The sequence below is a fragment of the Ovis canadensis genome, chromosome 17 (assembly GCF_042477335.2).
Source record: "Ovis canadensis isolate MfBH-ARS-UI-01 breed Bighorn chromosome 17, ARS-UI_OviCan_v2, whole genome shotgun sequence".
Taxonomy (NCBI): Eukaryota; Metazoa; Chordata; class Mammalia; order Artiodactyla; family Bovidae; genus Ovis; species Ovis canadensis.
Genome location: NC_091261.1, coordinates 54,975,580 through 55,114,903, shown reverse-complemented (window position 1 = coordinate 55,114,903; position 139,324 = coordinate 54,975,580). Strand labels below are relative to the sequence as shown.

The 139,324-nt window shown below is 57.7% G+C and overlaps 2 protein-coding genes and 1 long non-coding RNA gene across 43 annotated transcripts; 1 reads left to right on the top strand and 2 right to left on the bottom strand.

Moving 5' to 3' along the window:
- Positions 1 to 17,877: 17,877 nt before the first annotated feature.
- Positions 17,878 to 19,666, bottom strand: LOC138422406 (uncharacterized). The gene is made up of 2 exons (XR_011249862.1): positions 19,147 to 19,666; positions 17,878 to 18,708 (listed from the first exon to the last, which is right to left on the bottom strand). It is a non-coding gene; the product is annotated as an uncharacterized lncRNA (long non-coding RNA).
- A 17,514-nt stretch (positions 19,667 to 37,180) lies between these two features.
- Positions 37,181 to 121,293, top strand: FBRSL1 (fibrosin like 1). Of its 41 annotated transcripts, none has more exons than XM_069558558.1 (20): positions 37,275 to 37,863; positions 53,234 to 53,434; positions 70,124 to 70,228; positions 72,412 to 72,447; positions 88,610 to 88,639; positions 106,931 to 106,976; positions 109,477 to 109,792; positions 109,903 to 110,123; positions 110,859 to 110,927; positions 111,096 to 111,295; positions 112,001 to 112,051; positions 112,249 to 112,344; positions 112,891 to 112,959; positions 113,114 to 113,143; positions 113,363 to 113,431; positions 114,694 to 114,823; positions 117,026 to 117,103; positions 117,265 to 117,348; positions 117,534 to 117,741; positions 119,189 to 121,293. In XM_069558558.1, the coding sequence occupies exons 1-20, from the start codon at positions 37,585 to 37,587 to the stop codon at positions 120,018 to 120,020; spliced, it is 3,150 nt and encodes a 1,049-aa protein (XP_069414659.1). In that variant the 5' UTR covers positions 37,275 to 37,584; the 3' UTR covers positions 120,021 to 121,293. The 41 variants fall into 41 exon arrangements, with proteins under 41 accessions (XP_069414687.1, XP_069414696.1, XP_069414659.1 ...); XM_069558554.1 differs by having other exon boundaries at positions 113,360 to 113,431; XM_069558557.1 differs by having other exon boundaries at positions 113,111 to 113,143.
- An 8,951-nt stretch (positions 121,294 to 130,244) lies between these two features.
- LRCOL1 (leucine rich colipase like 1) lies at positions 130,245 to 133,004 on the bottom strand. The gene is made up of 5 exons (XM_069557018.1): positions 132,909 to 133,004; positions 131,792 to 131,917; positions 131,555 to 131,680; positions 131,364 to 131,486; positions 130,245 to 130,426 (listed from the first exon to the last, which is right to left on the bottom strand). The coding sequence occupies exons 1-5, from the start codon at positions 133,002 to 133,004 to the stop codon at positions 130,271 to 130,273; spliced, it is 627 nt and encodes a 208-aa protein (XP_069413119.1). The 3' UTR covers positions 130,245 to 130,270.
- Between the last annotated feature and the right edge of the window lie 6,320 nt (positions 133,005 to 139,324).

Here is a 139,324-nt window from a genome sequence, read left to right as displayed (position 1 = left end):
AAGTAATAATAAAATGAAATCCCACTTGCTGCAGGCCCACTGGCTCCTAACGGGATTCCTGGGATGGAACCTTCTAGCGAGCGTCTGCTCCTTGGCGGATAGGGCTGTTCTCGCGAGAGTTGGCATTGAGTGCTGGCACCACGGGCATAGGCGCGGAGAGGAGAAGACCAGTCCCGGCCCCGCCCCCACCCCAGCCCAGGCACACACTGCTGCCGGCCGCTCTCCCCAGCTGCCCTGTGCCGAGCCCAGGTCCCCAGCTGGAAAGCTCAGCCAAGGCGTGGGCACGGCCCTGAGAACCCACATCACCCCCCAGGCTCTGCTTCCTGCGTTGCCTGGTGGAGGGAGGGGATTTGCATTTGCAGCCCAGCAGCCACCACCTGCCTTTCCAGAGCCGGCAGCTCTGAGGCTGTTCACCACTGCGGAGAGATGTTGCCAAGTGGGGCCCGGGGCAGGGCTGGGCTGCAGCTGTTCCGGGCCTTCTCCTCCAAAGCATGGCCTTCAAGCCTTTGCTTCCTCCCTGCCTTCGGGAGTTTTGCCAAAGGCGTTTAAGCGAGGAGCCAGCCTCTCTCCCCACCCCCACCTTCCAGAACAGAAGCAGGGTTGTTCAATCCAAGGGGAGACAAAGACCCCCCAGAAGCCTTGGAGCCAGGCCCTGCTATGTGCCCAGGCTGTGTCCTCCAGCCGGTCTGTGAGCACATGTGCATGCCGCGTGGACACAGCACATGGGCCCACAGGAGCACACGTGCACAAGGAGATACAGGTGTGTCTGCAGGTTCATACATGTCTGCCTCCGCTTATGGACACGGAGGCCCACGTGTGGATTTGCGTGTGTCCTCTCCATACCCACGTGTGTGCTCGTGGGATGTGCAGGATGGAACAGCGTTAATGCGAGGGGGTGGGCAGAAGAAGTTGCACCTGCCAGGGGCGGGTCTTCCGAGGTGGGGAGTCTGTCCTGTGTTGCCATCGGAGGGCTGGTGTTGGGAGTGACCTGGACACAGCCTCTCCTCTCCTGCGCTGCCCTCCCAGGACAGGTGTTTCTCCAGTGGGTGCATAGATAGGGGTGGGGAGGTGGTCCCAGAGGCCAGCACCAGGTGAGAGCTCACTGGTCCCCCTGCAGAGGTCCCCCAAGCTCCTGGCATCTGTCTCTCTAGCTCAGGCCCAGGCTAGAGGAGAAGTGAGGTAGGTACAGAGAAAGAGGAAACCGAAAACCCCCTGGAGGAATGGAGCACGTGCATCTGAGAGCAACTTCTGAAGGGCTTGCTGCCCTGCCAGCAGCCCGAGTCCCTGCTGGTCCAGCCTGTTTCCTCCTCCAGGGCCCAAGTCCCGCCCCAGCCCCGGATAGAGGGAACAGCAGCCCTATTCACTGCCTGAACAGTCCCCATTACAAGCTTCCCTTGGAGGAACCTGAGGTCTTAATGCTGCCACTGCGAGAATGGGGTTAGGTCACCAGTAAGAGGAATTTGCGGCATTTGAGACAGGTCTAGCCTAGGCAATGGCACCCCACTCCAATACTCTTGCCTGGAGAGTCCCAGGGACGGAGGAGCCTGGTGGGCTGCCGTCTCTGAGGTCGCGCAGAGTCAGACACGACTGAAGCAACTTAGCAGCAGCAGCAGCAGCAGCCTAGAGCTGGGGAGGTGGGACAGAGCAGTGCCTGCAGGCCGGGTAGGCTGAGTCAGAAGGCTGCTGTGAAACCAAACAGGAGGGCTGCGGTGGGGATGGAGGGTTGTTTATTGAAAAACAACAAAAACAAAGGAGTTGTTGGTGCCTTAATGCTGTTTCTTGATCGCTGCTGATCAACCATCCTCAGCACGGGACATGGGCATCATGAGACCCCAGGTCTGGGCCGGACAGGCCTTCCCTGAGGTCTGAGGTGGGGGCTCAGCTCCAGAATAGTAGGGCATCGGCTGGGGGGGCTTCCAGAAGAAGAGCTTGAGACCATGGGGTCCCCTCTACTTGCTTTCTTTCCACATCATGACCCATGTGCACCCAAAGGTGGCTGGGAACCCAGCGCTGTGACTGGGGCTCAAGAGCACTTGCCGAGAGCACCATCCCCAAATTTGCTCCACGTTTTCCCCACAAAGGTGCAGGGATGCAGGAATGGTCCTCCCTGGGCTGGGTGCTGTGTGACCAGTCAGTGTGGGACCCACCCTACTGCCCAGTCCATCCTCCGTCCTCAGCCACCTTGCCAAGGGGGAGACACCTTGACAGCTGCACCTGCCAGGCCCCCCGTCCACTGGCTTCTGCTCCAGCCGGCCAGCCAGGAGGGCGTCCCCTCCCAGTCCCCAGCGCTCACTGCACTTACTTTGGAGGTGAAGCCTCCCATTCCGGCCAGTTCCGGCTCCTCAGCACTGCTCTGCCTTGCCTGCATGTCTGTAAGTCATCTATTTACAAGTTTTCTTTGAATTCTGTTTCCAGCTGGTAGCCTGGATGATACAAGCAGAAACCCAGCAGGGCTCCACCACTGCCTGGAAAGAGCCCTGAGCCTAGACACACAAGAGCCAGAGATGAGGGATGTTCCTGTGAGTCCTTTTCCTCCAAACCAAGCAGACATCCCCACTGCCTCACCACCATTACTGTCACCAACACCCACAGCATTATCCACCCCACCCCAAACAGAGCAGCACCGACTATTGCCAACACCCAAAATACTGGTACCTCCACAAATGGAGCACCCATCTGCTATCTGGGGCTTCGGAAAGTTCCCACCCTTGGGTAGCTTCCGTTCCAGCAGTGTGGAGCAGATGGTGAACAACTGTCCATGCAGAGGCACGGCACTCGTGGGCTGGCTACCCAATCTGTGGGGCCCAGGGTACAAATTAAACACCAAGGCCCCTTGTTCAAAACATGTGGGAGGACTTCCCTGGTGGTCCAGTAGCTGAGAATCTGCCTGCCATTGCAGGGGACACAGGTTTGATCCATGGTCTGGGAAGATCCCACATGCTACGGAGTAACTAAGCCAGAGGGCCACAACTACTGAGCCTGTGCGCCTAGAGCCCACCAAGGGCTCTGCAACAAGAGCATGCGTGCATGCTTAGTTGCATCCAATTCTTTGCAACCCCATGGGGTGTAGTCCAGCAGACTCCTCTGTTCTTGGGATACTCCAGGCTGGAGTGGGTTACCATACCCATCCGGGGATCTTCCCGACCCAGGGATCAAACCCAGGTCTCCTGGATTGCAGGCAGATTCTTTACCATCTGAGCCACCAGGGAAGCCTGCAACAAGAGCAGCCACCACAATGAGAAGTCCACACTCCGCAATGAAGAGTAGCCTCCGGTAACCACAACTAGAGAAAGCCCACACGCAGTGATGGAGACCTAGCACAGCCAAAACTAAATAAATAAATACGAATTTAAGAAAAGAAAAAGAAACTTTAAAAAAACACATGGGAAAAGTGTTGTAGGCACTGAACAAGACTTTTTCTTTCTTTTCCTATTTCTCTGATTGTCATGGTGTTTTTCATTTGCTATTTAATGTTATTCTAACTAAATAAAAAGTTGACACTATTAGCATGAATTTTGTAAAAATTTTCATTTTTACATCATGTAATGCACATGCCAGAGCATATAATCCAGGTACAGCATCACCGTACGCACATGACGTATGTGGCTCGTCCCTCAGTGGACCCAAGAGAAAATACAACCCAGACCAAGGGAAGTCAGAGGGGGAAGAGGGGACCCACAAATCTTGGAGGCTGTCTGAGCGATGTTGTAAAATACAGAGTCCTGATGGGAAACATGAGATGCCACCAGGCCGGTGGATCAGATGACAGCCACTAACAGGAGGGGATTACTCCCAGGAGGAGGGGCCACGGGGTGATCAGGAAGCAGAGGGCAGGGGAGCCGGGGTCAGGGCCTTTACTGGGTTCCCAGGGAAGGATGGGGGAGGCTGGGGAGCCCAGCAGTGGCTGGTTGAATCACTCTAGGGCTCTGGGGCATGGGACTGGCCCTGCCCTCGGTGTGAGAGCTCACAAAGAGGGTTGGGGTGGGGCTCAGGCTGGTTGGTTTGCATGTGACGGGGTGCTCAGGTGAGCGGTTTACAGCCTCCAGGAATCAGGAACCTGGGAGAGGCAGTCCCTCCAGGTTGGTGAGGTCCCAAATGCTCATAATTACAGAAGATGAAGGGTGTGGTTGATACTCGGAGAAGTCCTAGGCATGGGGATGACTGTGGGGCCTGTTCCTGCCACATGGGTGTCCTCTGGGACCTAACACCTGACGATTCTCCTCCTAAGGTCTGACAGCTGGGAGAGGGTCTCGGGGAGGTGGACCAGGCATCTCCTCTTCCCCCAGGTCCACACCCCACGGACCACGGCAGACGAGTCACCCCCAGGGAATCAACATTTCTTCACTGGGACCATGTGGTTCCCCATCAGGATCCCAGGAAGCTTGCACCCATCTGCTGCCAAGCTACCATCTGGGCAGGACAGCCACCCCCACCCCACGCTGAGTCACTGCAGGGTGGGCTCCAAGGACAACCTGCCCCTCTGCTCACACCAGGCCCCATGGAGGGCAGGGAGCCAGGACCTGGGACCCTGGGGTGAGGGAAGGACCTTCCATCCCATCCAACTCCACTCACAAAGCAAGTTAAAAGATAAAATCATGAGAAGTTTCAAGACAGGGACCACAAAGCATTAAACTTCAGTGTGGTCCCTTGGGTTGGGGGCCCGGGCGCTGCTCAGGTGATACTCTGTGAGGTCAGCCCTAGGCTTTGGAGAGAGTTTTGATCACAGAAGCCCAGGGAGAGAGCTGTGCTGTTCAGTCCTAGGAGGAAGGTGGTTCCCTGCTGAGGCCCAAGGAGGGAATGTGGTGGGCATCCTGGGAGACAGGGAGGCTGGTGTGGTCCCAAGAGATGAACAGGATAGAGGATGAGCCAGAGAGAATGGGGGGGAGGAGTGAAGTCAGCCATGGACAGACAGGAGGTTAGAGAAAGAAAAACAGAAGCTGGGCGGATGAGGGGTGGGGCTGACAGAGAGTCATGTGTGCAGATAGAAGATCTCCTAGAGAGAGACTGTGGACGATGCAGAAGAAAGATGGTTGCTGGGACATCGAGGGACTGGTGTGAGGGATGCTCAGCCCCAGCCCAGGGAGCCAGAGGAGCCTGGCAGCCGGCCCCTCGTGGGCAGGTGGGCTCACAGCAGATCAAGAAGCAGGCGGATGCCATTTCTGGGGCTGGGAAAGCCCTCTTCCAACTGCTGAAATAGGAGAGCGGTGGTGGGGCAAGAGCGAGTCTGGGGAGGAAGTGCCTGATGTTGGAGAAGAGAGGAGACTGCTGCTGCGGTGGTCAGGACAGAGTCAGAGAGAACGCATCTGGGCAACGCAAGACTGAGTTTCCGGACGTCCCTCCTTGGGGATCAACGGTCATGAGTTTAAAGTGAAAACCATCAGCACTTCATTCTTATCTTCCTCGCAGCCAACTTCAGCTGAATGGTGCAGAGAGCAGGCAAAGGGTTGCATTTAACCAGAGGAATAGATTCTCAGCAAAGCACGATGAAGGGAGAGCACGAGGGAGTCAGCGCATCCGTGCAGAAGTGACCCTGAGGTTTACCTGCCAAGGAGCAGTGTATGGGAGAGAAGTGGACAGTGAGAAGGCAATGGTCACGGGGCTGGAGGTTGTAACTGGTACAGCAGAGGAAGGAGGGGGTACAACTGGACGAGGCTCTGGAGGTGGGGCTTGAAACTGAGGTGCAGGATATCCTGCTGCAGGATGAGGCGGAGCATGGGGTGAGGTCAGGGGACCCGGGCACGCATGTGCTGGAAGGGTCACTTCTGTGGACCCAAAGGGGTGGCTCAAGTACCGTGGACAGGTGTACGGGTGTCGGGGAACCAGGAGCTGAACACCTCAGGGAGTGAGAGGACACCCAGGCAGTGGGCAGCCCAGACCCCAGTCAATCTGATTATGTCGTGTTGCCTGGGACACAAGATGCCATCCTGCTCCTACCTGATCCACCAGGAGGCCCCATGACACCAAGAGTAGCAGGCGGGCACCTGAAGGGCGCCAGAGCTCATGTGGCAAAGACTCCAGGCTCCAGTGGGCTCAGATCTCCAGGCTGGAAGAATCTGAGGTTGCTGCTACGCATGTGAACTGCAGCGAAGCAGCGGGGAATAGGCGTGTCCCCAAGCCTGGTCCTCTGGAATCAGAACAAGATAGAGGCAGATCCCACACACAGCAGACCAAGACCTCGAACCTTCACATGTGAGATTCTGGATCCATCATTTCACAGTGGAAGGACCGCTTGATGTGAGGGAGCGGAAACACCTTCTTGTGCTCGGACAAGTCCCTACTTGAGTGGGGTGAGGGGCAGCCCCCATCTCACTGTCTACCGTAAGTACAGATGTTGCCTCTCAGCCCCTGCAATACGGGACCCAGCTCTGGCCACCCAGACGTACTTGTGCCTGGTTTTGACACAGAGCAGAAGCCGTGTTTAGAGCAGTCATGGGCCGGAAAGGGTTAACTCAGAAAGTCCCACTTGTCCCCACTCCAAAAGCTCTGAAGGTCCTAAGGACTGGCCCTTGCCAGCTTCAGGGAGGTGACCTCTGAGCGCTGGGGAGGTCCTGCCTGATAAGAGTGTCTTTGTTTACCTGGGACCAGTCTCTCCTACTATCTGATTTACGGTCTGGCCTTTGGCCACACAGCATCAGCCTGACCTCTGGAGGGGCGGGATGTTAAGGTCAACCATGTGGGCAGCCAGCTATGTCTACATGACCAAACCCAATGAGAACTCTGGACCCCAAGTCTCAGTGACCCTCCCTTGTCGGCAACACTGTGCCTCTGATGAGCTGTCACTAGTCACAGCTGGAAGAATCTAGCGCTGCCCCAGGGAGGGCAAGACTGGAAGCCCACACATGGCTTCCCTGGGACTTGGTCCTGGGCATTTCTTCCCTCTGTGGATTCCATCCTGTACCGTTAGTTGTAATAAACTATAAGCCCGAGCATAGCAGCTTTTCTGAGTCCTGGGAGTCCTAGCAAATCATCAAACCTAAGGGTGGCCTTGGGGAACCCCAAACTTTCAGAGGATATCAGATGTGAGCTTGTCTTGTGGACCCCACACAAGCAGGAAATATGCAAGGATTTCCAGGTGTGCAGCATCCAGAGTCAGCAGGGAGGCAGTTGAGGGCTCTGCCTTCAAAGGCAGCCTTGGTCACTCCTCACCAGCCTGTCCTCTAGCTCAGGGAACTAGTCACGCTCTGGCCTCTTGACTTCCCAGTGTATCTTCCACACCTGTGAACTAACCAACATCCTCTGGACTACACTCATTGTCTGCGTAGATCATCTGGAGTCTATTTCTGCTACTCCAAACCCAGAATGCTGACTGATCTAAAGGAGGCCATGCTGGCTGGGACCCCAGATGGGACAGCTGAGGAAGGTCGTTGTGCCAACGGTGACTCCACCTGGAGACCAGGAAGGAGCAGGTGTGCAGCCCGTGAGTGGGACAGGTGTGCCACCTTGGTGATCAGCCGCAGGTGAGCCAGCTGGTCTTGCTCTTTGAGGGGGAAGGAGGGACAGATGTGAAGTCCAGGATGGGCTTTCTCAGGACTTTCCTGCAGGTCCAGTGGTTAAGGTTCCCTGCTTCCAGAGACAGGGATGTGCGTTTGATCCCTGATTGGGGAACTAGGATCCCACATGCCATGTGGTATGGCCAAAAGAAGCAAGAAACAACAACAGCAACAGAGTGGGCTTCTCACTGAGACACCAGGCGCCTTCCAGCCCACGACAGAGGGATGTACTTGGACGAGGGCTCAGCACTGAGGCTTCAGTCAAGGTCAGCTCAGCTATTTTATCTGATTCCTTCCCTGTCGTCTGCATCTTGGGGCTCCCCAGGACCTCCTTGCCCTGGCCCTGATTCTTTCCAACAATTATGCATAATGTATGCTCTTGCCTGGAGAATCCCATGGACGGAGGAGCCTGGTAGGCAGCCGTCCATAGGGTCGCTAAGAGTTCGGCACTACTAAGCAACTTCACTTTCACTTTTCACTTTCATGCATTGGAGAAGGAAATGGCAACCCACTCCAGTATTCTTGCCTGGAGAATCCCAGGGACGAGGGAGCCTGGTGGGCTGCCGTCTATGGGGTCACACAGAGTCAGACACGACTGAAGCGACTTAGCAGCAGCAGCAGCAGACTCGCTTACTTATTGTCTGTTTCCTGCACAGGAGCAGCCACTATGGGTTGGGATCCCTCTGAGTTACATACTGCTGGGTCCTGAGTGCCTGGCGAGGACTTGGGGAAGGTGGGGCGGGGAGGCCAAGCTCCCATGGCTGAGAACCTCCCCACTCCAGCCTGATACGAAGGACTTACCAGGGGTGACAGGCCCAGGGCCCAGCCAGAGCCTGGAAGGTGCACGCCAGCACCCAGAGGGCTCACTGAAGGCCCTTCTGACCTGCAGGTGTGCGGTAGGGCTGGGTCTGCATGGCCGACTTGCATTCATTGGTAAACGGTCCCACCCAGCATCACCACACCCTGTGAGGAGGACGCCCCAGATTTCCCTGTCAGCCAAGTCGTCTGGGTGGGGCTTGTCAGGCACTTGCCCAAACCTAAGGCATTGGTGCATGGCTCTCCTTGGCTGTGCGACTGTCCTGGGATAGGCACTGTCCGAGCTAGTGTGATGCGTGAAGCGCAGGACTTGGGAGACGGCTGGCACGAGGGCCTCCTCTTCTAGAAGCATCTCCAGGCTGTTAGGGCCAGCGCCTCCTGTCCCTCCCTCATGGCCTGCAGCCCTCAGCCCTCCCATCACTCTGATGGCAGCCCCCTGCATCCCGCTCCACTATGTGGACTTCCCCTACAGAGGTTCCTGACTGACAGATTCCAGACGCAGCCCCCATGAGGAGTTCCAACGCCTGCCCTCGAGCTCAAGGTCACCACACCTCCACTTCTGTGCAGCCAGCCCATTTCCACCCAGCACAAGGGCCACCCCATCAGGTCCTGGGAACACAACCCTTGAGAGCTCTGCAGAGGATGGCTCAGTCCTAAGCCCCTAGGGGAAAAGCTACTCCACCAGCTCCTAAGTGAGCACACGGGGTTAAGCTGCTGGTCGCCACTCAGAGTGCCTGCCGGAGGCAGAGGCGGGTATTCCATCTGCCCAGGCAAGTGTTCCAGCTGCTTCCTAGTACCTGCTGCACATGACTGAGAAGGCAGCAGAGCTGCCTCGGGTTCTTTATTCAGACACTTCTGACCAGTGGCAGGAGGAGGAGGGACCAGAGAGGATGTGGTCCCCTGGTGGGGGTGGGACCTGGAGGTGCCCGGGGGGAGTGATGCTATTCCAGCAGGAGCCACAGATGCTGAGCACGGCCAAGTTGAGTGAGAGGTATATGGCCCAGAGTCAAACTCCTGGCAAATCCTCCAAAGTTCAAGTTCAAGGGCATCCTGCTTCCACTCAGCTTGGAGATCTCTAGGAAGCGACCGCCTTGGAGCTCACCGCCCAGAAAGCTGGATCTGCCAGCAGGGCCACTTGAATGGGAGGCTTGTCCCAGGGTTGATGTAAAGGGTGCAGGATGTATGGGTCTCGGGGGTCAGACCTCCCCACCCCCACTGCCTGGACACACCCTGGAAGGGAGTACTTTCAAGGCAGGCCCAGCAGATACAACCATGGACACCCCAAGTGCCCCCGTGGGAAGCCCCGCCAGGAGCCAAGAGCCAGGCCTGATTGCCCCTCAGATGCCTCTGGGCCTGTGAGAAGAGGTCACACAAAGCCCAGTTAGAGAGGAGCACGGGCCTGCTGGGCAGTCCTCCCCAGATGAAACAGAGGGTCCCCAGGGGGCCAGGCAGGGCTGAGGGGTCCTCCCTCAAGAGACCAACGGGAGGAGGGTGAGCCCGACCGGCTCAGGATGACAGAGGGCCTTGAGGGCCGCCCAGGACCACCTGGAACAGCATCCCTCCCCCAAAGCCTCCAGATCCCACCGCCTTCCCAATCTCTCCTGTTTAAGAGAGTGTTCTTCCTCCTGTTGCTGCAGAAAGCCAACGAAACCCTCAGTGAACCCCCAGAGACCGAGCACCAGGAAGTCTTTATTCATTCACTCCTGACCAGCGGCAGGAGGAGGGGGGACCAGAGAGGATGTGGTCCTAGCTGGGGGTGGCGGGGGGCACAGCACACACACCCTTCCTGCTGGTGGATGAGCAGCTACATGAAGGGACCAGCTGGATCAGGGTCTCATAGTTGACTCTGGGCCCCCTGAGGACCCCAAGGGCAGGCTCAGAGGCCAGGCCAGGACCCCTACAGCCTGAAGTGCATGGAGACCAGATGGACGATGGCCTTGAGGTCAGGCCCGTGGGTCAAAGGGCAGGACGACCACAGCTGGCGAGGAGCTGGCGAGGTCTGGAAGGGGCCATTCCAGAACCCTCAGAGGGGCTGTGCTCCGCTGCTGGCCCCTCGGGTCCCCTCCTCGAAGCCTTTGGGTCACTGGGGAAGGTGTCCAGGGCTGCAGATAGGTCCCCCAGCTAAATGAGATGTCCTGGGGCAGCTGTGGTGCATGGAGGGAGGGAGCGTGGCCAGGCCCGGGGTCACCCCAAGCTGCCCCCACCACAAGCTGCTGTGATTCTCGGGTTAGGACAGGTGTGTGCTGGGGACCGCCAGGGTGACTGGGGCCCATGCAGGTGTGTGAGGGTGTGTATGAGTGTGTCACAGCCCCTGTCCTGCTCCACCTCCCCCACTCCCCCAACAGGCAGACCCCAGACCTCCGGGCAGCTCTTGCTGTCAAAGGCAGCCTAGCTCCTGCACCCTCTCTATCTGGGCTGCTGGCTCACCCTTCTCAGACACAGAGCCTTCACCAGCTCTCCCTTTTCCAGAAAATTCTAGAATATGGACATCTACCCACCAGGAAATAGCTATGGCTATTTCACGAAGATAATTTCTAAAAGTGAAACCACCAGGTCAGAAGGGTCTGAGCCACTAACAGCTTGCTCCCAAGAAGGGCCAGGAGTGTGTAATTCGTCTGCTGACTTCTGTACTGAGTTCCTGAGCTAAGAGCCGGAAACCCATCAGAGCAGCCCGGTTTCTCCCAGCCCTCACGTCCCTCCATGGCTGGCACTCGCTACTTATTTGTATATTTATGGGTGTGTTTATTCATCCTTTAGAGGCTCCAGGGAGGCCTCCTCCCCCTCCTCCAGCTTCTGGCAGCTCCTGCAGTCTCTCTGCCTTTGTCTTCATGAGGCTTCTCCTCTCTGTGTCTCCATCTCTCTCTCTCCTCTAATAAAGACCCCAGTTGCAGAGTTCAGGGCCCACCCTAATCCCTTACGACTGCATCTCGACTTAGTTACATCTGCAAAGAACCCATTTCTGAATGAGGCCACATTTTGATGTCCTAGGAGACATGAATTTGGGGGGTACTCTTGCACCCAGCTCATTAAAAAACCCCTATAAACAGCCTTGGAGGCCTGCTCCCTCAGCTCCCCCACTCCCCACCATGTGCTCTGGCCATGCGACCCTTGGGCTGTGGCCAACACTCTGACCTTGTGTCCACGGACCTTGGCACAGTCCGTTCCCTTTGCCCTCTACCCCCAAGTTCCCAGGGCTTGCTCCTCACCAGATTCCAACATCACCTTCCCAGTCACCCAGGAAACAAGGAAACCGGCTGTCCTGGGGCTTCTCTGCCCATCTCGAGGCACCAACCTCTGCATGACACACAATTTGGCTTCAGGAAGGCACCCGTCCTTCTGACCAACTGCCCTCTGACTGAATGGCACCCTCAGGGCAGGGCTCCATCTCTGCTCACCCCAAGCCTCTGAGCAGCAGCTGGCATGGGCCTGTGGGGAGGCGGGGAGGGCCCCAGGCAAAGCCAGCAGCTGGCAGGTCCCTGAAGGCAGCCGCAGCAGCTGGGCTCCTGATCACTCGGCCCAGAGCGGGTTGCTCCACACGCCCCACAGCAGGACGATGGCTGATTTAATTGAATTCCAGAATCCCTGCAATAAGCCAGGAAATTTATACCTGCAATTTGTGCGGCTGAGCTGAACAGGCAGACGCCTCAGGCCTTGTTACACATCCGATGGGAGGATTTATTAGGCCCAAAGGCGCTGCAGCCCGGCTCAGCTCCAGCCAACCAGTTCACCCTGAGCGGCCAAACTGCAGGTCCGGGGCGCCCACTCAGCCCTGCCCTGCCCCAACTCAGCAGGCCTCGGCGGGTAATGGTGAGTACCCAGCCAGTCTGGGTCATTCTCTCAGGCCTACTCCTTGTCCTGTATGAGAAGGGGTTACAGAAACATCTGTTCTGCTACTCAGTTGTCCCAAGTTCATCCAAGGGACTGAACGAGGGACACGCTTGCCAGTTGGCAGGGCAGAGCTGGCACAGGGCTCGATCTGCAGGGTAACCAGCATCCCCAGGCAGACGTGTCAGAGCCCCAAGTCAGGGTCCAAGTAGCTGTGAGGCTGCACCCCGCCTTCAGAAGTTTCTCTCCCAGCTCCTGGGCCTAGAGGGACCAGACGCAGCCTCCCACCACCCAGGGAAGAATGCCTGGCAGAGGGAACCACCTGCGCAAAAGGCCAAGGAGGCCACGTGGCCGGAGCACAGGGAGGCGGGGACACAGAGGCCGAGAGAGAGCAGGGGCTTCCAGGCCATCTGCACAGACTAGCTTTTACTCTGGGAGATGGTGTGCTGGGTGAATGGGTGAATGAGCTGCCTATTGTGTGAAAGCGAAAGTGGCTCAGTCATGTCCGACTTTTTGTGACCCCATGGACTGTAGTCCGTGAAATTCTCCAGGCCAGAATTCTGGAGTGGGTAGCCTTTCCCTTCTCCAGATCTTCCCAACCCAGGGATAAAACTCAGGTCTCCCACATTGCAGGCAGATCTTTACCAGCTGAGCCACAAGAGCAGCCCAAGAATACTGGAGTGGGTAGCCTATCCCTTCTCCATTGGACCTTCCCAACCCAGGAATAGAACCGGGGTCTCCTGCATTGCAGGCCTACTTGTATGACCCCCAACTTTTCCGACCCCCAACTTTTCCAGGCCCAGTGATCCACACCCCTTCAGGTCTCTGCTTTCTCCTCATTGAAGCAGGTGGTAACTGCTCAGAGAAGAGGGAGAGGAGCTAACCAGTACGGAGTCTGGCCTTTTCTCTGCTCAGAGGCCCAGGGCAGGAGACAAGGATGTGCCTGGGGGTCAGCCCAGGGACAGAGGGGGCACCAGGAGGGACCAGAGGGGCTTGCCTCACTGGGCATTGCTCTGGCACTCTGAGAAGCGAAACGGGAGAAAGGACCCATTAACGTGGAATAAATACAGGTGTTTGGGGGTTTATGGGTTACAGCCTTTATAGGGAAAGCTCTGGGTCTGGGTGTGAGCCTGTGTGGATGCGTGTGCACACATGCCTGTGTGACTGAGTGTGAAGGTGTGAGTATACGTGTGTGGATGTATGAATGGTGGGTGTAGGTGTGCATGTGCAGACTGACTGGGGGGAGCTAAGGTGACCCCCTTCCTGAAGTTCAGAACGAAGTGAAACGCCCCACTTGGCTGCGGGGCGAGGCTGCCTGTGTACCAGGAGACGCCGAAGAAGACCCCAGCAGCCACACTCCACGCCATGGACTGTCTTCCCATCAAGGTGGTGGGGGAGGTATACTTCCCATCCCCCGGGATCAGGGCTGGCCCATGTCTCCCCCAGACTGTCAGGATCAAGGAGTGTCATTGCTTGAGTCCCGGACTCAGATCTCTGGAGGCTCCAGCTTCCGAGGGGCCCCTAGGGAGGCTTCACAGGAAGACAGAAGACCTGGGCGGGCCAGCCGAGGACCAGAGGCCACATCACGTATCCCCCCCCACCCCCCCACCCCCCTCGCCACATATATCCAGAGCCCTGAACAGAGCTGGAGCACCACATGGGCGGGGCTTCCTTCCCAGCACAGCTGAGCAACAGAGAAGGTTCTGGGGGAAGGCGGGAGGAGGAGGCCACCCTGTGAGGATGATGGACTCAGTGTGACCTTGCGGCCAACATAGCATAACACTGGAGGGCGTCAACACTCATTTAAAGACTTGTCACGAGTTGAATTGCCTCCCTAGACGATGTGCCCAAGCCCTAACCTCCAACACCTGCAAATGCGACCTCATCTGGAAAAAATCTTTCCAGTGTAATCAAGTTAAAATGAGGTCTCAGGGCCTCACTAATACCCAGGACCAGTGAAAGTACTGGGTTACACAGCAGGGGGAGGAAGGTTGTAATCAGCTGGCCTGAAAATAAAATGATCCTGGGTGACCTGGGTGGGCCCAGCTCCATCATAGTGCCCTCCACACGGGGGAGAGGGAGGCAGAGCTGAGGCTGCAGAGCGGGTGCCGCCAGCCCTGGTGCGGAAGTCAAAAATGTCTCCAGATGTTCTTCGGGGGGCAAAGTCAACCCAGCGAAGCTCCTGTCCTGGCCTGAGAGGTCAGCTGGGCTTCCTGCCATCCACATGTCCCATACCACATGGAGCGTGCTGCTGGGTGCGGGGGCGGCGGGCAGAACACAGAGCAGGTGCCAGGGAGGCGCCCTGGGCCCCCAGTGCCGCCTGTGCACTTACTGAGCACTAACCACGTGTTCTTAGTGTGCTAAGTGCTCCACATGGGGCCTCGGTTCTCTGCCACCGCCTGACAAGTCACCCAAACTGGGTGGCCCAACCCAAACAAATGGCACTCAGTTCTTTTGCTCATGCACCCACAAGGTGGGCAGGGCTCAATGACCACACTCGCCCCTGTTCCACGCCTGGGCACCTCGGCTGGGCAGGAGAACCCACTGCTGAGAAAGCGCCTTCACATGGCTGGAGGTCAAGAGGCCTCCCCACGTGGCCTCTCCCCATGTGAGCTGCTGGGGCTTCCTCACAGCATGGCAGCTGGTTCCAGCACCAACATCCAGCGTTGTACAGCACCCAGCACCACCTACACCATGCTGTGTGGGCCAAGGCACCCACGAAGGCCTGCCTGGCTCCTGGGCAGGGAGCAGGACTGGGGGAGAGTACTCAGGGGGTGATATTATGCCTGCATCTTTAGAGACTCCCCAGCCACATGTGGATCATCTCCCTGTAACCCTCCCCACCCCTGCCCCGTCTGAGGCAGATCTGTGTTCCTGGTAAAGAAACAGGGATGCAGAGTGGTTAGTAACTTGCCCAAGACCACGCACAGCGACAATGGTGCTGGGACGACACCCAGAGTATCCATCCCCAGGGGGTGGACTTTCCCATGCTACAGATCATTGGAATCTTCTGGACGATAACCTCATCATCCAGCACTATGACAGCCATGAGGTGGATGAGCGTCCCCTTGAGATCCCCATGTACCTCCAGGATAAGCAAAGGGGTGGGCCTTGGTCAGCTCTCTCTGTCCATCAGCAGATGGACAGTGACCTGTGGTCCAGAAGTTACTGCCTCCCTCAGCATCTAGCCATGCTTGCCGTTTGCCACAGAAGAGGTTGAAAGTCTGACCAAATGTCCTGCTAAAACTCACACATGTTTCACCCACCACATTACACCTCGCTGGTCTGACATGGGGCTGGTAGCCACCCCCCACAGCCCCCCGAGATACTAGGTTCTAATCTCTGGGACCTGAGAATATGTTACCTTACAAGGCAAAAGGGCCTTTGAAGATATTGTAGATAAAGGTTGTAGATAAAGGTTCTTGAGTGAGGAGATTGTCCTGGGTGATGACAGTGGGCCCAGTGTCATCACAAGGGTCCTTATGGGGGGCGGGGTCAGCAGATGTGACGATGGAAGCAGAAGTTGGGGGACTGGCTTTGAAGCTGGAGGAGTGGAGAGAGGCGCTTCTAGAAACTGAAAAAGGCAAGAGGTTCTCCCTGGAGCCTCTGGAAGAGCAACTTGCCCAGACCTGACCCCAGAAATGGGAATTGAGGGGAGAGGGGAAGGTGTGTGGTTTTGAGCCATGAGTTTGTGTGATTTGTTGTGCCCACAGGGAGCCTGCCGCCTGGTGACTGCTCCCCTTCTCTGAGGGTCTCCAGTATCCACTCTGAAATTCACGGCCAAAGTCATGTCCATCTCAGAGGTCCGAGGGCTCAGCCCCAACCCTTGCATCCTTTTGGAAACTGAAATCTCACTTTGTCTGGTCCCCAACCTCGTCTCCTGGCTGCGAGCACTCTCCTCTAGCTTCTGGGTGGGACACAGTGAACATTACCTGGCCAGAGGCGATTCCCAGAAGGCTTCATGGAGCAGTGGGTGGCTCCGGCCATCAAACCACATCAGTCCAATGTTTGCTGGGAGGTGGGGGGCTGGGCTCGCATTCCATGGTTTGATGCTCATAGGCTGGGTGGGTGGGCACAAACTGGGAGGCAGAGCAGGGAGCCAGTCCTCCTCAGAGCCAGGGCCCAAAACAGCAAACCCTGGGGACCCACAGGAGGACTTCCTCTCCTCCTTAGGAGAGAGGACCATCAGGTCGGTTTCTATCACCCATGACCCAGCCCTCCCAGGTCAATCGCCTCCTATGCCTATAGCCAGGCCAGCTGACAGCCATCCCCCACTGGCCCCCCGAAACAGGCCTGGCTTTGTGGGGACATCGAGATGCTAGTGTTTGCATCTTTCTCTCCTATTTGTAGGTCACACTTGGCATTGAAATTCTAATCTGCATTTAATTACCATCATTGCAAGGTATTATATGCTCAGAAATGAAGTCTAAGATGGGATGAGATGATGAGGTCATCCCCCCGACCTCCAGGGGCTTCCTTGATGGCTCAGACAGTAAAGAATCTGCCTGCAGTGCGGGAGACCCAGGTTCAATCCATGGGTCAGGAAGATCCTCTGGAGAAGGGAGGGGCTACCCACTCCAGTATTCTTGCCTAGAAAATTCCATGGACAGAGGAGCCTGGCACAACTGAGCAACTAACACAACACAGCAACCCCAGGCTCCAGCATCCCCAACTCATCACAGCCCTGAGAGGTCCCGACAGAGCAGACTCCTGATGTACAGTGAGAACAGCATCCATCTAGCACTACGTATATCACTCTGCTTTTATGAATTCATTTATTCCTGGGCTGAGGGACTGCTGTCCTCCTGAATCCCAGCTTTCTCACTTTCCACCTGGTGGTCCCCAGAGATGTGTCCATCAGACAAGGGGAGGAGACACATAGAGAGGTGAGGTGATGTGACTTGTGGCTGGCCACAAGTGCAAGGCATCAAAGATGCCGACAACTCCAAGAGTGGGAGGAAGCCTGGACCAGATTCACCTGAGTCCCCAGGAGGAACCCGCCCTGCAACCTCTGAGCCTGGAATTCCAGCCTCCAGGCTGTGAGAGGATAAACTCTGCAGTGTTCAGCCCCTAGTTTGTGGTCATGTGTTTCAGCCGCCCTAGGTAACCAGCCCAGCTGGATGCGGAAAGCAGGTACAGCCAGGTCTGGGGGATGGGCTGTGGGACTCTGCCCTGGAACATTCTTACAGCTTCTCCATGGGTTCAAAAAATTTTCATAACAAAATGTTAGAAAAATAAAAATCTGTATCTTCCCACTTAAATCTGAATAAATATTTAAAGGTTAACAAAGAACAGCAAAACTCTGTGCAGGGAATCCTGTCCAATAAAGTGTCCCCCCCTCCCCATCCCCGCTCTACCTCACCTCTGCTGCCCCCAGCCCTGCCTGACCCCCACTGGGTCACCCGTCCTTGTGAGGCTTCAGCAGGAGCACATTATTGCCCTCCAAGGCTGGACGTTTGTAGCGAGGGAGGGCCGGGCAACCCGCAGCAGAGCCCTGGAGCAGTACAACTCCAAGGCAGCAGGACCTCCCCATGTCTGGACTCTGCCTGCTGTGGGTGCCCAGAACAGGGCCTGACACACAGACTACACACAGTGAGCACCTGTCCACTCAAATGGACAAGCGAACAACAGCATCGGCCAACACCCGACAGCCTCCTCTGTCCCAGGGACGCCGTGGTGGACACGCGGCCTCTCACAGCCATTTAGGTGAGTCCCTGTCTCAGGCAGACAAAATATCTCTTCGCTCTTTTCATGTCAATACTGGTGTTATTCAACCAGAATAAATATGACCGAACACCAGCTGGAGGCTGGCCTCCTGCCCGCCGCTCCGCGGAGCCACTGGGCCTCTGCCAAGGGCGGCCCTGGCTCCTGCCCCCTCCCCTTTGCGATACAGCCTAGAAGGAGGACACAAGCCTCTGTTTGGACTTCAGCACCAAAACCTGCTGCCGAGCTCTCTCAAGCCAGTCGCTTTGCCTCTCCGGCCTCCGTCTTCAGCGTGAGATGGGCGCAGCGCTGCCAGCCATGGGGGCATCAAGAGAGCCCCGATGTCATGCGGATGAAGTGCCACAGAGCGCCTGCAGTCAGTCAGACGTTTCTGTTGTTGTTATTCTGATGACCACCTGGTGTTAGATGTTTTCTCCTGGAACAAAGTCCATGTAGGGGGGTTGCTATTGTTCAATCTCTAAGTTGTGTCCAGCTCTTTGCGACCCCATGGACTGCAGCTCGCTGGACTTCCTTGTCCTTCTCTATCTCCCAGAATTTGCTCAGACTCATGTCCATCGAATCAGTGATACCATCCAACCATCTCATCCCCTATCATCCCCTTCTCCTCCTGTCTTCAATCTTTCCCAGCATCAGGGTCTTTTCCAATGAGTCGACACTTTGCATCAGGTGGCCAAAGTATTGGAGCTTTAGCTTCAGCATCAGTCCTTCCAATGAATATTCAGGACTGGTTTCCTATAGGATGGACTGGTTTGATCTTGCAGTCCAAGGGACTTTCAAGAGTGTTTTCTAACAACACAGTTTGAAAGCATCAATTCTTCGGCACTCAGCCTTCTTTATGGCCCAGCTCTCACATCTGTGGGGGGTGAAGGAGGGGGAATACCTGTTGAGAGACAAGCCATGCCCATGGAGACAGAAACAGGTCCTACTTCCAGGCCCTGAGTAAGCAAGCAAGATGCTGGGAGGGGGCCTGCACCCGGAAGAGGAAGAGGATGGGAGGAGGGCTGGGCAGAGGAAGAAGTCCAGGGGAGTACAGCTCAGACACAGGAGCGATGTGAGCACAAGCCGGGGACACCTGGAGCCACCAGCAGCTGGAAGAGGCAAGAAGGGTCCTTCCCTGGAGCCTCCGGAATGGAAAGAGAATGCATTCCTGCTGTTTCCGGTCTGCAGTGCTTTGTCACAGCAGGCCCGCGAAACAAGTACAACACCCCAAACCTGCCCCTTCCATGCATCCCCCACTTGAGAAATGACTGCTCTTTCCTGGTTGCTTAGGCTGATAGGAGAATCTTCTCACCTTCCCATGTTCTTGTCCGCCCATTCACATCCAGTTCATCGGCACGTGCTGGCATCTCGGGGCCAGTGCTTTTGACCAGGAAGAGGACACAGCCGGACGCACCTCCGCAGCCCCACCTCTGCTGCCCAGGTTTGCAGTGGCCTCAGCTGGCCTCCTGCTTGTACTCACGCATTCATTCATTCATTACAGGAATTGGCTCACGTGCTTCTGGAGGCTGGGAACCCACAACCTGCCATCTGCTGCCCAGCAGCCCAGGTCAGCGGGTCGAGTAAATCAGTCCAAGTTCTAAGCCCTGAAAACCAGAGCAGCCGATGGTGGGAACCCCAGCCCAAGGGCAGGAGGAGCGGCGATGGATGTCCCCGGTCATCAGCGAAGCAGGAAAAAGAGGCGTGTTCTCCTCCCTGCACCTTGGGCTCTATTCAGGCCCCACTGGGTTAGAGAGGCCCCACACCAGAGAGGCGTGTGCAGCAGAGGCCGCCACCCAGATGCCAATCTCGCCTGGAAACGCCCTCACTGACCTGGAGCAGTGTTGCTTGTGGGAGCTTATAGCCAGGCAAGCTGACAGGCGTGGTAGCCACTACTGGCTCTGTCCCTGCCTCTCCTGCCTCCTGAGTCTCACGTCCTCCCCTGGAGGGTGGTGTCACAGCAGTGACAGGCGACAGTCCCCACACACATGCCCCAGTGCTTCCCCTCCAGCCTCTCCCCCCACCGCTGGCCCTGGGCAGCCCGCTCACCCCCATCAGGTAAGGCACCTTTTTAGCCAGCCCTGCCCTGCCCTTTCAATACCTTTGTTTCCTACCCTCTTCCTGCCTTACTTCTCTGTCTGTGCCGGACAAGACATATAGCAGGCAGCTGCATGTAGCTGCACCCCAGGCCCAGAACACCAGGATGGGGCAGGTCCCCGAGCCGTGTCACCTGAGTGACTGAGAGCCGGAGCCTTAGCAGCCCCACACCACGTGATCACTGGGTGTGTCCCCTGCCCCACCTGGCCTGGAGCATGGTGATGGGCCCCAGATAGCACTGTTGGCAGTTATAACTGTGAGTCTCTGCCTCATGGAAGGATGTTGAGAGGCAGGCACTGCATTCTGACCCCTGCCATGGGGCTCCTCAGTCTGCTCCAGCCTCAGACCCTGAGAGATGCCCACAAAAGCAAGCCAGCTCCACAGAGGGTGTGGATTTAACCCCCCGAACCCCAAACTGAGGGCTGGCCTATTTCAGGCTCCGAATGGGACCCCAGGTTCCGGTGTCCTTTCTACTGGGAGGACTGTTTATGGGGCCAGGGCCATCAGAGGCCCTGATGGGGTTCACGGCGGGGTCTGCTCCCTCTCCAGAGGGGTTGGACACTGAGGGCAACCACATGGGCCCTGCAGCCCCGGTAAAGACTGGATGCCAAGGTGAGGAGCCCTGGCTGGCAGCACCCCATGTGTGCTGCCACACATCAGGGCCGGGGAGTCAGCTCTGTCCACAGCCCCGTGGGAAGGACACCAGGGGCTCATGTTTGGGGATCTCTTGGGTCTGCCCCAAGCCAGTCCTTTGGCTGATGATAATCCTGCCCCTTGCCTACAGCTAACCTGGACAGTGAGAACAGACCCCTGAGGGGCTGGGGAGGCCTCCCAGGGGATTGTCCAACTTGAGGGGATCTCAGGGATCTTGGACTTGCAGGTGGTGTCAGAACTGGGGGACTTGTGTGCACTGGGCCCCCCCTAACTTTGAGGTTGGCTAACTCTCACAGAGGGCTTCCCTGGTGGCTCAGTGGTCTCCTGCCTGCCAACGCAGGAGACGCAGGTTTCATCCCTGGGTCGGGAAGATCCTCTGGAGAAGGAAATGCCAATAGTCCAGTATTCTTGCCTGGGAAATCCCACAGACAGAGGAGCCTGGTGGGCTACAGTCCACGGAGTTGCAAAAGAATCGGACATGACTTAGCAACTAAACAACAACAACCCTCATAGAATAAGCTGCACAACTGCTATCCATACTCCTGTGGGGGAACCTTCTCTTCTTGGCCTCACCGCACTCTGGTGATGAGAACAGCACCCAGCACAGAACAGGCGCTTCATCAGTATCACTTGGAATCAGTGAATTGCCTGGCAGGATGGGAGTTTGGAAGAGAAACGGGGGTACCTTCCAGATTCCAGGGGTGCTGTCCGGGCCTAAGGAGCCGGGTACTGGGCCATGACATGGGCTAACCCCCTCTTCTGGCACCTGGCCCCTTGCTGCCTCCCTGGGAAAGTGCTTGCCCTGGAGAAGGAAATGGCAACCCACTCCAGTATTCTTGCCTGGAGAATCCCATGGATGGAGGAGCCTGGTGGGCTACAGTCCACAGGGTCGCAAAGAGTCGGACACGACTGAGCGACTTCACTGTGGGAGCTGAAGGTGACCTTCCATCACTTCCGTGTGCGCGGCGGGTCTTTCCTAGGCTGCCGGGGCTTCCCACTTCTGCTCTGAGGGCTCCGTCCCAGGCCTGGGTGTGCCTATGATGAGCCAAGGGTCGCTCAGTGCATGGGTCTGACCTTGACCCAGGCTACAGATCACACCCAGGGGACATAGGGGACGTATGCTCGGCCCATGGGGTGCTGGACCGTCCACTTGTACTCTCAGCCTCTGCCCCCAGCCTAGTGGTGACCGCGTGTGCATGTGCTGTCCCCACTGGCACAGCGGGGCCACTCCTAGGGGCTTTACCCAAGTATCTGCTTGAAGCCTCCCTGCCCCCAGCCTCCTAAGCTTCCTGGACTCCGTCTTTGCCAGCCCTCACCATTGACTGTCAGCCATCCAACTCACTTACTGCGTCTCATTGGGGTGGGGGTTATGGCCTGACTGCAGGTGGCCCTCAATAGCAGGGTCCAGCTGGGTGCCTGAGTCCGTGGGGCAGACACCCTCCTGGGGCACCCTGCCAACCCCCGACCCCCGTGGGACCCCAGGCTCCTGACCTCCAGACTGAGAAGCGCCTGCGGGGTGGCCCTCGGTTACAGCGGCCAGGAAGCCACACACCAGGAGGCAGTTGTGAGAGTGCATCCACCCCTCGGGCTTTGCCAAAGTCAGTCTTGTTTGAACAACAATCTGAATTCACCCTCCGACAGAGCCCTGGAGGGGCTGGGAAGGGGCTGGGGGGATGAATCAGACGGAAGCGGCTGTCACCAACAGCTGGTGGGTGCCAGGAGCCTCCCTGCTTCCCCCAACCCCACAGCCCCTGAAAGGCCCGGGGCTGACCCCACCCGGCTGGCCCCAGTGCTTCCCTGCTGCTCCCCGCCTGTGGTCGTTGGAGGCTGTGGGGTGGAGAAGGATTGGATTTGTCAGATGAGTATTGCCGCTGATTAAATTTGCTGGGCTGGCTGTTGGCACACTGCCGCCGTCTCTCCCTGGTGGGCAGAGAATCTGTTTGAGGTCGGTAAAAAGACGGTAATTGAAACATCCTGAGGACTAGATCCAGCAATGAGAGAGCACAGCCTCTAAGGGACACAGTCCCCGCCCATCACTTAGATTCCAGACCCCCAAAGGGGGTGTGGGGAATTAAAGCCCAGGAATAGAAACAAGCAGCCTAGCAGCTGGGGTGGGGAGGGAGGGGGGAGGAAGTAGGGGGCAGCAGGTCACCCATCTGTGCTTTTCCTGGAATTTCTCTGCCCCAGCCTTCACCATCCTGCTCTGGGCCTGGAAAGGACAAGTCAGGGGCTCCCTGTTCTCTGACCACCACTGAGTCCAGCCAAGGGAGCGCCAGGAGGAGAGCAGGGCCAGGGGCCGGAGAAAGAGGGCCCCTGACTGTGGCCCTCCACCTACCTGGACCACAGCTCCTGCAGGCGCCCTGCCCAATGGGGTCCCCTCCTTTCTCCCTCTCAAGTGTCTGTCCCGCTGTCTCTGCTCCTGCATCTGTCCCCTCCCCTCTGCCCTTCAGTCTCAGATGGGACCCTCCTTCCTGCCCCCTCCGGGGACACCTGTGCCCCAAACACACCTGTGTCTCTTTGCAACACAGCAACTACACTTCTTGTTAAAAAAAAAAAAAAAAGTTTAGCAGTTGCCCTAGAGTTTGCAATGTACATTCACAACCAATCCAAGTCCGTTTTCAATAACACGGCAAGCAGCACGTTTTCAATAACACTGGCTGGTTTCTGCCTCCTCTCCAGAGAACACTGCCTTGTTCATGTCCCCATGAACTATAATCACCCAATACACTCTGCTGGTATCATTTTGAAGAAACTGTTATCTGTAGGACAATTAGAATAAGAAAAAGCAAAAATTTTATTCTGCCTTCATTTATTCCTTCTCCAACCCTCTTTCCTTCTGCAGACCTGAGTTCTGACCTAAATTATTCTTTGTCTGCCTGAAGGCCATCGTCCAGCATCTCTTTTGAGGCCAGTTCCTGGTGCCTGTCTCTTTCTACAACTTCCTCCAAAGGCCCAGGTGGAGAGTGCCTGACTGACTTTATTTCATTTAAACCTACAATTTTCAACAACTCTATGACATTGTTGTTCAGTCCATCAACCATGTCCGGCTCTGGGACCCCATGGACTGAAGCACAGCAGGCATCCCTGTCCTTCACTATCCCCTGGAGTTTGCTCAAGCATGTCCATAGAGTAGATGATGCCACCCAACCATCTTATCCTCTCACCCTCTTCTCCTCCTGCCTTCAATCTTGCCCAGCATCAAGGTCTTTTACAATGAGTCAGCTCTTTGCATCAGGTGGCCAACGTATTGGAGCTTTAGCATCAGTCCTTCCAATGAATGTTCAGGACTGATTTCCTTTAGGATTGAGTGGTTTGATCTCCTTCCTATTCAAGGGACTCTTAAGAGTCTTCTCCAGCACTGCAATTCAAAAGCATCAATTCTTCAACGTTCAGCCTTCTGTATGGTCCAATTCTCAAATCCATACATGGCTACTGGAAAAATCATAGCTTTGACTATACAGCCCAAAAGCATCAATTCTTCAACGTTCAGCCTTCTGTATGGTCCAATTCTCAAATCCATACATGGCTACTGGAAAAATCATAGCTTTGACTATACAGCCCTTTGACTATACAGCCCTATATATCCCCTTTGGGGATAGTGAAGGACAGGGATGCCTGCTGTGCTTCAGTCCATGGGGTCTCAGAGCCGGACATGGTTGATGGACTGAACAACAATGTCATAGAGTTGTTGAAAATTGTAGGTTTAAATGAAATAAAATCAGTCAGGCACTCTCCACCTGGGCCTTTGAAGTGATATTTCTGATTTTTAATGCACTGTCTAGCTTTGTTATAGATTTTCTTTCAAGGAGCAATCATCTTTGAATTTCACGGCTGCAGTCACCACCCGCAGTGATTTTGGAGCCCAAGAAAATAAAGTATGTCACTGTTTCCATTGTTTCCCTATCTATTTGGCATGAAGTGATGAGATGGAATGCAATGATCTGAGTTTTTTGAATGTTGAGTTTTAAGCCAGCTTTTTCGCTCTCCTCTCTCAACGTTATCATGTCCTACAGATGAGGAAACTGAGACCCAGACTGCTGAGCGCAAGCGTTTGCGGTCATTCACCCACATGATGTCATGCTGACTTCAAAGCCAGGCTCTGAGCCACTGCAGGATCAGGGAAGGTGAGCTGGTTCCAGCCCTGCCTGGCCCTCCTTGGAGTCCCAGGCCTCCTCCTGCCTGCTGGCAGCTATGTCACTGATGCACGCCATGGAACGTGCCCTCAAGCCTGGCTCCCTCCCTCATCAGCATGCAGGACACAGCCTCACAGCCTCTGAGAGGCTCGTGAAGTGCCTGCCGAGCTGCCAGCTGGCCCAGCTGTTGCCATGGAAAAGCCCAGAGCATGTGGGCCTCCTGGCAGCCTGACACCCGCTCCCCTGGGACCCCCCAGCCAGGCTGCGGGCCCAGCACCCAGAGTACACACGTGAAGGGGACCTGCTCCTAGCGGGCCTCAGTGAGAACAAGTGGGGCCTTCCCTGGGAGGGGCTGACAATGCCAGGCCTCACGGCCTCTGTTAGAGCCAGGGGAACCCCATTGTGGGGGTGGAGCTCTTTCTGCCTCCCCATGTCCATTCCCCCACTTTTTGCTAAAGTCACCTCAGCCTGCTTTGAGGAGCAGCCTCCCCCTGTGGGTACAGTCTCAGGGGACCCACCCTCACTTTGGTCAAACCCAGATCTGATCTGTCAGCAGGTATCATTCCCTCTCCCTCTGCCCATGTCAAAAATTTGTCCAGGTCTGGGCAGGTAACCTTAGTCAAACCACTGATACTCCTGGATCTGTGCCAACACTCAGCAAAGGTGAATGGCTGAACGTAGAGTCAGGGACACCCAGATGTGTTGGCCTGGGTTGACCTCTTGATCAAGCCATACCTGAAACCAGTGTCCCTGGCATCTCCAATTGTCTGAGCTAGCACAGTTCCATTTTTATTCATGCCTCATTGGGTTGGGTTTTTGTCACTTTTGATGAGAGCCCTCCCTAACACTCTTTGGCTCGTAAAAAGATTCCTACAAGTGGGCTATGTCTAGGCTCCACCCTAACCTACCCTGTGTGACTTTGAACAAATCTGTCTCTGTGTCATGGGAACTGGTGCCCACAATGGCTCCTCGCTCTGAGCATCCCTCATTTCTGTGCCATTAGGAGGAACCCCAGAAGAATTTATTTGTGATGTCAACCTTTCTCCATTCTCAGAAAAGTGCCAGGGCACACAGAGAACCAGGAAGGGCTGAGTGTCATCTCTTTAATGGAAGTTTAAGCCTCCTGCATTGCCGGGGCAAGAAGAGCTTTATCTGTGCATAGCCAGCCAAGAAGCTTCTTCTTATGCCCACCCTTGTGTTTCAACTTGTGCCCAGCTGTTTGCCCTGGGACTCTTTCTTTGCTCAACCCTGACCCTGCAGATGGAGCCTCCTAGGCTGGCTTCTGCCTGGGCTCAGCCAGAGTGAGCCTTGAGTGGGAGTCAGGGTGTTTCCATCAGCCTGGATAGGAACTCGTGGCCCTCAGCACTCCCTGTAAGGCCTGGTGTGGGTGTTCCAAGAGGGGTTTGAGGGACTGGGAAGAGGTCACCTGCAGAGCCAACTCTGCCTTCTTGTAGGAAAATTTCACAACTTACCCCAACTGTAGGCAAGTCCTCACGTCCCCCCAGCACACTGCATCTGTGAGAAGAGACCCTGCAGAGAAGGTGAGCCTGAAGCCAATATATTGGCCCTTCAGTAAAGGCTGGTCCTGGCTCTGAACTTTCCAATGCGCTCCCCTGACTCTCCCCATGCAGGCACACCCCACTCTTGCCTGACATCTGGGCTGGAGACCCTGGTGGTCAGAGAACTCTTGCCTGCATCCCTCACCACTGTCACCACCTCCATCCCCACTTTCAGTATTGGAGTGTCGACGATGGTGCTGGTGACAGTGATGATGAGGAAGAGGAGGAGGAAGATGGTGAAATAGGTGATGAAAAGGTGAAGGTGATGACGATGGTGATGACGAAGGTGATGGTGGTGATCTGGGGTCGATAATACCTGGTTCAAGGCTTCCTTCATAGCTGAGTTGGTAAAGAATCTGCCTGCAACACAGAACACCCTGGGTCAATTCCTGGGTTCGGAAGATTCGCTGGAGAAGGGATGGGCTACCCACTCCAGTATTCTTGGGCTTCCCTGTGGCTCAGCTGATAAAGATTCTGCCTGCAATGTGGGAGATCTGGGTTCTATCACTGATTTGGGAAGATCCCCTGGAGAAGGGCAAGGCTACCCATTCCAGTAATCTGGCCTGGAGAATCCATGGGTTGTATAGTCCATGGGGTTGCAAAGAGTTGGACACGACTGAGCAACTTTCAGTTTCACTCTGGCTGTTGATGAGCACTCAATAACTGCTAACTATTATTGTCATTGTCACATCCCCCTAGTCACAGTGTTTGATCAAGGATAGGCAAATAACCCAAGTGGGTCCGATCAAAGTGAACCCTAGGATTTTACAAGGACTGTCTCACTGGGGTCACTGCCCTGGTAGAGTGTGATCAGGGAGCTTCTGTTTCAAGCCATTTTGCTCCCCATCCTGCTCCCTAGGGTGTGAGCCTGGCCAAGAACAGGGCCAACACAGGGGACAGCAGAGCTGATGGCGGGAGGTGGAGTCCTGGCAGATTATCTGAAACCCTAGGTCAAGCTGTATCTGTCCTTTTCAGCTACAGGAATAAAGTCCTTTCTTTCTATGTATGCCAGTTGGGTTGGGTTTAGGTCCTTCACAACAGAAAGAGCTCCAGTGGATTCTGAGTCTCTGCAGAGCCCCAAAGGCAGTGGCAAGTGAAGGATGAGCCATGCAAGGTCTGAAGAGTGAGAGAAGGAGGGAAAAGAAGACCTGGCCTTGGGCAGTGGCCTGAGCTTCCTCACAGCGTGGTGGCCAAGTTCCGGAACTGGCCTATCTCAGTCTGTTCCCTGTACCACAGACCAGGGTCTCCATATACATTCACACAGGTTGTACACTGCACAACTCCAGGAGATGCCAACCTTCAGCACTCAGGCTTTCCAGTCTGTATTTGGAGTGAAATTTTTCAACCTGAATTTCTAAAGGTCAGCCAAAGTCAGGCCAAGTCATCATTTCTCTGGAACTATCTGACACTAGGCTTAAAGAGTAACTTCAACAAGCAGATAAGGAAATCCAGGGCAACAAATATCTGTGGAGACAGGCAGGAACCAAATGTGTGAGGCATGTGGGTTAAAGGGAATAGGGAATGGTGGGGATTGTAGCAGGGGAAGATTGGACTCTGCCTAAAGGTGTTCAAATGCCTCGACCTTCCACCTGCCAGAAAAGTGAGCCCACAACAGAATTCAGATCAAGTTTGGAATCTTTGAAATGGAGACGCTGTGCCTCAAGCAGGCATGGTGTCTTATGTCTCCCACAGAAAGCCTGGTGCAGAGTGGGTGCTCAGTAATAAGGCTGACCTGGGTTAACCTGAGACTCCAGACCTCATGGGATCTATGAAGGACCAGAAAATAGGGCTTCTGCACTTGAGTCCAGAGAGTTATAACAGCTGGTGCTTAATGACTCCTATCTATACTCCAGAGCTTGTAAACACTGTTGGAGAAACATCTACTGCTTATAAATACCTGTGAGACCCTCTTACTCCAAGCCCCTTCTTGTGTTTTGGGGACCCAAGTGTCTGTCTCCCCTGTGTGACTTCAGGGCCACCACGTGATGAATTGGCATTCCCTCTCAGCTCTCTCACATGGCTGGGGCAACCGACAGTGTTCTGGGCAGCAGACCCTCCACCAGCCTTGGTCCCTGAATGATCACGTGGAGCAGGAATACAACGATACAGTGTGGACATCCCTGGTGGTCCAGTGGTTAGGAACCCACCAGCAAATGCAGGCGACACGGGTTCAACCCCTGGTCTGGGAAGATCCCATATGCCACAGGGCAACTGAGCCCGCGTGCCACAGCTACTGAGCCTGCATGCCTAGAGCCTGTATTCCACCCGTGCATTGCAACAAAGAGTAGCCTCTGCTCGCCGCAACTAGAGAAAGTCCACATGCAGCAACAAAGACCCATCGCAGCCAAAAAAAAAAAAAAAAGATATGGTAGTAAGCACTGCACTTCCAGAGGTCATCTTACACTGTAACCTAGCCTGTTGTGACTAAGGTCTAGTGTCTACAAAGAGCTTGAGGTAGTAGAGAGAGAAGCAGCTCTGAGAGCAGCCACCACCCCTCGGAGCGTGGACGTGCACCTGATTCCCCATTCCAGAGGGTCCTGAATACCCCACCCCACCCCCCCATGTCCTCCCTACACTCCTCCTGCCCAAGTCAGTGGAAGCTGAACTTGAGTGTCTGCCACTTGCAACAATAGCCAATGAAAATCTGATAAAGCCAATGAGAATCCTGCTCATCTCTGGGTTCTCCAGGCATGTGTGCTAAGTTGCTTCAATCATGTCTGACTCTTTGCAACCCCATGGACTGTAGCCCACCAGGCTCCTCTGTCCATGGGATTCTCCAGGCAAGAATTCTAGAGAGGGTTTTGTTATTTCCTCCCCCAAGAGATCTTCCCAACCCAATGATCGTACCCACATCTCTTACATTTCCTGCACTAGTACATGGGTTCTTTACCACTAGCACCACCTGTGAAGCAGGTTCTCCATAACCAAAGATAAACTCTGGAGTTCCAAGGAGCTCAGGAAACTTTTGCTGGATAAACAAAGAAGCCATGGGCAGCATGGTGTCTGAAAGCTTCTCAGAAGAGACACCTCAGGGGCCACTTCCTGCCTGAGGAGGTGGGGGGTGGCATCAGCCCTGACTGAGGGATGCGTGGGCTCAGTAGTGGTGGCACGTGGCCTTTAGTTGCCCCAAAGCATGTGGAATCTTCCCAGACCAAGGATTGAATCTGTGTACCCTGCATTGGCAGGCAGATTCTTAAACACTGGACCACTAGGCAAGTCCCTTCATGGGCTTTTGGCAGGTAATGAGGTCATTTCAGATGGGCACTTTCAGTAAGATGTGGTTGTGGCAGAACCACACTGGATTAAGCAAAAAAGGAATATGTTGAATCATGTGTATGTGAAGTCCATACATAGAAACTGTTTCAGGTACAGCTGGATCTGAAGTTAAAAAAGTCATTAGGTCACAGTCCCCTCAGTCTCCTTGCTCATCTGTCCTCATGTGGGATCCATTCTCTGGCAGGCACTCCCCTTGGATGGTGAGACTCCAGCTGACACCTGCCTGCCCCTGAGACCTGAGGGAAAGAGGGAACTCCCTTCCATGGTTACCACCAAGGCACTGGGTTGTATGCCCACTCCTGGACCAATCACTGAGGACAGAAATGGGTGGTTCCAACTGCAAAGCGTGAGTGATACACTCGCATCTGGAGTCAGAGATGGAGTTCACACTCCTTAATTTCATGGACCGAGTACAGAAGAGTAGGGATTTCCCAGAGGGAAATCAGGGTGCTATTACCAAAGACGTGATAGACAATGTATGATGGACTGTGCTCACTGTCTGCCAATAGCCATCCATGTCCCTCTTCCCAGCTCACAGAGCCCCACTTTGTTCCATAAGAAGCAGAAACCCTGGGACCACAGGAAAGTCAACCCCCTAACCCAGCCTTATAATGAATCATATTTGGTCACAGAAAGTTATTAGTAAATCCACCCCCTTTTCCAGATTTTCATTTTTCCCAGCCTCCTTTATAACAATTAATGACTATGAAACACTATTCTGATAAAGAGAACTCCAGGGATTGGTACCACTTTTGTTTTCCTCTCCTCAGGGAGTACTGGAGTGAGGGCATGATGGCTGGAGCTGCAGCAACCATATTGTATCAATAAAACATCAAGTAAGAGAAATAAAAGCCAATGCTATGAATAATATTCCATTTCTTGACTGTTACATAAGTAACGTGGAACACATAACATTTTGTAAGAATTCCCTGAGCTTTTCTGGCTGGGGACAATTAAGAATTGCAATTAAGAACTGGAAACCTGTAACAACAACACCTATCAACTAAAAGTCTTGTGTTAACTCAGCTAAGAGATTAAATAAGTTAACATAGGAAAAGTATTTGGAACCACATCTATAGATAAGTTTTCCAAAAGTGATGGTCGTTAGTGTCCTCATCACCATCACTACTGCTGCACCACCGCATGTTGCTTCCTCCATGGGGAACTTCTCTTGGCCCCACCTTCCTCTCTAGGTATGGTATGGTCCCCTCCATGTCGCCCTCCACTGTCACACTTATTTAAAGAGGTGCCTATGCTTCCTAACCCCACACCCACAGCCAACTAGCTATGGCAGAACCTGGTAACTTGAGGTGTAATGACTTGCTAACTACCCACCTCCACTGCTGACTGCAGGCCCCAGCAGATGAGGGCTGTGTCTCTCAAAGTCACCACACCTCTGCTGCACAACTGTAGTTGTCCTGACAGTCACTGCAGAAACAACAGCTGGTTCCCACAGGCTTGCAGAGCAGAAACATTTCCCTGACTGCTGGGTTCATCACAGTTCATGCCTGCAGCACCCAGCTGTGGCTGAGGAGCTATGTGAGGTCTTTTCTGAGCCTGGCTACAGATTCTACCCACCTCATCCTTATCTGCATCAGTCAGCTAGTGCTGAATAACACACAGCCCCAAGATCCCAGCTTCTTTGGACAATAAGTATTTATGGTTCATGTGTTTGGAAGTTGGCTGAACTGCTCCCTCTGAAGGCTCTGAAAAGATTGCCTCTTTGCTGTTGACCTCAATGTAGCAGCAGGAGGCTGCTGCACCCTTCTCTTCCCTAAGTGAAGCCAGCCTAAGTCCAGTCTGATCTGAGGTCCAGGAGCACATGTGAAGCTCCACAGCTGAGGAAGCCAGTCCAGGTTTGGGTTTCTGATCCCTTCAAATGGAAAAGTCCAGAGGCCCCTGTGGCCCTGTCCTTCCTCCCACAGGCTGTCCCCTCACCTGCTGTGCACACTGCTCAAGGCCAGGTTGGGGACACAAGGACCACTCAGACAGGACTCACTGGCTTGCAAACGTCCTTTTCTTGCACAGGCCTCCCACTCCTCCTCGAAGGCTGGACTTGTTGGAATACCTCTAAAGAGAGTCAGAAAGCCAGGACTACTGGGTGCCTCAGACAAAGGATACTCAGGGGCCCACTGCATGCCGTCACTGAGTTAGGTCCACAGCTGCTCTCCTGGAGCTGATGTGCCCATGAAGGAGAGAAGACCAAGAGGGCACCTGTGCCTGGAGAGGCCTCAGGCCCAGAGAGATGCACTGTCTGTGCAGTTGGGCACCGAAGCCAGGCCTTCCATGATGGGCAGATGGGTTGGCAGAGACAGCCCTACCGGGCGTTGTCTGCGTGTCTCTAGGATGGTCAGAAGGCCAGGTGGCAGCTATAAAGATGCAGAACCTGGACACACCTGAGCTCCAGAGGGACCTCCCACAAAGCCAACCCTTTCTCAGGACTGTAGTGGGTGGCAGGAGATGCAGGAAGCCTCCGGGGCTGCAGAAGGAGCTGTCTGAGCCTCTGGAGATGGGGAATGGTGGATTCCGATCCATGCATAAGGGATGGTGGCAGACCGGGAACCTTTAGGAGCCCCGGAGGAGAACTGAGCGCTCTCGCTGTCACTTCTGCCTGCCAGAGCTCACGAATTCTCACGTGGGCCATCTCAGGGAAATTCTGAGAAACGTTCCCACTCAACTGAGTCAACCCAACACGGAGCCACCAACTGGACTTTGGGGAGAAGAAACATCTGAGTTAGGGCCGATAAAGAGAGGGGAAGTGGACAGAGCAGGGCAGGTGGGGTCAGCCTGTGGAGCAGCAGGGGGCTCAAAGCTCCAGCACAGAGAAGATCCTGAGGTGCAAGAATTAGGGGGGGCACACTTGGGATGACTATACCCCAAATTTCAATTCCTTGGATACCCAGCTTAAGACAGATTCTAGGGAATCTCCTGGCAGTCCAATGCTTAGGAATCCACACTTCCACTGCAGGGGGCACAGGTTTGATCCCTGGTGGGGGAACCAAGATCACACAAGCTGAGCAGCATGGCCAAAAAAAAAAAAGATTCTAATTTCGGCACAGGACACTGAATTGGTATGTGGGCTCTCTATTGTGACAAATGGGAATATAGTCCCCAAATCTTTACCTCCTCTCTGTAGCAAGACTCCACACCCACCCCCCTGCCACATGACTACAATGCAACCCTCCCACCTTCCCCACAATGGACTGGAAGGCATCAACTTCCTTCCCCATGGTTGACAGTCTTGGCCAAGTGACTTGCTTTGGACAGGATGCAAACAGACACAATAGGCTTAAAACACAGACTTCCATCCATTGTGCCTTGAAATATGGCTTGGCCTTGTGAGTTTTGCAAAGAAAATGCCTCAAGTAGCTCACCTCTTGCAGGCTGGGGCCCAGAGAGAGACCCTTAGCACAGACCTGAACCTGACCCACAGTCTGAAGCAGAGCCCCTCCAGGAAACTGCAGCCTTATCAGCAAAAAAGAAATAGTTTATGTTCTAAGTCACAGACATTCTAGGGCTGTTTGTCACACAGCATTGTTGCGGAAACTAGGACACCTGCCTCTTCTTTGGTTAGGAGAGGGAGAAGCTTGCAGTGAGCTGTCTGCCCCTCCCAGACCGCATCCATCGAAATAGGCTAAGTGTCCAAAGTACATTGAAGTGCTGCTGCCAGAAAGAGGTTGCATGGATACTGAAAAGGCTGAAACCAACATTTCTCACCATGGTGGAGCAAACAGCTGTTCACAGATGTTGCACTAGGGGCTGGCCTGTGAGCCAGAAGTCATTTTCTGGCTGTCACCCGACAAACAGAAAGTGTGCTTCAATCCCAAAGGAGCAGCCGACTCTGATGATTTATAGGGCCTGAATGGATCTGTGAGGGCAAATTGAATTTTGAATACAATTCCACGTCAATTAACATTGCTCAGAGCCTGACAGAAGAGCAGTGACTCTAAAGCAAAGCCAAACAGCAAAGACTGATGGGGTTGAGCTCCAGGCCACCCTGGAAGCAGATAATTTTCATCACTGCCTCTCAGAATTCTTCTGGGGAGGACGCTCTGCTGCGTGTGGTGACCAGGTGAGGACTTGGCTCTGGGGGTGGGATCTGGTGAAGGCTGGGATTGAAATCATCCTGCACTGGGCCAGCAGGCTGGGGGTGGGGCAAAGCTTCTCTTTGGCAGTGTCTAGCCTGTGGGAAGGACCCATTTCCCCTATTGTACTGGAGGAAGGATGAGTCCTCAGGATGGGATGAGATGGAAGGAAAGACCCGGGCTGGCTGCAACTGAGCCCCAAGGGCCCCAAGGGGGCTAGTGGGGAGGCAGAGAGGAAGAAGGAAACCTAGTTCATTGGGATCCAGGTCCAGAAGGCGAGTACCTCTCTGGAGAGGCGGAGCAAGGGGTGAAGACGTCCATTCTCTGGGACACTGGTGTCTACACGCAAACAAGAGGGTTTCACAACCTGTGGTCTCCAGACTCGCAGCCCCAGCTTGCTGGAAATGCAAATCTCAAACCCAAAGTAGGACCAGGAACGGAAGAGTCTCTGGTATGTTAACAAAACCCCCAGCCCCTGAGTGATTCTAGGTGAATGTTCAGACCACCCACCACAGGAAGCATGTCATCACCACCCCGCCCCACCCCACTCCAGGTTTATGGAAGGGACAGCTGAGGCAGAGAAGTCAGACCATCCGCTCACAGTCTGAAGAGAGGAGCTGAGGTTAGAGCCTAGGCTCTTGAACTGCTCTGGCCAGCATGGTGGCCACCAGTCACAGGGGTTATTTCATTTCAGATTGACGTTAATAAATAAAATGCACAGTTGAGTTTTCTAGTTGCATGAGCCACATCTCAAGCTGGTGGTTTCTGGGCTGGACGGCATAGATCTAGAAAATACCACTAGCATGGTCTTGAAGCTATCCCTTAGCCACTGTTGGTGTCTGCACTCCAAAGACCCCCCATCCCCCTCCAGGAAGAAGAGAGCAAATGTGTGTGCAAGAACACATGGAAAGCGAGCAGAACAGCAGTCCTGCCACCCCTTATACCAGCAGGGAGTGGAGGTGTCAGCGCTTAGCTCTGCAGGCTCCTGGAAACCCTGAGGAGCAGGTTTAGAGCCCTGGGAGAGGCACCCCATGGATTCTAGCCTGCCAGGCTCCTCTGTCCATGGAATTCTCCTGGCAAGAATACTGGAGTGGGTCGCCATGCCCTTCTCCAGGGGATCTTCCCAACTCAGGGACTAAAACCCAGGTCTTCCACATTGCAGGCAGGTTCTTTACCGTTTGAGCCCCTGTGATGTGCATAGATGGTGGCGAAGGGGATGAGCACAAGGCAGGCAAGCAGGCTTCGGCCTCCTCCCACCCAACTCTGCCTCTCCCCTGAAGGGAGGTTTCCTGTGCCCAGGATCCTGAGGAGATGGCGGCTGGTCCCTAAGGCACTGGCCAGCCACCTGGAAATGAATCGAAGGAGGGAAAATCCTTGGGGGGCTTCTCCCAGGGAGAGTTAAGAAACCCAGAGAGGAGTCCCCACAGGGAGTCTACAGTGATCCCATCCTTCATCCTGAACACATCCAAGTGTCTTCAAGGGGAGATGAACAGTCATTCCTACACTTGAAAACCTCAACACCAAAACCTGGGCCTTCCCAAGCATTGTGCTAGAGGGTAGGAAGGGGGTGACAAGAAAGGAAGCCCCTGCAGTCCCCAAGATCAGCTCAGCAGCCCAGGCTGCAGGTCTCTGAGGACTCTGGGCCTCTGGAGCAAGTGTGGGGCCTGGAAGCCCCACTGGGTATGGGCAGGCAGGCTCAAGGGCCTGTTTCCCAAATGAAATCCTTAAGTATTACCCCTGGGACCACCCCCACCTCCTGCCCCTGCAAACACAAATTTTCAGGCCTTCCATCCTCAGAGGAGAATTAGAGTAGGAGGAATGCCAAGGAAGCTTTCCGTCTTTCTAACAAGGCTCTTAAAAACCAAAGGGGATGATGCTGGGGAAGTCAGAGTGATAACAAAATCTGCAATGGGAAAGGGAGAGGGGAACTCTGCTCCCACCCCCAAGGAGCCTAGGAGAGGGTGGAAGGAGGGCCCAGAGCAGAGAGAGCTGGACAGAGTAGGCCTGGGTGAACTGGAGGTTGGCAGCTTTGGGGGCTTAGGCTCCCCACCCCCTGTATCAGGATGTTTGGAGTACTGCCTTCCCCACTGTCCCCAGGGACAACCCTGTCAACAGCCTGTGACAATGCAGACCACACACCTCCCTGCGCTGCTCACACAGGGGCCCCTGGCTCACTGGCTTCTCATCTGGCAGGTCTCAGCTCAAATTACCACTCCTCTGAGAGGCTTCCGGGACCACCCCATGCCCACTTCCTATGACAACTCCCTCTTCAGTCATCTTCAGGTTACCCTTCAACATTATTTTACTTGGCTCTGTGTTCAGGTTCTCACTCATTTCTGAAAGGGCCCTTTGTCTCATCCACTAGAGCAACACAAACAGTGCCAGTTGCAGGGCATTTAGTAAATAAATGTTAAGCGAATTAAGGATATTAAGATTTGAGGAAGACAGCGGTCCCTCCCCACCCACAGTGGGTCCTTAACCGCAGTTTCCCATGGGTGAAAGAGGAAGTTCCTCCTTTTATCTTTCAGCTCTCCAGCTGCCCCCTCTCATCCGCTCCTGCCACCATGCTGCCCTGGAAGGGGAGCAGCCCCCGCAGCCCAAATTGCTGTCTCTATGCAAACGAGGCATCCCCCGGGGCCTCCCACCCAGAGGGGTGAGGTGAGGAACTTGACCCAGGAAAAGATAGAGGGAATGCACTTCGTGTAGAACTTCTCCCTCCCCATAATAGAGCCCAGAGGTCAGGTGCCTGGGCAAGGGGTGGTGGAGAGCAAAGGAAGCCATGGAAGGACAAGACCAGCCTGCAGGAAGACCCTTAACGAGAAGCAGGAAACACGTGAAGAAGTCCTAGACTGGGGTGCAGGATAGTGAGGGAATGAAAAACCCTCATCTTTAACATGCCCCCTCTCTGGGCTGAGGTGGTCTGTCCCCCTCTGCGAACCCAGTAAATCCCTTACCCGCCCCTGTATCTGAAAGGGCGTCGAGGACTACCCACCCTTGGGCCTCCCATCGCTGGTGGGAACCTGGACTCCCCAACTCTGTTCACCCTCCCCCAGCTGCGGGGGCGGGGGAGGGCGGTGATGGTGAGCGTGCCCCTCCGCGCATATGTCTCGCTTGGCTGGAGAGGCCCCCACTTTTCCGCTTATGAGCTCCCATTGATAGATTCTATCGGAACGAGGCCGCGGCTGGGGAGGCGCAGTGATGTACCCCCTGCCCCTCCCCAAACAGGCAAACAGAGAGCCAGGGTAGCACTTCAGCTCCCTACACCTCCCACGTGCTGGGACGCCAGCCCAGGTGCTTGCGGAGGGGCGGGAAGGGGCGCGGCCTCCCAGATCCCTCCCCCAAGGGGCGGGGTATGGGCGGGGCGGGCCTGTGGGGCGGAGCGCGGCTTGGTGGGCGGGGCCGGAGGCGGGGCGGTAGGGCCTGGCTGAAGGGGCAGAGAGCGGCCTGGCTGGGCCAAGAGGGGCGGGCCCAGGGCGGGGCGGGGCGGGGCGGGCTCGCATCGGCTCCGCCGAAGCTCCCACTTCCTCTAGCGCCGGCTGCCTGGCGGAAGTACGTCAGTTGTTATCCGCTCGGGGCGCCGCTGCCACCGCCGCCTCACGAGCCCCGGCGCCTCAGCCCCGGTCAGCGCCCCGCCCGCTTGCACGCCTGTCGGGCCTCAGCCCAGCCTTCGCCCGCCGCCAGTTGCGCATGGGGCGTGCCCTCGGGGCCGCGGCCTACGGCCGCTGAGCGCCGGCCGCCCCGCTAATGCGCGCGGCGTCCCGCGCCGGGGCGCCCAGGCCGCGCAGGGCCCGGGGCTGAGGCTACCCGCGCGGCATGTCCGGCCCGACCCGCCGCCCGCCGCCGCCCAGGGCCCGAGTCCGCGCGGACCGCAACAAGCCCGGCGGGGCCGAGTAGCGCAGCGGCAGCGGAGCGGGAGCCCGACGGCGCGGCCGCAAGGTCACCGCGCGCCATGGAGGCCAAGGTCCGCCAGAGCCGGCGCTCGCGCGCGCAGCGGGACCGTGGCCGGCGCCGGGAGGCGGCCCGCGACGCCCGCGACCAGAGCGCGTCGTCGGGGGATGAGCCTGAGCCCGGGCCCGGCAAGGAGAACACGGGCCTGCCCCGCGCGCCCCCGCCCCGCGCTGCCGCCGCGCGCCCCCCGCGCCGCCGCCGCCGCGAGTCCAGCTCGCAGGAGGAAGAGGTCATCGACGGCTTCGCCATTGCCAGCTTCAGCACGCTGGAGGCCTTGGAGGTAGGTGGGCCCCCGCGAGCATGTTGCCGCGCAGTCGCGAAAGAGAAGCCCCTGGAGCATGGGCACACCCACCCCCTTAGGGCTTCCAGGGCTGTGTGGGCCCCACGCGCCTAGAGGGTTGCTCCGGGAGGACCCGGCCCCCCCGCGGGGGGTGCGGGCCTGTTGGTGTTTTAAGGAGCTGGGGAGAAAAATCTCTAAATTATACTGTCCAAACTGGGGGCTGCCTGGCTACTCAGTCTTTTTCCAATTGTGTTTATGTTGCCAAAATATCACTTGATTCGGTTCAGGATGTGCTAGGGAGGTGAGCACTGCTGAACTTGCATGGAGGCCGTGATAAAATGGATACTTGAGGGTTCTTCCTGTTCTCCTCCTCCCTCCTCGAGGTTTCTGTTCACATGGGAAGAGGGAGGGTCATATTTTAGCCCCCTCTCTCTGCCACCGCTGTGTGCTGCGTGGTTATTAGGATGGCAGAAAATATTGCTTGTCTGGTTGAGTTATCGTGGACAATATTTGTTGAGCAAATAACGTCCCTTCTCGCCTGAAACCAAGTGAGTGGAGAAGGAAATGAATGCTGTCAGAGCTGGCAAGTAGACTGGTCGGGAGTTCTTGTCTCCTAGAACTGGCCTGGGTAGGAATGCGGCCTGGCCTGGGAGTCCTGTGAGCCCCAGTCAGCTAGCCAGCCCCTTCACCCTCCAGGGGCCCTAGACAGCACTTATTTGGGGGGACCAGCGTCTGTGGGGTTTGGGGTCCCAGGAAATGCTTAGTTAACAGCTCCCCTTTTCTGAGGAGTTGGGGCCAGTGGCCTAGGACTCCCCAGTCTCAGAAGCTAAGCTTTGGGGGAGGGGAAGTCCCGACACTGCAGGTCCCCTTTCCAGGAGTAGCCCGCCTCTGTAGAGAGCCTCAGGGTCAGGTGCTGGCAGCCAGGGACAGGTGGCCCAGGCACAGGTTTGCCACTTTTTGTCTGGACGCATGGATGCACCTGTGTCAGAGCCTGGGCTAACACTGCCCCAGATCCTCTGTTGTGCTTATCTGGGAAGCCTGGGATGGCTCCTGGGCCTAGGGGTCCTCGGCTAACACCCTCTGTCAGGGTGTGGTGTCGCAGGCCTAGGCTCTGTCCTGGGGAGGGGAGGCCCCAGGGCTGAGCTTTCAAGCCAGGTCCTGCCCTGCGGCCTCTGAGAGTGGATACACCAACCACCTTCCAGATGCGTAACTGCCCTGTCAGGTGGGGTAAAGACAAAAATGCTTACTGTGTCCTCCAGGGCCCTGCACCCCATCAGCTGGCCTCTGCCACCTGACATCCTCTCACACCAGCGTATCAGCCCCTTGCAGGTTCTGCCTCAGGGCTTCTGAACTTGCTGTTCCCTCTTTCTGGGCTGTTCGGCGCCTTCATGTCTCAGCGCAAATGACACTCGGAGAGGCTGTCTCTGGGCATGGCCTGAAGCGGCATCCCTTCCCCCCAGCTGTGCATCTCCCCTTGTTATTTCACACACTCTCTTTGCCGCCAGTTCCCACATCTCTCTGAAGCTGTCTGCTGTTTTGATGCTCCAGAACTTGTAGCTGGAAGAGAGCAGGCACCGAGTCTGTGTGTTTCCCCTGAGGGTCCTAGTGCCCCATGTTCCTGGAGTGAACCAGTGAGATGAGAAATGGAGGTTCAGGGAGGCTGCGCCTCGGGTCACTCAGCGCCCCACACACTGCCTGCAGTGGCTCTGGCTGTACCCTCCTGCCTCGGGACGCAGTGCGAGGGGACTTCTGTGGGCTCAGACCAGCCCCAGCCAGGTCGTGGTGAGAATGAGCTCCTTTTTGCTTGGCATTCACGCAGCCGCATCACGCAGGGCCCCTCTACGCACCTTTCTCTGCCTTTCTGAGCCAGGGAGGGGTCTGCCTGTCTTGGAAAGTACGGGGCTTCTGGACAAGTCAAAACTTCTAGATCAGCCCGCTTGTTTGGCCTCATTTCTTGCTAAAGTGTAGTGGTTTTCCCCCAGAGTTCAGATAATTCATAATGAGGCTGAGTGACAGCACGCAGCGAACGAGTAGGTGCTGTTCTGAACCTGCTTGTCCCCACGGCACAAATGGGGACACTGAGGCCCGTCGCCTGCCGTGTCAGGACCTCAGTGTGCCCAGACTCAGGGTTCTGCCAAGCCCTCGCGAGTCTGTTTTGGCCTCCATGTGGATGCAAGCTGCCACCTTGGGAGCATAACCTAATGTCAGGTGTGGGGCCCTGTGCAGAGTGCCAGTGTCCCTCAGGGCCTCCTTACCTTTGTCCTGAGGAGGCACGCCCCACCCCCAGTCCCCTCCAGGCTCCCTCTCCCTCTGTGTCCTGGGAAGGCCCCCTCCACCCTGTGTCCTGGGCAGGTCTCAGGCCCCCTTACCCTCTACCCGGTGTCCCTGTGTCTGCTCCAGAGGAAGGGTGACACAGGTGCCTGCCTCAGGGCAGCTGGGAAGATCACTGGCCACCCCTTTTAAGTGCTGTGGACCCAGCAGGCGCTCCATAATGTGGCGGGGGTGTTGTCAACTGAGGAGGGGCCCCAAGTCTGTCTGGCTCAGGACATGTACACAATCCTGGGGGTAGGGTTATCTCCATTGGAATCCAGTGTCTGAGCTGAGCATGTGCAGAGGTCATGATCTGGGCACGGGGTCGCACACCTAAGCCCTTGTCCCCTGTTGGCTTTCCAGTTTTCCGTTTATCCATGTGGGGACAGTGAGCAGGTGGCCATGGGATAGGGGCCCTGTGGTTGGGGCGGCACAGGGCATCTTTTTCCCAGGGCTTTCCCTCAGGGCAGCCGGCCCTTGCCCTCCATGTTCCTTCGTGTTCTCTGGGTCTGGAGAGAGCATTTGACAGTAGAACCACTCTTCTCGCTTGGCATCCAAATGATTTCTTTGTTCATTTGCTTTTCAAACAGCAAAACAGTTTTACCTGGATCGAGTCAATTTTTATGAAAAGGTATATTTTGAAAAAAAGTAGCACTAGACTCAGTCTCCTTCAGTAACTACTGTCCCCAGCTCCTGGTCTTTGTAGAGCATGTTACGCAGCTATAACCATACTTGTAGTCTTGCACCTCTCCTTTTTGCACAAGGAAAAGGTTATCTGCCGCATCTGTACATGTCTGGGGCATGTGTGCCCGGAAACAGAGATGGAAAGGAAAACGCCCCAAATTATAGCTGTGCTCACAGGTGACTTCCCTTCTCTAATTCTCTTTCTTACGTTTTGATCAATACATGTAGCTTTTGTAATCCACAAAATGTACTACACCTCAAGCCGTACGTGACCTGCACCACATAGAGTCGTGCTTGAGAAACCGTGCTCCCACCTCCGACACGGCAGCAGGTGGATAGTGGTGTGTGGGCAGCTGGTCTTGGCCCGGCCCCGCTGCTCCCAGCCTTTGGGGCCATCCAGGGGCTCGCTCTGTGTTCCCCCCAAAATAATGGAACCCTTCCCAGCTTAGGATGTGAGCCTTATGCCCACTGAGGGGTGGGTTCAGGCCTGGACATGGCCCCATGGGGGTGGGGAGTCAGTGAAGGGTGCCAAGACACCCCTTTCCTGGGCCACATTACGGAGGGTCAGTGGTGGTGATCCGTCTGCGAGTCAGGTTTAGTCCCCCCTCAGGGCAGAGAGCTCGTGGTCTGTGCTAGCTTGGTGCTCAAGGCCAGGCGTGTGGGGAGTTGAGATGTAGCCCCAGCAACCCATGGACAGAAGCCCATGCTGTCAGTTAACCTGGGGGGGCCACGTGCCCAGCCCAACCCTCAGACAGGAGGAGTGAGAGCTGAGAACACACGGATGATTGGGTGCTGTGAGGAGAGCCAGCAGCCAGAGAAGCCTTCAGCATGGAAAACGTCCAAGTCTCTAGGACAGAGCACCTCCTCCAGGCTGCCTTTTGCTCTTCAGATGGGGAAATTGAGGCCCGTGGTGGGTGGATGGGGCTTTGCCTGCAGTCATAGGCTGGAGATGTGGTGCCGAGCTTGGAACCTGCCTAGGATGAGTTAGGCTGCTCCCCCTGCCCCCACTCCACAAGGTCCCACAGCTTGCTGTGAGGTGTGCAGCCTCCAAGGGGGACCCTGGCAGCCAGTGAAAGCAAAGCCACCGCATGGCCCCTCAGCCCACCTGGGTGTCCACCAGCCCAGGGCAGCACCGGTTTTGCTACTTGTGGGGTGGGAGGAGCTCTGGGCCTAGCCTCAGTCAGGCCTGGCATCTCTGTACCATCACTATCTCCTGTCGTGGGGGAGATGAGCTTTGTGGGAGCAGTTTTGACAATAGCAGCTGCTGAGCGCCTGTCTTGAGGACTTCCCTGTCCTCACACACCCACTTAGTAGAGAAGAAGCTGAGGCCTGGGGAGGCCAGATCCTTGCCCAGAATCTGCCTGCCTCTGTCCCAGGCCACAGAAACTGCAGATCTTCCCCTGAACTTGGCTGCATTTTTCAGACACTCTTTGGGAAGAAGCTGAGCTTGAGCAGAGGGTGATCTTGCCCGACATGTGAAGGGTCAGCCTTTTCGTGGGCTGCAGGAGCAATACAGTGGCCGGGGCCGGCTGCCTGACCTCTGGGGAAGGGCCAACCCCCCGAGCACCGTGGGGATCTGCGCCAGACTGCAGAGCCTGAGGCCGCACTGGGCTGCGAGGGCTCAGCCACGTCCCCCAGTATCACTCCACATCCATCTCAGGAAGTAGGGTCACAGGGAACACTCTGGTGACACACAGCAGTGGCGGCAGCCAAAGTCCTGATGGACGGTAGCCTTGTCTCTGCTGGGCAGCATGTTACCTTCACCTGCCCGCGAGCACAGGTGAGGGTCTTGAGCCCCTTGTGGGGCTGGGCCGTTTCCTGGGCTCCCTTACGCTGGCTCACTCCCTTGTTCCCCCGTGACGGGGGCTTGTGTGCGGGCACTTGTGGCCTCGGCACCTCAGGCTTCCCTGTCTGTCTCACCTGCGCTGTGCCCAGCCCCGGTGAAGGCCGTGTGGATCTGACGACAGAGAGGGTGGTGGGCACCTGGAGGCTGTGCTGTACCTGGGGTAGAGCATGGCAGAGAAGTGGCTCCATGGCCTGGAGCCTCCCCTCCCTGCTAGTCAAGTTTGCCTGGGAGGAGTGGCAGCCTGGGCCGTCGGGGCTCCTCCGTGGCAGCTGCGGCAGCATTCTCTCCGCCCTTGCTCTGGTTTCGGAGCCGTGTGTGCGCGTGTGTACTGTTGGGAGGGTAGGGGGTCCGCAGCCCAGGTACGTGTACGCAGCAAATTCTGTTCGGGTGGGCAGTTTTCTGCCTTCTGGAGGAAGGGTACTGGAGTCTGGAGGCCACCCCCACCATGGATGTGGGGGTCACCGAGCTGGGGGCAGCCAGAGTGACCGCAGTGGCACCCGCTGGGACAGCTTGAGCCATGTGGTTCATGTGCTGTGTGAGGAGCCCTGGGAGTTGGGGACCCTGCGCAGATGGGGAGACTGAAGCATTCACCTGGCCTCTCATCTGGGGCAGAAGTCCAGCTGCACGGGGGCCAGGCCCAGGTGCCTGCTGTGGTCACACTGCCCGGGCCGTGCTCCCTGCCCGCACCCCTCTGCCGGGAGTCCCTTTCTGCGCATCTTTGGTGACCAGGAACCTGCTGCCCCGAGGAGCCATCCCCCGGTTCAGTCTCCATGAGGCCTCTGGGGAGCCAGGCCACTGCCTGTTCAGAGGTTTCCAACGCTGTGGGTCGCATCACCGGACCACGGCCTCCCTCACCCAGCCCTCTTGCCTGGACTGTTGCTTGGGATGGTCTCTCGCTGCTCTCAGTCACTGGGACCCAGGCAGTGGTGGCCTTGAGGCAGGCCCTGCAAGGCTCACGTGGGTCTCCCAGGCCTCTGGAAGCGACTGCTGGCCACCAGGGAGGGCTCTGACCCATCCTGCTCTCCTGACTCATTGAGCACTGGGTGCGTCTTGTGCCCTGTGCCAGCTTTGGGCTTGGCTCCAGGCAGAGGAGGCGGACAGGTAACTATAGACTCGCGAGAGACTGGAAGGAGGTAACGGGCTGTGATGACAGCATCTGCCATGAAGGCAAGGCAGGTGCTGGGGCGGGTGGGGCTTTCGGGTTGAGAGGCTGTGGAAGGTCTGTGAGGCCAGGAGGGGCGCATGCGGTGACCGATCACCGAGGTCACCTGAGACACTTTCTCCTTTCGGGAGCTGGAATCTGAAACCTGCGTGGAATCAAGTGCTTTGGAGAATTAGGACAGATGTGGTATTTGGTTCCAGTTTGGTGTGGAGAATCTTCTAGGACCCTGATTTGCCACAGTAGTTCTGGAAAGAAATCTGAGTTTCCCCTTTTGTTCCGCTCACCAGGACTCATTTGTGTGTGGGAGGAGAGCTGGTTTGGACCCTGGTGTGCACGTGGGGCCAGGGGGTGGGGAGGCCGTTGTGCGTTTGTGTATGTGGGGCGGGACCTTGACCCGGGGAAGCGTCTCCAGTGTCCCCGGCTCTGCTTCTCCCTTGGAACAGATGTTTAGGGCGGTCACCGCCCTCTGGACTCTGCACGGAGCTGCACATGTTGACCTGGCAGCTTGTGCTGGGGGAAGCAGAGCAGGCATCTGTGCACGGCACCTGTGTGACCCTGTTAGGGGGCCCCCACTTACATGCCATTGCCAGGGAAGTACTAGGGGCCAGAGCCCAGCCCAGTCAGTGGGGGTGCCGAAAATCACAGCAACAGGAACGACGGCAGTCAGGGCCTCGGCTCACCCCGTCCTCCTAGCAGCCCCTGCAGCAGGTGCGTGCTGCTCCCGTTGTCCTCAGTTTTCCCCTCTGAAAACTCAGGAGTTAAGTCACCTCTTAAATCTGCATGGCTGGCAAGTAGCAGAGCAGGATGAGAACCAGGCACAGGACCTAGGTCTGTGCTGCCCTGTGGAGGGCAGGGGGCGGGGGGTGGAGGCCATGTAACCAGAGAGCGGCAGGGCCCCCACCTGTCCAGCCTGGGCTTCACCCCTCTGGCCCGGGGCTGCATGTCTGACCACCCTGTTTTTCCTGTCCTTGGAGGGAGGGCCCTCACAGTTTCAGACTGAGTCAAGAGTTGGCCCTGTGGGGATCAGGTGGGACCTGGTGGGACCTCCAAACCAGCCTCCACAGGAGCTCCAGCAATGTGTGGCCATCAGCCATGTCCTGATCCTCTCTCCCTGCCCTGTCCACTGGTTGCTCCAAATCTGACGTATTTTGCCACCTTTGGTGCCCGGTAGTTGCCCCTCTTCCTGCAGACACTCTCCAGCCTTGGGGGAGGGCAGGGGTGTTCATGGTCCTGGCCCCAGGTCTCCTGCCTCTCATGAGCGCCAGTCCCCACAGGGACCCATAGGGTCTGCCAAGATCCTATCAGTTACCTAACCTCACATACCATAGCTATCCCCTCTGGCCCCCAGGCTCGGCTCTGTGTGCTGATCCTCAGACCCCGGTAGGCCCCTGGCCAGTGCTTTTCCCGCATACTGCTTAGCCTGCCCTCACCTCAGTCTTGGCTCCACCTGCAGCCCCAGTGAGATTTGTCAGACAGGAATGCTCATAGACTCATCTGGATAAAGCCAAGGGCTCCTGACTCCTGAGATCACATCTCTTCCTCATCCAGATTCCCCAGAGATCCCCTGTCTGCTGTCCATGGAATGAACCCATGTTCCCCTTGAAGCCTGGCCCTGCCTACCTCCTCATCTTGGGCCCTGCACCCTAGGAGCGCCTGCCGCAGGCCCCTGCCCAGCTTGCGTCATCTCCCAGGAGCAAGCTCAGGATGCTTCTGAGGCCCTCCTATCAGCCGGGGCAGCCCTATGCCTGCTCTGGGTCTCACTTTCCTCATCTAGAGGTGATAAGGTGGAAGTACCTACTAGTGGTCCTGTACCTCCCTGTCTCTTCTCAGAGTTTGTTTTTCTTCATCCCCCACCCACACAGAACACGAGCATGAGATGGTTCAGCAGCAGCCGCCCTGGCTGCTCCCCCGCTGGGCTGGGCTGCAGCTGCGCAGATTCCAGGGCCCTAGGGGGAGCTCCCAGGACCTCGAGCTTGAGAGGAACTGTGGCAGTCCTGGTTGAGCACGGGATAGGGTCTGGCTGTGGAGGAGCGGGCGCTGAGCCTCTGGGGCGGGGCTCATGGCCTGAGGGGCCCTGAGCAGAGACCGACCTCGTCATCGTCAGAACGGTGGTTTGTGACCATTAAATCCCAGTGTAGTGCAAGTCAAGGGTCGGCCCGGGTCACGGGGCGGGGGGGGGACCCACGCATGGACGTGGTGTTGGGTGGTGGCTCGTGCAGACCTGAGCAGGCGGCTGTCTGTGCCACCTTCACACCTCCTCGTCCCCCAGGCGCTTCCAGTTTCCCCAGACCTCTGTCTGCGTTGTCAGCCATCTGTCTGGCTTGACTTTACCACAGGGTGGGTGGGTCTGCGTGTTTTGTTCCCAGGTGACTCTTCTCTGTCCTGATGGGAGAGGCTCAGTCAGTGGATGTGGGAAGAGATGGGTACCTTCACAGGGCCTGGGAGGGGCGTCCCTCTGGGAGGGGCTCCCTGCCCGTATGCCGGGAGCTGGGGCCCGGGAGGCACTGGCCGAGGCTGCGGTCGTCCTGCTGGAGCCGGGCTCCTGACTCCATGCCCTTGACCGTCTGCCCTCCAGCCATGCCCACCTCACCAGGTGCTCACTGCCCTGCGCACACTGTGGGCGGGGGCTCGGGGTAGGGCACTGAGGAGGAGCGCAGTGGGACCGGGATGCGACGAGGCAGGTTCTGGAAGCTTCCAGAGCAGCAGAGGTGTCAGTGAGGTCTTCAGGAGACTGCCCTCAAGGGCAAGGGGACCCTCAGGGAAGCCTTGCCTAGAGAGTCAGCGTACTGGGTGTGGGGCTGGGGCGGTGTGGGTGTGACGTAGGCGGGGGACAGGTCAGGGAGGAAACTCTGACCAAGTGGCGCCGCTGGAGGGGAGACTGGACCTGGCCCCCAGAGCAGCCAGGCCAGCTCCCAGTTCAGGACCTGAGCGCAGACAGGTCCCAGGCCGGGGGCGGAGGTGCCTGTGGCCTTCCTGCACCTGGAACAGGGCCCGGGGCAGGGGTTAGGGCAGGTGGAGGACCTTCTCAGTTCCCCATCTGGCCTCCAGGACCTGTGTGGGCAGGGAGGGCCTCTAGCAAAGCCTGTCTAAATGGAGGCAGATCCTGTTGGGGTGGTTCACAGGGCCTTCCTTCCCTGTCTCTCTAGAACTTCCCTGACTTTGGCACTTAAGTCCCATGTCCCCAGAACCCGCAGACATGGAGAGTTGGTCCCTTGGGGGTTGGAGGCATCGGATGCTGGTGGGCAGTGCAGAAGCTACCTGCTTTCTGGCTGGGGGGAGGGGAAGGGTTACCTCCTGGGGAAAGACCCTGGCAGTAAGCCACGGGCTCCCCCAGTCACTGGGAGGAAGCACCTGCACATGGAGTCTCTGCCCCAGGGTGTGAACCACAGCCTAGAGGAGCAGGGTGGAGGGGCTGTGATTTTACTGAGGTAAGCGGGTGCGGGAGTGTTGAGCCAAAACTTGCAGGTGAGGGGCAGTGAGCCGTGTGCATGCCAGGGCAAAGGAAGCAGCTGGGCCAAGGCCCTGGGGCAGACAGACTCTGATGGGAGATGACAGCCTGCCAGGTGAGCTGGGGGTGAGGCTCTGAGGGTAGAATGGGTGGGGCCCACACTCAGACTGCAGGAAGGTGGGATTTGACCTGAACTCCTGGAACCACAGAGAGCAGATGCCTGAAACAGGAGTCGGGGAGTGCTGCTGGGGCCCTCGAGTCCAGGAGGTTCTGGGAGACAGGCAACCTCAGCCACCCTACAGCCCCCTGGCCCTGTCCCAGGGTGGCATGGCCATCCCACAAGGCCTCCCTGCAGGAAGTAAAGGGGCAGGTGGGGTGGGAAGCAGTGGTGAGGTCTCGGGTGGGCTGTCCACTGGGGCCATCTGCATTCTCACCCTGCTGAGGGGGGAGCGAGAGTTGCCCAAGTTTGGTGAGGAGGGGTGAGCTCTGTGGGGGTGGGGTCCAGGTATTGGGGAACAGACTCCAGTGTGGTTCACAAAGTGTGGAAGAGGGGGTTCCTGCCCAGTTGGAGAGAGATGGCCATGCTTTTGCCTGCAGAGTCCGTGGCCTGGAAGGGCCCGATCCACTTGAGAGCAAGCAGCCTCAGCCCCCAGCGAGGGGAACAATTCTGAGTCTGTGTTTGCCAGTTTTAATTACTTTTCTCTCTCCATGGCTGGTTTACTGAAGCGCAGTTTGAAATTTTATTGGTGGTGCATAGTATTAATGTTTAAGGGAGTTAAAAATAGTCACATGAAATTGCTACAGGAAAATCTAATCTGTGATTTCATAGCAGCTGCCCCTGACCCCAGTGGTCTGAGGGCCTGGTCACTCGGGGGCTTCACTGCCGGGCCATTGCGTCAGGTGGCCAGCGATTGTGCACCTCCATGCCCCACAGCACCCTCTCTGAGGCCCCCCTGCGTGCGGGCAAGGGTGCTGGGCTCTGCATGGCTGCATCTGCCCATGTGTGCCCGCAGGAGTGGCCCAGAGGCCCCATGCCGACTGAGGGCTACCTGGACACCCCTCTTGGGTCACCTCATTTGTCACCTCTGGTGATGGCAAGAGCTGACAACTCCCCGGGCTGGCTAGAAGTTCCTGGGTCACTGGTGGACATGACCGCAGACCCTGGGGCACTGGAGTTTGTCCTGCCTCACACTGCATCGTCACAACCTTGGCAGTGCCTCATTGCCCCGTTTGTACTCGGGAGCACTTGTAGTAGCATTATTGTGGGCCTGCAGTGTGGCTCCAGAGGCAGCTGTGGGTAAAACCCCCACAGGCCTGGGCACAGCTGCTGCTCCAATCTCCAGATGAGGAAATTGAGGCCGGCAGGGCAGTGACCCTGCGTGTGCCCGGGCATGGCTGAGCCTTTTAAAGGAGCCCAGACAACCACCCCCCCCACCACCACCACCACCAGACTGGCCTCACAGGCGAGGGCAGCCCCAGCCTTGGGCACCAGGGCTTGAACACCAGCTCGTGTTCACCAGCTGCACGCACAGAACAGAAGCCCGGGGAGCTCTGGGAGTGTTCTCAGGGCAGTGACTTGCTGTGGGAGTGGCGTCTGGACCCCTGTGTGCCCTGCTCCAGAGAAATCCTGCTGACATGGCGCGTTTCCTTCCAGGAGAGGAAACTGGTGGGGCCGTTGGCTTAGAGTTCATCCTCTTGAGCCTTCAGGCGGGAAATGCTGTGGGCCTCTCTTGGAGCCAGGACATGTGTGGCACGAGGACGCCTGCCTCTGGAAGCCAGGGAGCCTCTGTCTGCACAGGGCCCACGCTGAGCGCATGGCAGCTTGGCCAGGGCAGGCAGCTTTCCTGCTCCCCCACTCCTTCCAGACGCAGAAGGTCCTGTCCTGGGGCCCCATGTGCCACCGTGGTCTGTGGCTGGCATGGAGCTGGACTGAGTTCAGTACAGGGGAGAGAGGCATGAGTGTTTCAAGTTTTCTGACAATCTAGTTGTTGTTTTTTAAAGAAAATGACAGGAAAAGTGGCAAGTTAGGACAATTCGTGGTTGACAGACGTGTCTTTTTAACCGCGTGAATGATGCAGTGGCCCAATGTGTCTGGAGAGATGACCTAGAGTTTTCCTGAGGCCCTTCCAGAACCTGCAGAGGGGCTGGGGCTAGTGGCAGGGGGAGGGAGGGGTCCCGGCCCGGAGTGGGTGGGGTCCCGGAGGAGATTCTATCTGCAGCGTGCACCACGTAAGTCACCCCCATGCTTGCTTCCCTTCCCTGTCTGTCCAGCCCATTTTGTCTCCTTGGTTCACAGATGCTTGTTAGAAAGACAGGTCCCTGCCCCGTCCCATGTGACCCCTTAGGGCAGGTTGCCCCTGTAGGTTTCATGGTTAGTGGTGGACTGTCCATGCATTCTCTCCCTTTGCTCAGACTTCTGTCACGGGCAGCCCTGTTCTCTTTCTAGGGCTCAGACGTGAGAGCCCAGAGGTTATCCCGTGGACCAGAAACAGCCTTTGTGACTTTGGCCATGTAGGTCAAAAGTGGCTTTGGATGGCCCTAAGAAGGCCCTGAGATGGGTGCTTGCTCCTTCCTCCCTGTGAGAGCTCAGCCCACAGTGACAACGTGAGGTGCACACCTCAGGATCAGGCCACACAGGGGCAGGAGGCTTACTCTTTCCAGAATGAAGTGGTCCACGGGAAGGTGAGGGGAAAAAGCTTGCCGCTTTCTGTGGCAACGAGAAAGTCACAGCACCTGTGTTGGGTAGGAGCGGGGCTCCAAGGGATGGGAGATTGGGCCCAGGGGCCTGATCACCGCAGCTTCAGTGTCCTGCGTGGAGACTCTGCGCCAGCCTCCTGTCCAGGGTGCGGGGTCTGAGTGTGCATGTGCACGCCTGTGTGTGTGGCGGGGAGATGCCTCAAAGCCCCGCCTCCTTATATCTGTGGGCCCTTTAGGTGGTGTCTGCCCGTGTTTCCTGCGTTGGCGAGTGCTGCATCAGCCTGGCCACAGGGGCTCTGTCAGACGGGAGGGTGTGTGAACAAGCCTGCGTTTCCATCTGTAGACTGAGTGTGGCAGGCGGCTCCCTGCATGTGGGCCAGCCCAGTCCCTACTGCAGAAGACCTCGTGGGACAAAAGCCCCTCCCTCCCCTGAGGAAGCCTTCTGAGTGAGGTTACGGCCTTTTCCACCTTCGGATGGGAGGCAGGGGGGAGGTGGGGACCCATGGGTGGTCAGTGAGGTTCTGAGGGGACAGACCTGGCACGATGGACAGGTGGGTGTTCCAGGAGCCTTGCTGCTTTCCAGGGCCTGGGTGGGAACAGTTGGGTGACCAGGAGTCTCTCTGGACTTCTCTGGGCCTTGGCCTCCGTCTGTAAAGGGGTTGGCATTCATGTGTCCTGGGCACACCAGGAGTCCATATGTATTGAGTACCCTGTGTGTGGGAAGCGAGCCGCTGTGTTCACCAATGCTTTCTGTCCGTGGAGGCACAGCCTCAGTGTTGTTCCCCAGGGAAGCCCGTGGCCATATGCAGGGCCAGCTGCTGACTGCTGTCAGACGTCAGAGCCTCCCTTGGCCTCCCTCCCATCCCCGGGAGACAGGAATGCACCTCTGAAGCGGCTCCTTCTCTTCCACTTCCTTGTCTGCATTAGCCTTCTCTCCTTTTGAGAGTCGTGACAGCTCACCTAATGGCCTGGCTCCCTCCTGATCTGACCCCAGGTGCCTGGAGCCGAGCTGGCATACAGTCGGCGCTCACTGCCACGGTAATGAGTTGGCCTGATTCCTATGGGAGGGGCAAGCACGGGAAGTCCTGGGATCAGCAGGGACTCTTGTCGGCAGGGCATGAGGTGGGGAGTAGCCCCTTCTGACTGAGACAAGGTAGTGCCCTGGGGGTTTCCAGAGGTGGCTGCAAAAGTGCAGGTGACCTGTGGGTGTCTCTGGGGTCTTATAGCCCAGAGTGTGAGCATGGGAAAGGGGCTGTTCTGCACCCAGCAAGTCTCAGTCCCCCTTGCTGCTCAGGCAGAATCTGCCTGTGGAACTTTGGTCAGGTCCACAACTGTGGGCCTGGCAGGTCATCAGTGGGGACCTGAGTTCCAGGCTGGCAGGACTGCTGCATGGCATGGTGTCTGACCTCACGGATGTCCCAGGACAAGTTACCCACCTGTGGCCCCCCCGGCTCAGCTGACCTTTAGGAGCCCCCATCCCCACTGGGACACCATCCCTCTCTCTTCCTGGTACCCCTGAGTTGACATTGAGGATAGGGCAGGGACGTGCAGGAAAGTGAGCATGCTAGTGCTTGGTGAAGGGGCAGTCATCACAGGGTGTGACATGCTTCCTCTTGAGAGGCTGTGGATGGCATTTCACTCCCCACATCCTGCTCGCGCTCCAGGTCTGCGTGCCTGTGGGTTTGGGCCTGGGAGAGGGGAGGGATCTGTTACACCGCCGTGTGCAGCCGTGGAGCGGGGTGGTCAGTCAGCCTGCAGTTGGACGTGGTTGCTCCCGGGCCGGGCCACAGGCCACACCGGACAGGGCAGTCAGGGTGCTTCTGTTTCTGGAGGGACAACTCCAGTCTGGCCTCATTGGCGCCCCTGGTGAATTCTGGAAAGTGTGGGCCCCGCTCACTGGGTGGGAAGAGGGACGTGTGGAGTCTTCTTGAGGTGGCTGTGGACCCCGAGTTGGAGGACCCCACCCTCAAGCACAGCACCTCCTGTTTCCTGCCTCTGGTCCAGGGGACCAGAGCAGACTGGGACCTCGTCCTTCCTGCCACCCGCTTAAGTACCTAGGGACACTTCTTGCAGGGCCGTGGGATAAAGTCACCACTGTGTTCATTCAGGCTTTCCTCCTCCTCTCCTCCCACAAATGCTCTTGGAATCTGCTAAGTCCCTTGTTGGCGTTTCCTTACCTCTCTCTTTAGCAGCCCAGTGGTGCTGGAGCTGCCTCCAGCTTCCTTGTGGATGCCAGCAAGTGGCACCTCACCTGCTCAGTACATATCAATCCCAGGTCCTCCTGGGTTCTGGGCACATGGGCAGGGCTGTGTGTGTTGGTGGGGACGGGGGAGCGGGGCGTCCAGACCTTTGCATAGTAGTAGCTGTGCAGGCAGTGCAGAGGCTTGATGGGATGGGAGACCACATTGTCGTTGTCAGCATCAGTGTAACACATGCTTGTTAAACACCCACTGTGTGTCAGGCTCAGCTCTGGGCACTGGGTACAGCTGTGAGCAGGGCTTGCCCACATCTCTGCTCTAGGGCTGGATCTGGGGTCGCTGAAGCCCTGCACACCTGGCTGAGATGGAGACTGCTTTCCCAGGACAGTTCCCATCCAGTCAGGATTCCAGGCTGCAGGGAATTTGGGCTGATAGACCCACAGGTGGCTCAGGACCAGAGGAGGAGGCAGCTGGAGTTGCACAGTCTCTGCCTTTGGCCAGCTACTGTGCTGATGGCCTTCAGCCCAGGGCTCACCCTGTCTCAGACTGGGAATCTGAGGGCCACTCCCAGAATGGACCATGTCTCACAGAGGCCAGCACAGCCACCAGTCTCAGTGCCTGCTTCCCGTGAGCTTGGCTGAGACTTCACATTGGGCCGAGGATCAGGGCACCCTATTGCTGGCTGGGCTCCTTGGGAAACACCCCAGTCATCCTCCCCAAACCCCCAGTCCTGACAGGCCCGCCCATGCTCATCCGACCCATCTATGCCCTACCCGCCCCTCCATCTGCCTTCACTCCCCTCACGCGGCCCTGCCAGGGTGGGAGGCTTCCTCGCAAGCTTAGAGTGGTAGGCTGACAGCCCGCTGTGGAGGGCGGCGTGGGCTGCAGCCCCTCAGGTGGGCGCTGGCATGTGCACAGGGCCCCACCTTTGGCATGGCATAGTCTCTCGTGGTGTCACCGTTGGGATAGCTAACACTCCATGTGTCACCACCGATTAACTGGCTTTGTTCTTCCTTGTCCCGCAGAAGGACATGGCCCTGAAGCCACACGAGCGGAAGGAGAAGTGGGAACGTCGCCTTGTCAAGAAGCCCCGGGAGGCAGAAAACTGCCCATCTGCAGAGCCAAGTGAGAACGGGCGGCCCCTGGAGGCAGGCAGCTCTGAGCAGGACCTGGAGACCCCCTGTGACCGAGGGAAGAAGAAGGTCCCTCTGCAGCCCACCAAGCAGGTGAGCCCTGGGCCCCTCCCACTCAGAGCCATGGGCTCTGTGCCCTCTGCCCCTGGGCAGCCTCGGGGCCACACCAGCACCTGGACACCACCCATCGTCAGCTGGGCCTCCCTGGCAACGTGCTCCGTCGTTGTCGGGGGTGGGGTATGGGGCACACGTGGACTGGGGCCAGGGGCACCTGTCCACCGGAAGTCTGAGGGTCCTGAATAGAGGCAAAAGGCACCTCGGGTGGGTCACAGCCAGAGAGAGGCCACACCAGGCCAGGAACCGGGGGCGGGGGTGTCTTGTCTCAGGCGGGACGGGAGGGTGCACCGGTGATAGGCTGGCCCCGTTTCCCCATTGCGTCTGTCAGGCTCCGCCGACTACGGGGTGTCCAGTGTGTCTAATGCGTGGGGTCCAGGCTCATTGCTCGGTGCTCTCCACGTGCTAAACTTAGGCGAAGCGCAGTGTCTGCGAGACTGAGGGAGTCACATCACTTCTGTTTGGTGGTCCAGGCGCAAGGAGCAGCCCCGCTGGGAGCAGGCCCTCAGTGAGGGGTGATCCTTGCTGTCACCCAGAGCCCAGCTGGCATGGGGCAGGGAGACTGGGGCCAGGGGCTTATCTCCCAGAGCACAGGGTTCTGTCCTAGGTGTCGGCTCAGCACTGCAGCTGCTTTCCTCTTCAGGGACTCACTGGTTTGCGCCTCTGTTCAGAGAGGGGGTTCTTCTTGGTGTTTCACACTCCACTTTCAACTCCCTTGGGGATTGGAATGCTGGTGAGGGGGCAGCATGTCTCAGGGACCCGGGCTGGATGGGGGGTCTACAGACACACCTGCCCAGGTGGACACGTGCTCTTTCTTCCATGCAGGTGTGCTCCCCAGAAGGGGGGCCGCTCCCAGCCAACCACTGGGACCAGAACGGCCCGGCCCAGCGCCAGCAGCAGCTCCAGCCCAGCCAGCCCCAGGGGTCACTCCCAGCCCCGTGTCAGCGCTGCCAGCCCCGTCGGGCTTCCCCGGACCCCGGGCAGCCCTGCCAGCCCCAGCGGCCACTCCCGGGTCAGCGCAGCTGGCCCCAGCGGTCACTTCTGGGCCCAAGACAGCCCTGCCAACCCCGGCGGTCACTTCTGGGCCCAGGTCAGCCCTGCCGGCCCCAGCAGCTGCTTCCAGCCCCAGATCAGCCCTGCCGGCCCCAGCGGTCACTCCCAGCTCAGCCCCACCAGCCACGTTGGGCACTAGCCCCTAGGCAGCGCTTCCGGCGCCTGCGCTCCCTCCTGGCCCCGTGGCAGCGCTGCCGGCCCCTACGGTCCATCCTGGCCCCGTGTTACCTCTGTCGACCCCTACGGTCCATCCTGGCCCCGTGGCACCGCTGCCGGCCCCTGCGGTCCATCCTGGTTCCATGCCACGTCTGCCGGTCCCTGCTGGCCCTCTGGCACCGCTGCTGGCCTGTGCGGTCGTGGATGGGCCCGTGTTTCCGTGGCCAGCCCAGCAGGGCATCCTCAGGACAGCGGTGCCGGCCCCTTCGGTCACTGCTAGCCCAGTGCCAGCGGTGTCAGCCCCCCCAGTCACTCCTCATGCTGCGTCCACGTCGCCGGCCTACCAGCTCACCCTCAGGCCAGTGCTGCTGCCCCCGGCGGGCGTTCCTAGCCCCATGCCAGCCCCGAAGATCCCTTCTGGGCCAGCCCAGCCGCCCCCGGCGGTCACTGCTTGGTCTCAATCAGCCCCAACAGTTAGTTGAAGCCTCAGAGCAGCCTGGCCCACCCAAACCTTCACTGCTGGGCCCTGGACAGCCATGCCAACAAAAGCGGCCACTCATGGACCCAGAACAGCCTCACCCGCCCAAGCGGCCACTCTTGGGCCCAGAACAGCCCTGCCGACGAAAGCGGCCACTCTTGGGCCCAGAACAGCCCTGCCAGCCCCTGCGGTCACTTTTGGGCCCAAGCCAGCCCTGCAAGCCCCAGCCGTTACTCCCCTTACCTGAGCGCCCCTCACTCCTAGGTCGGCCAACTCCACCCCGCCGGCCTCTCCTGGGGCCCCCGAGCCAGCCACGGCAGTCCCTGCTGAACCTGGTGCGGGCCCATCAGCCCCAGCTCTCCCTCCTGGCCCCAGGCCAACCCTGCCGGCCCCTGAGGTCACGACGGACTCGATCCTCCACCCCTGCGGTGGCCCGCCAGGCCCCATCCGTGAGCCCTGGAGCCTGATGCCCATTCTCCCAGACCACCCCAGGTGTGGCTCTGCTGAGCCAGGCCAAGGCCCCCCTCACCTTGCAGCCTGAGATGTGTTGTCAGACTGGTCAGAGGCCTTCTCCAGACAGACTGGGCTGTTTGCAGTTGGAAGCTGAGGCTCAGCAGAGGCAGGAGCCCCCTGCAGGGCCACCACCAATCTGAGACCCCCCTGCGCCAGGAAGAGAGGAGAGGACCTCAGCACCTTCCCACCTTCCACAGGCTCACCCCCACTGTGCCCACTGCGTTGTGACATGCACGACCCCAGGAGAGGGAACACAGCTACCCCCAAAGGCTTGGGGTTGGGGGGGCGGTCCTTCAGCATCTCTCTGTGCCTCTAAAGTGCCCACTTGTCCTTCAGTGTTGGAGTTCCATGCCCAGGTGTACTGTTCAGAGAGTGAGCTCGTGTGTGCATGTACACTGTGTGGTCTGCAAGTATGCACGTGTCCATGGAGAGAGAGTGTGTGTGTGTCTGTGTGTGAGATTTTGGGAGGTGTGCCAGCTGTAGGCCTTGCTCTCCTTGAGCCTCTATCCATCTGGCCAGTGTGCATTCCCCATGTCCCTTGCCAGGCAGAATGTGGGCACAACCAGAGCCTGGCCTGGGCCCCTACTTTCCTGCCCTCTGGCAGAGGGTCGCATTTGTCCAGCTCCAGGGTCCTGTGACTGTGGAGAGAAGGCCTGAAGAATGCTCAGGGCCATCCATGGTGGTCTGCTGGTGCCAAGGAAGGTCCCCTCGGGAGTCTGTTTCCACCCTGATGGCCAGGCAATGAGGCGGAGGGCAGAGTCTCCCACCCGCGCCCCCAGCTTTGGACCAAGAAAGCCTGCAGGGCCCAAGGCCATTTCCAGAATGTCTGCTCCCAGCCTCCCACTTGTCCCCTACAGCTTTCTGGCTCCCGGCCCCCCAGGATGGCCCCTGTCAAGACAGACCTCACACTACAAGGCTTTCTCTGCCGCACCCCCACCCCGCTACCAGACCCACGTCTGCACTCAAGGGTCATCCACCCCTTGCCCCTGGAGTCCCAGCACAGGTGGGAGAGCAGTGTCGGCGACCAGGGCTCTGCTTTGTGCGCCTGCCTCACCCGGCTGTGATGGTCACTTCCAGTACTGACCTGGTTCACGGAGGCCACAGACACACGCACCGCCCCCCGCACCCCAACCCACCCCACCCCGGTTTCCAGGCCCAAGCCTTCCTCCCTGCTTGGTCGTGAAGACCCTGACACCCAGAGCAGGGCCTGCAGATACCTGGTCTCCCTCCCAGAAACATGGGGCTTATTTTTCTGATTAAAGAAAATAAAAAGTGCTGTGCCATTATTTTTATAATAGCATCAGTGTTTGTAATTTAACATAGTTTGTGTCGTATGGAAAGTGATTTATTCCAACAAGTGGTTTTCTGCACATCTGGACTTGCCTCTCGTTTATTCGATTTCAGCTGAGTTGCAGGAGAGCGGCCAGGGAGGGGGTGCCCAGGCGGGGGGCGCCTGGCTCGGACGTGGCTCACTGTGCCGCATGGTGTGGGCCTGGGGGCTGCAGCTCGCTGTAATGACCCTCCACGCCCTCCTGGCAGCCTACTTAATGGACTGGCTCCTCCTGTCCTGTTTCTTGGAGCCCCCGCTGTGGAAGGGGTCTTTTTCTCAATGCCACTGAAGGCGCTTCTGAGATCTTATCATCGACTCCGGCGTAGTTCCACTATCCCGTTGTTGTCCTCTCCCTCCCACTGCCCTGAACTCTGAGCCCAGGTGCAGTCTGAGCATCTCTGCCTCCAGGCCCTGTGCGTGCTCTTGTCTGGGCATGTCTCAGGCGGGGCAGGCCAGGACTGGACAGTTGGTCACCACCTTCTAGGCCTCTGGGCTCTTGGACTGTTGGCTGCAGTACATGGGTGCCACTTAGTGGGGGAAACACAGCTCTTGGGGGCACCATCTCTGATGGCAGGAGAGAGGTGGGGAAGAGGGCTGAGCCCTCGGGATCGCCAGGGCCTGGGGCTACCCCACCCCGCCGTGGGTGAACTCCATGGTGAGTTGGGGTGGGGCTGTCCCTTGTGTGATCACTGCTGAAGAAAGGACTCGGGTTCCATCTGGACTTAGCGGGGCTCTCTAACCCCATCATGACTCTGTGGCCACGGCTGGCCTCAGGTTCAAAGTGCCAGGACCCCGAGGGATGTGCACTTGGGCGAGGCATCCACTGGCCATAGAGGGGACTGGATCACATGCGTCGTGTCCTGGGGGACCCATGTTGCCATGAAGAAATACAGGTGTTCCAGTGTGACCAGATCAGTGTTTCTGAGAACAGTGGGAAGCCTGGGTTTGTCTGTGGATTCAGTGGGTATTTTCAAACATTGGTGGCTAATTCTAACTTGATGACTCACCTAGCTGGCCAGAGGACACAGCTGTGTGGGTTTTGCATGGCCTGGTGGCAGAGGTTTGGGCCCTGGCAATTGTCCTGGCCCTGAAGCCAAGGGTGTGCGATATGGCCCACCTCGGTGTGGGGAGAATGGGGCGGTCTGGCCTGACGGGCGGAGTTGGAGTCTTTGGAGGGGGGCATGCCTTGGGGGTCTAGGGGAGGCCCTGTGCTTGGATGGAGACTGGAGCCTGGGCACAGGCTGGATCCTGCGGCCCACCTCCTCTTCTGCAGACTGGGCCATGGGGAGGGGACATGTGCCTTCTCTACAGGAGCCCCTGATGTGACGCCTGGTCACTATTATCCTTTGCTGTGTGATGGCTGTTGTGGTTTTACTGTCAGGTTGAGTAAGGGGTGAGCAGGTGGTCTGTCCAAAAGCAACACAGAGATGAAACCTACCTACTAAACAAGACCTCTTGGGATCCACCCAGTGGGTGGGGAGGGCCAGGAGCATGGGTGACCCCGATGAGTCTGCAGGTTCCCAGCCCTTGAAGGGGATCGCACGCCACCTCCAGCATCCACCTGGGACACCTGGTCCAGGCTGGCGGTTTCCGGGGGGAGATTGCTTGTCGGCTGCCATGCACAGGGCTTCCCTGCGTATGTGTGCACAGCTGTCTTGAGCACAGAGGCGCTCTCCAGGTGAGCGCCTAGTCACTCCCCTTGAGTTCTGCTCCTTCACGTGGGGGACACCCTGGGGAGGATGGGCCCCTGGACCAGCCACTCACTGCACGAGGACTTTGTCAGCACCTAAGGCGCCAGGCACACGGTGCATCTTGACCAAGGCAGATCATCCCTGCCCCAGGGAGCCTCTGACGGGGCAGACGTGGAATGTAACGCAGTCGCTTAATGTATTAGAAGAGTCAGGCCTACATGTGTGTGTAGAGACGCTTGGCTGGGCAGGGGAGCTGGTGGCCTGCCTTCCCCAGCCAGAGGCTGCACTGACCACGGAACATCCCCAGCAGCTCACCAGGTCGGGAGCTGGGGCGTCTGAGGAAGGTGATGTCCGTGTCCAGCCACCTGCTCTTGCCTGGGAGGCTTGAAAGGAAGCCTGTCCCAGGGGTGGGACTAGAGGGCTTGAGACTGAGAGGGGTGCCACCCAAACTCCTGGAGGGGTCCCAGGGGCCTTGTTAAAAGGCAGGTTCTGACCCTGCAGAAGCTTAGAATAGCTCTCTTTGCTGGGACTATGATGGGACGCACATTAAAACCATAAAGAGACAAAATTAGCCCTAACATATTTTAATTCCATATACCATCAGCACTGTATATCCACCGATGCAGAGGGCTGACTGGGGCTGCATCATTTTATATAAAGGGCTTGAGCATCTCTGGAGTTCTGGTATCTGTAGGGGGCTCCTGGGGGGCTTCCCCAGTGGCTCAGAGGTAAAGAATGTGCCTGGAATCAACCTCCCATGGACACTGAGGGATAACTATATTCTAAATAGTATCATTGCAATATGTAATCAGTGTAAAAATTAACAGTGGGATATTCTACTTTATTTTTGTACCAAGTCTTGGAAAGGCAGCATGTGTCTTCCTCATGCAGCCCTTCTCAGTTGGCCTCAGACTGGTCCAGTGTGCTTCAGAGTCAGAAAGGTGTCTTTCCCAAGTTCACTGTCTCCTCACACTTGCCACTCTTGTTGGTTTCTCATTCTTGCACTCAGCCAGCCCTTGGTTTGAACCCCCACCACTGGGCAGCAAAGCTGAGCACCTGTCAGCCTAAAACCTCCCCTGTGAGCATCAGGTCTGTGTATCCAGGGCCAATACCCTCCACCCCAGAAGCCACAGCCCCCTCACTGAGCGAGAACGAGCCAGAACACAGCTCCAAACCTTCCTTCACTTCAGTGGGGAGCTTGGCTTCTGCCCCGGGGATCGGGCCAGGAACGGGGAGCCATCTTCCACTGCTCACTTCCCCCAGGCCAGCCCTTTGCTTCCACTTCCTAACTCTCCTTCTGAACAGGATTTCATTAGAAAATTAAAGTGGAAATAAGAATTCATCATACAGAATGCACCTAATAGGGTACAGCCAAAGCAGTGTTCAGAGAGACCGCTAGCCTCGGTGCTCATGTTGGAAAAGATGAGTTCAAGATGAGTGACATGAAGAACCTACAAGAGCAGAGAGTCATATGGAAGAAAGGGAGGAATCTGAATGAGAGCGTAATCAATGAGCAAGAAAGCAAGCGATAGGGGAAGTGAACAAAATCGAAAACTTTCCTGGAAAGCATCAACGAAATTGAGAACTCCCCTGTACTTAGATTGATCAAGTGAAAAGGAACACAGATTACCAACATTAGGAACTAAAATGGGAATACCACTGCAGGTGCTACAGACATTGAAAGAATGGGGCATAAACAATTTTATCCCAGTAATTGAACAACTTAGCTGAGATGAACAAAGTTTTTGAGAAATACAACTTAGCAAAACTGACTTAAGATGAAAGTTCCCGTCGTTCCCTCATTGAGTTGTGTCCAACTCTTTACGACCCCATGAACTGTAGCCCACCAGGCTCCTCTGTCCTACACTATCTCCCAGAGTTTGCTCAGATTCATGTCCATTGAGTCAGTGATGCTGTCTAACCGTCTCATCCTCTGCCATCCCCCTCCTCCTGCCTTCAGTCTTTCCCAGCATCAGGGTCTTTTCCCCTGAGTCAGCACTTCACATTAGCTGGTCAAAGTATTGGAGCTTCAGCATCAATCCTTCCAATGAATATTCAGGGTTGATTTCCTTTAGGATTGACTGGTTTGATCTCCTTGCTATCCAAGGGACTCTCAAGAGTCTTTTCCAGCACCTCAGTTTTCAGTGCTCAGCCTTGTGTTACAGCTCTCACATCCACACATGACTGCTGGAAAACCGTAGCTTTGATTATATGGACCTTTGTTGACAAAGTGATGTCTCTGCTTTTTAATACATGGTCTAGGTCTGTCATAGCTTTCCTTCCAAGGAGCAAGCGTCTTAAAATTTCATGGCTGCAGTCACCATCCACAGTGATTTTGGAGCCCAAGAAAATAAAATCTCTGCTTCTACTTTTTTCTGTTCTATTTGCCATGAAGTGATGGGACCGGATGCCATTATCTTAGTTTTTTGAACATTGAGTTTCAAGCCACTCTCCTCTTTTGCTTTCATCAAGAGATTCTTTAGTTCCTCTTCACTTTCTGCCATTAGACTGGTATCATCTGCATATCTGAGGTTGTTGATATTTCTCCCAGTGATCTTCATTCCAGCTTGTGATTCATCAAGCCTGGCATTTCGCATGATGTACTCTGCATAGAAGTTGAAAAAGCAGAGAGACAATATACAGCCTTGTCATACTCTCTACCACTGAGCCACCAGGGAAGCCCTGAGATTAAATAGATGATCTGAATAGTCATGTGTCTGACTTTGTAACTGGATGTCCTTGTCTACCACTCACTGCTAGCCCACCACCTCTTACCAGCAAAGAAAAGCTGACCTTTCACAGCCGGCCCAGGCACTGTCTCCAGTGACCACACCTGTGAGGCAGAATATTGCTAGTACCATTTTTCAGAGGAGGATATGGAAACCAAAGAAAAAAAGCATCTGAGTAACTTGTCTGAGACAAGCAGGGAAAGTGATGGAGCCAGGGTTCAAACCAGGTGGCTCAACTCCAGAATCTGTGCCCTTGACCCTGACCTTTCCCTGGAAGACAGCCAGCTTCAGTTTTCCTGCCCATCTGCAGGTGGTGAGGTCCCTCTAAAGGCCCATTTGAGCATGCCCTTCCCTTGCTGAAAGCACCCTGGAAGTTCCCCTCCACCCTCAGGAAGTCTGGGTTCCTAGACATGCCCCACAGGGGCCTTTGTGGTCTGAGTTCTCCCTCCTCCCCGACCTGCCTGCTTTCCACCCCTCCCCTGCTCCCATGCCCCTCTCTTGGGCTCACCCCTCTGTGGTGTGGGGATTGCCCGCTTCTTCTCTGCACCCCCGAGCAGGCCTGGTAACCGCGAACCTGGCAGAGGGCTGGGCCCCGGAAGCTTAGTCAACACAGGGAGTGAGACAGAGCGGGGCAGAGTTCTGGATGCAATCTACACAGCCTGTCTGTGCTCTTCACCATCACATCGGTCTGCCAAGTCTATATTTGCCAGTGTAGGGGTTTTCTAATCGCAATTTTTCACACTGGGCTTGGTAGAGTCCTTCCAGAATATTCCCTCGCCCTCTGGAGGATGAATGTCGTGGTGGGGAATGAGCTCTGGCACCTGCCAGCTGTGTGGCCTTGAGCAGGTGACTGCCCCTCAGTGCCTCAATTTTCTCATCTGTACAGTGGGACAGTGGCACTTCCTCAGAGTTTTGTGTGGGTCAGTTAAAGTTCGAACCACGCTGGGTCCTAGCTAACTGCTACAGTGCCTGGCTCCCATTAACACAGACGGTTTCTCCCACTTCCCCCTCTTCTGAGGCCTGGGCTGCAGCTTAGGGGGCGGCCGAGGTGGGCTTCCCTGGGACACTGCATCCTCACCCCACCTCATCGTGAGGTCCTCGTTGGCTCTGTGCTGGCCCCAGGCAAGTGCTCCTCCTTTCTGGGCCTATTTCCTCATCTGTAAAGTGGAGCTGTCCATACTGCATGCACACGTCCCAGGTCGTAGAGATGAGAAGCTGAGTTGATGTGTGCAGTTGCTGCTAGATAGGCACATATGCCGTTGTTACCGCAGTCACTGCTTTATCATTATCTCTCATAGAATGGTTTCTCCTGCTTCCTGGGCACAGCCTGGACAGGCGAGTCTCGTCTTCGGCCTCCTTGGCGGGCTCACCTGGTCCCCTTGGGGGCAGCCATCCCGGCAGGACCCATGGGCAGAGTGTTTGGCCATTGCCTGGCTTTGGCGCAGCCGACCCCCACTCCAGATGTGGCCCTCACAGAAACCTAACGTGGGGGACTTGCTGGGGAGCCCTGTTGGGAGAAGGGTAGAGGGGAGTGGATGCCGAGGGCATAGCCCATTCGGTGTATACTCCTTCGGGCTTTGTTGTTGGTCCCTGTCTGGGCTCGATGACTGAGACACCTGCTGGAATTCCAGACGTGACATGAGTGGCGGGGGGATTTGGGGTGACAGCAGACCTGCCTGGAAACGGAAATGGGGCTGCTTTAGACCATCAGATCGGGGAGGCCTCACCCAGGAGGTGACCCAGCTTGAGGCCCAGGGACAGCTGACAAGGAGTGAGCTGGCCAGAACCCCGGGGTGGGGGTGGCGTGGGGCCTGGGCGAGTGTGGCCACCACTCACTCGCAGAGGGGCCACTGTGGGGTTTAGGCTGCACAGCGACTTGAGCTGAGGTATGTTTTTCAAAGCTCGCACTGGAGGGGGCCTGGGCAGGTGCAGGGAGGTGCTTGAGGCTTGACTCAGCTGGACAGGTGGGGACAGCAGTGGCGCAAGCTGAGTGGCTCAGCTAGAGAGTAGAGGCCAGGTGGAGCCCAGGGGACCCTGCTCTGAGCCCAGAGTCCACTGGCTTGACCGAGGGGGCAGGACCTGGTGCACCACCCCTGCCCCTCAGCCAGAGGGCCCACACTCAGGCACAGCCAGGGTGTCATGTCACTCACGTGGCACTTGCTCACGTACCGCTCGTGTCCCCAGAGCCTGCTGGCCGTGTGTCTCCTTGGGTTGTGGCCTCAACTCAGCCAGCGTCCTCTGTACAATCTGTTGTGCGTCTCCATGCTTCACTCACTTAGCTGTCCACCCGGCCGAATCCCGGGGGAAGGATGTGAAACAGTGGGAGCGGAGGGCCAGCCTCCGAGGGCAGCAGCCTGCTTCCTGACCCTGTGCTGGCTGTGGGACCCTTCATTATTGTGCCAGGCCCCTGCCAGGTAGTGGGGACAAAGGACAGCCCCTGCCTACTGGGCACTTGCCGTCCAATGACCCTGCTTCACTCAGGGACACCTGGGGCCGTGGGAGCCTGAGGAGCCTCACCCGGCCTGATTGTCGCGGGAGTGGAAGGAGCATCGGAAAGGACTCCTGAGAGAAGCGGGGCCATGCCCAGAGCCAGGGTCTCCTTACAGTGGACTCCATCCTTTTGGAGCCTCCACCGGACTCACAGCCCTGAGAACCCTCCCTCTCGCCCTCCGGTCACGTGGCGGCTGCAGTACCACACTTCACCAGCAGGTGCTGCTGTCGGTCGGGGGACGCTGGTCTGCAGTGCTGCACTTGGGGTACCATGGTCCACACTGACCTGGAGCAGTGCGCTGCGAGCATGCAAAGGAGAGGCCGGGCAGGTGGCCTCGTTGGGTGGGGAGGGGGGCCCTGGCCTTCCTTGCACACCCCAGCATTTCACCTGCCCACCAGCCCTCTCATGAGTGTGTTTGCATGGTTTGCGTAAGGGTTCCCCTCCCTGGCCCAGCCGTGCTGTGTGGCTCTCTTCCGAAACCCAGGTTCCATGCAGAGCTGGAGGCAGAGCCCAGGCCTGGGGCTCAGAGGGTGGGGCTCTGAACAGAATAACGTACAGGCTGTCCTCACGGCTGTCATGTGCTGGGGGAGAGAGGTGGCATGTGTGAGGTGGGGCGGGGGTGCAGGTTCAGTGGGGTCATGAGGCCCTGCTGAGCATCAGGGAATGTTGGTGGACAGAGCAAGGGGCTTCCTGGTCAGAGCCTCATTTATACCCCTGGGGCATTGAGGTACCAGGGTGACAGAGGGGCCAGGGGCCGGGGCACCCAAAGGGGAAGGGAGCCCCCATCCCCAGGACAGGCAGGGCCTCAGGCCCTGCTTCAGTCAGGGCTTCGGGTAGAACAGTCTCTCACTTTGGAGCCTGTAGAACACACCGGACGCCAGGATCAGCTGCAATGAGCAGGGACCAGAGTGGGGGTGAGAAGACCAACACGGTTCTCATTGATAAACACAGCTCATCCTCCCAGTCCAGCTGGCAGGGGCCCAGTCAGGGCCATGTGACCTGTGACTGCCCACTCACCCTGGGGGTGCGCTCAGGAGACACCAGGGGGGCCCAGGAAGGTCTCTGAGACCCAGACCCATAATGTTGGATCTCTGAGGAGGCCCAGTGGTTTTAAAGTGCCCCAGTAGGGGCATTATTTGTTCAGGAGTCCCTGAAATAAGATTGGGGTGAAGGGGGAGGGGTCTCTGCCACAGGCCTGGGTTGCCATGTGGCCCCAGGGCTGGGATGCCAGGCATGTGCACATGCGTGTGTGTGTGTGTGTGTGTGTGTGTGTGTGTGAGTGGACATGGAATAGGGTGCCTCGGCCGTCAGGAGCCTGTGCTCGGTTTCTGTAAGGGCATCGTGAGGGCAGTCTCCTGACTCCCTTCTCACTGGGACAGTGGGCTGGCTGACTGAGGGCTGAGGGGTGGGTGCTGATGCTTAGTGGGTGCCTGACCCTCACCTCACCCACCAGGTCATGTCCTCCTGCTGGTTTGAAGGAGACTGTGAGTGGCCTCAGCCACAGCCCCCTTTTCAGGGTTCCCCAGGGTCTGCAGCCAGGCCATCCTCACCCCTTCCCCTCCCAGGCCTGTAGGTGTGGAGGCTAAGTGGGCCTTTCCTCATCCCGGAGGCCAGTGCTGACTAGCTGTGGGCCAGAGGGCACCTCCCACCCCTGAGCTGGGCTGGTGTTGGGGCGGAGGTGGGCGAGGCATAGGGCAGAGCCCAGAGCTCCTGAGAAGGTGTGTGTGTGCTCGTGTGCATTCCTGAGAGCTCCATGGGATGACACTTGTCTGAGGGTGAAGCCATCTGGTGTGGCATGATCTCCTACAGGGGCCGCCACGTATCGCTGTTCAGGTTGTGCACTGCACAACTCTGGGGCCGCCACTCCCACTCTCGCCATGGAGGGATGGCATGTGCATCTGCAGGTGTGCACCAGTTGAGCATGCTGCGCAGGGTGCCTCTGCTCCTTCTGCGCGGCAGGGCTCTAAGGGTGGGGGGAGCCTCTGCGTGCTGCCTCAGGCGTGGAAGGAGGGGAACGCACAGGTCATCAGGCAGGAGTCGGGGGCAGGCAGGTGCTGTGTTGGGGTGTGGGCAGAAGAGGCCTTGCTGATTGCCTGCGGGGCCTCCAGGACTCTTGGTACTCCTTTGTTTCTGTGTCCTGGTGAGAGCTGGTCTGTGAAGGGTCAGGCGTCCCAGTGAGTCTTCTCGCTGCTGGAGTGAGGGATTCTGGGCCCCCGAGTCAGCCCTGGGGTATCTCAGGAGTTTCCTGTCCCCCATAGAGGGAAGGCACCTGGTGGCATAGCCTGGGGACACTGCCAGGTCCCACCTCTTGGACCCCTTCCCAGCCACGCCCCCTGGACTGACTGCCACTGCGCACACCCTGTGGGTCTGAGCGTCAAGTAGAACCACATGCTGCCTGTTTGTGGCTCAGGGCACTTGGCAGCCCGCCTGGGAGGCATCACTTCCTCCCGGAATTGCTGCAGAACCTGGTTAGGGAGTTGCCTTGCCCAGGAAGGGTCACAGGAAGGGATTCCCTGTCACTGCCAGAAAGCCTAGGGCCCCAGGTGCTCCCGGGGTGCCTCAGTCTGAGGGTGGTGTCCCTCACCTTGCTGCTCCAATGGCAGTGCCCCAGCCATGCTGATCTAAGGGAAGGTCCTCTACCTGCCCTTCTGAGGGCTGTGTCCTGACCCTGCCTGCTGGAGAGCTGGGCCCTGTTTCCATATTTCCACCAGTCTCAAGGGGAGTCCTGCCCCCACCAGTTTTATGGTATGCCACCTTGCACGAGCCAGTTGTTACATGTTCAGGAATTTTGCACAACTTGCAGAAACTGTCGGTGCTCATTAGGGCTCTCCTCTTCCCCAGGGAGCCTCGTTGCTCCGGCAGTGCCATCCCCCCACCCTTCCCAATGGCCTCATGACCTGCCTCATCACCTTTCAGAAGTGTCGCCTTCTCAGTGAGGCCCCTCCCTGGCGACCCCTTCTTTGCTCTTCTCTGCTGTTGTCCTTCCAGAACACCTGTGGCCATCTGCCGGCCACATGCTCCATGTGCTGGCCTCTTTGTAGGCTTCGGGAGGGTGGGGACTTGGGTCTGTTTATGTTCATTGCCCAGAATAGGGCTGGTTCATAGGCAGGCACTCTAAGCCTTGGATGGGTAGGTGGATGATGGGTGGTGAGTAGATGGGAAGATGGATAGGTGGATGGATGGATGAATGGATGGATGGTGGGCAGATGGGTGGTTAAGTGGACAAGTAGATGGGTGGAAGGGTGGATGGATGGATAAAGGATGAACGGGTGGATAAAGGATGGATGGACGGATAAAGGATGGTTGGGTGGGCATAGGGATAGACCACAAGGCCCAGGGGTGGGCCCAGGCACGGGCTCCTAGCTGCCCTTCTGGGACAATCAGGGCCCAGATCAGAATCTGATCTCTCCAGCTAAAAATGGAGGCATGGCATCCCTGGCCTTCTGGCATAGCTGGCCAGCAGCATTTCTGAGCCACTAGGAAGCAGGTGGGGCTATAGGACAGCCAGAGTCCAGCTTGGGGCTGGCCAAGGAAGAGAAGGTGACCAGCCATCCCAGTGCGTCCAGGGTTGGGATGGTTCCCAGGGCACAGTACTGAGTTTGATGGGATTTTCTGGGAAACGGGGCTTTCAAAGCTAAAACCTGCTGCCTGAGGAGCATGACAGACCCCAGCCTGTCCTTCCCCTGTGGGCCATCGTGAGGAATCCTCTCTGGGGTCCAGCTTAGAGAGACCACTTGTGTGACTGGATGAAGTGGAGTGTGGCATCCCCCCTTTCAGCTGTGTGGGGGTTATTCTTCAGCCTCCGCTTCCCCTCCCCCTTTGCTGGGTGTCCTTGTACAGTGAGCAGTTTGCACAACTGCGCCAGGCCTGTCCTGTCCTTGCAGTGTCTCTGGGTCCAGCCTTCCTCTTGGGCAGGGACCCTGCTCCAAGCCCACCCTGAAATACCATCCCCCAGCAGTGAGGGTGGGTTCATGGGGGTGATTACTGAAGGTCAAAGCCAAGAGTCTCAACTAGAGCCTTACCAGGATCCCCCAGAGGACCTGATGACACAGCGAGTCTGTAGTGGGGCCCGGAAGTGCTCATTTGCATTCCTGCCAAGCTCTCAGGTGCTGATGCTGCATGTCCAGGGACCCTACTTTGAAAACCACTGGATGAGGGCATTTGTTTTCTTGCAGAGGCTCCTTGCCAGCAAGGCAGTGAGGAAGTTCCCCCGGACCCTATATTCACTCCTTTTGGGGAGACCTGTCATGGAGTCCAGAGGCAAGAAAGACCTGTCTCCAGCTGGTGACAACAGTGACACCTGGTGGCTTAACGATGCTAGAGAGGGTTCAGGCCCACAACAGAACTTCTTACCCCCATAGAGCCTGTGAAGGGCCCTGTCGACACCCCCACTTCACAGATGAGGAAACTGAGGCTCAAGGACAGTCAGAGAGGCAGCACTGGCCCAGGGTCTGCGCATTCACCACTCAGCTATGCAGGATGGAGCGCATGAGGCCGGGGACCTGTGGGCTCACAATGGGGGTTTCGCCTAGGGTGAGCCTGGGGCCCCTCCGTGGGCCTGCCATAGGATGGGAGGGTAGTCCTGAGGGCTGGGCTTCCCCCTCGCTGTTCCTGCTTCCCCAGAAGGGGGCCCTCCCTTGGGTCCTTGCACCCAAGCCTGGGCTGTGGATGAATGCCAGATATGTTTTGTGATGACACTCTGATAGCCACACCGTGCAGGGACCTGTGGCTATGGGAGCTTGTACTCCATCTAGGGCTTAGGTTGGCTCTAGGGAGCAGGGGCTCTGAGGGGCAGCCTTGAGAGAGTGAGCCCACCATTGGGTCCACAGGAAGAAGGCTCAGGCCTTGAGGGGGTTTCCCAGGGACTTGAGAATATTCCAGAGCACAGCTGGTACACCTAGCTGACTTTCCACCCTAGCTGAGGTCTCCAGGGCTGAAGGATGCTTACGACAAAATGCCTGGATGCAAAGGACTGGGCCTCTCTGCCCCTGATTGTGGCGCAGGTTCTGAGCACGCCTGAGCTCTGAGAGCATATGCGCTGGGCGGGGAGGCCTGGGGAGTGGACAGGAGGCCACACGCTGCCCCGCAGGCACATCGGCAGCACTTGGAGCAGGGGTCATTACTAGGCAGTGTGCTGGCTGGGAGCTGTGGCCTCGGTCTATTGCTAGGAAACCTCTGACATACAGTTGAAGGTTTGGGCTGTCGGTGCATGTCCAGACAAAACCGTGGGAATGTTCCAGAACCAGGAAGCTGGAGCCACCTGGAGGTGGTGGGACAGCCAAGCTCTGTGGGTCCTGCCAGGGAGTCCAGGAGAGCAGCTGGGAGCTGATAAGACCTGGATGGAGGCTGGCATGATCGGGGTGGTGACTTCCTGGGCCCAGAGGTCAAGGGTCAGGGGCCGTGATGGATGTTCCTGCCCTGCAGCTTGGTGAAGTTTGAAACTATTTCCAAGTAAAAAGAATGCAGGCAGGTTTCTGGGTCCACTTCCCACACTGTCACTTAATCTCCCTAGTGGTTAATCAACTCCCTCCTTGGTTTCCTCCTCTGTGAAGTGGGCACAGAGTGGACAACCAGGGCTTTTGTGTGAGGAGCAAGGAGCTGAGGGCCTGCCGGGTCTGCGGAGAGTCCGGCAGATACTTGACCCAGCAGCAGCTGTTCCAGTGGGTACTACTTGCTTCGTTCTGCAGGTGACAGAACCAAGGCACAGAGAGGTTGAGTAATGACCCTAGGACACACAGAGGGGAGTAGCTGGTCCACACCCAGCTCTGCAGACCGTACAGCCCTGACGTGCGTTGTGGTGAGGACTGAAGGGGGCCCAGGCATGGTGCGCCTGCAGGGAGCAGAGGTGAATTGCCACAGGCAGGCCTGTCTTGACACCTGATCATGGGCCCCTGGCAGAGTGGAAAAGGCCGGGGCCTCCCACTGGCCCGGTCCCCATCCAGGAGTCTTCAGTCGCCCACCGGCCAGAGGAAAGGACAGAGCTGACAGTAGTTTACGCCGTTGAGTGCTCACCCTTTGCTGTCTGAGCTCTTCTTTCCTGTTCTGGGTAGGAATGGGAAGTACTTATTGGGTTGTCAGTGGTTGGCTCTGCCCTGCCGCCCCCCTCCCCGGGTTTCAGCCCAGAGGGACCGGGTGGGGTGGGGGAGGAGCCTGAGCCTGGCTGTGCCCCAGCCCCACCTTGCAGGGTGTGTGTGCTGAGCCCATCTCTCATCTCTCCCTGTCCCCAGATGAAGGTCGCAGTGTCCAGAGGGGGCGACCACAACAGTGACGGCGACAGCTTCCGAGAAGCCACCAGCTCCCGGAGGAGCAGTTCTCGGGACCAACTCAGTGATGTGAGTACCCCAGCCGCTCGCGGGAACACTTCCGAGTCCCTGGGTTGACTGCCTGGCCAGCCTCCAACCTTCAGTGGACACTGCAAACCGTTTGCTTAGGGGCCCAGGGTCTCAATCCAGGGTTTTGTGCTCACAATTAGTATTTGCCTCTAAAACATAACTGTCTACTAACTGGGGCTTCCCCATTAGGAAGTATTTAAATGAGGACCAACCATTAGGCACGGGCAGGGGTGAGTGGAGGCGGCCGTGCTGGGGTGCAGTCCCTATGTCCAGCTGGGGGCAGGCTCGGGGTCAGTGTCCAGCTGGTGGCGGGCAGGGCTGTGGATGCCACACAGCTCCCACAGATGTGTCTGAAGAAGGGTGGAGGCAGGGGGTATGTTTCTGGCCGGATGAGCTGCAAGCACTCCTGCCTGCCCAGGCGAACCCGCCTCTCTGCTCAGGCGGGCAGCAGCACGGGGCATCCAGCAGTCCAAGTCTCTGCCACTGGGGGCCACACGGAGGGGAGGGTGCCCCTCTGAGGCATAAGCTGGCCTGGGTCTGGGGACACCCTTCGGTGTGTCCTGTCTAAAAGGTCCTTGAGCTCAAGTCCCAAGGAGCGGGGGCGAGGAGGTCTTAGGACCCAGTTTGGGGATGACCCAGGCAACACACGAGGGCTCCCACTGGAACGTGGCCAGCAATGAGGGTGCAGGGTATTCCTCCAGGGCTGCTGCGTCTCCCTAGACCTTGGAGAAGGGGGATGGGGCAGGTGTTGCAAGGGCAGGGAGTGGGGGTGGAGGGTCCCTGGGTTGAGGGGGCGATGAGGACTCAGGCGGAAGAGCGGCCCCCCTCCCAACATGGGAGGCACTGCTCCTGGAAGAGGCCTTTGTCTTCTTGACCCCCAGCTGCAGGAGTGGCGGCCTAGCGGAGATGGGTTTTCTGCAGGGCTAAATGGAACGAGTCGTCTCTCATTATCATTTAAATGGGGGCTGGGGGAGGGCCGGTGCGGGAGGCCAGGAGGGGGGCCTAATTGCCCGGCTCCGATCTTGTTGCCACAAGATGGGAAAATAGGCTGGTAATTGTCTGGGGCCGCGGGGGCTGCCCTAGTTCGAACTCCTCTAATTGCCGGCTAGGATGGGAGCAGGCGGATTGTAGGCACAGCACAGGCGGCGTGAGTGCGCAAGCTTGGGGGCAATTATGGCACCTGACCCCCACCCCCCCAGCGGCAGGGCCAGGGGCCTGAGCTACCCCAGGGCACCCCCGCCGACACACACACACACACACACACTGGAGTGAGCTTGGTCTGGCAGACCCCCAGGAGCTGGCCTGGGGCCTGGCCAGGGTCTGGCTGGGGAGGGGAGGTGTCCCCTGGCCCCAGCTGAGCTGAGCAGAGTGGTCCAGGCTGCAGTGGTCACCATCCTCCCAGAAGAATCTTGGCATCTGGACCTCAGTGTGGTCTGGCCCCAGGTCTGTGAGTCCTACACACCTCAGACAAGCTTGCCCTCGCCGGCCATGTGAATGCCCCCCAACCCCCACCTGCCGGGTCATCACGTCCTATCTGCCTGGGCCTCGGGGCTCAACGCTGGTGACCACCGCCTGCCCTGGGGAACTGGTGAAATGAACCTAACTGGTTTCTCCTGTCAGATCCTAAATGCCCATTTGAGCCAGAGGGAGTCCCATCAAGCATAGTTGGGATCACCCTCACAGGACCTCTGGGGTGACTGTTGGCCTCTAGGCCACAGCTGACCCCACCCCCACCCCCATCTGACATTTGAGACCCCAGGATTTCCTGCCCAGCTCCAGGAAACCTTCCCAGGCTTTCCCATTGGACCCGGTGACCCTGGGAAGCTGGTGGGTGGTGAGGGAAAAGCTGACCTGAGCACAGAGCGGGGTCAGCCCCTGGCCCAGAACCCCACGTGGAGAGGTGGGGCGCATCCTCTGGGAGGGGCTGAGCCCACCCCTGGGGAATGTGGGGGCTTTGCCGCCTCTCTGCCTGGAGACTCTGCTCGGCTGGACCATACCTCCAGGTCTGGGGGTGGAAGATTCCTCTGTGGGTCCTCGGGCCCTGCCACAGGCTGATCAGTGTGGTCCCAGCCTAGAGTTCCAGTGAAGACCCAGGATGGGCTCTGCCTGCTCAGGTCCTCAAGGGAGAGGGTGGCCATCTTGGGCTGCAACTGGTTCCTGACTGTCCTCTTCCTTCTCTGCAGAGCTCGGCGCAGGCAGTCTCAGGCAGAGGTTACTCCGTAAGTCTCCCACCCCCCTTCTGCTGTCTGTTCCCTACACACTAACCCCAACCCTCGACCCACGGGAGCCCCGACTGTACTGAATGCTGCCCTCAGGCTGGAAATGGAGTTTGTACAGGATGGGGATGGGCCAGAGTGGGCAGAGATTCAGAGGGAGCGGGACTCCGGGTCCTTCCCTGCAGAGTAGTGGGCAGTGGGCTGGACACCCTGGGTCCTGTGGGGCAGCGTTTGGTGTCGGGGTTCCTGCACGTGGAGCAATTGCAGCGTATGCCCTCCCCGCCCTACCCCCTGCCCCGTGTCCTGACACCCTCTCCCCAGCTGTGCTTGGCCCGACCAAAGAGGCTGGAGGGTGTGAGGCCCCTGCTCTTAGCTGTCATCAGGGGCCCAGGGGTGAGAGGGGGGCCGGCCAGCTGCCACTTGATACCCCGGCCATGGCGGGGGCCACCCTCACTGTCCCCCAGCCCCCTCCCCACGACTTTATTTCATTTCCCCTTAAGTATCAGGAGGCCCGTTAATGACACCATAAAACCCAGAGCTCCATAAAAGCCGTTTCTGTAGATTTACAGTCGTTTCGGCTCATTGGAGGGCAGGGGCCTGGGCTCCGCCCGCCTCATCCCGCAGCTCCTGATTAACTGCTAGTTCCAGAGTTCCAGGGTCTGACAGGCAGGCTCTCTAAATCACAGTGGCTTTTTATAGGGTGTGTAATTAACCCATTAATTCCCCGGGTGGCAGGGACAGCCGTGGGTCCCTGGCCCTCCCCTCCCCCAGCTCCACGACCCCCAGGGTCTGCCAGCCCAGGCAGCTCTGCCTTCTGCCTCAAATCCCGGGCCAGGCTGTAGCATCTCTGAGCCTTTGACCGGGGGGGCTGTACACTTCTGGGCAGTGGTCCCAGGTGCCACCCAAGGGGTGCTTTCCTGGGAAGGCCTCTACCCTCCTCGGGCAGCCTTTGTGCGCTCATCTGTTGTCGCGGTCATGGTTGGCGGCCCCAGACTGCGCCTTCTCCCCATGGGCCTGGGTGGTCTTGATGCGCCAACAGCTTCTGACCATGTTGATGGGGGTGGTCGGCCAGGCTTGGACAGGACCTGCACTCTGGGAGGCGCCATGTGGTCCAGGTTGGCACCAGGGCAACCTGGGGCAGTGATGGGGAGAGTTGGGGGCAAGACACAGAATGCCCACTGACCTGCACCTGTCCTGGAGGGTTGGGAGTCCCGAGAGGTTGGGCCCAGAGATGCCCCATGTGGAACCTTGAGACGCCCGGGGCTGCTGGGGTCTCCCTGCCAGAGCCTCTGGGCAGCCCTCTGCTTCCAAACCACCATGTGTCATTTGTGGTCTTCTCTGCAAAATGCTGCTTTGAATGTTTCCTGGAGAAGTAGTTGTAATTAACATGCCAGCTGCTTGCAGCTTAGCCCCCACTGAGGCTGCACGTGAGTGACAGATGGTGGGGGCAGCAGCCCAGCCTGCTGCTCAGCCTTGGGGGTTCCTGAACCATGTCTGCAGACATACCGGTGTGTGTGCGCCAGACCCTGGCGTGAGCAAGTGTGCCCGCAGGTCCCTGATGTGTGTTGGGCAGCACTGCAGGGCTTGTATGGTCAACCCTGCTGGCCCTTTTGTCCAGTTGGCATGGTGGCAGCCTCCCCTGGGGCTGGAGGAGTGGGCGGGGGCCTAGAGGACCCTTGCCCAGCAGGCCGAGGCTGGCGGCTGGCAGGTCACCCTGCCGGGAGCCTGAGGATGAGGCTTGGAGGCTGGCTGGGACCCTGCCTCTAGATCCAGATTTCACCATGGAGCCCTCTGGCACAAGGGTGACACTCAGGCTGAGGGCCCTGTTTGTGTATGACTCTCAGTGCAAGGGAAGTGTGTGTTGTGTAACCCTGTATGTTCACATGTGTCTATCTCTCCCATGTGCCCATGAGGTGATGTCTCTGTGTGGCTGTGGCAGGGCTCCACAGTTGCACCCGGTTGCACCCGGAAGCATTCCATGTTTCTCCGTGGCCATTTCTGTGTGAGTCTGTGTCTTGTCCTCTCAAGAGTCTGTCTGGAGGTGCCCGTGTGTGTCTGTGGATGCAGCAGGTCTCTGTGTGTGTGCGTGTGTGTGCGTGTGTGTGTGTGCACGCGCACGCGCGCACCACACTGCATCTAAGTGTCCATCTGGGAGCCCATGTCTGGACATGGCACCGATGTGTCTACATATGTATGACCGTGGTCATGCAGTGTGTATGTGACCTGTGGCCATGTGGCATTACACGTAGGTGTATATGTTTGCACACACCTTGCTGTTTGTGTGTCTGCATTTAGGGCCTCAGGCTCAGGATGGGTCACGCTTGTCCTTGCCTCTCCCCACAGCATCCCCTTGCTAGGTGACACAGGGCATTTGTTGTCTGACCTGGATTATAGACCGTACTTAAAAGTTTAATTTGCCAAGATTTATCCCCAGCAAATCGCAATTATTCCCCGTCCTCAACAACGTATGTCCCGAAAGCTCAGCGCAGCCTCCCCAGCACGCCGCCAGAGGTTCGTTAGTGCCATAAAATTAGTTAGAAAGTAATTTTCTTAATTTGACTGCTTGCAACCAAGGACACGAGGATCCATCTCCCGCCAAAGCAGGGGACTTGGGAGTTTCCTTTATTAAAGAGAAATGAGGACCTAGACACCTCACAAGCAGGAGGCTGCCCTGCCCCAACCCTGAGTGTGTAGCCTGGGGACAGGGCCGAAGACTCAGGTGATCCGGTCTCCGGGCAGGTGTCCTCAGGGTGGGTGTGGTCGGGGAGGGGTTAGAGAACCTGCTGCAGCCCCCACTGTTGGGAGGGGCCTCTGCTCAGGGCCACACTCCCAGCTCACCCCGGCTTTCCCCACCAGCTCCTCCCATCCGGTCCTCCACCCAGGTCCCTCTCTGTCACCCTCTGAAGGAATCCTGTCTGCTGCAGCCCACGGCACCAGAACCCAGCTGGCCGCTGGCCTCCAGGTGCCTCTCCCGCCCTCACCGGCCGGATCTCAGCCCGAGTCCTCCCACCCTCCCCGGGCTGGGGTACAGCTCTCACCTCCAGGTCCCTCCTCCCCTCAACAAACACTTAGTGAGTATCACTGCCACTGGAAGGAACCAAACAGCCAGTGTCCCTGTCCCCGGGGAGGTGGTGAGTGCTATGGAGAAGTTTGAGTAGCCTGGCGAGAAGACCTCCCAACCCCACCCTGACACGAGGCTGGGGAGCAGCCACGCAAAGGCCCTGCGGTGGGAGGAGGCACCACCGTCAGGAATAGCAGGAGGGCAGGCTGGGAGGTGAGGCTCTAACTGTGGGTTCCCAGCAGAGCCTCGGTGGGATTGGGAGAAGAGAGCGCCTGCCTGCACCCCAGCCAGGCAGCCTCCACACCAGGTGCGAAGGGCCCAGGGTGCTCACCAGAGTCGGTTGGGTGGGGCCCCACCTGCCAAACTGCCAGGGTAGCCCCCGCCCACACACATGCATACACACTAGGCATAATTAGTTGATTGGCTTGATTGCCTTCAGGGGATTTCTGGAAATGAATTTTGGCTTGTTGGTTGGGCTGCTGACAGCTAATTTCCCAGAGAGCCTGCTAATCTCCCATTACCTCCCCCGCAGCACCTCCCATCCCAGGTCCCAGGCAGGCACACTTTGGGCTCCTGGCACAGTTGAGTTTCATCTTTCTCGGGGCCATGAGGGCCTAATGCAGCCTAGCACACCCCTGGCCAGTCCCTTCCCCTGGGAGCCTGGACAGTTGGACAGAGTGGAAACTAGCTGCTGGCATGGCCCAGGGAAAGCTGACATGAGGGCTGGCAGGGCCCAGGCTGCTGCTGTGCCAGACAGGCAGTTACTGAGGAAGTCTAGTGGGGACGGGCGCTCATTTCGGAAACACCTTGACATCTGAGGGGCGGGGTCATGAAAGGCTCTTGACATCTGGAGCTTGATGCCAGCTCATGGTCAGCAGCCTCTGTTCACCCGACATGGGGCCTACCTCCATGGGCTGGTTGGGCTTCCTTACAGCATGGCGGCGGGTTACCAGGGTCCCGAAAGCCAGGAGGAAGCAGTAACAGTGGTGTGGCGTGGCTTCCTGGTGCTGTTATCACCCCACCTCTATTCATGGGGAGAGGCTGTGGGTCCCTCCTCTCCATAGGAGGTATGTCAGCAACTCATGAGAGGGGTACAGGTGCATGGCAGCCTGAGGTACAGGCCACCACCCGGAGCCCCTGCCCATCCTGCCAGGGCCTGTCACATTCGGTGGGGCACAGCAGCTTCTACTGGGGGAGACAAGCATGCACACGTGTGTGTAACAGCTTGCAGCAGCCCGCACACATCTGCCGAGCACCTGCGGTGGCCAGGCCCTGTCCAGTGTGGTGATGGACGAGGCCAGTCAAGCTCTCACCGCAATAGCAGCGCCGTGTGTCTGTGGGCTCTGAGTGCCCGTGTGTGTTGACGCGTGTGCATGCGCTGGAAATGTAGCCATGGCTCTTGCATCTGCACCCAGGTTTCGTACGCTACCACCCTCACCCACTGGCAGAAGGGACACAGTCTTCCCTTCTGGGAACCGTGGCCCTGGGGCTCGGGAGAGCAGGCAGGGAGACTCCTGGGGATGGGGTACGTGGTTGGCCGCATGTGGGTCACTTGCCAACTTTGCTCCATGAGCCAAGGACAGTTGTGGTGAAGAGGAGGCACAGCACGTGGGGGACTCTGCTCTAGTGAGCGTCCAAGGGCAGGAAGGCTGGTGGACATGTGCCCGGGGAGCCCCTGAGCCACCTTGAGACCTGCCTGCCCCATGCCCACCCAGGAGCAATTCAGCCCCCCTGACAGCAGAGCCATCTGCTTGCTCTGGCCAGTGCAGGCCTCCCCTGACCCTCCCCGCACACAGCCATGCAGTGCAGGCTCCGTCTTTACGAGGCAGGTTTATGACATCCATTACCCTGCTCCTTGGGCCACTTCCGAGCAGCCGTAATTTGTACAAAAGCAATAAAAGCCCGTCAGGCTCTCCCTGGAGTCGGGAGCTGAATGCTCCTCTCGCCTCTGAGCACAGGACAGCCCTTCAGCCGCTGCTGGGAAGTGGCTGCTGCTCAGAGGTCACCAGGGACGGCAGGAGTGGGGTGGGCAATGTCCTTACCCGTGGTGCATCCCCAGGCCATGTCTGGCCTGCCTCTTGTCAGAGGAGCCACTGTCCACCCACCCACCTATCTGTCTATTCCTGTGGCAGCAGAAAGGGCGTGGCCTTGGGGGCCTCTGTTCAGCTTCCTGTGGGCAGGCTCCGGGCAGTAGGGGGCTCTCCAGGCAACTGGGCAGCAGGTTCTTCCTAAAGGGAGAATAAGGTAAACAGACCTGCAAGGAGATCAAAGCAGTCAGTCCCAGAGGAAATTGACCCTGAGTCTTCATTGGGAAGGACTGATGCTCAAGCTGAAGTGCCAATACTTGGCCACCTGATGTGAAGAGCTGACTCATTGGGAAATACCCTAATGCTGGAAAAGACTGAGGGCAGGAGGAGGGGGCAACAGAGGATGAGATGGTTAGATAGCATCACCAACTCAATGGACATGAATTTGAGCAAACGTGGGGAGACAGAGGAAGACAGGGAAGCCTAGTGCACTGCAGTCCATGGTGTAGCAAAGAGTCAGACACGACTTAGTGACTGAACTACAGGAGGTGAGCAGGTGACCTGCACAGTGCCGTAGACGGTGGTGGTGCAGGCGGAGAGGTGCTGGTAGGGAGGGATGGGTGCTAGATTTAGTGAGGTGCTGGTAAAGAGAAGAGCTCGAGGACTCGGGACTTGGTGTGAGCGGTTCCAGTGGCGCTGCAGGGGCCGGGGACAGCTCTGCGTGCCGGGGCTGTCATGTATGCGTGCTCTGGGCCCCTCTGTGGCCATCCTCTGCAGGGGTCCTTGGCACTTCCTCTGCTGTCCCACATAGAGGTCAGCCTGGCCAGGGTGGGGTGAGTACCCGGCAGGCCAGGGCAGTGCGCCATCCCCCTCAGGGCTCTAGCATCTGAACTCCAGGGGTCCTGAGGACCCACCCTCCTGGCCAGGAAACTTCTCGTGGCTACCTTCTGTCCTGCTGGACGCTAGGGTGGGAGAAAGATGTGTCTTGTGCTCCCTGGGGGTCCCCGACCCGCTCATGTGTTCTGCTTTCCCTCTCATGAGACAGCACCCCAGCATGTGCTGGGGGGAGGCTTTCCAAGTGCCCACACACATCACAGGTTGGGCTGGCGCAGACCTGGACGGCCACTTGCTCTGGGCGCTTGTCCCAGCAGGCTGGCTCAGCCCTCTGGGTTAGTGAGTTTTCTGACTCCTGACTCTGCTCTGTCAGGAACACACCAGAGCCTCCAAAGGTCATGCGTGGCCCCCAGGTGTCACATGAGCAGGGGAGGGGCAGGGATGGCAGAGCCAGAGGCACTAGCTAAACCCTACCCACTGGGCAGCTGCACCATAGGTCCAAGGCTCTGCAAAGCCCCAGGGGATGAGGGGCCCACTGGGCAGGGCTGAGCAGCATCTCGGGTCAGGAGAGGAGAGGAAGCTGCCACTGGGTGGCAGCCCCAGTCGTCTCATCTGTAAGAGGGAGGAGCCGTGGTACCCAGCCCACAGGGCTGTGGGGAGAATAAGCGAGTCTGCCAGGCTCCCGCTGTTAGTCTCTGCGCTATGGGGCGGGCCACTGTCACACTCCACGTGTCTGTCCAGGGCATCACTGAGGCCTGCGGCCTGTGTTCCACTGGGGACACGGCAGAGCAAGTCCTGGGGTCCCTGCTCTGATGGGGAGTTGGTGGATGCAGTGGGTGCTTCTCAAGAGTGCTGGGCACTGCTGGGGTTTCTGGGGACAACTGTGCCAGTGGTCAGGGGCAGCAGGGAGGTCAGGCCAAGGGCAAATGCTTGGTGGGGTGCAGGTGTGCCAGGGCCCCAAGGGGAGGAGGGGAGGGGCCTGCCAACCCACAGCTTGAGCAGGTTGGTCCCAGCCACCCAAACCACCTGACATTGGCACTCCTCTGGGCGAGGCACCGCATGGGAGCTTTGGAGAGCAGGCAGCCAGGCAGACTGGAGCTAGGAGGCCCTCTGCTCAAGCTGGGGGCCTGAAGCTTCAGGCTGGGTTGACCATCGGTTGTTAAGTGACCAGTTGTGCTGACTTGGTTACTTAGAACACCTGCATTCATCGTAACAGTTTCTGAGGGCCGAGTGTTCAGGAGTGCGTGGCTCTGGAGTTCTCTAGAGGGCAGCCTGTTAGGAAGTGGGAGGCCGAGCTGTGGGCAGCATGGTCCCTCTGCAGTGACCTCTGGGAGAGCTTGTGGGGGCCACCACAGCCCCCTCACCCGTGCTGGATCTTCGCCAGCTTCCTCCCTGACCTCCAGTTAGGAGATAGCTTCTGCCCCTGGACTCACCCCCCCACCCCCTCCTCGGCTGTTGCCACCCTCCAGGGTAGCTGCAGCGGTTGGAGGGTATGGGGGGTGGGCGGTGGGGGTGGGTACATTCCTCTCCTGGCCCAGCCTGGGGGTGCAGGCAGATCCAAGCCCCTCAGATTAGCACAGAGCAGTTCAGGTCCCCTGGAGGCCCCAGCTGCCCTTGCCCCTTCAAATAGCATGACGTGAAGGACTCCAGTCCAGTCAGGGCCTGTCCCAGGAGGCTGGACACAGACGCTCTGGGCAAGCCTGCGGGACCCCTCACAGCTGTGGCCACATGTGTAGGAACCATGGCTGGAGGGACAGTCATTCTGGGGAGCCGGTGGGTGACGGGCCTGGCCAGGCCGCTGGGAGCTGAAATTCAATTATGCAGGACAGGCGGGGCTGCTGGGACCCAGAAGGTTAGGGATTCGTGTTAACACCGTTCTGGTTAAGACTTTTTGTGTTGATAAATAATTCATAAAGCAGTTAGTGCTTTGAGTCTGACAACAGGAGAATATATTAATGCAGTCGACTCCAGAAAGGTCAGCGGCGGACGGCAGGGCTGGGGGCCATCCTTTACTCATTCCTGATGGGCTCGTTCATGATTCCAGCCCAGCGAGGGCTGATTGAACAAAGGGAGAGCCCCCTTGGTGCGGCACACCATCCGCGGTGTGCGGGGAGGACTGGGCCCGGGCCCTGGAAAGGCCCCTGAGGGGGAGCCCAGGGCCACGGGCTCTTCTGAGGGGCGCCATCTGTCCCCCTACAGCTTGGGCGGGGCTGGGAGTGGTTGGAAAGTAAGTCCTAAAGTGGTGACTATTGGCTGTCCTCAAGTCTTTGTGGCCCCCTCCCTGTGGGTCACCTGCCACTCCAGGACCCAAGGTCAGAGGATTGAAGAGAACCCAGAGATGCCTGCTGTCCTGGGTGCCGTGGAGGGAGGGGCCGATGGGCAAGAAGGGAAGCAGGTGCACAGAGGGGGTGACAGAGGAGGGGAGAGGATGCGGAGGGGCCCCTGAGGCTCAGCGTCCAGGGGTGCCATCTGAGGGGAGGCCCGTCCTTGGGCTACCTGCGGGACAGGCATTCCTCAGGGAAACAGCACGCACTGGACCCTGCCCATCATGTGAGTGAGTGTGTGTCGGTGAGTGTGTGTATATGGCGCTGTGAGTGCATGTGCTTGCGTGCAGGTGTAATTACAACGTGGCCGGCCAGTTGCAGGAGCCTGTGGCCACAGCCTTGAGGCCTGTGGAGATTTGGATACACGTTTGCCCTAGGAACGAGGCGATCTCAGCCGCAGCACTGAGCAGTCATGGGAGAGAAGCTGATGGGGCAAAATGACTCGTTCACGCTCTGAGGGCCAGGCCTGGGCTCCGGCGTGGAGCAGAGGCCATGGGGTGCTACCAGCGCATGCCCTTGGCAGAGTCACCCGCAGGCCCATGCCCCAGTTCTCCTTGGTGTCTGTGGGAACTGCACCCAGAGAAAATGTGACATAACTTTGTGTTTTTCATAGCAGTAACGGTCAAGGCTCCAGTGATAAGCAGGTATTCAGCCTCAGGAACTTTGTCTGACAGAACATTCCAGAATTGTGTGAGATACAAGGCAGTGTTGTGGGGCTGGCCCCCACCACAGGCAGCAACCCCATTCTGTGTGACACCCAAAGCCCCCTCTGGGTTCCATCCCCTGGAGACCCCATGAGGGGAGGAGGAGAGTGGGACTGGTCAGTGGTCAGAGCAAGAATCATCCATATATTCCCTCATTCATTCCCTGCCTCCACTGTCCAGGGTCTCTGTACCCACCTGAGTCATTCATTCGTTCACTCCCTGCCCACAGTGTCTGGAGTCTGTGTGTCCCCGCCTTAGTCATTCATTCATTCAGTCGCTCCCTCCCAGCCTGCCCTGGACTGCAGGAATGAGATCTTTGTTCTAAGGGAACTTGGGTTTCAATAGAAGGAGGCTGATGTTAAATTAGCAGCTAGTTGAAGATTGGCTACAGCGTGAGGTCTGGACTCTTGACTAGTGCTGTGTGGGGTGCTGCTCCACACAGAACTCAGGGAAGGGCAAGGAAGGCAGCCTGGAAGGGGTGGGGGGGTGTGGCAGCTGGCGGGTCATGACGGCCAGGCGTGACAAAGCCCAGAGTTCTCTTCCAGGTTGGGGGGATTGGCTTTTTCTGTGCCGGCTTCCCCTCTCACCAGGCACCAGCTATAATCAGACTCTGCCCTCTGAGGACAGGCCACACACTGGCCACTCAACATCCTAGGCTTGGGGCCTGAGATGCTTCCAGGCTTCCACCAAGCCTTGTACTGTCTCCGTGGGCTTCCCTCCGAGGCTGCTGTCAGCCACATCTGAATGTGCAGGAAGAGACCCTGGAGGCGGGAGCAGGGTCCCCAGCCTCTTGTCCCTCAGGCCCTATGAAACCCAGTGCCCTGGTGGCTGTCTCTTCTCAGCCAAGCTTGGCGGCCTCTGTGGCCCCGGAATTCTACTGCCCTCCATGAGCTCCCCACTGGCCGAGGCACAGCTGGATGGATGCATTAGTGGGGCTTGCTCTTCTGGCCCCGAGGGGCCGTGGGGCAGGCAGGTAGGCAGGCAGTGTGGAAGGGGCACCTGCCCTGGGCAGATTCGAGCCCCTCTGTCCTCGCTGCCCCCGCCTGTGACAGATGGCATTTCCCCCCAGTGCATCCCTGCTCGGTAGCCTCCTCCCCACCTTCTCTGCTCACAGAGGAAGCTGCGCCCGGCCATTAGGATGCAGTAACTTAATTGCTCATTAATTGGGTAATTAGTGCTTTGTTTTGCTTTGAAGTCGTAACAGTCATAAAAAGTGAATTAGCTGAGTAAATAAGAATAGGGTTTTCAGGATCCACCATCCAGATCTCTTGCCTAATTAGGAGTTCCTGGGTTGAGGTGGCCAGGGGCAGGACGGGGACCTCTGTCTAGTCTCAGCTGCCACGAGGGAGTCACTGGCATGGGGCTCTGACCACATGGGCCAGGTTAAGATCATGGCTTTAGGAGCCTGCTCACCAACCCTCCATCCATGCCCTGGGAGGGCTTCCAATCACTCTGCCTCAGTTTCCCCATCCATAAGCAGGTGGATCTGTGGTGGGGACTCGAGAAGTGTGGAGAAGCAACCCCAGTGAGCAAACACAGCATCAGCCCAAGTCCTGTTGTCTTCTAGGCCCCTGCCCTTCTCCTGCCCCCACTCCTGCCAACCTCATAGCCCCAGGGCTCGCCTGTGGTTCTGGGGAGGGTGGATAGTGGCACAGGGTCTTTTGGGGCTTGGACCCAGCTCAGGCCCCTGCTCACTGGCCATGTGGCCGGAAGTAAATCCCTTTACCCTTTGAGCCTCTCCCTTCTCATCTCATGAAGTGGGCCTATACCATAGCGGGCATGGGTGGCTGCAGCCTTCTCCAGCCTTGTGGCTGACTCCCGCCGCTGTACTGCCCCGCACTTCAGACCTGGCCACCCGACAACCACGGCTGCCCCGGTCCATAGATGGAACAACAAAGGCCCCAGCACTGCCCTCCTGGCCACCCCCACCCCTGAGAGCCCCCAGGGTCTCCTCCTGACAGGGCCAGGGAGCCTGGCTGAAACCTTCAGCTGCAGTGCTCACTCCCAAGGTGGAAGTGAGCACACAGGATGAACAGCAGCCTTGCAGCCCACTCCCGGTGGTAACCAGATAGTGCAGCCTCCTCCCAGGCTGCTGCCCGCCTGGGGTTCACACTCCTCATCTGGCTCTGTATTTTTGCTGAATCGCTTAACTGGAATGTGTTCTGCCTCCCCGCGGAGCGTTTGCAACAGAAATGAAGGTGACACCTCCGCCTGTATCAGTGGAGAAGGATGGATTTGCGCTCAGGGTGGGGGTGGCGTTCCTCTGCTCCCTAGAGGGTGAGGGCCTGCTCTTCTCTCCCAGTTCTTCCAAGGCAGCTCCAACAAGCAGGATATTTAATAAGCTGGGGCTGATGTGCGGGGCCACAGGAGGCCGGGAGCCCTGAGGACAGATGTGTACTGCCCACACGGACACTGCTCCTGGGCCCCACGCACACGTGGCACCATGTGGCCTCACGGCAGGTCAGACCCTTCAGGTGCCTTGCATTCACTAGGGCATCTGGCGAGATACCCTCGGGTAGAGCACCCACTGGATCGGATGCCAGGTGCTCACGTCTGAGAAGCCTCAGGGCACGACTCCCCATGTCTCAGCACCCACATGAGAACACCCCCAGTGAGCACTGCCCGCACCAAGGACCGATGTCACCTGAGCTTCCCCAGGTGTCCCCCAGCACACCTCTAGCCTTACGGCTGTGGCCCAGGGCAGGGGTCAACACCACTGTGCAGCGGCTCAGATCTTCCTCCCCTCATACCCAGGTGGGCTGAACAGAAGGTCCTGTCGCCTTCCACTCACACGCAGACCACAGATCCTGCTGACTTCTGGTTAGCAGCTGCTCAGGCCTTTGCAGGTGACTGTGCCCATGGCGAGCCCAGCCCAGGCTGGGGGGCAGGTGCGGCCCCCCTCCACCCCCGGCAGGTCTGTGGGCAGGGCCTCCAGGGCTTCTGCACAGTGTAGGCCCTGCTGCTGGGACAGGGACCTGGCCCACCTCCCCCTCCTCCCCAAGCGCCAGGCCACACTGCTCCTCGGCCCTCTGACCTCTGGATGGAGGCTGGGTTAGGGGTGGTCTTAAACACCCTCCCCCCAGGGCAGACCCTCTGTCTCCATTGCACATGGAGGGACCCTACTTGCCCCCAGAGGTGACTCTGGGCCAGCCCTGGATTCTAGAACGTATGCTGGGAGCACAGGCTCAGCAGTGAGGTCTCCCTGCCCATGAATTTTTCATGCCTTTGTTTGAGGAGTGGGAGACCAGCAGCCTTCCTCGCGGTACTGTGACACTGTAATTAATGTTCACGCTGAGAGAACAAGGCTGGTCTCTGTGGCTGCTGAACGACCGTGTCAGTTTGTGGAGGGTGATGAGCGGCCCTCACCCCATGCAGACAGCTGCCTAGATTTCTGGAAGGGACTCGGCGATGGAGGCTAAGCCCCTCAGACCTCCTGTGCGGTGCCCTGAGGGAGCAGGCACTGTCAGGTGAGGGTGTCTGTGTGCAGGCCCCAAGGAGGACTCGGGTGCCTCCACGGGCTGGTCGGATAACGTGAAGGAAGGGGCTGAGGCCGACCGTGGTGATGGTGAAGGTGATGAGGGTGCTGATGGAAGTGATGGTGGTGGTGCAGGCGACCGTGGCGAAGGTGTGGCGCTGACAGAGGTGATGAAGGTGAAGCTCACTTAGTGACAGCGAAGGAGGTAGTACGGCTGTGGCAGCAGCTCACGTTACAGAGCCCAGCCTGCCAGTCAGCGGCCGTTCTAAGCGCTCCAGCGCAGTGACCTGTTGAACCCCAAGCCCACCCCACTGTGGAACCCCTCACCCCCGGCTCTACAGATGAGACTGAGGCTCCAAGAAGTGAAATGAGTGGCCAGCATCACTGTGAGTGGAGGAGTCAGGGCAGAGCCCCAGGATTGGGCCCCAGAAGCTTCTGTGTGGCCATGTTCCCAGCGTGTGACAAGGACCAGCACTCTGGGCCTCGACGTCAGGAGAGGCAGGGTGGGGTCACAGTGGAGCCCTGCTAGCATTGGGCAGAGCTGTCATCCAGGCATGTGGCTCCACGTTCTCAGTAAGAGGCAGGATTTTGTGAGGAATCTCCAGATTTTTAAATGTTGGCAGCAGTTCTTTTTTAAACATTAGGACAAAGGAAGCCGCATCTAGCTTTTGGCTTCTTAAGCCTTGTCTCGAGGCCTGTCCCCCCGTGGATGGGACTCAGGGAAGGCTGTCAGTTAAGCCTGGGGCATACCACGTGTCCCTTGTTACATCACCTCCGTGAACATGGGCGACACACACAGACCTCAGACATCGCAGGTCACATCTGTTAGCAGAGTGACGCGGCGGATTGGGGCGTGGAGGAGCTGAGCTCAGGGCCTCTGTGATGCAGGACCCTGAGCTCAGGTATGTGTCTGACCTATGCTGGGTGGTCATGAGCTCCCAGCAGGGCACCTTCCCCCAGCCACCCTTCAGCGTCACCTGGGTCCCAGGCATTCGGGCTGACATAGCCTGAGGTCCCTCTGGTGAGCTGAGGTGCACTTGGGACTAACCCTGGGCTGACTGACAGATGGGCAGAGGGGATGGCCCTGGAGGAGAGGTGCCACAGCTTCATTGTTTGCTGGCTTGACTAGGCTGGGAGGAACTGGTAGAGGGGTGTGGTTCCTGCCGAGTGGGATTGGAATTAGGGGCAAGCAGGGAAGGTTGGGGTTGACGTTGGGCTCTCATATGGGCCAAATAGGGCTCCCTGTCTAGCCACCAGCCATTACGGTGAGGGACATGAGCCAGCACTTCCAGGGCTGAGAGACACCGCCTTGAAACTCCCTCGGTTAGGGCCTTCAGCCATTCCAAAGGGGAGGGAAGCCCTCATTCTCATCCTTGTTGGAAGACAACAGTAATTATATTGAGTGGTGGTGGTGAAAAATACCATCTTACTGTATATAGTAATGAGTATGTACCCAGCCCTAGAGCTTTGCATGTATTCACTCATATAAGCCTTACAACAGTCCTGTGGGTGGGCCATTGACTGTTTTCCAGAAGCATACCTGAGGCACAGAGAGGTCACGGCACTTGCCCAAGGCTGCACAGCGGTGGTGGCAGCGCAGCGTCAGAGCAGGCATCTGCCCCAGAGCCGTTTCTTGTGCTCCTTGCACACTCAGCACTCACCTCGGGTCTGTCCCCTGCTCTGTGGGCTCCCTGCCTGGACCCACACCCGCACCAGGGTGACAGTTTCCAGGGCCGCCCAGCCCAGCCCCATGAAGGTCGCCTCGCTCAGGCAGCTCCCGCAAGACAGATGCGGCTCTCTTTCCCTCCTTGTCCTGATTAATTGCCTCATTCAATTCCGACTCTATTGCAGTTAAACATTAATTCAGTAGGACTTAATAACGTGAATTCATTTACGACGCAGCCTGTGCTGGCTGAAAACGGTGAGCTGTTTGGTTAATTACAGGCTCCGTGTGCTCGCTGGCAGGCACCCTCACCCCCCTCAATGTCACATCATTTAGCTGTCACCAGGGGCCCCATCCGAAGGTGCAGGAGGGCTGTGAAACTGGGCCTGGGGCTGCTTCCCGGGGAGCCGAGGGACAGGTGTGCTGTGCCCTAGACCCAGCCTTCTGACGGCTTGGTGGGATCGCAGTTTCCACCTCAGGGGCTCTGTGCTGCTAATTAGGCATAAAGAAGCCTGACTGGGGGATCTCCGGCAGCTCCACTATTTCTGCAGGATCAGAGGCGGTTCGTGCCAGCCCTTCTCCAGGCCCCGCTCCCCACAATCCATGACCCCTTAGTCCCTCCACCCCTCTCTCCTAAAGTGCCAGTCACATGGTTGCACACTTAAGAGCACGGTCCGGGCTCTGCACGTGAAGCTCTGTGTGTTCAGGCTGCTCACCTTTCCAGCTTCACCCCCCACGTTCCCCTCCTCACCTTCCTGCTCTGCCTCCCAGGTGTCAGCCACCGCACTAGAGCTGGCCAGCCCCGAGGGGCAGGGGCCTCTTACCATGGTTGTCCAGCCAGGAAGCTGGACCCACAGCCCCTTCTGCCTTTTGTGAAGGGATCCCCCCCAACCCCCAGAGATCTCAGATCAGGCCCTGCAGGGTGCATGTCAGAGGGACAGAGGGTCCATGCAGCTGCTCTCAGCTTCAGGAAGATTCCCCCAAATACCAATCCCTGTTGCCACAGGTTCCGGGTTGGGGTCCACACCGTCCCCAGGGTCACTTTCCCACCGCCGTGAAGCCCAAGGCAGGCTGGCACAACTCTATGAACTCTCACTGTACCACTCTAGCCCTTAGCCTAGGGCATAGAGGGCGTGTGCCCCACTGCTGAGTGGGTCTGGGGTGAGCTCCCCTCAAGAAGCAGCATGTGTCTGGGGAACACCCCCACATGTCTGTCTGCCAGGGTCCCATGAGCCTCCTGTGAGTTCCAGGGAAATTTATTTTCAGCGGTATAATTCGCTTGACATAAACACGTCACAATTACAGCTGCTGGGAAGAGCTTCTTTTTCCTTTATATTCTTTCAGGGGGGAAATTGCTGTGATTTCTAGAGCAGCCTTTCTTTTTAGAGCTCTATGCTTACTGGGAACTGAAAACAAAGATGTATTTACACGATTGTCACAATCTCCTTAACCAGCTGCTCTCACATGTGTAGCAGTTTCTACTGGGGCGTCTGCAGGGGCTGGGCAGTGGGAGTAGGCGTCCCCGGTGCCCCCGCCCTGCCCCTGCCCTCCTGTTGCTCCGAGGCTGGGCTTTCACGTCTCCCTCCCCTGAGCCCTGGTCCATGGGCCTCATAGCCACTCAGGAGCCCCTCTCATCTCACCACCCCCCGCCCCAGGGAGCTCAGCACCTGGGAGAGGACCAGAGGGGAGTGGGGTTTACTCGATGTGTTTCCTGGGGTTACCTGTTGGCTCTGGGCCCGCTTGGGCCTGGGACGGTGGCTGGTCTGTGTCTCCCCGGTCACGTGTTCTCCTTTGTCTCACTTCTGCCTCGCCTACACCCGTGCCCTTCCCCCGCACCAGGGTCTCAATGGAGCTCTGATCCAGAACTTGCCAGGGGCCCCCAGATCCCTCCCAGCTTCTGGTACGTGGGTCCCTGGCTGGGGCCACTCCCACCCCAGACCCGAGGCCCCGAGTCAGGGTGGGGGTCTGCCAAAGCCACCGCCTCTGGCCCTCCCTGCCCCCAGCCTCACCTCACCCAGTAGCAACTAGCCTGCCTACGGGACACTGACTCCCCTCTCTCTCTCTCTCCCCTCTGCAGTGTGACAGCGAGAGCGACGGGGATGACAAGGTAAGCCGCAACCCCCTACACACACTTCACCTGCCCCTCCTGCTGACCTGGCTTCCTGGCAGGCTGGGTCCCAGAGACCAGGCAGAAAAGTTGTGGTTCTCCTGTGGGGCATGCGGGGGCTGGGGGTGGCCTCCCGGGTGTGGAGGTGCCAGCCTGGCCTGGCTGAGGAGGCCAAGGACGTCATGCTGGGGTGCTGCTGAGGCTCCCTGGGACTGCAGGACCGTACCCCAGCTCCTGGCCTGTCTGCAGCTGTCAGTCCAGGGTTCCCTGGGATGGGAGCACCGTGGGCAAAGCAGGGGCCACGCTCTGTTGGGCCAAGTGCAGCCCCCAGTGTTTCCAGGCTGGGGGTTGTAAACATCACCCCCAAACAGACACTTCTGCTAATAGCAGCAGCGCCTGGTCCCTCGCAGTCCCCCCAGCCCCTGATTTTCAGGAACAGTGAAGTTTCCACTGTCTCGGGGTCTGTGCAGTGGGGAGTTAGCATAGGGCAGCGAGGGGCCCTCCCACGGTGCCACCGTCCTTCTGCACTCCTTTCCACAGCGCCTCCCTGGGCCCATGAGATTCGGGAGTCCTCGGTCCTGGTTATCCGCTGGGCCCTGTGTGTTCTGGGGGGCGGAGGAAGAGCTCTTAGCTCAGCAGCTGTTTGCAGAACACCTACTGTGTGCTGAGCTCTGTGGGCAGGGATACAGTTGGGGGCACCACTTGGGACTGGCTCTCAACTTGGAAAAACAGCAATGGGCATGAGACTCAATGGGTGCACACACCTGGCACTCACTCAAAGCACCATGGGGCAGGACCTGCCACTACCCGATGCAGATGTGGCAGCTAAGGCACAGAGAGGGTAAGGAACCTGCCCAAGGCCACACAGCTGGAACCCAGGGAGTCTGGCTGCACCATCTTTGGTGGACAAGTGAACAGCCCACCTGAAGAATCTTAGGTGGTGAGACTGGCAGGAGGTGGCCACACCGATGCGATGGAGCCCCTGGCCCTCGGGGTGGGGCCCAGGGGCCGGCACTGAGCACCATGGGGGACGTGTGTCCAGGCAATGAGGGCAGTGTGCGTAAGGGCACTTGGTGAGAGGCGGACGGGAGGGCTGCTGAGTGCTGTTTGCTGAAGGTTTTGTGAACTGGAGCGTGGTTCCATTAGGAGGTCTGTGCGGTGTGTGGCCATCAGTTGCCACCTCCCTGGTGTGGCCTGGCCTGCCTGGACTGGAGCTGTGGATGGACAGACGGCCAGTCTCTCTCCTGCAGGCTTCACGCTTTAGCATAGCTCAGCCTGTAAGCAGGTGAGCAAGTGTGGAAAGGATTCAGAGGCTGCCTGGCAGGGTGAGCAGAGTCAGGGCAGGCCTGTAGCGCACACCTGGGTCCAGATGACAAGCCTCATGGCAGGCGTACTGGTCTGGGCCGGGCGAGTAGGGCAGGGGTGGAGAGGTGGAGGTAGCAATGGGAGTCACATGGTGGATAGAGGAGGGGCAGGTGTGGGCACGGGGGAAGTCAGGGATGTGCTGTCCAAAGTGAGTTGGCCCAGATGCCCTGTGGGGTCACTGTGGTCTAGACCATCCTAGGAAGGTGGCGAGAGGGCAGAGCAGCTGGGAAGTGTCTCTGGTCGTGGATGCCCTCCCCTCAGCTGTCCTGTGAGCGGACAGGGCATGGTGGGCGCTGGCGAGGTGAACCCCGGGCCAGGTGCCGCGTTGCCACAGGCGCTATCACTCCTGATGCCTTTAATGAATTAGATTATAGCACCTGGGAGAGGGCTGTGTTGGCTTGTTGCCCTCAGCACCTCCTTTCATTTAAAACCAACTTGCAGGAAAAGTGCTCTGAAGCCAAGGGCCCTCTGAGGGAGGGTGTGGGAAGGGGGTTTTGGAGACCCTGAGGCTCCTGACTGCACCTTCCAGAGCCGCCTGGTCAGCGCTGGCCCTAGCAAGGTTCCCCCTCCACCCTTTGGTCCACCGTCCTGCAGGAGGCAGGACCCTGGGAGTGGAGACCAGGGGCTGGAAGGGCAGAGCCAGGGCCCAGCCGCACATGGCCGCCACGAGCACCCACACCGAGAACTGCACAGGGCCATCGGCTCCAAGCATCAAGGCCGGCGGGCTGTGACCGAGGGCGCTCAGAGGGCCGTGGCTTTGGCTTCCTCTACACTCACACCCACCCTCGAGCTGGCCCAGAAGCTCACTCTGGCCAAGTCGGGGTGGTCTGGAACCCGTGGTTCTTCCTGGCGATTCACTGTGCAGCCTGAGGGAAGAACTCCACTCTGGGAGAAGTCCAGGGTACGAGTCCCAGAGCCCTCTGTTGGCAGGAACTGGCTGGGTTCTGTGTTGGGCCTCAGGGGGTCCTGAGGAGGAAGGGCTGAGTCCAGCCTTCCTCAGGCTGACTGGGCCGGCAGTGGCAGGCCCTGCATGCGCTGCACGGGTGATGCGGGGACACACCCAGTCCCGCGTGCGACAGCCCCTGGCTCTGTTGCAGGGCTGGCCAAGGTCAGAGGAGGGAGAGGGAAACGCCCACTCTCTGCACCCCCGTCCCCCCACCGGCTCCATGACTGATGGGGGCTACAGTGAGCGAGTTAGCACAGAGTGAGTAAGCCTGTCTGCTGCTGTTCGTAAGGAGACGCGTCCTCAGAAGTGGACAGAGCCAAGTCATGCTTTAGAAAGCCCCTTGGCTGGTAAGCCAGAGAAAGGTACAGGTTTCCTCCCAGGTCACCCAAGTTTGCCTTCTCCGTGAGCGTGTGGGTCTCCTGTGACACTCGAGTGTGTCCCTGGGCAGCTTGAGTTGGAGGCCAGAGGCCAGGGCTGAGATTCCATGCAGCTGACAGCAGTGCCACTCAGCCTAGGCTGGAGGGGTCCTGGACGGAGCCCCATGAGCTGCCTGATGGAGGGGAGGTCATGGGGCTTTGCAGAGTGATCACCTAGGACAAGGGCTCACTTTAGGGCCCAGGATATTCACCAACCAGTATGGCTGAACCTTGGTATTTCTGCCCGTGGGACGGGGATGTGCATGGTCAGGACTGACTGGGCCCTGGATCAGTTGGGAAATTCATTTACTTCTGTAATGGAAACTGGACTTAACAGGGGCTTAGTAGTTTCTTTTTCTCACCTAAAGGCCTGGATGTCGGCCTTCTAGGTTGGCATGGCCCGTCTGCGGTCATCAGGTTCCTCTTTCTACTTGGCATTCTTGGCAAGTGGCTTCTTCCTCATGAAAGTGTTAGTCAATCAGTCATGTCCAACTCTTTGCGACCCCATGGACTGTAGCCCACCGGACTCCTCTGTCCATGGAATTCTCCAGGCAACAGCACTGGAATGGGTTGCCATTCCACTCTCCAGAGGATCTTCCCAACCCAGGGATCATCGAACCCAGGTCTCCTGCATTTGCAGGCAGATTCTTTACCATCTGAGCCACTAGGGAAGCCCTTCCTCATAGTCACCACTTAATCCCCGGGGGCAGTTCTAACACCAGCCATTTCATCTGCATTCCCTCTTCTCACAGCATTGATCTCACAGAGTGACTGATCACCTCCACGGTGAGACAGGGATGATGTTGGTGCAAAGTATCCAGTGGAGCCAAAGCAGAAGGAAGGAGGGGATGAGCTCAGAGGGGTCACGATGTAAAAAGTAATCATGGCAAGAAGTTCAGCTTTTGTTCCAAGCCCTATGGGGAACCACCATCCTGAGAGGTCCCTGCCACACAGCCTTACCCTGGCAGTGCTCCCTGGGGACATTAATTATGCACCAAGGGTATCAAGTGTGGTTCAGACTTCTTGGTTTCCTCCGTGGCAGGGACACCCGGTTACTCAAGGCTGTTTGGTTCTGAGTCGAGGTGGTGTATGGAGAGTTTGGATAACCAGAGAGATCTGAGTGCCTTCTGTCGTTTGCCCGAGCTGGGTTTCTGGACGATGAGTAACTTCCTCTGGAACCATCAAAAAGCAGGCACAGGTCAGAGGGCCCTGGCAGACACTCACCTGGGACCTCAACCAAAGTGACCATCTGCCTCCCCACCTCAGTTTGGCTGGCCTGTGGCAGGGCCCCCTCCTTAGAGCAGAGAGAAGGCCTCTGCCCCCGGCAGCGCTCCGACTGCTTTCCTCCAGGAGCAGAGCCAGTAGGAGCTGGACGGGAGGAAGGCCACGTGTCTCCATAGCATGTCCAGGATGGCCTAAGTCCTGCCTTTAGCAGTCTGCAAGAGCATGAGCGGGACAGAGGACAGCGTCCACTTACAGCAGTGCCCTGGCCCCGCCCGGAGCCTGGCAGCCAACAGGCCAGGGGCAGCTCCCTGCGCACCCACGGCGGTGCCTCCCAGGACAAATTGGAACAAGCTTGACCTGTCACCTTCCTTGGTGCAGAGCAGATTTGAAGCAGCTGGTTGGAAGCCACCTGGGCTGCTCTCAGAGGAGGGGTCAGTGAAGGAGGAGCAAGCTGGGCGTGCAGGTGGGGCAGGAGAGTGAGAGGCTGCAGCCGATGGAGTCTGTCCATGCTGACTCACCCACGTGCTGGGTGCTGACAACGCCATGGCAGGCAGGGAGGGCGGGACGGTAGGAAGGTCCAGGGCCCATCTCTCCTGGCCAGTTTGCTCCAGTATCTGAGGCCAGATGGACCTGTCCCTCCCACCTTGCCCCCCACCCCGGGCTCCTGCCAGCCCACCTGCCCCTCCTCATCAGCCTTGGGCTCTGCCTCTGGCTCCAGGTGCAAACACAATAAGGACATTGTGCCTCCCAGATACAGACAATCAGAGACCAGCCCAGCCCCTGAGGCTGACACCCAGACAGACAGATGGAAAACCTCTCCACCGCCTTTCCTTCTGAGGGACCAGGCCCTGCCCTGGGGGCAGCCCATGCCCCAGGCTTCAGGCCCCCCTCACCGCCCCAAAACATGTGGCTCCCCCTGCACATAATCCCCCACATGCTTTGCCATGCTGCCCCCAAGTCCTGCTCTGGGCACCCGACTGCTGGCGGGGAAGGTGGCTGTACTGCCAGGAGGCTTTGGAGCCTGGCGGCCAGATGGCTGTGGTTGGAGTCTAACTGCTTTTTTATTGGAAAAATATGGGGTGAAAAATTGTGTGGGGCTCATTAGGCAACCCGCTGGCCTGGCCAGCTGCCGTCTGCCTGAGCGGCTCAGTGAGGTGGCTGGCCGGCCAGCACCTAGCGCTCTCTGGAGGGCTGTCTGTCTGTCTGGCCTGTCTGCCAGGCTCAGCGCCCCCATCCCCGACTCTACCAGGACATGCTCCCTGTGCTGGGCTGCAGAAACAGGACCTGGGAGGGGGCAATCAGGCAGCTGGCTGGAGGGCCTGGGGCCCTCTTGAGGCCCAGACTCCCACAGCCAGCCCTCCACCCCCTGAGCCTCGGCTCTTTGCTAAATGTTGTCAACTAGGCGTCATGGTGGTTCCTGCAGCCTGGGGTTGGAGGCAGGGATTCCAGGGGTTGGTGCTGGCTGCTGAGGTGGTCTGGCCAGCGTCTCAGCCCCAGCCCCACTCTCACCCCCACTTCAACTCCCACCCCTTCTCCCACCCCAGCACATCCTCTTCCAAAGCCCCAGGTCAGCCTTGCTGCCTCTAAGCCCTGAGTCCGCAGTGAGCACAGACCCCAGTCCAGGCTCAGCCTTCTCTGAACCCCCATGTTTTCATCTCTGAAATGAGGCTTAGCAGGTCTACCCCTTAGGTCCCCTGTGACGACAAGGAAAGGGCACACAGACATGACACACAGCAGCTCAGACAGCGCCTGGCTTGCGTCCCTGCTGCCATCACAGGGCACCGCCCCTCTGGCCCTGCCACCACTACCATGGCCATCCCCGGCTGACACCCTCTGAGAAATGCTCAACACCCAGTTCCCGCAGGATGCCCTTGCTTGCCCTCGGATCACCCCTGCTCACAGAGGTTTTCCTCCGTATGCCCGGCCCAGCCCCAGTCTTGAGAACACCTGCTGGAGTCCGTAGGAGGCTCACCCACCCTCTCTCCTAGCCGCTGCCCCCCTCCCAGGCCAGATGCTGTGAGGACAGAAGCGCCCGGAGCTAGTGCTCCTCGGGTGCCCCCGCCTCAGCTGGAGCAGGGCGACGTCACAGGGGTGTCCTCACGAGGGTTGGGAGGGGCTGTGCACCGGGACCTAGGGCTGCTCTGCCCAGAGAGTCTTCCCACGGGTCTGCCCAAGGAAGAGCCTTTGGCAGTTTGCTCTCTGAGGGTCTTCGGCTGGAACTGGGGGCAGTGCATAGATCCCAGCAAGGACTGTGATCTGGTGACTAAAACATAGCCCATACCTCCTGGGCCCTGCCCACATTGGTTAATTCTGCCCCAGCTAACCCTCTGAAGTGACGTCTGTCCTACAGCCCAACCCACAGCGAGGAGCCTGAGGGACCGAGTGAGGATCTGCTGGGACTGGAGTCCCCAGGGAGAGTCAGGCACTGTCAGGCTACTGCAAGGCTCCTAGCAGGCGATGGCGAGGCCTGGGCTAGAGGTGCAAGGGTGGGGGTGGTCCTTGTGTCCTACAGCTGCCGCAGCAAAGCACCAGTGACCTAAAGCAGCTCAAGTTTATAGTTCAGGAGGTCAGAAGTTCAAAATGGGTCTCCTTAGGCTAAAATCCAGAGACCCGGGGCCCTTCAGATCGCCACATCTGCCCTGCTAGCCTCAGAGGAGGCCTCCCTGGGCTGGGGGCACCCCGGGCCTGGTGCAGACGTGCAAGGTGGGTGGTCTCTCTACCTTGAGGCAGGTGGGGAGACTGGTGGGAACCATGGGATTCATCAGGACATACAGAAGGCCAAGCACACAAAACAAATGGATGCTTTCAGACACAGTCAGAACTTGAGAACAAATAGGGTGGATGGGGCAGGGGTTAGAGGTAGACCGAGACAGCCCATCCCATCCCCCTAAACTTGAGGCCTCTCCCTTCACACCCTGACCCTGCCACAGAGAAGAGGTGGATTAGCGTCCACAAGAGGGCTCCGCCCTGTGAGTCCCGTTCCCTACCCCCATCCCACCTCCACCCCTCAGTAGGACCAGAGGCATCGCCCTGCTCGATGCCTCCCACCCCACTAAGGGACCTGCAGACCAGACCCTAGTCCCCAAAAGAAAGGGCTTTGCAGTTATTCTGGCTGAAAAGAGCCAAGCCTGCCTCCTGCCTCCACCACTTCCTCCTGATACACAGAGCTCATGGCTCCTGCTTCAGACACTGGCTGAGAATGCACTGCCCTCAGGGATGGGCTGGTCAGGGTGCCCACCGCACGCTCACTGGACTCAAGCACTGCACACTGGGTGGCTCAATCCACGGCAAGTTACACTCTCAGGGTTCCAGTTACGGAGACTGGGGCCTAGAATCAAGGTGTGGGCAGGGCTGTACTCCCTCCGGAGGAGCCTTCCTGCCTCTGGTGGCCTCAGGCTTCCCGAGCTGGTGGAATGGCTCCCATCTCCGCATCTGCGGTCACGCAGGCCCTCACACCCCCATGACTGTGTCTCCTCTGTGCAGAAAAAGGCAGACATAGGACTTGGGCGCCCAGTCTAGGATGCTTACCTGGAGGTCCTGGATCCCACCTGCCAAGACCCTCATTCCAAATATGGCCCCATTCTGAGGTCCTGGGTGTGCGTGTCTCTGGGGGCCATACTCAGCCCAAGGCAGGGTGCCCTGTCCTCCTGCCCGCAGCCACCTCGTGGACAGCACGAACTGCAGAGGACTGTTGTGGCCACAGTGCCGAGGATGGCAGAGGGGCCGCTGCCTTAAAAGCTCCACTGTGCATCCCCTCAACTGTAGTCCCAAGCCCATCACCAAGCTCCCTCCTCCAGCGCTTTCCGAAGGGTCTTCTTGATTGCATGAAATCTCACATCTCTGGCACAATTTGCATTTACCCCCTTGTAGCTGTTCTGCACTGGATTTCTTTTTTCTGGTCAGTGAGGAGGGCAAGCCAGCACTGAGTGGGATCTTAGTGACCTTCTGTTGTTCAGTCACTATGTTGTGTCTGACTCTTCGGACGCCATGGACTACAGCCATGTCCTCCACCATCTCCTGGAATTTGCTCAAGTTCATGTCCATTGTCTCAGTGATGCTCTCTAACCATCTCATCCTCTGCCGCCCCCTTCTCCTTTTGAAACCTTCAGTCTTTCTCAGCATCAGGGAAGTATTGAAGCTTCAGCATCAGTCCTTCCAATGAATATTCAGGGTTGATTTCCTTTAGGATTGACTGGCTTGATCTCCTTGATGTCCAAGGGACTCTCAAGAGTCTTTTCCAGCATCACAGTTCAAAAGCATCAATTCTTCGGCACTCAGCCTTCTTTATGGTCCAACTCTCACATCCATACATTACTGGAAAAAACCATAGCTTTGGCTATACACACCTTTGTTGGCAAAGTGAGGTCTCTGCTTGTTCATACATTTTATAGGTCTGTCGTAGCTTTCCTTCCATGCAGCAAGCTTCTTTTAACTTCATGGCTAGAGTCATGGTCTGCAGTGATTTGGGGGCCCAAGAAAATAAAGTCTGTCACTGCTTTCACTTTTCCCCCTTTTGTTTGCTATGACGTGATGGAACTGGACACCATGATCTTAGTTTTTTGAATGTTGAGTTTCAAGCCAGCTTTTTCACTCTCCTCTCTTAGCTTCACCAAGAGGCTGTTTAGTTCCTCTTCATTTTCTGCCATTAGAGTGGAATCATCTGCATATCTGTTGTTGTTTTCTCCCAGCAATCTTGACTCCAGCTTGTGATTCATCCAACTCACATTTCCCATGATGTACTCTGTATGGAGGTTAAATAAGCCAGGTGACTATATACAACCTTGACGTATTCCTTTTCCAGTTTTGAGCAAGTCAGTTGTTCATGTCTGGTTTTAACTGTTAAGTCTTCACCCACATACAGATTTCTCAGGAGGCAGGTCAGGTGGTCTGGTAGTCCCATCTCTCAAGAATTTTCCACAGTTTGTTGTGATTCACACAGTGAAAGGCTTTAGCATAGTCAGTGAAGCAGAAGTAGATGTTTTTCTGGAACTTCTCTGCTTTTTCGATGATCCAGAAAATGCTGGCAATTTGATCTCTGGTTCCTCTTAGTGAACATTTGTAGATCTTTCTGGCCTTTGCCTCTTTCCCAACCCTGGATGACCGACAGGCCCAGCTAGTATGGACCCTCAGCACTCTGCCCCGCCCTCCATGCCCTCCCCTCAGCTGAGCCTGCCAGCCTGGCTGAGAGGATCCAGGTTCCAGTCCACACCCATGAACTCCCTCTATGTGAGGCCACGCAGCTCCTTGGCAAGAACTAACTAAGGCAGGGGAGCTGGGCCCAGGAAGCCTATCCCCCTCCCCCCAACCCCCAAGCCACACTGGCCTCCTCACATACACAGCGCCCCGTCTTGGCAGGTGTTCCTGTCACATGGCCCATGGGCCTTCATCTGTAGCGCCTGTATCCACATGCCCCACTGAGAGAGAGCCACGAGGGAGTGGGCAGGCTGGCACCATCTTGGCCTAGCAGAGGGGAGCCGAGCGACTAAGTGGCAGTGGGGTGGGTACTCCTAGTGCCTCCCAGTTGTGGGTGGAGCACCGTGCATGGACCCCGTGACAAAGCCTCCGCATGCTCTGCGCAAGGACACCAGACACAGAACGTTGGTTGCTGACCTCCGAACCCTGGGTAACCGTGCTGCTGACCACAGGCCGCAAGTGGATTACATCTGTCTGGCCTGAAGGTCTGAGAGACATCCCTGTGCTCTCCAACGGCTGCTTTCATTCTTCCTGCTAATCTAGTCCCACTCCATTTCTTTCTAGATTTCTAACCCCATTAGGTCTTCTCAGATCATACCACTCTCCTTTCTAAAGGGACTTAAAGATGGTCCTGCCTAAAGTCTGGTTTTCCTCCCAAACCAGAGGATGGGGCCAGGATTGCAGCCTTTCCAAGGACTCAGTGCTCACTTTGGACTTAAGAATGACGTTCGACGTGAAGCCGTATCATTACGGGAAGATGGGGTCTCCGCCAAGGTTTGAGGCAGCGGTAGGAGAGGCCCCAAGACAGGAACCAAGGGGGGACATTGAGACCTTGGTCAGACTCAGGAGCTTGTTCTACCAGGTTGATGAGGCTGGGCTAGGGCTGGCGAGTCTCCTAGCTGCTCCCACTGGTTCCTGGCACTGGCCCAGCCCTCAGTTCCCACCCGCTCTCCCCACCTCCACCCTGGCTCCTAGAACCTGTTACAGCCAGGGGTGGGGTCTCCAGGTAGCTGAAGAGGCTGGGTGCAGCCTGGCTGCTCATCTGTAGGACACATGGCAACGGAATGCCTTTGGGGGCCCAGAGGATTCAGCTGCTTAGTTGGGGATGGTGCCTGACCTGGTGCACCAAGGTCACCACCTCGGAGCTCTAAGCTCCGTCACCAGCTACTGGCTGACATCTCCCATGGAACAGTCCCTGTCCCCACGTCTGGAGGGGTCCCGCCCCTTTTCATCCCCACACCTGCTTGTCACGGCAGCTCCTAGCCCAGCTCCTTGCACCCCACCCAGCCCTGTGATGGCTCCTACAGCAGGGCCTTCTTAATGACCTCATCATGTCTGTATTCCTCAGACTCCACACACACCTCTTCCTGTCACTCAGCACAAGTGCCGGAGCTCTGTCATGGCCTTGAGGCCCTGCACCCCCACGCCACCTCTATGGAAGGCCCTGCCAGGTTGTTCCTGCCTCAGGGACTTTTACACTGGCTGTGGCCGCCCCAGAGGACTCTTCTACAGACCTCCCCTCAGCTTGGCCCTTCTCCTCTTTCAGGTGTCAGCTCAAATGCCCCTCATGGGAAGTCCCCCCCAGGTGCCATTCAGAGCATGTCACCCTTTACTGCCTGCCCACCCCATCTGACTCATTGCCTGTTTCCCGGCGTATTGCCCATCGCTCCCACTAGGCTGAGGCTGACTCAGGCCTGCTGATGGCGCCTCTGGGCAGCTCTGGAGGCCCAAGGGCTTGTTCTCCTGCATACCATCCCCTCATCGGGGTCCTCGATATGAGGATAGCTACTGTGACAGATTATCGCAAACTTGGTGGCTGAATACTACACTGTTAACCTCTCAGTCTGTGGGAGTCAAGTGGACTGGGGTGGTCCCTCTGCAGCTCCAGGAGAATCCATCTGTGGTGTTTCGGAGCTTGGAGAGGGGCCCACACTCCTGGCCCCTTCTTTCATCTTCACAGCCAGAAGGCCAGCGTCTTCCTACCTCCCCCTCCCACTAGTAAGGACCCTGTGATTAATGTTGGACCATAACGAGGACTGTGTGCTGAAAAATTGATGCTTTTGAACTGTGGTGCTGGAGAAGACTCTTGAGAGTCCCTTGGACTACAAGGAGATCAAACCAGTCCATCCTAAAGTAGATCAACCCTGAATATTCATTGGAAAGACTGATGCTGAAGCTGAAACTCCAATTCTTTGGCCACCTGATGTGAAGAGCTGACTCGTTGGAAAAGACCCTGATGTTGGGAAAGATTGAGGGCAGGAGAAGGGGGCGACAGAGAATGAGATGGTTGCATGTCCACTGACTCAATGGACATGAGTGAGCAAACTCCGAGAGATAGTGAAGGACAGGGAAGCCTGGCCATGGGGTCACAAAGAGTCAGACACGACTTAGTGACTGAACAAAAACAATATGGGGTCATCTCCCCATCTCACAGTTAATGGATGACCAGCCTTAATTCCACTTTGCTGTGTAAGGTTCACAGATTTACAGGCTTAAGGCCCTTTTGCCGCTGACCCCAGAGAGGTACATAGGGACACACCACTGCATGAATATCTTCCCCTTTGCTACCAGAGGCCTTGGAGCTGGGCCGAGTACTAGAGCCCAGCTGGGTCATGGTGCGGTGGGCATTGGAGCACACAGGCCGGCAGACCTCCCAGCCCCCAGCCTGAGAGTCTGGATTTTCCCACCAGAATCCCAAGTCCTAGGTCCAGCCTCTGTTGCCTTCCTGGAGGCAGAGCATGTTTTGGCTAAGCTCACAGACCCCACGGTCAGACTGCCAGGGTTCAGATCCGAATTTTGCCACATACCAGCTCTGTGGCCTCCAGCAAGTCACCTCACTTCTGTTTCCTCATCAACATAATGGGAATGACTATAGTCTGTCCTCAAAGATAAGCATGAGGGCCCAGTGATTTCATGGTTGGAAGCCATTCAGCACAGTGCTGCCTGACACATAGCAAGGGCCACATATATGCTATTTTTATGGCAAGAAACTGAGTTTGGAGGTATGGTGTTTTAGGGGGCAGGGTAAGGGGTAAATTGGTACATGTAAATAGTAAGTAATTCTACAGAGCAAAAGGACTTAAAAGCTCCACCTAGAGGCTGGCACCCAGAGAAGGCAATGGCACCCCACTCCAGTACTCTTGCCTGGAAAATCCCATGGACGGAGGAGCCTGGTAGGCTCCAGTCCATGGGGTCACTAAGAGTCAGGCATGACTGAGCGACTTCACTTTCACTTTTCACTTTCATGCTTTGGAGAAGGAAATGGCAGCCCACTCCTGTGTTCTTGCCTGGCAAATCCCAGGGATGGGGGAGCCTAGTGGGCTGCTGTCTATGGGGTCGCACAGAGTCAGACACGACTGAAGTGACTTAGCAGCAGTAGCAGCAGCAGAGGCTGGCACCACTAGCCATTTGTTCTGTAAGGTTGGAGATTTCTTGCAGGCTGTGCAAGTGCATGTGTTTGCCAGTGTTTTGCCACCTTTTGAAAAGGGGGGCGCTGGCCCAGCCTGCACAGCTTCTGGAACTGGTTCCCATGGTCCCAACTGAATGGCTGCGCTCTTCCCTCCTGAAAGGACCCACCTCTGATCGTTCAGGGGCAGGTAGGTATATGCAGGCCCTGATCCTGGGCTGTAAGCTGTGGGTCCCTGGATGCCTCACCAGAACTGACACCCTAGTGCCCCCAGTCCCAAGGCAGCTTAGAGGTGGGGCTCCCAAACTCTTTCCACAGCCATTCCATCCCATTACTCTCCATGGATTTCTTTCCTTTAATAGCAAGTTTCTTGATTGGGAGTTGTGCTGCTGGCGTCCGGGTGTTGCATCTGTGTGCTGTGGAGTGGAAGGTGCTGCCCCATACACCTGGATCCATCTGGGGCATTGGTTGCTTAAGTCGTGTCTGATTCTTGTGACACGATGGACTGTTGCCCACCAGGCTGCTTTGTCCATGGGATTTCCCAGGGAAGAATACTGGCATAGATTGCTATTTCCTTCCCCAGGGGATCTTCCCGACCTCGGGATGGACCTGTGAATCTCCTGTGTCTCCTGCATTGGCAGGTGGATTCTTTACCACTGACCCACCAGGGAATGGCAACCCACTCCAGTATTCTTGCCTGGAAAATTCCATGGACAGAGGGGCCTGGCGGGCTACATATAGTCCATGGGGTCGCAAACAGTTTGACAGGATTGAGTGACTAACACACGTGTACTCGACTTTCTAAAGGGGCAGTTGTTCCCCCTGGATCTCAATTCTTTTGGTCCACGGAGTGGCTTGGTGGCCCCGGGGTAGTAGTTAGGGTTGGCATATTCCGTGCATTTTGCAATTACAATAACTACTGGGACCTCTTCTCCCACTTTGCATCCCCATTTCGCCGATGGTGAAACCGAGGGCAGAGCTTACGTCAGACAGATGTGGGGGCTCTGTTCTTCCTTCAAATCTCAGCTGCTTGACCTCGCGGCTCGAGTTTTCTCCTCTGTAAACCGGGCGTAGGAACCGTCCATATTCGTTGCCGTGAGCATCGGAGTTGTCAGCCCTTACATAGTACGGTATAGCTGGCACCGCGCCCTGACCTGGTGGAGGGGATGGCACGGCGATTGCTTGAACCCAAACCTGCTGCCCGGCGCGGGCAGATCCACGCCTCGGGGCTGGATTAGTCGGGCCTGCCCGCGCCCCGCCCCCGCCCCGCCCCGCCGCGCTCCCTGGCCGCCGCCTGCGCGCCCGCCAGCAGTGCGCCCGCGGTCGCTGCCGCCGTCTCCGGTCCCCGTGCCGTGCCCGACGGCGCCCGGGACTCCAGTGCGCACTGCGAGCATCCCGGAGCGCGCCAAGTCGGCGTGGGGGTCATGCGTGGCCCGTGCGCCCCCGGCCTGGGTTCCAGCTAGGCAGGGCGCGACGGGAGAGGGGCCACCTCGACGGTCCAAGGCTGGCAGGGGCCCGCGCTCGGCCGCGGCCGTCCATGCCGCCCAGCTTCGTCTCTGGCTCTGGTCCGAGGACTAGCGGCGATCGTCAGCAGAGCGCGCGGGACCCAGGGCGCGCGCGCGGTGAGTGAGAGATGGTGACTCCGGGGAGGCACTCGGGACTTTGGAGGCCGGGATTGAGAGAGCCGCCGCCCCCTCTAGAGCACCGAGAGAGGCCCCCGGCGCTAAACTCATTCGACTCACGGGAGCCGGGCGCGCGGAGAGCCCCAAGGACCTCCGCCTGCGCCCCTGGGGCGCACGTGGTGGCAGACCCGTAGAGGGTCCCGGGCCTCGGCCAGGGCGCAGGGGGGCTCGGGGCGTAGGCTGGGCAGGGCGTTGGGCCGGTGGCGGGGGGGGGGCGGGGGGCTCGCGCCTTTGTCTACGCCCCGGCGCGGGCTCGGCCACCCGGGTTCCCAGCGCCCGTCGCGCTCACCTGCCAGGAGTTGGAGCTCTTTGTCTGGGGCGGGGCGCGACCGGAGGAGGTTGTGCCGCGTGTCTGGGCCGAGGCTGCCCCGCAGGTCGGATCCTCGCAGACAAAGCGCGCCTTGACCTCCGCCCGCAGCTGGGATTGCCTACCTCTGGGGAGTTAGTCCTGGCCCTGACGCTCTTGGTACCGAGCTTGTCCCCTCCCCTTATAGGACCTCTAACCTGTACTCTGGCCGAGGTGACCCTTTCCTTCCACCCCTACACGGGCTCAGTGCCAGGGCGGGAGGATACCCGCGCTGCCTGGGTCATGTCCCTGTAGCTAATCCTCGGGAAGTTATTAGCACGGGTGTAGTGGTTGCGCTGGGACTGCTAGCCTGCCTTGGGTCAGCTGGCCGGCTCCAGACCCCTTGTCCTGGAAGGAAAGTCACCGAAGGACCTCGACCTGGGACATGTCCCAGCAGTGGCTGGCTTTGTACCTGTGCTGGCAAGGGGGCTGTAGCCTGGGCCACGGCCCCAGATATCCTGGGGCCTGAGGATTCCTGTGTTTGTTGAGAGCCTTCTCCAATGGGCGTGGTTGTGCCTAGCCAGGTGTCCAGGCCCTTGTCCATGATCCCTCAACTTCCCTGACCAAACTTTAACTTGAGCAGTGTGGTGTGGGGAGCAGATAGGGAGGGGAGAATGGCCAGCCCACTGCCTCCTGCTTTTGCCTGGGCACCATCCCAGGGGTCTCCAGGGCTAGGGAAGACCCTCCCCCATTGCTGCTGCTCGCCCCCTCCTCCACTCCCCCCTCTTTGCTCCCTTGACTTTCCCAGGGTCTGGGGCGCCACCTCCTGGCTCTGGAAGCTGGTGCTCCAGCCTGGGGCCTTGAAGTGAACCGGAACTGGCCTGGCTGGGCCTCCTTCTGGGCTGGGCAAGGGCGCCTGCAGCCTTAACTGAACTTGCTGCTCACCCCTTCACCCCTAGTCTGGGACCTAGGACAGTCGTGCCCCACAGAAACAAACTCGTTTTCTCAGAGTGATGCCTCTGCTGTTTCCTTCCCATACTATCAGCCTTGGTGGGATGGAGATGCCCTGCTATATTGGAGGAGGGGGTTCCAGGGAGGATTGGCACAGAGGGTGCTGCTGAGGCACCACCTGCTAGGAGGTAGCCCCCCCTTCCCCATCCTGGTGGCCCAGCGACCACATCCCTGGAAGGTAATGGTAGCTTTGAGACTCAGCCCTTTCGCTCATTTGTTTCACCTGCTGAGGGCATGTGATCAGGCACCGCAGGAGGTGCTGGGGACCCCTGTGGGCTCCTTGCACGGGGCCAGGCTCAGGGGGGCTGTCAGGGCCGCAGGTAGCAAAGACCTTCAGGAGGGTGTCCTCGGCAGAGCCCAACGGCGGCCCCTGCTCCTGTTCCTCTCATCTGGGGGGTGCCGAGTGCCCTCTCATGCCCTCCTGCTGGTGCAGGGCAGCAAGCATAGAGGATTTAAACCTGCACCAGCAAGGGAGGCACCCTCAGACTGAGGGGGTCTGGGACGGCCCGGAGGACTCGACCGAAGTCCCTGGGTCAGGGCTCAGGCAGGCCAGCTGGTAACAACCTTTGGGGGCCGGGGGAGAAATGCATAGTGTAGTTTGAGGCTGTAGGAAGGCGTTGGACTGTTTTAAGTCCCGGGGTGACTTGTTCTGCTTTGGTTTTGGAAGATAGTCTCGGCTGCTCTGTGGAGAACTAATTGGTGAGACTGTTAATGAGACCAGCTATTAATAATAATTACAGCAGCTGTATGGCTTCAAGTGCGGGTGACACCAGGACCCCCTCCTGGGGTCATGGTGAGGGTCCAGTCCTCTGAGGCTGAGGCTCTGGGAGGTCTTTGGGCCGGCCCTGGGAGTCCAGGAGGGTACGTGGCTTGTGGGCCTTCATAGGAGGATACAGGGCTCCAGGGACACCTGACATCACGCCTGGACACGCGCTCATATCTCCCAGCAGAGCTGGGGCCACGCCTGGTGCCGAGCGAATGGGCATGAGGTGTCTGCATCCAGGCCCTGAGGGGTGGGTGGGTACCACTGCTGACCCCGCCATCCTGCCCCTCAGACCCCCTGCTCAGGTGGACTGCTCACCCCTGTGGGGTCTCCTCAAGTGAGGCACCAATCCAGGCGTTCTGACAGCTGCTGTTCACCACGCGGGGTGCCTTGGGAACCCATGGGAAGAAGTCACAGCCACAGCCTCCCTGCTGCCCCCGAGCTCCAGTGGGGGAGGAGCACCCTCGCAACCACCCTCCACACCGGGGCCTCCCAGGTCTAGTGCCAGTCCAGCCTGAGGCTCAGTGAGCCTGTTTTTGGGCTGTTTGTCACTTGTTTTCTTTGGGATGTGGGGTTTCTGGGCAGGGTTAGGAAGGTGACCCCACCCTAGCACGAAGTGCAAAGGGGCACAGCATTCACGTGAAGGTGTCACGGTTCACTCTGCACATTTCCATCAGCAGGTCTGGTGTGACCCTGGCCCAGGGAGCTTCTCCGAGCAGCTCCCACCCTTTCCCTGCAGACCTGGGCTCCAGCCCGCGTGGGGCCTCACTCTGCCTGAACTCTTGTATCTGTTTACCTGTCATGTCTGTTCTTGCTTTCAATTCTTTGGACAGATGCCCACAAGTGGGATTGCCGTATCACATGGTAGTGCTGTGGTTAGTTTTCTGAGGAGCCTCCATACCGCTTGCCACAGCGGCAGCACCGTTTCCCATTCCCACCAGCAATGCCCAAGGCCACCAGTTTCTCCACACCCTCACCAAGCCCAGGCGTTTTCTGTCTTTTCTGATGGTGGCCATTTTGGGGCACGGGGGGCCTCATGCGCCTCGGTACTCAGTCACCCCACCCCCAGGAGCAACCACTGGCTGCTTTCTCCCCAGGGAAGTCCAGGCTGGGGAGATGCGAGGACGGGTGAAAGCGGAAGAGCATGTGGGTTCTTTTTGGGGTGCAGAAAGTCTTCTAAAACAGGTTGTGGTGATGGTTGCTCACAGCTCTGTACTTTCAGTGGGTATGTTGTATGGTGTGTGAATCATATCCCAGTAAAACTGTTTTAAAACACCACCAACTAGAGAGACAAGATCTGCTAAGAACAGCCTTACGGGCCTCTGCCTGTAAACCAGTGTGAGGGCCACGTCCTCATCCTGACTGTCCTCACCAAGGTGCTGTGCACACACGGGCCTCTCCCCAGGAAGGGAGAGGCTGAGCTGGGTCAGGGGGCCCACCAGAAACTGCCACATTCCTTCCTGAAGCATGTTGGCCCCCACTCAGAGGGGCCCACTCCACCCTGACACTCAGTGCATTATGGTGGCTGTGGTCCCCAGGCCTGTGACTCAGGCTGTCTGAGGCCTGACAGGTGGTGGCCTGCAGCCTAGGGGCGGGGGGCATCCCCACTCTGTTCCCCCCACCCTGCTGCCTCCAGTGCCAGGCCCAGGGGTGCCTCCAGGTTCCTGATGCTGGCTCTGCAGGGAGGCACCCAGGTTCCCCAATCCTGGCTCCCTACCCAGCAGGGCCACTGAGCCCCTACATCCCTGCTGAGGGCGGATCCTTGGGTCCCTGATCACAGGCCGAATGACCTGTGTCCAAGTCTGCCGGACCTGGGTGTGGTCACGCTCCTACGTGGGGCCAATGGGCACAGAAAGACGTGTTCTGCCAGGCTGGGTAGCCCTCACATGCACTGAGCCTGCCCAGACCTGTTCCCTGGGTGCCAGGGGCAGGAGGTAAGGGCCAGGTTCATCCCAGCCTTGAAGGTCCCTTTGACCTGACCCGCCTCTCTTTTTTCCAGGCATCTGTGGGCTCCGAGAAGCTCTTTGCCCCAGCAGCCGATAAAGGTAAGTGTGTCTCTGGACTCCATGCCTCTAGAAAAGCACAGGACACACTCCTGAAATGAACTGGAGGCCCCATGTTAGCTCTGTCTTGAATTTCAGGTGCAAAGCTTGAGGCTAGAGTTAGGTGTTCCCATTACTGAGGGATACAAACCACAGCCACAAGGAAACGGGGAGCTGGGAGGAGGACCGGTGTCTCACCCAGAGCCACATAGATCTGGAGCGGTGGTTCCCAAAGTGGGTGGGGGGGTGTCCCTGTACCCCTTGGGGACCATTAGGAATGTACTTTCCCAGGCCCTTCCCAGGTTCATGGAGTACATGCTATAGGGATGGACAGCAGCTCCTGGCTTGTGAAGCGTCCCTGCCACAGTGTGGACTGGCCCCCATGGCTGCCACCACACGTGTGGCTGTTTGTCTTAACATGAGACAGACTAGACTCACTCCTCAGCCACACCTGGGCCTTAGCCAGTTAACGCCGAGTGGGACGGCACAGGTGCCTGGCACCCCATCATCAGAGAAAGCTCTTCTGGCTGGCACCACCCCATCGAGGCCAGGATAGCCCTTTGTAGCCCAGCCTCTTGGTTGTGGCTGTGGCCCAGAGTGGGTGTCACTGGACCCAGCACAGAGAAGGAGTCTTTTTGCTTGGGAGGCTCCCTTAGGACATGACTACACAGAACAGGCCTTGGGGTACCCAGTGCACCGCAGATCCTGCTGGCCTGGTAGCTGGGCATGGCCTGTACGTGCCTTTAGCTCAGGAAGCCCTTTCCTCAAGTCAGGCATTGCAGCAGAGCCGACGCCTGCTGAAGAGTCCGGGTAAGGAGGCCCACCAGAGGCTCCTTGGAGCCAGGCATGCTCAGCTGACATTTCAGACAGAATTAGTGTAGGGTGTTACCAGTTGGAACAAATGATCACAAACCGCGTGGCTTTAAACAACAGGCTCATAGTTCTGGAGACTAGAAGTTTGGAGTCAGGTGTGTGCAGGGTTGTGCTCCCTCCAGAGGCTCCAGGGGAGGAGTCCCTACTGCCTCTTCCAGCTCCTGATACTGCCTGCAAATGTGGGCATCCCCAGGCTTCTGGCTGCATCCGTGCCATCTCTGCCTCTGTCTTTATGTGGCCCCTTTCTCTTCTTGTCTCTTCTAAGGACACCGTCACTAGATATAGGCACCCTCAATCCCCGATTCCCAGTTGATGTCACCTGGAGATTCTTAGCGTGATTATGGCTACCAAGACCCTTTTTCCAAAGAAGGTCACAGTCCCAGGTTCTGGAGGTTATGATTCAGCAGAATTCAGGGAATCGGGCAAGGCTTTGAGGTGTCCAGAGAGGTGCAGAGTTGGAGGGGGGTGATCAGTGGCAGCGCTCATGGTTTTGTCAGTGGCAGGAGGCTCTAGAGATTCCAGGACTCTCCAGAAGGGCTGGGGTCATGTCCAGGTCTGCATGGCCCGTGCCTGCCTCTTTCCGTTCTGATGGCTGCTGTCACTTTGCAAGAGCCTTGCGTGTGGAGAAGTGAGTGAGACAGGAGGGGAGAGAGGGCCAGCCTCCCCGGGCAGCTGTGAGCACGTGGGCTGACAGCTTCCTGTCCTCCTTGCAGGAGTGGTGGCAGTGGCCTCCTCCTCAGGTCTGTTCCTAAGCAAACAGGCCCAGGGCAGGGAGGTGTTGCCCTAGCAGAGGAGACATCTCTCTGCCAGCCTGGGTTATGGGTTACACTGTCCTGCAGCCACAGGGGAGGCTATGGCCAGCGTGTCACTCTGCATGGCTGCCACCTGCATGGGCCCCTGGGCCTGGAGAAGGAAGTGGAGTCAACCAACAGGCCAGATGAAGCAACCACATTCAGTAACCTGAATTTCCACTCCTCCTGGAAAACTGGGATGTCATCCCCTGAAGGCAGAGCTGCTCCGATGGGTGGTGGTGCCTCCCCTGGCCTGAACACATGCTTTCCACCTGGCCCCTTGGCATGTGACCTGAGGCTTCACTCGGAGCAGCTTCAAAAGGAGGGTTTGGAATGAGCAAGTGGACTTGCTGATGGCCCAAAGGCAGGCCTGGAGCTCGGGAGCAGAGGCTCTGGGTGGTGGTGAGTTGAGGCAGCCACTTTCTCCCGACAGACTAGGCAAGGTTGGTCATCCAGAAAGTCTCCCCTAGGGTGAGGACCCAAAAAAGAGCTTAGGCCCTGGGTCAGTCGGGTGGGTCAAGAATGAGCAGCCACTCACTCAAGTGACTCTACTGTGGTGGGAGATAGGGCGGCAGAGCTTGGAGCCCAGTGCCCAGATGGAGCTGGCGCTCTCACACATTTGAGTCTCCCTCCATAAAATGGGGTCGTAAGAGCCCCTGCACTGAGATGGCCATGAGCAGGAGGTGCAGGGCACACCTTGGTTGGCCCTCCAGACAGGTAGCCTCCCCGGGAAGCAAGGGGTGGGTTATACCAAGGTGTTGTGGGCAGGGGTTCTGCGCCTGGTTCCCCTTCAGAAATGATCCTGAACCCCAAACTCACCCCTGCCACTCTCTCCACAGGCCCCACGCTGGGCGAGAAGTCCGAGGCCAAGACCGGGGCAGCGCCCAAGGTCTCGGGTCTCGAGCGCAGCCGCGAGCTGAGCACCGAGCCGCCCTTCTTGGCCCCCGTGCGCAGCCCCGCGCCGGTCTTGCCCTCCGCCAGCACCGCGGCCAGCCCGCTGGTCAAGAAGGAAGCCCCGGCGCTGCCCCGCCTTGCCCCGCAGCTGCCACCCGCGCCCTCGCAGCCCCGGGCCCCGCTCCTGACGCACGTGCCTCTCCCTCCGGGCGCCTTCCCGGGCCCCGGCCCGGCCGCGCACAACGGCCTGCACAGCCTCAGGTGGGCACAGCCTCAGGTGGGCATGGGGCCGAGCCTGCGCGGCCTCAAGCGGGCGCGGGGCGGCGAGGAGGCGGGGCGCGCGGCCGGGCACTGAGCGCCCCTCCCTGCAGCAGGAGCAGCAGCGCCAGCAGCGGTGCCAGCCTGGGGCTCGCGAAGCACGCGTCCCTGTCGCCTCACGGGCCGGGCCCCCACCTCTCTACCTCACACTTGGCGCTCCGCTCGCAGGCCCAGCACCAGCACCACGCGGCGGCCATGTTCGCCGCGCCCCCGACACTGCCCCCGCCCCCGGCGCTGCCGGCCAACAGCCTGGTCATCCCAGGACACCCCGCCGGTAGGTCTGGGTGCCGTCGGTGGGGCCAGGGTCACTGTCTGTTCCCTCTCCACTCTGGGCTCCTCATCCGTGGGCAGGGAGGGACATGGCCCCTGGGGAGGAGGGCTTGGCCTCCGAGATACAGACGTCTCTCCCACCTGCTCCTCCAGATCACCCCCAGCAGGATAGCAGCGCCCTAGCAGACCACTAGTGCAGGGTAGGGGAAGTTTCTTGCCAGGGCCTCGGTGTGCACACACAGATACATGGGTGCACACACGTGTACATGGACACACACTCCCTGCTCCATTCTGAACCCTTGCCAAGCCTAGTAGGGCAGTTGGGAGCCAGGAGTTGGTATAACTTGGAGCTGCTCAGTTGTCACTGCGATGTGGGCTCCCAGGGCCAGCTGTGTGTCTCTTCCCATCCCTCAGTCCCTAGGCTGCTAGAGGGGTAGGGGTGAATAGGGCTGAATTGTGGGGTAGAGGGGCCCCAGATGAACTGCAGCTAGCCTGACCTCTCCCTTGCTGCTTGATTCCAGCAAGTGCCCCCTCATGGCCAAATCTTAGGTCACTTAAGGATTTTTCCATGGGTCTCCAATTATTTTCTAAAAGTCTGAGCCCAGGTCAGTTGGGGGCTCTTAAGTGCCCCAGACTGGGACCAAGACAATGGTCTGGGGGAGACTGGGATGGGCAGGGCTACCCGACAGGGCTGTCTCGGGCTCCCAGGGTGGCTCACCGTGTTCTCTCTTGCCTTTAGATGCCAGCCTGTTGATCTCATTCAGCCAGCCAATCATGTATTGCCAGCCTCATTCGGGGATTCTGATTGGTACTTGGTCACAGGCACCTCTCTTACCTCCACCCTGGGGCCCGCACGTAGCGAGCGGCCACCACGGCTTGGCCTGCCGAAACCGGGAGTGCCAGGTGACTATCCGCCTCGCCCCGCCGGGAGCCCGCGGCCGACGTGCCTCTCTGTCTCTCTGTTTTTCTCTTGTAGATCACGAGCTGCTCAGGCAAGAGCTGAACGCGCGTTTTCTGGTCCAGAGCGCCCCCCTGGGCCCGGGAGCTCTGCTGCGGGCGGAGTTCCACCAGCACCAACACACACACCAGCACACACACCAGCACCAACACACATTCGCCCCCTTCCCTGCCGGGCCGCCCCCGCCGCCGCTCCTGCCGCACGCCGCACCCCCGCCGGTGCGTAGGCTGCGCGCCGGCAGGCGGGAGGGGGCGGCCCGGGCGCGGGACACGCAGCAGGCACACGCAGACGCTATCTGCACGCATGCAGCTGACACCGTCCCGCACGGTCCGTCTGTCCGTCCAGCCTCTCCTCTGGTTCCCCCCAGCCCCCACTCCCAGGTCATCCCATGAAGCTCCATGCCCTAGGCTTGGGCGAACACCCCTGCCCACATGACCATGGGGCCAGTTGTACCCATGTGGGGTCCTCAGCGTCTCAGTTGGCAGCAAGGCAGCAGGTCAGGAGGACCAGGACTAGGGGCCATGCAGATCAGGACTCTTCCCATGTTCCTGAGCCTCAAGATCTCATCCCCAAGCCAGCTGCTGTGGGCAGAGTTTCCCCTCCCAGCTTTGCTTTGGCACTGGCCAGTTAACAGTGGCCTCAGTGTACCCTGCAGCTTGACCACCAGCCCTGGGCTCCAGGCCTTACCCTCCCAGTCATGGCTGCAGACACCCAGGTGGGTGAGTCTGCACCTTCTATGCTGAGGTCACTAGAACAGGGAAGAGCCATGGGCCAGCACCCTCAGGGAGCCTGGAGGACAGCTGGCTGGAGGCCGCCAGCCTCATTCTGGCCGCTCCCTGGCCTGGCAGTGTGGGTGGGTGCTTGGCCAATGGAGGGCATCGGCAAGGTTGGGAGGCCTCACTCTCTGCCTCCTTCCCTTCCAGTTTGACAAGTACACGCCCAAGCTGGACAGCCCCTACTTCCGACATTCCAACGTGAGTGTCCCTGTGTGCCTTGGGATCACCAGGCAGGGTGGGGGGTGTGGAGGTCAGACTGCGCCTTGTCTATGTAGCCTCCCACCTAGTGCAGGCGTGGCAGGCTGGGGACCAGAGGGCCAGGCCCAGCGCCCCTGCCCAAGACGCCCAAGTGCCCGGCGAGGCCCCTGGAACACCCCTCCCACCTTCTCTTGCAGTTTTTCCCGCCCTTCCCTCCGGCCGTCCCAGGACTGCCCGCCCTGCTCCCACACCCAGGCCCCTTTGGATCCCTGCAGGGTGCTTTTCAGCCCAAGGTACCAGCTGCTCCTGGGAGGGGGTGGGCATGGTGGGCAGGGGCTGCAGGACCGCCCCCCCACAATCCAGCATCTCTCAGGGCAGTCGTGATCCCAGGTGGCATCTGAAGGGCCTTCACCCGAGTGCAGAATATCCTGACCTTCGGGGCCAGGAGAGCCTTGCTTCACTTGTTCTCTCCTCAGCTGGGAGCACTCAGGGTTGGGGGATGGGAGGAGCAGTGCAGAGGAGCAGAGGTGGAGTGTGGACAGCAGCTGTCCAAGGCTGTGCGCACTGCAGGAGGCCCAGGCACCAGGGACCGGGCTTGCTCTGCTCACCTTCCCTGCAGCGGGCTGCCTTCGCCCGGCACAGCAATCAGAGCCTTCTGCCACCTTTTCAGAAACCTCTGGACGGAGGATGTGGTGGGAGGCCAGACTATCCCGGGTGACAGTGTGCAGGGCCCCACAAGCAGGGCAAGGCAGACACTGGTGCCCTGGGGGGGGGGTTTGGCACCACCTGGGCACGGAGCCTGCAAAGTGGTCTCGTGCGGTGTCCCTCTCTCCCCTCAGACTTCAAACCCACTCGAATTAACAGGCCGGGCCAGTGCGGTTCACACCCTCCTGCAGAAAGCCCCCGGGGTAGGTGGCAGTGGTGTTCTTGCCTGTCTCCTTCCCGGGTGGGCGTCCGGCCAGCATGGCTCCACGAGGCTGACATAGTCCCCCCTCCCCAACCCCTCTGGGCTTGACTGCTTGCAGAACCTGGGTCTAACACTTCCTCCTCTGTTAACAGCAGGTGTCTGACCCGTACCGGACAGCAATCAGGGTGAGTGTGTGCGTGCTTGCATGTGTAAGGTCTGTGTGTGTGCCTGTGCGTTTCTCACCTCGGGAGGAAGGGGCCCAGTGGGACCTTCCGGGAGGGTCTGAGGCCAGGGAGGACTCTCTTGGGTGGCACAGGGGTGCCCTGTGACAGCAGGGATCTGGGGGTGGGGAGTGAGGAGACGGTTCTGGCCGCGAGGCTGAGCCCATCCCCCCGTCGCAGAAGCCGGGGAAGTGGTGCGCTGTGCACGTGCAGATCGCCTGGCAGATCTACCACCATCAGCAGAAGATAAAGGTGAGCTGGACTGCTCGTCCTGCCAGCCAGGCCTGCGGCTCAGAGGGCGCCCTTCTTGGGCCAGGCCCTCCCCAGCGTCCACACGTGTGCGCTTGTGCCCCTTGCCCCAGCGCTAGGCCGGGCCAGCAGGGGTCGGAGCTGGGGAGCTGGACGAAAGTGTATGGGGAACTCAAAGTCACTTCCCACCTGTCACCCGGGATGACCCAGGCAGGGTTAGGGAGGAGCTGACCCTGCGGGCCTCCTTGCTGTCAGTCGAGCCCTCCCAGGGGGGCCTTTGGCCTGGCCCCCACCCTTACCCCAAGTGTTTATTAAGTGTCTGCTGTGGGCCATGGACAAAGATGAACCTAAGTGCTCATGGAGCCTGCATGCTCCTGGAGGGGACAGGTGGTAAAGTACCCAGCTTGAAGCCATCCTCCCCCCAGTGGGTGATGCCAGATGCCCTGGCTGAGTGATTCAAGGAAGAGGCGGCCCTGGGAAGCCTGGGGACTTGCAGCCAGGGGCAGTGGGCTGGGGCACTGAGGGAGGCCAGGATGGGACCCCGCACCCCATATCACAGAAGGGTCTCCACACTTTTGTCTGTCATCTCAGGTAACACGTTACCCTTAACTCAAGGTATTTTTAAATCATCACGCCCTAAGTGGGTTACAAAGGACAAGTCACAGAAAGGGATTTATGACGGATTAACATGCAGACACTCAGGCAGGGTGCCTGGAAGGTGCAGTGGAGGAGGCAGGGTGGGGGGCACCCCTCTGTTATCACCACAGCAGGAAGAACTAGGACGGACTTGGCCCGCCCCGTGCCTCCCTTGGCCCTAGTGACCCAGGAACTGGCATCTTAGTTTTATTAATACATTAAAATTTTAATACTCATGGTAAATTTAGCCATGGGAAAACTATAAAGACTCGGGTATGCGCATGTACTTTTCCAACTCAACTTTACAAAATCTAAACAGTATTTTTAATGAAAATGTAGCATCCAAATTGAGATGAGTTTTAAGTGTAAAACACCAGCTTTCAAAGACCATATAAACAGGAGCGAAACGCCGCAATTGGGAACCTCCTATATCGACCACACACGACGACATTTCGGTTACCCCGCATCGCTGACACATGGTCAGGATGATTCTTACCTGTCTCTCCACCCACTGAGCGAGGCCAGCGGAGCAGGGGGCATCACACCTTATTGTCCAGCTCATCGGCAGCCTGGTGGCGAGCAGGACAGAGGCCCGGCCTCCGGCCCCTATACACGCTCTGTCCCGGCAGATGCAGCTGGAGCCCCACAAGCTGGACGTGGGCACCAAGCTGGACTTATTCAGCAGACCCCCCGCCCCGGGCGTGTTCGCCGGATTCCACTACCCACAGGACCTGGCCCGGCCCCTCTTCTCCAGCTCGGGTAAGGCGGCCTGGCCCAGGGGAGCTGGTGGCCCCGGCCACTGTGCAGGCCTGGGGATGGCCCAGCAGACGTGGTCTCGCCTCTCTCCTCTGGCTGGTGTGGGCGCAGGAGGGCTCCGGCTGTTTGGGCGGCGCTTTTGTTTCTCCAGCCGTAGCAGGTGGGGTCTGGCAGTCCTGCCCGCCTCAGGACTCTCCCCCCACCCCTGGAGGTGTCCCCACAGCTGACCTGATCCCGCCCATGATCTGGCCCAAGATGCCCTCCTCTGGGGCTTCCCTCCCAGGAAGGGTTCGGCTATTGTCTGGATGGTGGGAAACTGCTCCAGAGCCTCTGTTCCGTGCTCACCTCCACCAGCAGCCACACCACAGCCTCACTGTGTCGGGGTCCCTAGGACCACCCCTAGGCTTGTGGCGCTCCCAGGACTCAGCCCATGTCTCACACACCCCCAGCTGTATGCATTGTAGCCAAGGGACACAAATCTGTCAGCAAGGAAGAGGGGGAGGGTGGAAGTCGGGTGTCTCTTGAGCACTGCCTGAGGAGCCCCAGGACGCACTTTATTCCCCAGAAAGGAGCCCTGACAACAGGGCAAGAGGCTGTCTCCCAGGGAAGCTTGTGGGGACCCAGAGCCCCGGCTTCTTACTGAGGGCCAGTCACATGGGCACCTGTGTGTGCCAAGACCAAAACCCAGACTCCTGAAAGGAAAGCGGGTGCTCAGCACAAACCACACTGCACAATCTGAGCACATGTGAGTGAGGTATTCCTATCAGAGGAAGGTGAGAAACCTCCTGAGACCCGAGTTCCCAGACGCCGGCCCAGGGCAGCCATGCCGCAGGCCTCAGGTTGACGGTCTGGAGCCCACGGGGCTGCTGCTGCCTCCTCCCCAGCTGTCAGCCCCTTGAAGGATGTCGCCTCCTCAGAGAACCTTCCCTGACCACTCCTCACATCCACCCCGCTCACACCCTGCTGCAAGCTCATGCTCGCTCACCCCCACCCATTGTCAGTCTGTGCAGGCAGCCCATTAGTGCACCGCTGTGACGGGATCATGCCAGCTGGCCTGTGAGCTGGCCAGCTCTTCCCAGCCCCCACTCCACCACCCTCATGGCCTCCAGTCCCCAGTCAGGGCATAGGCATCTCCCAGGTGTCAGGGTCCCTCAGAAAGCAGAGCACCTCCCATCTGGGCCCCCCTATGCTTCCCTCCACCCACGGCCTCGTCCTGCTGTGCGTCTACTTTCCCCCAGCACATGCCCCACCTAGAGCAGGGCCCTGCTGTCCCTGCCTGACGCCTGGCCGCCATCTGGCGTGTGTTTCTTCCGTCTGTGTGCATGTTGCCATCCTCTCCCCAGAGAGTATCAGCTCATTGGCCTTTTCTCGGGGTGAAGCTTTTTAAGGCAGCATGTTTCCCTGACTGCCCTCCACGTCCTCTCATAGCATCCTCTTCAGCACTGGGACCAGCTGTTTCCTAACTTCTGGTTTGATTTCTTCATAAGGTCACTTAGAAATGAGATCACATTTCCAGGTGGAAGCTCTCTGGGAACTAAACCTGCGTTTGGGTGGAGGAGACGTGATGCCCACAGCAGGCAGACAGGAGCACTCCATTGTTAGGGTCCCTTAACAGGTGGAGGGAGCTGGAGAGACTGGAGGGGGCGCCCCTCTCACAGGTCTCACCAGAAATTCACCTTTAGACAGAAGGTGGGACACCCTAAGCAGCAGGGTTGGCCCTTGACCCAGCAGCCCCTTCTTGGGACCAGGCCCACTCTGCTGCCCTCCAGATTCGGTTCTGGGGGCGTCGAGGCAGCGGGGCAGATGCTGCACTGATGCTTGTGGGCTGTGGCCAGCAGCCAGGGGCTGCCATCTTCGGGCCATTGTCTGTCTGCACCAAGCCGCACCCACTGTCACACGACCAGGATTGTTTGTTAGCTCTGGTTGGGACCTCAGAAGGTAGCTGGCTGCGGGAGCAGCCCCTCAAGGCTCAACCTCAGGCCTTCTCTCTGTCCTGTTTCCTCTGGGGGCTCACTACTGTCAGCACCTCCCTCCCTGCTACCCCGTGTCATGGTCCTCCAGACTCGGGGAGATGAAAGCCTGCCTCCCAACTGGTCCTGAGGTTGGATGGGGAGGTGGAGCAGCCAGGGTGCAGCCACCCTGGGAAGGAGGCACAGATGGGGCCCCAGGCGCACCCGCGCCTCGAACAGCCTCCCTTCTCTCCAGGTGCCACCCATCCTGCCGCCAACCCGTTCGGACCCTCAGCGCATCCTGGCAGCTTCCTGCCCACTGGTCACTTGACAGGTAGGTGTCCCCTGAGGTCTGCAGTCTGGCTGGCCTGTGCTGACCCCCAAGAACCAGGGCACCCTCAGGTGGTTCAGGTGGTACCTGCCAGGTTCTGGAGCCCTGGGGTGGGGGAGGGCCTGGTGCACACAGAAATTCCTGAGTGCTTGTTGCACCCACAGACCCTTTCAGCAGATCAAGCACCTTCGGGGGCCTGGGGAGCCTAGGCAGCAACGCTTTTGGAGGCCTCGGCAGCCACGCGCTGAGTGAGTGACCCCGCCATCTGCTCTCCCCTCGCACGGGCATGGGCGTGCATCAGGGCTGTAGTGACACCAGGCGGACTGTCACCCCTCGTCTCTTCAGGGCATGCGGGCCTGGGCTTGGGCATCTCCCTGTGTGTGCTTCTCCCTGGCACTCCAGCCTCACCCTCTGCTGCCAACCCCCACCCCAGCTCCCAGCAGCGGCGGCATCTTTGCCCCCAAGGAGGGCCCCACACTGCACGGTCTGCCCAGCCCCCACGAGGCCTGGAACCGGCTGCACCGAGCACCACCCTCCTTCCCCACGCCACCCCCATGGCCCAAGCCCTTAGACGCCGAGCGGGTCTCAGCCCTGACCAACCACGACCGAGAGCTGGACAAGGGCAAGGAGGAGCGGGACCGGTGAGTTGGGGCCCCTCCACTTACCCATTCTGCCAGCTCCTTGCCCCCCCAACTTTGGCCCCCACCGTCCCAGCACCTGCAGCCCCCAGCCACCTCTACAGAACCCAAGGGGGCAAACTGAAATCTCTGTGGGAGGACGCAAAGACTGCATCCTTGGGGTAGGAAGGACCAGTGGAAGGGGACCCCTGAGTCCACACACTCTCCACCTTGTTCCCACAGAAGACTTGCTGGGGCACAATCTGGGCAGGTACCATCCAGGATGAGGGTTACTTCCACCAAGGCCCTGGCAGGGACGGTGGGCTTCTGGAACACGGTGGGGTCTGGAGGGAGCTCAGACCAGCACAGCAGAGCTGGACAGGGGCTGCTGAACCACCGGGGGGTCCCAGGTCTGGGAGGTAGACCTTTGGGGAGCCCCCTGAGCTGGAGGATGGGGGCTGAGGTTGTGTGTTCCCCCCACTCGCCCCATGGGCAGCAGAGCTAGGCCAAGGCAGGGCAGGAGGGAGCCTGTATTAATGGGAGCATCAGAGTCCGGGTTCTAGAGGAATCATGGGCCAGCCATGCAGATAGGAACAGGGGAAGGTTCCGTGGACCAGCCCTTGCGGCCAGGTCCGGGCATTGCTGCAAGCTAGGTGTTGGGAGAGCCTGAGAGCACAGTGAGGGAGGGGGTGGCCTAGAAGATGAGGGAGACATTTGTCACAGGCCCCAGGAAGGGTGCTGGGGAGCACCCCAGGGCCTGCTCATATCCTACAACCATCACTGTCACTGCAGAGGGTCAGGAGCCCAGCGAACTGCAGCCCCCTGCAGGGACATCAGGGTCAAGAGGGCAGGTTGCAAGTGCAGAAAGGGTAGCCAGGTGCAGCAGGGAGGCTTGGAGGGGGACTGGGGCACCTGATGCGCTCAAGCTCAGCTGCCCTCCCAGTCCCACGGAGGCCATGACCCCCTTGCTCCCAGCCTCAGGGCCAAAGGGCTAAAACGTACAGAGTGGCACCTGACGGGTGAGAGCCGGACTGGGATGGGGCAGGTGGAACTGGTGAGCCCCCGCTGGGCCACAAACGCACCAGAAGAGGGTTTCAGAACCCTGTCTGTCCCGCGGATCAGTGGGTCTGAGGCGGGGTGGAACTTCCCAGAGTTCTCTGGGTTCTGGTGGAGAAGTCTGTGCTTCTGTTGCAAAGTCGGACTCCAGAGTTGCTTGTGGGGGGAGGCAGATACGGGGGTACGCTTGTGGGTGTGTGGGTTACAGTTACCGTGTGTGTGTTGATGGGTGCCCCTAGCAGTAATTCCACAGAAACCTAGGGTGCTAAGTGGACACACACCCACATACAAGGACCCTGAGGTCACTGCGGCGGACGGTGATGGTTCCCCATTGACGCGGGAACTTGGTGGCAGAGGAACTCACTGCAGGGTGTCCCGTCAGGCTGAGCGGGGGTGTCTGTGTTGTCGCTCCCAGGGACCTCCTGGAAAAGACACGCCTGCTGAGCCGGGCCTCTCCAGCGGCGCCCGTGGGCCACCCAGGCAGTGGCCTCGTGCTCCGGGGCCAGGGCGATCCTGGCCGGCCCGGGATCCCTGCCGAACGCGAGGCTGAGCTCCGCATCAAGGAGAGCCGCTCCCCGGCCAGGGAGGACGGCCCCAAGCCCAGCAAGATGGCCCTGGGGGAAGGCCTGCGCCTGGCCGGTCTCCTGGGCCGCGAGCCCGGGAAGCCGCACGAGGCGCCGGCCGAGCGGTCGCAGGGCGACGTGAAGGTCAAGGAGGAGCGCGGGGAGGACGGAGACGCGCCCCCACAGCCCGGCCCGGGCCCCGCGGGCCGCGAGCGCCCGGCCTTCGCGTGGGAGCCACCGCGCGACGCCTACCGCGGCCCGGAGCTGCCCCGCCGCGCCCCGCCGGGCCCGGGCCCCGCCGCCCTCCTCGAGCCGCCCGAGCGCCCCTACCGGGACCGCGAGCCGCACGACTACAGCCCCGAGCGCCTGCGGGAGGCGCGCCGCGACGAGCTAGAGCGCGCCCGGGCCGCGCACCTGGACGGCGCGGCGCTGCTGCCGGCGCTGGGCGCCCTGCACTACCCGCGCCTCGCGCCCGCCGCCGCCGCCCTGCACAACAGTCTCCTGGCGCGGACCCCGCCCGCCGCCGCCGCGCTCGGCGCGCCGCCGCCGCTGGTGGCCGCAGGCGGGCCCCCCACGCCCCCCGGGCAGCCGCGGAGCAGGACTACGCCGCTGGGGGCCCGCGCGCCGGGCGAGGCCCGCGACTACTCCCCGTCCCGCAACCCCCAGGAGGTAGAGGCGCGGTAGTGGCCGCGGGCCCGCTCCCGCGGCGCGTGCGGGGGACCCTCCAGGAACGCACTGCTGTCCACTTTTCTAAACGTCCGTTTCTAGAACCTAAGCACAGTTCCATCGGCCCTGGGGTGGCGACGCTCACTTTTCCACTCGCAGCGTCGGGGGTGTCACACACAGATTTTCTGGGGGTGATCTTTTGTTTTCCGAGCTTGAGATTAGGCTACTGGAAAAAAAATTCAAGTTTGTACCTTTTTTCCCACAGGTGAGAAGCATTTTTAATAGATTTGTATTTTTTTCAACTTTGTGCTCTTTAGACACTTAAGAGAAACGAAAGACACTTTTGCTTTTTTACTTTTAGTTTGGTTTTGCAATTTAATGGCCTCAGATCTGTCTCCAGAGCCCCTGGGGTTTTTTTGTCTTATTTATGGTGGAAAAAAAAAACGGTCATTTTGTCCAATGCACTGTGAGGCCCCCACTCAGGCCCGGCCCTGGCCCTCCCTTGGTACTTGGAACCGAAGTTACAGATATATATTAAGATAATAATGTACAAAGCTTTTTTTGCCTTATTATGCAGAAGTGTAAAAGGGTTTCTTTTTTGGTTTGTTTTTTAAAAAGAAAGATGAAACTGTAAATAGTCTGTTAATATAAATATATGATGTTATTAAATTCTTAACCTAGGTAGACTTTATAAAAACAGTTTCTAGAAATTTCTCTGGTTGGTTGTTTAAGGTGGTCACAACAACCCACCCGCTGTCAGTTGGAACTGCCTTCAGACGTTTAATGGCAGCAACATCCTTCAACTATGCAAGCGCTTGAGCGGCCAGGCCACTGGGGGACTGCGGAGCAGCCCTGGGATGTGCGTGCACCTTGGGCTGGCTGTGCGGTAGCCTGGGGAGCCACCCCAGATGAGTAGGGATTTGGGAGGTAGAGAGGCTCAAGGCTGATCACAAAAGAAATAACCTGTGTTTCTTCTCCACGGAGGCCATCAGAAGACATTGGTCTCATGTTCTCCCACCGGCCAAGGCTTTGGCATGATTTCCTTTCGGTTTCAGTCTTACTCTCATAACCCTGTGAATGTCGCCGTGCCCTTTCATCAGCATCCCCTCTTCCCTGACGTCCACACCTGTGTCCTGAGCCTTGGAGCCTCGGTTTGGCCATCCTTGGCTGTTTGCTTTATCCCGTTCTGTACTTTCAACCCCGCGTTTTCACAGTGGACCCTGGTTATTTTAAACAGTCTGCTTTCACGTCAACCAATGAAGGTAAATACAGCCTTGACTTTGGATGAAAAGGTGGTTGAGTGTTTTGTGGGGCTTTGTGGCAGGTGGGGGTCGGGGGTCACGTACCCTCCCTCAGTTCCTTCTGCCAACCCCTGACTCCCACCCACCAGGGCTGCCCTGCCTGCCCTGGGCTTGCTCCCCCAAGCGGTTCCCGCTGCCAAGGCTCCTCCCTCTGACCTTTGCTGGCATCTCCATCTTGCCTTCAACTGCTTTGGTCCCACAGCCCTCACCCTATCACCTGCCACATCATCCCTGCCCTGAACTTGTTCTCTGCGTGGTGTTTCTCTGTGCACTGGGGGTCAGGGTGCACATCCTCAGGAAGGCTGGCCTCGCCCCCTGCTACCCTAGCAGAGCAGGTGACCACTGTTGGAGAGGGGAGATCTCCGCAAGGAGGGGCGCAGGGGCAGAGCTGCTGTGCTGACCTGTTGAAGGAAACAGACGTGGGGGTGCCCGCCCTAAGTGGGGACCTCAGCTGCTTGTGCTTAGCACTTGGCCTGCACCCCTACCCTGGCACGGTTTGGAAATGGGGCCCTGGCATTGTACCCCAATTGGATTGGCTTCCTAGGGTGAGAAGCCTGGCTCAGAACTGCCTGGAGCCTAAGCTCATTGGAGTCCCCATGAAGAGCTAGGGGTGCCCTGCAACCCCAGGGAGACACTCCTGGTCACTTGCGACCAAAGCACCCTCCAGGGCCTTCTCCATAGGAGTTTGGTTCCCAGGGACCAGCCCCAGCTGACCCCAGTGCCTCCCTGCGGCACATGTTGGTTTTCCTCTGTCTCATTGGTAGCCTCCGCAGCAGAGTGTCAGGAGCGAGCTGTCACCGTGCTCTGCTGACGGACCGTGGGAGGCTGGTGACCACACCCACCCTGGTTCACACCCACAGCGCTGCAGGGTCCCCGTGGAGCAGACACTGAGAAGCAGAGGCCCAGCCAACTGGGCACCCAGGGCCCTGGGGCCCCAGCCATAGGTGTAGCTGGAGGATGGATGCAATTCAGGGTCTGCCCTTGACTGAGACCACTTGGGAGTCCAGGGATATCACATGAAGGGCTTAAATATTTGAGTTAAAGCTAAATGACACAGTTTGCATTGAACCACAGGGACACGGGGAGTAGGCCTGTGCTTCTTGCCTGGTTTCAGAGGAGGGCCCCTGGCAGCACGTCACCTGCAGGGTAGGGTTAGTATCTGCCCTGGGGCAGGCCATCCCTAAGGGACCTCGATTTCAAGGAGTCATGTTCTCTAACGGAATGTCTCCCCAAAGGGCATGATTTTTCATGGAACAAAATCACTAGTGGAATTCTGCCCACTGAGGGGTGCCCTCCATGCTGGCACATTTCTGAACAACCGTAACCTACGATAAGTGGCCCATAGGGACGGTGGTCTGTCAGGCAACACCAGCCTCCAGGAACCCCACAGTCCACACTGGAGCGCCATCTCCAGGAAACTTCTGTGAAGTTAAATGATTGTCAAATAAAATGTTTCAGTAAAAGCATGGACAGATAGAATTTGTAAAATTCCCTAGAAAGTAAAACAAAAAGACTGAGTTGAAAATGTGAGAAAAGCTGGACAACCTCCCAGGATGTCCATCCTCCAACTAATTTGGGGAATAAGAGCTAAGTGGAGTGGGACATCTTAAAGTAGCGATTTTAAAACCTCCCGGTCAACCAGCCAAAAAGAAGACATTTCAGACATGCGAGGATTCAGACATCCATTCACTCGCTGCATCTTTGGGAGCTGCTAGAGGAGATTGTGCGGTAAAATAAGGGTGTAAACCAAGAGAAATGGGTTGCCGAGGAGGACGCCCTTAGGACCCAGGAAGGAGGCCTCGGGGGAGGCGGTCGCTGAGGTCGCTGCCAGTCTTGCAGGTTTTCTCCATGTGAACTCCAGAGTTAGCTGTCAAATTCTGCTAGTTTTGTCCTCTGGCCATTATATTGTTATATTGGGATAGCATTGGATTTATAGATAAATTTGGGAGGAAGTGACACCTTTCCAGTGTTGATTCTTCTGGTCCATCACAGAACTCTCACTGATGTATTTGTTTCCTTTTCTCTCGCTTGGTAAAGGTTTTAATTCCCTTCAGCTGTCTCACAGCTTATGTGTGTTCCTAGGTGTCTTACGCTTTCAGTGGGCTTCCCTGGTGGCTCAGGTGGTAAAGAATCCGCCTGCAGTGCAAGAGACCCCAGTTCGATTCCTGGGTTGGGAAGATCCGCTGGTGAAGGGATAGGCTACCCACTCCAGTATTCTTGGGCTTCCCTTGTGGCTCAGCTTGGAAAGAATCCACCCGCAATGCGGGAGACTTGGGTTCGATCCCTGGGTTGGGAAGATTCCCCTGGAGAAGGCTACCCACTCCTGTATTCTGGCCTGGAGAATTCCATGGACTGTATAGTCTATGGGGTCACAGAGCCAGACACGACTGAGCAACTTTGACTTCACTTCACTTCTGCTTTCAGTAAAGCTGTGTGTCCTCGTTGGTTATGACAGCTGTACAGAAGGGCTCCTGGTTCGCTTATCTGCCATGTATCTGATCCCTTCCTGTGGTGTCAGTGCTGGTTACCAAGGGTAACCAGGCAGGAGGACTGTACCATTGGCCTTTGTGGGCAGGTGGGGCTGGGGGACTCACCCTGGTCAGTGGTCATCCATGGAAGGGCCATAAACTGCTTCTGAGCGGGGGGGTATCTGATCACTGGTGTGGCACCCCCAGGGCCTCAGAACTAGGACTGCTCCCAAGGGGGCTGCTCTGTGGGCCTGGAGGGGCACAGATCAGACCCCTGAGACCTGAGGCTGTCACCAAAGCAGCACAACCTGACCTCTGGGCTAAGGTGCCCACTGGACCCTCCTACCAGTTCCAGTTGATTCCAGTTTGTATTGATTCTCTTACTCTCCAGGGAGGCTGGGGGGGTCAACTCCAAGAAGCAACAGTCTGGCTGTCCTTCAGCATCTCACTGACCCCTTGGGCTGCCCCTGAGCTGAGACTTCCCCAGAGGATGCCCACTGTTCAGCATGATACACACAGTACCAGTACAGCGGGGAGTTGGATGTTAGTTGCCAGGTTTTCATCTTGGTTAGCTCACTTTTTAATTTTTAAATGAGACACAGGTCTCATTGTCTATCAGTTGACCGTGTGGATTTTCTCCTTGAGTCTGCTCATGTCACACACCACACAGGCAGCTGTCCTAACACTGAACCACCTTTGTGCTGACTTGCTTGAGTGCTTGTGAAAAGGCTAAGTCTGACCACACGAACTCATGCTCTCCTGCATGACCATCGCTGCCTTGAGTCAGGCACTCTTAGTTTGTTTGTTTGTTTTTCAATATACAATGTTAATTTATTTTACTATATTGATAATTTTTTTAATTGCAGTGGGTCTCCTTTGCTGCTCTAGCTGCGGCGAGCAGGAGCTTCTCTTTGGTTCTGGCGTGCAGCTTCTCATTGTGGTGGCTTCTTGTTGCGGAGCACAGGCTCTAGGCTCTTGGGCTTCAATCAGTACTTGTGACACGTGGGCTCCGTAGGTGCAGCTCCTGGGCTCTAGAGCACGGGCCCAATAGTTGTGGCACTGGGGCATGTGGGATCTTCCTAGACCAGGAATCGAACCTATCTCCCCTGCACTGGCAGGAGGATTCTTATCCACTGCACCACTGGGGAAGTCCAGGCACTCTTGGTTTTAAAAATGATTTTGCACCCTTGGCCACTTTTGACCCAACAGCTCTTTGGTGACCAGATTTTGTTCTACTTCCCCGGTCCTGATGGGGAAGTTGAGATGTGGTTTCCTGTGCCTCTGCGGCTATTTAACATGTTGTGTGGCAACCTTGCCAACGTCTTTCGAGGATGTCCTGTTTGTCTGTGACCGCATCTGTCCCCTCAGGAGGTCCCAGCAAGCCTGCTCCTGGCCAGGACACTGACCCTTTCTGATCTTCAGCATTACTGTGTGGTTTTAGAGACAATTTGGGCAATTTTTATCTTTGTGAGGACTTCCTCGGTGGCTCAGATGGTAAAGAATCTGCCTGCAATGCAGGAGACCTGGGTTCGATCCCTGGGTTGGGATGATCCTCTGGAGAAGGAAATGGCAATCCACTCCAGTATTCTTGCCTGGAGAATTCCATGGACAAAGAATTCCATGGAGGGCTATAATCCATGGGGTTGCAAAGAGTAGGACATGACTGAGCGACTAACATTTCATTTTATCTTCCTGGGAATGGATCTGCTCTCTGAGGAACGTGGGCACCTCAATGTGGAGTCCACACCACACACTTCTTACCTTCTTTCAAACTGTCTTTCCTCTGAGACTCTCTCACCTTTCACATTCCTCAGGCTCATTGGTGTTTCCCCTTTTGTCAATCAGACTCTCAGAGTCTAATGTATTATACTTTACAAAATCCAAACCTCTGGGTTTTCCCTCCCTCCCATGCCCTTCACCCCACCCCCTGGGATGTATCATTCCCCTCCCCCGTCCGCTCCCCTGCAAACCTCCCACAGAGCCCACACTGACTGGAGGCTCTAATTGCCACATTCATCACTCAGGGTATAAATACCACAAAGCACCTGCTCTCTCTCCACCATGTTACTGAAGCCACAAAGTACTTCCAGGGGTGTGGTTGCCCTCAAGCCTCGGAACCTCCTAGAGAGGATCTAAAAACCCTACCCTGGGGAACGAACACCTATCGGAGTTTGTGGGGAGGCCACATGGAGTGAGTCTGTCCCGCCATGGCCGCCAACCTCCCCTGTGCTTGTCCCCATGCACGCAGCAGGAGTCAGGGCACCCTCCCCTGACCATCTCCCCCACTGTGGCTCCACACCCTGGAGAATTTGGGGATCCACGCAGCTTTAAACCAGAGCTGCTGAGTGCAGAAAGAGGTTGTGCTGTGCAGTGACCACCAGGCAGATCCCACGCCGAGGGGGCGGCTTCATCCCTCACACTTTGTTAAAGAGATGGTGCCAGTGCCAACATTTCACAGGCAGGGGAGCCTCGGGCTTGGCCCTTCTTGATGCTGGAGGCCTGCAGAAGTGTCAGGAGTTCGAGGGGCCAGTTTCCATTTAGGAAGATAAGTGGAGATGGTGGGATCGTCTCTCAGTGTGAATGTACTTCAGGCTCCTGAACTGTGCACTTAAAATGGCTAAGAAGTTTTTATGCCAAGTGTATTTTACCACAATTTTTTTTAAAGTTGCATTCCTTGACTACAGAATAAAAAGTTTGGGGAGGACTTCCCTGGTGGTCCAGTGGTAAAGAATCCACCTGTCAATGCAAGAGATGAGGGTTTGATCCCTGGTCCAGGGAGATTCCACATGCCACGGAGCAGCTAAGCCCAGGAGCCTGCAGCTACTGAGGATGAGCTCAAGAGCCTGTGCTCCGCAACAAGGCAAGCCACCGCAGTGAGAAGCCCAGGCACCGCAGCTGGAGAGGAACCCCCACTCGGTGCAAATAGAGAAAAGCCTGCAGGCAGCAACCAAGACTCAACACAGCCAAAAATAAATAAAAGAACTGTGGGCTCACACACACAAAAAAATGTTTTTTGGGGAAAGAAGCCAGGAAAACTGCCCCACACCGCAGGCAGGCACATTTTGCATGTGAACTTTGGGGGGCAATGACACCTCAGGGGGAGGCATGCCATTCTCACTTCTCAGAGGAGGTCATCCTGTCCTACCCGTGTCATAGGAGCCCTTGGGTGAATTGCTTTGAACGAAGAATCACCCGAGTTCCTTCTGCAGGGAGGTGTCCCAGGCTGTGTCCTACCCACCCCAGCAAAGTCCCCTTGGTCACCCAGCTGTCAGGCCTCAGAGATGGGGTTGTGAGCAGGGCCACCACCAGCGAGTGACACCTTTGAGCCCCTGTGGAAGGTGGCCCTTGCATCACCTGTCACCAGCTCACCTGCAGATCCCCTCCTCTCTGCCCAGCCCTGAACCGGAGGTGCATCCCTGGATCCCTCCTCCCAGGAGTTCTCTGTCACCAAACCAGGGCCACCAGGATGGTGAGGAGGCCAGCGGGGGTGGGGGACCTTCAAGGGAACAGACAGGAGGAATCCCACGTGGTTGCTCCTCTTCCTCTCCTTCTCTCCCCAGGGCCTGGGGCCTGGCAGCTCTTTCCTCCCATCTAACATGTTTCCAGAATGTCTTGGAGGGTGTTGTGGGCTGAATTTTGTCCCCCCAAAATCCAGATGGTCCATCTAGTCAAAGCTATGGTTTTTCCAGTAGTCGTGTGTGGATGTGTGAGTTGGACTATAAAGAAAGCTGAGCGCCGAAAAATGGATGCTTTTGAACTGTAGTGTTGGAGAAGACTCTTGAGAGTCCCTTGGACTGCAAGGAGTCCAACCAGTCCATCCTAAAAGAAATCAGTCCTGAATATTCATTGGATGGACTGATGTTGAAGCTGAAACTCCAATACTTTGGCCACCTTATGTGAAGAACTGACTCATTTGAAGAGACCCTGATGCTGGGAAAGATAAAAGGCGGGAGAAGAAGGGGACAACAGATGATGAGATGGTTGTATGGATGGCATCACCGACTAAATGGACATGAGTTTGAGTAAACTCTGGGAGTTGGTGATGGACAAGAAGGCCTGGTGTGATGCAGTCCTTGGGGTCGCAAAGAGTCAAGACACGACTGAGCGACTCAACTGAACTGAAATCCAGATGTTGAAGCCCTGACCCCCAGGACCTCAGGATTTGAGTGTGTGGAGAGGGAACCTTGAAACGGGTGATTGAGATCAAAGGTCTTTCCTTATAAGAGGAGATCAGGACAGACACATGGGACGACCGCGTGGGGACCTGAGGAGGAGACAGCGTCCACGATCCCCACCCCACCCCCCGCCGAGGCTCTGTCAGCCATGCGGGGGCCGCTCAGGCCCCGGACACCACGTTCTCCACGTTAGCCGAGAAGCGCCGGCCAGGAGAGGACCAGGTTCTCCTGGAGGCCGAGGAACCGGGTCTCCACCGTTTCCTGGGGAACAGCCCCCGGATAAAGGCCGCACTGGCAGGGTCTCAGGTCCCGAGGACCCCGGAGTGGCCGCCAGGAATCTCCTCACACGCAGGTGCTCCCCCCGCATTAACCTGAACGAGGCCGGGACCCAGTGGGCAAACTGCTGTTTTCCAGATGAAAAGGGAAAATGTCAGGGTCTGTCCGCATCCCCGGAGGAGCAAGCACCTGCCGGCTCCCTGGGAGCCTGGTCGACTGGCGGCCCACAGCGCCCTCTGGCGGCCCCGGGTGGTGCCGGCGCCGCTGCAACCACGTTCCTCGGAACCTTTCCGCTGGCGAGGCGCCGACAGGGGCTGCTGTGGGTGCATCAGAGAGATAAACAGGCAAAATGTCCGGATCCCCGGGAGGTCTCGACCCCCGAGGAGACAAGGAGGGGCTGGAACTAGCGTGGCCGGGATCCTGCTGAGAACTGGACGTCTGAGTACGGGGAGTAGGGGGAGCCGCGAGGCCCTGGAGCGGATCCTGAGAAATCCGTGCGGCGGGAGACCGGCCCCAGAAGAGCGGAGCGAGGGGCTGGGTGGGGCAGGACTTGGGGACAGTCCACCCCACCCCGCTCCCTGGGCAGTGAGGAGGACCCTGGCCACAGCAAAGCTCCGGCTGGCCTCTACTCCGAGTGTCTCAAGAACATTCTGAACTAAGGCGAGGGATCCTTCTGGTTTTGTTGTTTTTATTTTTGCTCCCGTGGCTTGCAGGATCTTAGTTCCCCAACCAGGGATTGAACCAGTGTCCCCTGCAGTGAAAGTAAAGTCCTAAGCACTGGCCCACCTGGGAAGCCCCAGCTTTGTTCTTAAAGAATGAAGTGCAGTCACTCTGGGATCCACTTCCTGCCCCCTGGGTTGGCCAAGGGGGCAGGACCAAGAAGACAGACGGTAGCAGGTGTTGTCCAGGGTGTGGACAGTTTGGAGGCCTCGCACAGGCCCTGGGAGCGTGAAAAGGCGCAGGTGTGCTGGAGAGTCACCTGGCAGTTTCCTAAAGGGTGAAACATGGAGTACTCCTCAGAGCCAGCACGCCGCTCCTAATTCACGACCAGTGGCTTAGAAACCCGTGTCCAGAGAACATGCAAGAAATGTGCACGGTAGCTTTACTCATAGTTAAGCTGGGAGCAACCCGAACGTCCACCCTCCGATGATGGACAAACAACATGCACAAACTCAAGTGGAACGAAAAGGAAAACAGTCCGGCCACACCGTGGATGAGCCTGGAGAGAATCACGCTCAGTGAAGGAAGCCAGTGTGGCCACGGACTGGGCGAGTCTGTCTACTCGGAGTGTGCAGAGCAGGCAAACCTGCAGAGACAGAAAGTGGACTAGTGGTGGCCTGGGAAGTGGGGAGCGAGGGGGCGGGGCGAGGAGGGGAAGAGGGAGGGGAGGGGAGGGGGAGGGACAAGGGAGGGGGAGGGTGGGAAGAGGAGAGGGGAGGGGCGAGACCGAAGTTGGGGTGGAGCCTGAAGGCCTCTCTGGCCTCCTACAGACTCGGAGTAGAGGGGAACGTGGGAGGAAGGAGATGGAGAGGAGGAGAAGGAAAGGAGGGAAAGGGAGAGGAATTTTTTAAACAGAGCCCCCAAAAGCAGCCTGGTATCTGCAAGATGGGTGAGGGCACAGAGGAAGGCAACGGTAAAATTTCTGGTGCTCTGGAAGCAGAGGAGGCAGTCGTGGTGTTCACCTCTAGAAGCCGCCAAAGGGAACAGTTTCTAGATCAGCCAGGACTTCAGCTCCTAGGGAAGTGGGGACCCTGGGGGCCAAGGGAGCAGGAGGAGGGGCCAATGGGTGGCCCCTCCCCGCACGGGTCTTCAGCGGGCTCCAGTGCCTTCACTGCACCATCCACAAGGTCAGGGGAGCCTTCCAACCTTTTACCTGTGATGACAAGTCACAGTCATGTGCCTGCAGGGGAGGGGCACGTCTACACCTGCCCCTTCCTCTGGGGAGACTTGGTCTCTGGTTGAGGGGGCTCCTGAAGACGGCACCGAGCTGAGACCCGGGTCTCCATACCCACAGAAACATCCTCACTCAGTCAGGAGGTTTATTCATGCTAAGTCATCACATTGAGGTTCCAGGAGCTGCCCTTGGTTTGCACGGACATGGATGGCCTCGGGAGTTCATGGTTAGACGTGCAATACCTGCGGGTCTTCATGGTCCCATGAACACACACAGGGCTCAGGGTGTAGGGTGGTCTCCAGGGCACAGACTGGGCCCACGTCACTAGAAGGCATAGCACAATTAGGAAACACACAGGGAGACACAGCCCACGAGGCAGTGAGGAGTTAGCCTTCAGGGCCAGCTGGTTAATGGCCAGACACTCTCCTCGGCACTGACAGTCTGCACCTCTGGGCGAAGCCACTGAAGGTGTTGCCTGGTTCACTTGGACACCCTGGGGACACCCATGGACTCACTATTGTGGCACCTGCTGCACCCACTGTTGTTCTGGGTGCTGGTGGACCATGGCCAGCAGGTGAGGATGCTCAGAAAGGTCTGGTTCTCAACCTCTGGGCTCAGACACACCTTTATAATCAGACTGAAGTCCTGGATCGGGGCATCCAAGCTCAGACACCAGAGCATCCCCTCCAACCTCGTTCCCGTGCCCCCATCCCTCTCTGTCCCCAGCTGTTCTCCACGGTGTCTTCAGGTTCTGTGTTCTGGGGGCTGACCTCTGCGGGCTGCCTCACTGAACCCTTTCCTTCTGGATTTCCAGTTCAGCCAGTGAAAGTCTCCAGTGGAGATGGGAGGGAAGGAAGAGGAGGAAACTCCTGAGAGGGGACCCTCCCCTTCGTCCAGCCGGGTGTCCGGCCCCACAGGAGTTAGGCCCCGGTGCTGCCGGATCTTGTGGGCCCACCACCTACCACCATGCTGGCCCTTCCCCAGGTGCCCACACTATGCCATGCTGCCACCCTGGTGGACATGAGAACCAATGCCCACAACCCGTGTCCTTTTCTGAGCTCGGCCACGCTTCTGCCTCAGGTGCAGCAACAGGAGGCCAACTGGCAGCGACGACTGGCGGCCTCTCCTGGAGGGGACGCCACCCACGCGCGCGGGCACAACGCCCTCCAGGTCACTGCCCGCCTGCCCTCAGGCCAGCCGCAGGACTGAGGCCCCCCGACGGGGCTGGACTGGGTTCCAGGACTCACCCAGGGCAGGCACTGGAGCAGGATGCCGCTCTGGGGGACGCAGCGGTTGGGGCTGAGCTCGTTCAGCCGGATGCAGCACTTGCTGCGGCACTCGATGTGGTAGTTGCAGTAGTCCCAGTTGGGCTGGGGACAGAGGTCAGAGGTCAGAGCTGGCGGGCGCCTCCCTCCAGCCCCATGGCTCCTGGCCTCACCTTGCGCCAGGGCAAGCACTGCAGGAAGATGGTCTTGGCTTTGCAGTACGTCTGCACCCCATAATTGTTGACGACACAGCATTTGCTCTGGCACTCCAAGTGGTCCTTGCAGATGTACCCATTTGGCTGCAGGAGAAGGAGAGCGGTCCTTTCCGCCAGGCCCCCGGCCCTCCTTTCAGGGGCTGCCCTCTCCAACCCCTTGCCCCCCCACCTCTCACCCGCCCAGGCAGGACACACCTTCTTCCAGGACAGGCACTGCTGGAATACGGTCTGGGCGGTGCAGAACTTCTGAGGGTTCAGGCTGTTGGTGACACAGCAGTCGCTCTGGCATTCACTGTGTGTCTCACAGGGATCTCCGATGCTCTGCAAAGTTGGGACTCCTTTACGTGCACCCCCACAGACCAAGCGTCCCTGCAAGGCTGTTGTCCATCTCAGTAAACTTAGCTCACCTGCCTGACACTGTTCCGGAAAGCTAAGGGAGCCAGGCCCAGAGGACGAAGGATGCTGGTGAGCGGAAGTAGCTCACCTGGCCCATTCCATGTGCTCTCACATTTTATAGGTGAGATGTCACAGTTCAGAGAAGGTAGCGACTTACCCAGGGTCACACAGCCAACTAGAAGTTGGAGCTGAAGCCTAGGTCTGCCGCCTGCCCACCTCCTGTGAGGAGGGGCCCTCGACTTGGTTCTGAACATCTCAAAACTCCTTTACAAATGCAAAATTACTGGAGACTGCAGAGTCATTGTTGCTGGTTTACCATTGGCTGTGAGCAACTTTATCTCTTCTTGGCTGGGATAAAAGCCGTCGTCTGGGCTCAGGAACTGGAGGCCAGAAGCCCAGCGGGTGAGCGGGGGACAGAGGAGGGAGGTGCATCTGGAAAGCAGTGGCCACACAGCGCGGTGCCCTCCCTCCTGCATCCCGCACAGGGGCACCTTGGTCCAGGCAAGATGTGGGGATCAGAGGGGTGGCACACGGCCCCCAGGACCGACAGACTGCGTTCTTTGCTGTCGCTCCATGACACACACGAGTTGGTAACATCACCCCCCCAGAACCCACTGCCCTGCCTCCTTCCATACTGCCTCTTCTGCACACACACCCCAATCCTCTGCAGGGTCCCTGGACTTGGGACTTGGCATTGGGGGTCTGGGGGTACACCAGGAGTCAGTCATCCTGGGGACCTGAGAGCCTTAGGAGGCAGGTGCATTCATGAAGTGCGGGTTCAGTTCAAAGTGGGGGTGGGACAGGAGAAAAAGCACAGAGCACCTGGCAGGAAAGGGGGCTGGGAGCCCGGGTGTCCCGGGGTGGGTCTGGCGAGAGTTAGCCCTGGGCCCTGCAGAGACAGGGACGTGGTGCTTACCTTATGTGACAGATGCTGGTACTTCTTGATTGTCAGCACCGGGGCCACGGGTAGCAAGCAGAGCAGTAGCAGCAGCAGACGCCCAGCGCTGGCCATCGCTCGGCCTGTTGGCGCCAGAGGGCATGGATGCCTGCCCACGAGGCTCCTCCTCCCCTCCCTCCTGCCTTCCTAATCCTTCTCCATCAACATGGATTTTCAAAAATGAATAGATAGGGTTCTCTGGCCGTCCAGTGGTTAGGAATCCACCTTGCAATGCAGGGGGTGCGGGTTCGATCCCTGGCCAGGGAATCATGATCCCACACGTGTGTGCTGTGCGCTCAGTCACTTCAGTCGTGTCTGACTCTGTGACCCCGTGGACTGCAGCCCACCAGGCTCCTCTGTCCATGGGATTCTCCAGGCAAGAACACTGGAGTGGGGTGCCATGCCCTCCTCCAGGGGATCTTCCCAGCTCAGGGATCGAACCCATGTCTCCTGCATTGGCAGGCAGGCTCTTTACCACTGAGAAGCCAAGATCCCACAGGCAGTGGAGCCAATAAGCTCACAAGCTCTGGAGTCCACAAGACACGACTGGAAAGAAGCCCTCGCACCTCAAAGAAAAAAGATTCCACGTGCCACAGTGAGAACTGATGCAGCCAAATATGTGAATAAACAGGAGTAGGGGCAACATGGCATGATGTTAAGAAAACTAATGATGTGATTTTCTTAGAGGGGCTTTGTTTACAAAATTGTGTAGGCTGTGCAGAGAATTCCCGTCCTTGCCCCCACCCCGCCTCCTTTGCTAACATCTTAGTTGGATGCATTTGCTGCAACCCGTCAGCTGACACCGACACACTGTTGTAAACTGAAGCCCACTATGTCATGTGGGTTCAGTCTTGGTGTTGTACCTGCTACAGGTTTGGACAAATGCATGATGTGCCTGTGACTGAGGATCATACAGGGTCATCTCACTGCCTAGGAAACCCTCTGTGCTCTGCCTGTTCACCCCCCACCCCTGGCACCGTCCACCCCATCCCTTTACTGTCCCTGTGGCTGTGGCTTTTCCAGAGCATCCCAGGGTTGAATCGCACACTGTGTGGCCTTTCAGATGACTTTTCCCCTCCCTAATACACACCTGAGGGCCCTCTGTGTCTCTTTAGGGCTTGTAGCAAATTTCTCTTTATTACTGATGGAAAATAGATTTTCAACAGCACTTTTCTCTGGAGAACGATCAAGCCCTCTTTTGCTTCAGAGGAGAATGTCTCTGAGGTTAACGTGTGCCCGGGGGGGCCTACCCTCTGCAGCCTGCTTCCTTCTGCGCCTTCACGTCCCTCGGCAGAGGCCCTCCAAACCCCCAGCTGAGCTGCTCCAACCCACTGGGGCTATGTGGTTGGTTCCCTGGCTGTTCATAGAGCCAGCAATTTGGTTTCCAATTTATTCATAATTGTTTTTCACAATGGAGATGATATTCAAACAGCATAAAATTAACCATTCGGAAGTGGACAATTCAGTGGCATTTCATGCATTTTTAATGTTGCATAACCACCACCTCCAACTAGAACAGGAGTCCTCAATCCCTGGGGCTGTTAGGAACCAGGCTGCACAGCAGGAGACTGGCGACTGAGCGGAGAAGCTTCATCTGTATCTACAGCAACTCCCCATCGCTCACATGCTCACATTACCGTAGCCTGAGCTCCGTCTCCTGTCAGCTCAGTGCCGGGATTAGATTCACATAGGAGCGTGAACCCTACTGTGAACTATGAGTGCCGGGGATCAAGGTTGTGTGCTCCTTATGAGAATCATCCTGAAACCATCCCCACCCCCCAGCCCTGGAAAAATTGTCTTCCGTGCAACTGGTCTCTGGCGCCAAAAAGGTTGGGGACCACTGATCTAGAATATTCTGTCATCCACCACAGCCGGGGCCCATCAGCAGAGCCACTTGCACGGAGCCCTTCAGGGAGCGGAAGTGATCCGAACACCGCCGGAGTTCTGCCGAGCACAGTGTAGAAGCCCAGAAGCCCTGGGAAGGTCGGGGGTGAGTGGGGAGGGGTTCCCCAGGCCGCCGAGTCCCCTGCTCTCCTCCTGCCCTCCATCCCATGTTTCCAGAATCTCTCCTGGCTTGTCTTTCAGCCCAGCCTTGTCACTGGCCCCTGTGGTCTCCAGCTCAGGACCCTGTGATATGACAGAACAGTGTCCTCAGGGACCACAGGCCCCCCTCCCAGACTCTCCCATGTCACTCTATTTGTTGTGGGGCCATGGGGAGACCACTGGGTCTTTGAGGGTCTGGCTTCCCTTTCTGTGAAGTGAGGTGTGGGCTCCCTTTCAACTGAGGGTTTTCAGATGATTCCGTGAAGTCACAAGGTTATCTGCCTTTCAAAGCACAGTGGAAATCTGCTTTTTAAACTCCCTGAAATGTTGAGGTCCCAAGCCCAGCAACACGCCCAGCTCTCCAGGTTGAGTCCTCCCCATCCTCGGCTGCCCCCATCTGGCTGCCTTAGTGGGCCCCATGCTAGGAATTCAGAGCCTTTGGGAGAACAGAGCTGGGAAGGAGCACAGACTGGGGGGGGGGGGGCGTGGTGCGTGAGAGGGAGTGGTTCCCTCCCACCCAGACAAGCCGACCAGGAAAGTTTTGGGCTGTGGTGTTGGTGGGGAGTGGGACAGCACTGGAGATGTGGGGGTGGGCGGGCAGGGGTCTCGTTTGTTTCCTGCTCCTCTCACCTCACACAGGAGCACCTGATCCAAATGAGCAAGGCTGGTATTTTCTCCCGAGCCATTACTATCAGCACAGATTCCTTTGGCCCCACACAAATACCAAGAAATAACCCCGTGCCTCCCATAAGGACAGAACTGAGCAACACAAAACATCTCAGAAAGGCAAAAGGCATTTAGCCCCATTTATATGTTTTTGTCAATGGAAATAACAAATCAGGGCTTCCCTGGTGGCTCAGTGGTAAAGAATCTGCCTGCCAAGGCAGGAGACTCCAATTCGATCCCTGGCCCGGGAATCTCCTACATGCCTCAGACCAACTATTGAGATTACGTGCACCAAAACTATTGAGCCTACATGCTACAACTACTGAAGCCCATGGGCCTAGAGCCCGTGCTCCACAATAAGAGAAGTCACTTCAATAAGAAGCCTACACACTTCGACAAAGAGTAGTCCCCACTTGCAGCAACTAGAAAGTAGCCCCCTCTCACTGCTACTAGAGAAAAGGCGATGCAGTAACAGAGACCCAGCCCAGCCAAAAATAAATAAACAAACAAAAATTATATAAAAAACAAGTCACAGGATACGTCACTGCCTGAGTTTTGGTTTTCAGCAATTTTAGATTTAAATGTATCGGCAGTAAACCAAAGCTCTTGAGCCACAAAAAGCATATGCATGTCATTCAGAAGTTTTGCTAACTGCTTCAAAAGAGATACAATAGCATGAACTCAGAGCCCTATTTGGAGCTATTTGTCACTGAAAAGTGATAAAGATGAAGAGAAAAGAGACCAGAGGATGCTGGTCTTAGTGACGATACCATTTCTCTTTTAAATTCTGCCTTTAAAATAGCAAGTCAAGGACTTCCCTAGTGATCCAGGAGTTAAGAATTCACCTTGCAATGCAGGGGATGTGTGTTTGATCCCTGGTTGGGGAACTAAGATCCCACATGCCGAGGGGCAACACCCAGCAACTACTGAGCCTGCGTACCACAACTATAGATTCTGTGCAGCACAGCAAGGACCCAACAAATAAATGATCTGAAGAAAAAAAAAAAAGCACTTCAATGTCTATTTCAACGTGTGACAACAGCGTTCTAAGCTTTTCCCCTCAAAAAAAAAAGCACCTGCAAGGCTGGGACACACCTTTATCACATGAGCATCCTGCATGTTGACAGACGCCAGGTGTGTCTGAGGGTCTCCTCCCACCTCACTGCGGCTCTGCAGGTGTGAGCAGGCTGTTCTGGGTTCTGGGGCCTCACTGGTAGCCCTGAACCTCTCAGTCTTCCCACCCGGACTCCTGACCCTCTACTCCAAAGTGGCCCTTGGGAAGAAAACAAGTGTTTCTATGGTGGGACCCAAGACACAGTTCCTGGTCCTGGGAGGCTGAACCTACAGACAGACCCACAGCCTAGCGCAGCCAGCCGCAGAGCCGGTCAAACCTCTAAGTGACCCCAGATGTCCACCCTGGTTGTGCCCCTCCTCCAACTCAGGACCAGCCAAATGTGCCCCTTAGCCCATCACATGGGACGCCCATATGTGACAGACTTTAGGCTGAGTGACAAACACCGCAGACAAGGATGGTCTTGCATCCTGGAGGCTGACAGCCCAAATCAAGGTGTGGGCAGGCCTGGTTCCCTCTGAGGTCTCCTTGGCATCTTCTTCCCATGTGTCCACAAGGCCATCACTGTGTGCCTGTGTCCTGATTTCCTCTTGTAAGGACACCAGTCCTATGCGATGAAGGCCCACCCTATAGACCTCATTCTACCTCAGTCACCTCTTTAAAGGCCCCGTCTCCACAGACAGTCACATCCTGAGGTCCTGGGGTAGGATTTGGGAGGACACAGTTCAGGTCATAATGACACCCCACATCTAGTCAGTCGGCCCATCTTCCCCACTGACATCCTCCCCTTGGGTGCACTGGAGCCAAGCTTTCCAGCCATCAGTGTCTGCCCACCGCCTGTCTTCGGGTCTGGTGCAGAGATGGACCGGCCCGCAATCTGATCAGCTGCCCTCGTCCCCGGCTGCAGCCTCCTCCTCGCAGCTGACCACCACCCTTCTGCCTTCCAGCTGATCTGTGAGGGCCATCGGCAGAAGGGTGCAGGAACTTGGTTTCCTTCACAGCAGGTCAAAGGTCTCGGATGCCACACATCACGTGATTTTAGGAAAATGACACCAGACAGTTGAGTTGTATAAACATTTTCCAAGATAAATGGCAGCCCCATAGTCACTGTTTGAACTTTGTACACTCTGTTCCCATATCATTTCAAACGTATCAAATACAGTCATTGTTTCATAACTGAGTAAGAGCTGAATTTCAATCACAACTTGAACATTTTAACATTTCAAACCTGCAATGTTCTTTTTTATATTATGAAGATTTTTCTAAACAAATTCTTTTATTATTCTTTTATTGATTTATTTGGCTGCACAGTTTCTCAGTTGCTGCATGTGGGATCTGGTTCCCTGACCAGGGATCGAACCCAGACCCCCAGCAATGGGAGCAAGGAGCCTTAGCCACTGGAACACCTGGGAAGTTCCAAAGTAGAACTGGACATGGAACAACAGACTGGTTCCAAATCGGGAAAGGAGTACTTCAAGGCTGTGTATTGTCCCCTGCTTATTTAACTTATATGCAGAAATGCTGGGCTGGATGAAGCACAAACTAGAATCAAGATTGCCGAGAGAAATATCAGTAACCTCAGATATGCAGATGACACCTTCCTTATGGCAGAAAGCAAAGAAGAACTAAAGAGCCTCTTGATGAAAGTGAAAGAGGAGAGTGAAAAAGTTGGCTTAAAGCTCAACATTCAGAAAACTAAGATCATGGCATCCGGTTCCATCACTTCATGGGAAATAGATGGGGAAACAGTGGGAACAGTGACAGACTTTATTTTTGGGGGCTCCAAAATCACTGCAGATGGTGACTGCAGCCATGAAATTAAAAGACGCTTACTCTTTGGAAGAAAAGTTATGACCAACCTAGACAGCATATTAAAAAGCAGTGACATTACTTTGCCAACAAAGGTCCATCTAGTCAAGGCTATGGTTTTTCCAGTAGTCATGTACAGATGTAAGAGTTGGACTATAAAGAAAGCTGAATGCCGAAGAATTGATGCTTTTGAACTGTGGTGTTGAGGAGACTCTTGGGAATCCCTTTGACTGCAAAGAGATCCAACAAGTCAATCCCAAAGGAAATCAGTCCTGAATATTCATACTTTGGCCACCTGATGCAAAGAACTAACTCATTGGAAAAGACCCTCATGCTGGGAAAGATTGAAAGTGAGAAGAGAAGGGGACTACAGAGGATGAGATGGTTGGATGGCATCACCGACTCAATGGACATGAGTTTGAATAAGCTCCGGGAGTTGGTGATGGACAGGGAGGCCTGGCGTGCTGCAGTCCATGGGGTCGCAAAGAGTTGGACACGACTGAGCAACTGAACTGAACTGAAACATACTTTATTTTATTTTTAAAAATGTTTGGTCATACTGCTTGGCATGGCATGTGGGATCTTAGTTCCTCAACCAGGGATCAAACCTGTGCCCCTTACATTGGAATACAAAGTCTTAACCACTGGCCCATGGGGGAAAACCTACAGTGTTCTTTTTGTATTTTAAACCAGGGGAAAATTTTTTTCTGGTCTCATATTTTTTCTTAGGCCCTTGAAAAGTGCACAGGCCCAGTTTACAAAATTGGGTATGTTGTGCCTTGTCAAACAGCCCCCACAACACGGA

Coding starts and splice junctions, on each gene's coding strand:
- FBRSL1 (XM_069558553.1), top strand. CDS start 37,585: ATGGAGGCCAAGGTCCGCCAGAGCCGGCGCTCGCGCGCGCAGCGGGAC. Junction 106,977..109,476: donor TGCCCCAGCAGCCGATAAAG/GTAAGTGTGTCT, acceptor CTCTCTCCACAG/GCCCCACGCTGGGCGAGAAG. Junction 117,349..117,533: donor CCTCGGCAGCCACGCGCTGA/GTGAGTGACCCC, acceptor CCCCCACCCCAG/CTCCCAGCAGCGGCGGCATC.
- LRCOL1 (XM_069557018.1), bottom strand. CDS start 133,004: ATGGCCAGCGCTGGGCGTCTGCTGCTGCTACTGCTCTGCTTGCTACCC. Junction 131,918..132,908: donor ACCAGCATCTGTCACATAAG/GTAAGCACCACG, acceptor CCAACTTTGCAG/AGCATCGGAGATCCCTGTGA. Junction 131,487..131,554: donor AGTGCTTGCCCTGGCGCAAG/GTGAGGCCAGGA, acceptor CTCTGTCCCCAG/CCCAACTGGGACTACTGCAA.